This window comes from Echiichthys vipera (assembly GCF_963691815.1).
Source record: "Echiichthys vipera genome assembly, chromosome: 16".
In the NCBI taxonomy this organism is placed as follows: Eukaryota; Metazoa; Chordata; class Actinopteri; order Perciformes; family Trachinidae; genus Echiichthys; species Echiichthys vipera.
This window is the reverse complement of record NC_139841.1, coordinates 21,797,480-21,940,563: the sequence shown is the minus strand read 5'-3', so window position 1 is coordinate 21,940,563 and position 143,084 is coordinate 21,797,480. Positions and strand designations below refer to the sequence as shown.

Sequence of the window (143,084 nt, the reverse complement as noted above, 5' to 3'; positions counted from 1 at the left end):
GATCTCTGCCTGTTAACCAAACTACAGCTACATAAATGAGGGTTCCTACACCTTTTCCAGTCAAATTCACCATTTAAGGTTCATTTTCATGCTTTTCCAGCACCTTACAGCTGTGGTAAATTACTTATTAGTATACAATAGCTAGTATACTTGCTGATTATTGCATTTGTCTGTCACATGAAATTAGATGTTATAGTCATACACAACCAACATAATGTTTTGAGCCAGCTTTCTACAGAAGGACGGCAAATGAAAAGAATCTAACTCGATGACTACAAATCAGAAAAGGCTGTTTTCAGTCTCAAATATGGAGAACTTTAGACACATTTCAAGCGGTTTCAAGGACTTTACTCATAATCCAATAACTTTAGAAACTTTGAAATCACATTAATAAAACGATTGTTTGATTATTTTTCATCACCTGTACGAACCCTCATGAATACGTATAAAGCTCCCAAACGGGTAGCATCTTGTACAGTGCAGCATTTACCACAGTTGCAAGCTGACAGTGTGTGCACTCGGAGGAAGCACACTGTGCTAAATGGAGCGACTAGCCAGTTATGCTAGTTAGCTTGCTAATGCTACTTTGACAAGACGAATAATGACACCAATTCCATCAGTGATAACCTGTCGGGTATGAATGATCATATTCATAGCATAGTATTAACGTTATGTGGTCTTCTGTCGGCTAACTCAGGCCCATTCTGGACCCTGAACCTCAATGCTAACAGCAGCAACTAAATGCTGGATGAATTCAACAAGAATATTAATTTTATTAAAATGGAGCTTCATGTAAGAAAAATACTTCACCCAGAAGGTTACGTTGTTTATCCGACATCGAAACACCAACAGTCCATGTCAGATAAACAGCACATTAAACAGATGTTAAGAGATTTCTGTCCGCCAGCGTTTCATCTTACCATTTTCGTCCGGTGGCTAAGGGAAAAGAGACCGGAAGAGGAGCCTGCGCGGCATCAAATCACATCCGCGCTGCTTCCTGTGTAACGCTGAAATGTGACCCCATCAATCTTTTTTTTTCTTTTTTAGCTAATATGCTAATATACAGCGAAATTAGACGGTAATTTGATTTTCCCGCCATGACACATTTATACAGCATTTTTAACAATATCAACCAATGTCATCACAACCCCTAGATGTGAATTTATTTGGGATTTTATTGTCTGTGAGGAAGAAAAAAAAATAGGCAAATGAAAAGAAAACTTTGCTTTACACTCACTGTCTTATTAAAATACCACTACTACACTGAACCTTACCACATATTGTATATATATAGTTGAGAGATGGGCGTGGTATATATATTATATATATACCACACCCATCTCTCAACTGCACACCTGTAAAGTTTAATCTCCAGTGTTTGTGTGCTCTGTTCAACATCATAATGGTCCTCTATACCTCGACTACACCACCGGGTCGCTGGAGCCCAATGGCGCCAAGCTCATTGCAGTAGAGGTAAGTTGAGCCAACGTGTAAGTAAATGTTTGAACATAGGTTGAGGAAGCAAAAGAGGCGTTGGCGTCTAGTGTGTGTGAGCCAATCCGCACTGTTTATCAACCACACAAAGCCGACTGATCAACAAACTGCCGACTGTATCATCATAGTAGCACAGCAGTCAATAAGATATAATATACGCTATATAAGAGATGTAACTAAAATACAGTGAAAGTAATTTGCAGCAACAATAATGCCATACATTTGAAAATAAAGACATATTCTTATTTCCCCTTTCCTATAACAAATCTCTTTAAAATGTAATAAATATTTTTTTTAAAAAACAGTGAAAGAGAGCCTAAAGAAAGGAAAGGCCCCTTCACACAGACCGGCACTTTGCGGCCCTGGCCCGATAATAGTGCGAGATCTAGTCACAAAACTTTACAAGTGTATAGTTGAAATCAAAATGAAGATCAAGTTCAAAGATGGGCGTGATCTGAGCAAGGGCACTGGAAGTAGGGAGTGATAAGTAGCCCCACCACATTATGCCCCTAGTCTGATTGGGTGTCTTTGCTGGTGTGATCCCAACACAAGGTCTCTAGTTAGACATATTTGAATCTGTTTAATCAAATTATAACAAACTGACACACATCAAATTGGAGGCCAGGTAGTACTCTAGTACTATAGGAGTAGGCTACTTATTATAGGGTAGAGGGTTTCCAGGTGCCTAGCAGGTTGATCCAGCCATGGATATGTTCAAAATTAGCTACTGCCATAAAGAATATCATTGTGGGTACAAGGCAGAAATCAGGCTTCCTTTGCAGGGTTTAGGGCTCACTCTTCTTTGTGCAGAGAGGAGGCTAGTTGAAAGCTTTTGCAGGCTTCCTTTTAGAGATATTCTGTGCATGTCCAACTAGGAGGAGCTCTAGGGCAGACTCAGAACATGCTGGGGGACTACGCAATCTGGCCTGGGTGTGCCTCATGTCCCGAGGGCCATGGCTTGAGAGAAGGATGTCTGGGCTTCTTTGATCAGCCTGCTGTCTCTACAGCCTGGTCCCAAATAGATCAAAGTGGCAGAAAATGAATAGATCAATGGCTACAAGTTAAAACAATATATGTATAGGAGTTCAACATTCAGTATTTTCATCTGACTTCTTGATGGTTAAGTGATATGGATTATTTAAGTAGCACATGATGTATTTTATTTATTTCACACACAACTCAGTTTGGCTGCTTGTATAGGTGTTAATGCATACAGCTATGTAGAAATCAACGACACTAATACTGTTATCAGCATGCACGCTAAAGATCAATTGACTTCTGTCAGGATTTGGGGTCTGAGGAGGTGTCAGGGCATTGGGGTTTGGATTGCCACCGTGTCGCTGTTTAGGTTACAGTCCCCATGCAAGCCCTAAATAAAGATGGGAGACATTGATTTTCAAATATAGTCAGTGAACTTTGCAGAAAAGCGTTTGTCTTTCGCTTTGACATGAAAACAAATGAATAAAAAATATAAACAAAACACGTTAATATTGAGACATAAAACCAGCTACAGGAGAAAAAAAAATCAGTGCAGTGTTTTTTTCAGAAATGATAATGAAATGTAATTTGAGATGATGTAATCTACAGTTTAGTGGCAGGTTCTATTTTAAAAGGAGGTCAGGTGTATCAGGTGAATTTATACATTTTCAGGGCGCAGGTGCTTCCTTGTAAAGGAGCCCATGACCTTGGGTTTTGGCTGAGTGTGGAGCATCTAAAATGAAACGCGGCGCGCCCCCCCCCTGCTGCCAGCCTGAGAAAAGGCGCATCCTCCTCCTTCTACATTTCAGTCACGCCGTTTCGCTCAGATTTGGGATGAAGCGTGGAGGATGTGTTGTTGTTTTTTCTGTCGCAGCTCGCATCGGTAGCATAATCGAAAGAAAAACATCGCGAACCCCTTGGCTTTATTTGATTTAACATTTCGGTATTCACGGGGGAAATAACCCTCTGAGCGCGTTCTTTTTTTTATAATCTGCATTGCTCGCATCCGACCGAGCCACTGCGCCTCGCCGAGAGGAGAAGCGCACGATATCCGACACGAATCCACAATTTCCTGCGGTACGTTTCATGTTTCTACACCTTTCTGTTTGCAGAATATAAAGATATAGTTATTATTTTGGCAGAAGTGGACAAAGGGCCATTGATAATTTGCAATTTTTATCCACAACTGTCGATACATTGCGATGCTTGTCATCCAACAGCAGTGATGCTGCGGCACGAGAGCAGTACAATAGCCTAGAAAGGTGATGGACAATGTCCTGTCCAGCGGGTATACACGACCCCTGAGCTCCTGGTCCTGAATGCAGCGGAGAGAGACACCTAAGCGGGTGTCACCATCAGCCCTGGATGCTGCGCCGAAGAATGGGATACGCCGACCCATCGTCGGGTAAAGATATACTCGGCAATAGGTCTCTTTGTTTTATATTCATTTGCGCATTTGGACTCGTCACACTATTGCAACAGATTCTCTATGGGAAAAACTACGTTAAGAGGTAAGTGTCAGTTTTCTCTGTGTAGTCGCAGGCCTTGCTGTTTATTAGAGGTGTAGCCTCCGCACTGTAAGGTTAATATTAAACCTAAAGGCATGCATTCATTTGTGTGAGCCTTATTTCTCACTTCATAACTGAATGGTGACAAAATAACTAATGAATGATAATCAGTTGTTCAGTATAAATGGGAGTATGAGCTACATGTCAGGGCGCATGGGGGGAAACGAGCTTTCATGGCTGAAAAGAACAATAGCAATTAACCATCCATCTTTTTTCCCCCTCAGTGGCATAGAAACAATCTCCATTGGATATATTTTTGTTGATCTTTTCTGAAAACGAAGCATCACATTCATACCATACACAGTGATCGAGCTGTGTATGGTAATGTTTTCCCTTTCCTTATTTTCCTCCCAAAGATCTTTATTTGATTTTCTGTTTCAGCCTTCTTGACTGGTCGTAGCCTACATCTTCCAGAGGCATCAGATTATCATAATGCTACTGAAAGCTATTCGAGCTGATGATGATATTAACACTGTAAAGATGATGTGTATTTCTTATCGGTCCCTGTTAAATAAATCATTTAACCAGGCTGCACTCAGTGCACACACAACCACTGCAGAGCCGTGTTTCATAATACCTCAGCAACAGTATCTGTCTCCCTGATGTGGGTTCTTGACCTGGTCGGAAGTCCTCTTTTGCACTAACTAACCCCCATTTAAAGACCAATTTGTCCGCTGAATTGCGGGCCTCTTTTCTTTACATCCTGAGACAAATTTCAGTGTGAGACGAGCAGATGCTGAGAAGCTGGGATGTTTTATCTTTAGGTGGTTAAAAAAGATCTTGCAAAGATCACCAAATCTCACTCCAAACCAAAGGAACAATCTGAAAACTTTATCCCCACCTCCAGATATTTTACAGACAACCCATATATGTGAACTTCAAAGCAAGCATATATGTGCTGCAATCTGAAAGCTCCCCCACAGCTAACCCCTCCCCTGCCACCCTGCTGGGCTGGTCTGATGATATTGTAAATTCATGGCATTCCGACCTCTGGTAAGATGCATGAATTCAGACCCGACACACACTCTTTCCTTCGCCTGTGCTCCTCTATTAGGAGAGAGGAGGGAACAAGCAACACAACCGAAACCAGTGGGCTCATGCAGCGGCAGCCATTTTGCTACAGTCTGTCTGCACACACACCTCAGTGCAAGTGGGGGAGAGAGAGGAAGGAGACGGCGAGAGTGAGAGACTGAGAGGGAGTGATGACTGTGTTTGCATGCGTGTGTGTGTGCATGATGCAGAGAGAGAGGGCGAAGACGTCATCTTATGACATCTCTCCAAGCGTAAACAACCAGAAGTCGTTGTCCACATGGGTTCGACCACACCCAGCCTCTTTTCCTGCTAAACATTCTGGCAGATTTTTTATTGTGCACTCTTCATCACAGGGCATCACAGAAAAAAACATCTTTGCAAATTACCATCTAGGTTAGAACAGTGGCAGAGGAGACATTTGGGTGCTTAAATAAGGAGAACACTTAGGGAGTAACCCTTTCATCAATTGTAAACCAGCTCACTTTGTGCAGGGCTAAACGTCGATCCCACGTGAGCAAAGGGCAAAGGGCTCTTCTCTGAGGACGCCTGTAAAAGCAAACAAGTCATGAACATTGTTGGGGCCATTGAATTTCAATGGAGTCACATTATAGTGTCACATGGATCAGCTCGCTGCCCGCCTTCACTCACATTAAGATGAAACATAGTAGAATGTAGGATTGTAAAATGGCAGTGCAGATTCAAGAACGAAGCTTGTTAAACGATCAGAGTGACACACTTCTGTTAATGAAGACATAGTAACTTTCAACTCTGTGTGACTTGAAAGAGGGTGATATCTAAAAATACTCTCAGCTAGAAAGAGTAGCACGGTCAAGGTGACATCTCTGACTCGCAGTCCAAAACCAAAAAGAAATTAAATTTAAAAATATAAAAAAAAGAGAAAAGCAGAACATTCTCATAGTTTTGAGGAGCTGAAACCAACAAATGTTTGGCATTCTGCTTGATTAATGCCTTAAACGATTACTATGATCAAAAATGGTTAACTTTACAGTAAATAGTTGAATTCTGTAAATGTGACTGTTTATGAGCCCTTCTCAATGCATTATGTATCTGGGTTGCGTCTCCATGATTCTGAGCAGCTTTCTGTGCTTTTTTCAGGGCTGTAAAAGGATATATCGATTAAGTCACATAGCAGCACACGGAACCGCTAGTTCATAATTATTAATACACAGCGGTTAAACCATTTACAGAAGTGGTTCCCTGTTAAAAGATAATGCAAGAATAGGAAACAAGAATAATATTAAGAGGAGCTCACACCGGCTTTCAGAAATAACAGCATTATATTTCCTGTTTTGATAAGGACATTCAAGTTTGAACCCATCTTAAAGAGCCCTTAGTTGTTGTAGGAAACAGCCCTGGACATAATAAAGGGGCGCCTGAGTCAATATACCAGGCCTTACCTAAAAACCACCCAAGTCACATAATCCAATAGTATATAAAAGTCCTTCCTGCTCTCAAGTCCCATTAACAACGCTCAAGGGCAGAATCAGAGCCTGTTAGTGCCACAGAGCTTTGTGCTTGTTGTTTGCCTGATCTAATGCTTAGATTACTGTCTGGACTGTGCTCATAATTGAGTCAATAGGAGATAAATGGACTCTTAATGTTTGAAGTGAAGACACTGGATTGATCGGTGAGTCAGAGGTAGTCAAATGAGATCGACTAGGTAGCCATAATATAGGAAAATATTTTGTATTATGTGATATTGATCCAGTCAAGCTTTAATGGGCATAGTGTTTAGGTAATGATCCCATTCTGTGGTATAATAAACTGAATGATGCTGGATTGATTAGCCTTTCTGTATAACAGCTGTAATCTTTTAGGCACACATCCTAAACGGAGGCAAGGACATCTTTCTGATTATAGTGTTCTGTTCTACAGCGGGTTACAGAGTGTTATGGAGGCGTTGAAGTGGCACTCAGAGAATGAGAATATCTGTAGATCAGTATTGACAAGAGTCCCCGATGATGAATGCTCGACCCCATACTGCACCCAGGAGGGCTCAGTTTCTCTGCTGAATTCAGCACAACGCCCACAGAGCACTCTCAGAAATGAGTCACACATGAATACATGCATAATAATCATTAGATAACAAGAGAGGTTGTGCACCCATGGATATTTGGATGTATTGAATGTGATTAGTCTTTAAAGGATACTTATTATAAACCCAAAAGACCAAAATCAAAAATGAATTGATCCCTTGTGTACCCAAAGTCTGGTATAGTTTATTTCTGTTCCATGACAATTTCCTTAATCAAGATGATGTTTATTTCTATTTGATAAACGATTGTGATCGGCTTCCCCTGGATCTGGCAGGCTGGAAATCTGTCTGTACGGGCGAGGGGCCAGACATATCCGCCGGAGCAGATTCGACTACTTCTATTTCTCTATTAAGGAGACTAAACCCCAAAAGATTGTGATTACCATACCGTAAACAGGCTCTGAACACACCATGCCCCTCATGTGTCTAAAATGTGTTAGAATACTATGAACCGCCTGCCCCAAATGGCCTCCTCTGACGAACTCACTGTGATGGTTTTAGTGAAAATTGATGAGGTCTTTTAGTCACTTTCATGTGTAAAGCGTACCCAAGTCGTGATCTTTCCTGAAGACATTACCTTTTAAAAGTAACATCTGTCTAAAAATAAGGTCTAAATTCTCCTGCAGGCCAATATTGCGAGCATTGTGTGAATATTTCAATCACACTCACAATAATGGCAACAGCCCAGCAGAGCATAAATGGACCATTCAAACCATGAAGTCATCAACCGAAAATTCATTCTTACCATGTTTGGTGTCATACCTTGACTTGTTTTTCTTGAGCCAAAAAGCCGGTCCCCCCTTATTGTATATATGTGTGTGTGTGTGTGTGTGTGTGTGTGTGTGTGTCTGTGTGCGTATGGATGTGCAAATTTGAGTTATGTGGCTGAACACATGGTTTGGTTGTATGTGTTTGACATTTGCACAGAAAGGACAATAAATCCCAAAATAAACTTACTCATTTTCTTACTAGTGCGCAACAGTTTAACCGCCTCAAAGGGGACGAGACAGGAAATTGGACCGGTCCCGTTAATTTCTCTGATGATGGACCTCTGAGGCCTGCCAGAAATGGAAGGAAAAGGTACCTTTCCAGCGTGACTGACTGCACAACACCTCTGAGAAAGGGAGTGAGAGAGAGAGAGAGAGAGAGAGAGAGAGAGAGAGAGAGAGAGAGAGAGAGAGAGAGAGAGAGAGAGAGAGAGAGAGAGAGAGAGAGAGAGAGAGAGAGAGAGAGAGAGAGAGAGAGAGAGAGAGAGAGAGAGAGAGAGAGAGAGAGAGAGAGAGAGAGAGAGAGAGAGAGAGAGAGAAAGCTAAAAGGGAACATAAGTTTCGAATACATTATAGTGTCGACCCAGTCTTGCATTTGCAAACTGGGCCGCTGTTACGCACAGCAGTCTACTCAGATGCTTTAGAGCTAATACCAGCTACAGGACATGTACACTTTTTTTTGCTCTACTTGTTTTGAAATCTTCAAGTTCAGGAGGTTAGCAGGGGTGGTGATGTCACAGGACTACAACACATATTTATCTCTAACTCTAACTAAACCTGTCTGCATGTTGACAGATGTTTCCGTCAGAATTTTCAGCCAGATTCACAGATCTCCATAATAGTCACACCCTGCCTAGCCGATATTAAGAAGAAAAAAAAAAGGTAGGCCAGTCTGAAGGCATTTTTAGTACTTTCACAGAAACCCAAGAATGCCTCTTTCTTTTTCATTACTCTGAAAGGTATAAACTCTCATATTTTTTCAGTGGTGGTTGCACTTCAGATTTGCTCTTGCATGTTGTCTGATCCCGTCCACCTCGACCCCAGATCCCCACCCCCCCCCTTCAGAAGCTGGTTGAACCACGGTCTCCTGTTGATGTACTGGCTTCTCCCCGTACGTCTGTGTCCCATCCAGCACCCATCTCCGAATGCCTTGTCCTCCTCAATCTGTGTCTCATGTGTTCTGCACAGCTCTGTGTGTATGCCATGTACATAGTGTGGACACTTCTCTGTGCTCCCCCTGTCCCTTCTCACATCTGCATTGTCTCTCTCTGCGACCTGGATTTACCCCCTTTTCCTCTTTAATTTTAAGGCCCTGTTTAGATGACGACGATCTGGGCAGGAAACGCAGAAGTGGCGTTGCGTTCTCACTATTTATTACGGGTTTAGAGAAGCGTCTTTGAGGGAAATTTAGTATGCACGTCAAGCCACCAGGTGGTACTGTGAAGCACTGCCACACAACACCACCAAGAGCTTGCGTAGAAACATCCCTCTACTTCTCTCCCTGGTAGCAGAGAGTCAGGAAGCCATACAGTGTGACAGGGATCTGCAGGCTCCCACCCAGGCAACTTGGACGTCCAAGTGATGTAAATAGTCCGACATGTTTGTAGTTGTTTGCCTGTACTGCACATGGATGTTACTTAAACGCGTACGCGCTGAGAGCCAGCGTGAGCAGATCAGAGCACACTTTTGGGTTTTAAACCCTTTAGACGGAAACGCAGCAGTGGAGCAATATTAAGATTTCCACTCTGGAGGGTGGTTTCACTTTCTTGCGTTCTTTAGCCCCAAAAACGCAGTCGCCGTCTAAATGAAAGGCACATCTGACAAAATATTTTGATGTTTTCCCCCGTGAGCGTTGTCGTTTAAACAGGGCCTAAGACAGAAAGGTGCCAGATTTGTTTTCTCCCCAAAAACGCCAAATTCAAGTTGCACTAATCAATAGATGTCAGTATCTTGGGTAATATGCTGGTTAGTTGTTCTGATCCTGGATTGGTTTTGAACCAGCATTATACGATTAACCTAAGATGCCACATGAGATGAAATTCATCCCATCAAGTGATTTGCTGTCTTGCTTTTAGAACTGAACAGAGAACACTTGCAAAGGTTTCATCATCTTAGCTAAAACAAGCATGAATTCAAGTGTCAGATATATATTAAAAAAAACAAACGCTCTTCTCAGTTAAACCTCAGAAATACACTGCATCATCAGGTGGATGTAGACAACCAGTTTCATTGTTCTTTATTTGTACGATTTCATCCAAGCGCCTTGTTCCTTTAACGCATCGCCTCATCGTACTGCTTATTGTGTTCTTTTATTTTTATAATTTGGTTTTGTTCAACTCGCCTCATTAACCTCCACAGCCTCAGGTAATATTCTGCAATATTATCCATCTTCCAAAACCCACACACCATCTTATCGATCTGATGTGACCAAAGCCAACCTTCATCTTGCAAATGCACACCGCAGTTGCTGCCATCTTGGCATTGAATCCCGCCACTCTCCCGTCAAGCATTGTACATGTACATTAAAAAAATGTTCAACGACATTTAGAGCATTTTAAGACACCGATGTACATCAGGAGGGGTATCCTTTGATTTCAATTCAAGTTAAACATTACATTAGGTGTATCGATCCATATAATTGATATAAAGCAAGTTTATCTAAATGCAGCCACAGAGAGATGCCCGTCAGTTCTGTGGCCTTCTGCCCAAACCTAAAAGGAAAAATATAGATCAGCGCTAAAGAGAGAAACCCTTTGGGGATAAGACTATTGACAATTGAACAAAATCATTTGGCTGATGTAAAAATATATTATACATTTCTCACATTTTAGTGCCTGTTTATGGCCTCATGTCTGTGTAGGAAGGACAAAGAAAACAATGTGGTATTTGCACACAAGCTTAAAACATTTAAAAGGCTTTTTTCAAATTAGCCTTAATTTGAATCCCTTATTTTAGGGACATTGTACTACGAGTTAGTGTTCTTTTCTCTATATGATAGTGATATACTAATATCTATTTGTTTTAGTATTTTGATTTTAATCAATTTGAGTTCAGAATTTGGGAAAAATCAAGCAACATTTTGATCTGTAACAGATCTGTAACCCACCAAGAGAAAGATATTTTAACTGATTAACAAAAAGCGAGACTATGTGACTTTTGCAAAACAGCACCCTCTGTGGCCACAAGTGGTACTTCCAAGATATTGGTTCATTGAATCTGCCTTAATTTTCCAAGATGATCAGCTGCTTTAAAGATGCTAACGTGCTAAACTATAGTGTAACAGGAGCACAGTTATAGAAAGAGTAATTAAGTCAGCAAACACACACATTAATGTCAGTAAGACAGCATCGCTCAACATCAACATGCAAAGTCAGACCAAGGGGTGAATTTTGTTTTTTGGGTTCCCCTTTAAGGAATGAGAAGTTACATAATCTCGCTTTAACGTACATACTCTGAAAAGCACATTAGAAATTATATCGGAAACATCTAATTTAATGATCAAACTGAACCACTCCACCAGCAAGTTTATACACATCCATCTACTCCTGAAATGATTCAACAAAGTGCAGTTATAAAAAATCTATCTTCCTTCTTCCCCATTTCGCCCCAAAACACAAACACACATTTTGCCCAGACTGCACTCTTATTGCACTTAAACACAACTTTGTGCTGCAAGAAATTAGGGCATCAGTGCAAAGATAAATGGCAACTTAGTGACACTTTGATATGCATTTTACAATCCTTTCAACTCAATCTGCAGAAACATTTTGTCAAATGTATAAAATAGAGTTGTCAGGATATTTAGCTCTAGATGAAAATGTTAAATTCCCCCCAAAATTACACCAGTTTATATCATATCAAAATATATAAAATGTCATGGCATTTCCAGTACAACTGATAAACAGCAAAATATCACTTATAACTTTAATTATATAAATATACAAACATATTGCACTGCCTCACCGAAAACCCAGACACTCTCATACTCATATCCACCAGAAACTACACTAAACCACCAAGCCATGCACTGGAATCAACCCCTGTTCCCTTTCTAAATGAATAAATGTACATTTAAATCACAGGATATCAGACTTAAAACATGCAAGTTGTCATTATCACCAATATGCCAATAAAATATGAGAGGTTCAGTTAGTGTTTCTCATTGGTTTAGACTAAGATGCAATAGAATCTGGTGCAAGTGTCCAATAAAGCGTCTGTTACAAGCCTGTTTATGATGCCTGAAATCCGTTGCATCACTTCTGTCATTTGTCATCCCACACTTATTTAAGACATTTTGTAGTAAATGTAAGCTATATTTTCTTTATTGTGTGAACACACTGTTTTATAGCATTTTATCTCCACCGTTTTTTTTGTTAATTCTGTTGATTCTCTTGTGTGGGGAGAGGTTTAGGCCGAAGATGACTGTGTCTGTCCCTCCAGGTATCTGGAAAACTATGATGGCTCATATGAGTACAACTCCACTGCATGCAGGGAGCTCAGACAGGAGATTATGGACGTCAAAGTCTTGACAATGTGAGTGTTTATTATAATGTAGACCACAGCTGCGTACGATAAACTTGTTTAGAATAACATCTTTTTTTCCCCTTAGGTAATCCTCAAGCACTTGGGGTGGGAGAAAATTCACCACCTGATGTATAATGTTAAGTTTCTAAATATGCTTTGTTAGAGGAAACACACAGTCCTAAATCACAGCTCAAAGTATAATATAAAGAATGTGAATATCCTTTTATATTTGAGGTCATTATGAGACCGGAGGATTCTCCTCAGACATCTAAAAAGGACTAGAAGAGAGAATATAGCAAGGCAAGGCTCAACTTAGCAAGGCTTACAGTAGGCACAGAATCAATATGAGCCAAATGCTAACGTCCGAATGCTAACATGTTCATTATGACATGTTGATTACCCTTGAGCATATGAATATTTTTAACAATCGTTAAGCGATAAAATCCCGGACACTGTGGTTATCTCACAAACCGTAAACGCCAAGTTGGCCACTGCAAATCCTCACAAATACGAAAAAACAAAAGGCGAGAACAATGCTATTATCTTGTCACATTACATCCATTTTATCGCCAACATTTTACAGTGGAAGGTTATCACTCCCATCTTTTATTATCAGTGTAGCTGCAAAACACAAAAAAAAGCACATTATCACATTATGGAGCAGATGAATGCATAGATTCTCTACACTCCTCAATGAGCCAGCTGTGCTCGCAGCAATTTGGGCAGCACGTTTCCTGTTGTATGAATGTGAGCATTGTCCAGTGACCTTTTGTGCGTGTCCCTCAGGCTGCCAAACTTTAATGTCAAACTCATTCTGGGCATTTGATGAAGGGCCATGTGGCACATAAGAGCTGCTGTCACAAGTAATGGTGCCACTCTGCCTCCCAGAGCAACTCACATCTCCCAATCATCTCAAAGGAAATGTCAGCTCAAGGACAGCTATTTACAGACATGCTTGATGAAGCCGCTGTCTTAGTCCATCCAGTGGTGTCGGTAGAGCCATCGCACAGTAACCACTGACATTCTTCTCCCCCCCTTGTTTGTCTTTTTGAGTCATTTTTATAGTGTTTCTTCAATTTACTACCCTTGTAGAAACATTAATCGGAAAATACATGGCCATGGGTATCCTTCCTCATTCCACAAGTCTCTCTGCCTGTCTGCCAGGGTGAAAACCTCAGACCTGTTTGAGAGATGGCGAAACCTGCAGGTGTGTAAGTGGGACCAGAACAAGGAGGAGACTAACAACTTCAAGTAAGCATTACTCAGCCTCAGACGGAAATGCAAATCTTGTACATTAATCCATTACCCCTCGGTTGGCACAAGACTAGCCTGCTAAATAAGTCTATTTTGATTTATAATAATGGAGTTTGTTCATGCGAGGTCAAACGGGGAGTTAGGCTCTTTTGGGGGGCTACTCCACTTCAAACATAAATAGCGTCATTATGTAGGATAACATACTGTACTTTCCTCTATCTTAAATTATATGTGAAAAGAATATGTGTTAATGCATATATGGTCACCTTTTGTGTGGCAAAGGGATGGGTCACTACTTAAATACTTCTTAATGTAACATATGGGGTTTTCACAAGACTGGAAAATTACTATTTGTGTACAGAAGCAGGGTCTGTGGGTCCCTAAACAAAGCCAATATCAACACAACACAAGGGTTAGGCTAGTTTTGGTCTTGATTTGGTATGAAGTATAAACTAACTCCCTCCTTCCTCTGGTGTCCTCCTGAAGGATGTCGCTGTCTCGCTGCTGCAATGCTCCTTCCTTTCTGTTCACCACCAAGAGGAACACTCCTGCAGGGACCAAGCTGAGGTACGAGGTGGACACCAGTGGTATTCTTCCCATCACCTCTGAAGTCTTCAATATGTTCCCTGATGTGAGTTCATCACCTGCTTATGGGTGTTGTTATGTTCCTCATGACCATTGAATCCATTTGATTTGAAGAGCCCACAATGCTTATTGTCTGAATTTAACAAAACATTTCTGTTTCATGCAGGATATGCCGTATTCCAAATCACAGTACAAGAAATGCGCTGTGATTGGAAATGGCGGCATCATCAAGAACACCAAATGTGGAAAGGAAATTGACTCCGCAGATTTTGTGTTTAGGTATACAGGATATAATCCTTCACAGTTTGTTATTGCTGTTATTGCATGAATTCAACTTGGACTTATAACAGTGCCAAAAGAGCTTCCAGTCACCCTGTTTCAACATGTGGAGAAATTCAAGGCTTGACAGGCCTGCCTTGCCTAGTTGAGGTGGCTTTGATTGTACAATTGCTGATTTATTGTAGAAGCCAAGAACTCCTGATCACAGTTATTATATGATCGATTGTGTAGCTCACCAGCATGCCTAGTTTGTGTCAAGTCAAATATTTTATCAGTGGACGTGTGCTTTCTTTTTTGCAGGTGCAACATCCCACCCATCAATGAGAAGTACTCAGCTGATGTTGGCACTAAAACAGATCTGGTGACAATAAATCCGAGCATTATAACCGAGAGGTACTGTAAATATTGGTCTGAGCGAGAAATCAGGCCCATGTCTCTCTTTCTTTCTTTCTCTTAATCTGTTTATTGTCTCCTTCTCTTTTGGCTTTTGTCAGCTCAAGTTTTTTTTCGCTTCCTCTGCAGATTTCAGAAGCTGGAGAAATGGCGGCGACCGTTTTTCGAAGTCCTCCAGAATTACGAGAACTCCTCAGTGGTGCTTCCCGCCTTCTACAACACCCGCAACACAGATGTTTCGTTCAGAGTCAAGTACATGCTGGATGACTTCGACTCCCAGAGAGGTGTGTTCTTCTTCCACCCGCAGTACCTGCTCAACGTGCAGCGTTTCTGGGCGGTGCAGGGCGTCCGGGCCAAACGGGTCAGCAGTGGCCTGATGCTCGTGACTGCCGCCTTAGAGATGTGCGAGGAAGTCCACCTCTACGGTTTCTGGGCGTTTCCTATGAACCCCTCCGGCATCTTCATCACTCACCACTACTATGACAACGTCAAGCCACGGCCAGGATTCCATGCGATGCCCAATGAAATTTTCAACTTCCTTCACATGCATACTCGTGGGATCATCAACGTACACACGGGGCCATGCACGTGATCCCTCAGTCTTCTGCTTTAATGTGGTTTACCTTTTAATTTGAATCAGGTTTACCTGTTGTGTTTTATTTTAGCCAGTGAGACACTTCACTATTTCCTCTCTGTGTAAAAAGAGCGTTGGCCTTCAGAGCATACACTTCTTTGCTCTCACTTATTCTACAACACAGTGAAGGTTGCTTGCTTTAATTGCCAACATACTTCTTTGTTTTCAATGTATACCTTAAGTTGTTTACTTAGCCAGTCGAATCACGGTGGTTATCTCCAAGTCTCTTGACCATAGGATGCTTGTTTTTAATGTGAAAAGTGGTCTTCATAGTGATGTTGTTTCTGTGAAGTTTTCTAGTGGCACTGCTGTACAGAGGTGTTGTTTTCTACTCAACATTGCACAGATATTTACGCTGAAATGGGCCGCAGTGGGTGTCTCTTTGTGCCCCCCTCATCCCCCCCTGTCTCCTCTCTTTATCCTGGACACTCTGTGGGTGTGGCAGCTTTTAATGTTTGTGTAAAACGAAACCTGAACCTTGATATTAAGCTAATATTTGAAAAAGATGAGAAAAAAAATTGTAACATCCAATTGTCTACTTTTGTAACCTATTTCCTATTCACCAGATTCACTGGGTGAATATTTTAAAGACACTATTGGAAAAGGCCTGTTTTCAGTGGCCTTCTTTCTCCTGTCTTAAATTCCCTCTGATATTTCTGGTGAAAGAAGGGTGTAGGATATTTTGTTTTCCTTTTCTTTTATTGGCTTGTCATGATTTTGGACAAACGCCAGATGATGAAATGACACCACCTGAGCAAAACGTTGACTTTCAAGGCCGTCCAATTTGTAAAGCAACACAGTTCGTAGTACTGTTGAGCGACCCAGCCTCTCGTTGTCATTCATGTCTTAAGCCATGCTGCCTTATGAGATATCAAACCCCTCTATATGATATGCAACGCGCCCATGTGTTTTGCTTATCAACAAATACGTTAACTTCAAACTACATCTTAGTTTGTCTCTTGAATCAAAAGACATTTAGGACTCTCTAAGGTATAGAAACTAAAGTGCGGTTCTCAGCTTATATTCTATTGGAATAGGCAAAGTCGTACGCCCTGCAAACTCCATTCATACTCATGTAATGCTCTGCATGACTTTACTCTATACTTGGCTTTGTGTGTGCCTGCTTCAATGATCACTGAACTATGTTTACACTTAAGCCTCCACAGGAGCTCACAGTGCTTTCGGAGATATATACACATGAACCTTTTCACAGAAAGATGAATGAATTTGTTGACTTGTATAATAGTGGATAGAGTTCTTATTGATTTAAAGTTGCACGAACAAAGATGGTTGCTGCCCTTTCGTGAAGTGCTATGACACTTTTATTACTACTGTTACTTCACCTTCCCCCTTGAACTGTGAACATTTAGTTTGTAAGCATTGTGCATTAAAGCAATGGCAAGCTGTGTAGGCTTTTACGGCTTATTTTGTTGTACACTGCAAAGTGTTTTAAGAGACTGTAAAATAGTATTTTGTCACTCCTCTGTTCATGCTCCGCTGTGCATTTCTCCATTCCATTTTTTATGTATTTGAAGGACATCATCGCTAATAAGTTGTATGTTTCTTTAATCATTTATACAGACCCTTTTTGTGTTTATGCACAAGCGATATTAGTTCAGCAAATATGAACACCAAAAATGTTTTGGCTTGACCATTGTTGCACAGACACAACTGGATCAAGAATGGAAAAGGAAGGGAACTGGTGTGTGTCCTGAATGGAGGTGATAACACAGTGCTTCTTAACTGACTCTGGATCATTCTTTATAAAGATATTGTGTTTGTAAATAAACTTGTTTGGATTTTCTCACTTATGTTTACGGATTCTTTATTGGTGTGTGTGTACATATATATAATATATATATATATAAAACAAAAGAATACATTTCATGAATTATGGCGGCAGTAGCTCAGTCCACAGGTGACACGGCTGGGAACCGGGGGGTCACCGATTCGAGTCCCTGTGTGGACCGTGAATGGAGCGAGGACTGGTGGCTGGAGAGGTGTCAGTTCATCTCCTGGGCACTGCTGAGGTGCTGTTGAGCAAGGCATCGAACCCCCTTGCTCTGACATCTCTCCATTAATTGCATGTATATAGGCCATGTTTGTGCATGTGTGTGTATTTTAGGCCTGTGTAACATGTATAATAACAGAATGAAAAATTGAATTTCCCCTTGCGGGATTAATAAAGTAATTCTTAATAAGCATATATATGTTAACCTGCTTTTGTGCTGCTAACCACAATGCGGTGCTTGTTGGGACAAGAAAGTACATGAGATGCTAGTTTGACTGTCTCATTTCAGACCAGTTAACCTCGTTTACAGGTTTATCGTCTTCGGTCAACACCTCAATTATTAAGCAGTGAGTGGTGTCAGTGTCCTCTCATTGACTCTGCAAAGGATGTTGTGCTGTTGATAGTCCCTACCCTGATGGCACAAGACAAGCTAAATGAATCCAGTTAAAACATAAAAATAGATAGATATATGATTAGAAACATTAGTGAAGCGCATTTATAGTTTTATGATGACAGCTGGATTACATATTTTTAAAGCCATGTTAGATTTTAGATGGATTTAGAACTTTATTGTCCAGCCTAGGCCAGAAAATCATCTTTGGTCTCACCAGATACAATAAACACCACATTCAATGAATACAGCAAATCACATCACATCACAACATTGTCCTGTGTTGGTCTTCAGTAGCATCCTCAGTTCCCCATGTGTCCTTTAATCAAACTGGAATGGGTCCAACTTTGTTCTTAAGGTAAGATTGTTGATGTTTGCTGTGCTTGACAGAAGTAGCATAATGGGGAAAAGTCATAGCTAAACGTTATGGATAAAATACATGGTTAGCTTAAAGTAACAGTTGGAATAGCTAGCTTGCTAAATGGATTAATAGTTAAAAGTAATAAATAAACAGTTAGTAGTTAGCCTAAAGTAATGGATAAACGGTTGAACTAATTAATCTCTGTAATGGATAAATGGCTGAACTATTTACTCTCTGCTAAAAGTAATGGATAAACTGTTAAAATAGTTAACTTTAGCTAAAAGTAACAGCTGAAATAGCTGAGGTTACGTCAGTTTGCTAACAGTCATGGGTAAATAACGTTAACGTTGATGGATAAAGTATTGAGTAACGTTAGTTAGCTAAAATGATGATAAACTGTTGAACTAATTAATCTCTGTAATGGATAAATGGTTTAACTAATTACTCTTTGCTAAAAGTAATGGATAAGCTGTTAAAATAGTTAACTTTAGCTAAAAGTAACAGTTGGAATAGCTAGCTTGCTAAATGGATTAATAGTTAAAAGTAATAAACAAACAGTTAGTAGTTAGCCAAAAGTAATGGGTTAAATGGTTGAACTAATTAATCTCTGTAATGGATAAATGGTTTAACTAATTACTCTTTGCTAAAAGTAATGAATAAACTGTTAAAATAGTTAACGTTAGCTAAAAGTTACAGCTGAAATAGCTGAGGTTACGTTAGTTTGCTAACAGTCATGGGTAAATAACGTTAACGTTGATAGATAATGTATTGAGTAACGGTAGTTAGCTAAAATGATGATAAACTGTTGAACTAATTAAAGTTAGTTTCCTAAAAGTTATGGATAAACTGTTCAAAAAGTTAAAGTAAGCTGAAAGTCATGAATGAACGGTTGAAATAGTTTGCAAAAGTACGTTGGCTAATGTTAGTTAGCTAAAAGTAACAGCTCAAATAGGGAAACAGTTAATGTAATTAGCTAACGTTAACGTTAAAAGTAACATTGGTGTATAAAATGTTGAGTAACGTTAGTTTGCTAAAATTATGGATAAACAGTGGAAATAGCAAGCTTGTTTAAAGTTATGGAGAAATGGTTAAAATGACTGAATAATAATACAGTTGAAATAGTTAACGTTAGCTTGAAAGTAAGTAAGTTGAAATGGCTATAGTAGTTTGCTTAAAGTTATGTATAAATAGTTAAATGAATTCCAAAAAGGAGAAATCAGAGAAGCTCAAAGAGGAAGTGACTGAGGGAGCAAAGGAGGAAAAGAAGAAAAAGAAGAAGAAATCCTCCACAGAGAATCCAGAGGCAGAGGAGGAGATGGGATCCAAGGATAAGAAGTCAAAGGATGGAAAGAAGAAGAAGAAGTCTCACAATGATGGCGATGAGGAGCAGGAAGAGGAGGAGGACTCAAAGAAAAAGAAAAAGAAGAAGGCAAAGAAGGGATCAGCGGTTGAACTAATTAATCTCTGTAATGGATAAACTGTTAAAATAGTTAACGTTAGCCAAAAGCAACAAATAGCTGACGTAACGTTAGTTTGCCAACAGTCATGGGTAAATAACGTTACCGTTGATGGATAAAGTATTGAGTAACGGTAGTTAGCTAAAATTATGATAAACTGTTGGACTAACTTAAGTTAGTTTCCTAAAAGTAATGGATAAACTGTTCAAAAAGTTAAAGTAAGCTGATAGCCATGACTTAACGGTGGAAATAGTTTGCAAAAGTACGTTGGCTAATGTTAGTTAGCTAAAAGTAACAGCTCAAATAGAGAAACAGTTAATGTAATTAGCTAACGTTAACGTTAAAAGTAACATTGGTGGATAGAATATTGAGTAACGTTAGTTTGCTAAAATTATGGATAAACAGTGGAAATAGCAAGCTTTTTTAAAGTATTGGAGAAATGGTTAAAATGACTGAATAATAATACAGTTGAAATAGTTAACGTTAGCTTGAAAGTAACAGTTGAAATGGCTATAGTAGTTTGCTTAAAGTTATGTATAAATAGTTAAATGAATGGATAATACAGTGGAAATAGTTTTAATAACACGGATACACATTTTAAATAGTTAACAAAATACAGTATATAGCCATAATAATATAGCTAATAGCCCAGGTTGGTGGTCTCACAGAATAATAAAATCATGAATGTTATATGTGATGAGTTAGGAATGATGTAATGTTAGTAGCATTTGGTCTTTTATATTAGGGGTATGATTTCTGTTGTTGGGTCTATGTAAATCATAAATAAGTCATAGAGTGTGGTCTTTACCTAGTTTGTAAAGTGTCCTTATATAACTTTTGTTATGATTTGGCACTATAAATAAAATTGAAATGAATTTCTCAGTGCACTGGGTCAAATGAGGTCTGACTCTCTGCTGTCATCCGTAGGGCGGGTAATGTGATGTTGAAAGATCAATATGACCAAACTCTGCCCTTGCCCTTGATGCCTACATTATCAGGTGTCAGGTGGCAGCAATACGGCTAATGGGATGATTTTGGCTTGTAGGTGCAGATGTGTGCGCCAGGCCAGCCACTGTGGTGAAACGGCAACAAGCATTTCCATAGAGGCATTTGTGTTGTCATTAAAGCAGTGTAGCTGAAGACTGGAGAAGTTTGCTTTGCATTTCCACCCCTTTTTTCCCACTGTAAAGCAAGTACTGTATACTGCTAATTAATTGATTATCTATAAGTTCAAAGCACTGCTTTTCCCTACTACTTGACACATTGACTAGTCTTACATTAAGTTGTCTTGAAAATCTACAGGAGGAATGAAATGTCCAAGATATTTAGGTTCTGACTAATTACTTAAGTGAGCTTTTTACTGAACTACGATTTCAGATTAATCTTGTCTCAGTATATGAATTCATTATATTTTTGGTGAAAAGGAAGGACAATGCAGCATCTATCTCACACTTTTATCAAATACTTGGTGCAACTTAATTTAAATACAGCTACATTTTCGATTCAATTTTATTTACAGTGTCATATCATGGCAAAAGTTATCTCAGGACCCACTACTCATGAAAAATTAGTAGTTACTTCTCCAGAGAATATAGCACTGTCATGTACCCTTAAAGGAAGTTGTAACTGTAAAGAATAGCTGCACTGGACAGAACTTTAGTATCAATCTCTATCAATCTAACTCAGCAATAAAGCAAAAAAGGATATTTTCAAAGTGCTGGACTGTTCCTCTAATTGGACACTGACGTTTGTCTGAAACCAGCCATGAAATAACTACATCATGGCTTCATGGATGCTTACTCATCCATGGTAAATCTTTAGATCCAGTCAGTATGTTACCAGCGACTCGTTTCTTTTAATTAAATGTGATTTATACACATCGCTACGCTTTGATCGATCAGAATAAATAAAGAGGAGTAGTTGTAAGGGAAGGATAGTTTGTGTGTGTTTGAGCATGTGTCTGTCTGTCTATCTGTCTGCGTGCGTGTGAGTGCAGGTAAAAGCGAGACGCCCCCGGCCCGTAAAGCGATCCTAACACCATGAATAATGGAGAATGCCGTGGCAAAGAGGATAAGTTCTCTGTGCAAGGCTCCTTTTTCACAGGGCTTTCTCCCATGGGTCACGTGAGTGCTGAAGTGACAGTAATTTTTCATGAGTAGTGAGTGTTAGTCATATAGCCATAAACTGCCCAGGTAGGAGACGTCCAGGTAACCACTGCACCCTCTGCATGTCCTGAGTCTACCCGCGGCCGCACACACCGATGCTGCTTGGAACCCCACGATCCCGGGACATCTCTGCAGCCAAGGGTCAAATGAATTGTCTTACACTATTAGAAACTGAAGGCAGCACTTACGAAACTAAAAGCCAGGGAAGTGGATGAATAAAAGATGCCGTCGAAACAGAAAAAATCCACAGCTTCAGAAGAAACCGAAGAAGTTGATGACGAAGTGGAGGAAACAGAGCCAAATTTAAAGGAGAGGAGCAACGGAGTGACCCGCGGGGACACCACAAAAGGAGATAAGAGTCGGAAGAAACACAAGAGTGCAGCGAGCTCTGAGAATCAGGAGGCCCCGGAGAAAGAGAAGAAGAAAAAAGTGGGTGAAAAAGTAAAGGAGAAAAAGAAGAGAGAGAAACCAGATGATGATGCTGAAGCTGGTGCTGTGATTGAAAATGAAGCGGAAGAGGGTGAGCAGAACAATAATGACCCCACGGCCAATTCCAAAAAGGAGAAATCAGAGAAGCTCAAAGAGGAAGTGACTGAGGGAGCAAAGGAGGAAAAGAAGAAAAAGAAGAAGAAATCCTCCACAGAGAATCCAGAGGGAGAGGAGGAGATGGGATCCAAGGATAAGAAGTCGAAGGATGGAAAGAAGAAGAAGAAGTCTCACAATGATGGCGATGAGGAGCCCTTGATTGAGGAGCAGGAAGAGGAGGAGGACTCAAAGAAAAAGAAGAAGAAGAAGGCAAAGAAGGGATCAGCGGACAGTGACGAAGACAAAAAGAAAAAGGGGAAAAAATCTAAAAATAAACAGGTGGACTTTGGGGCAATCTACCAGAATGAGCTGCTGAACTACCACACAGAGTCATCTGATGGATATGAGGATGAGTACTACAAAAAGAAAGGTAAGGATTTGACATGTAGAGCAGACAGAGAAGCCACACATCTATTTCAGGTAAGTCTCAGTTACATAACGTATGTATTTACCTGTTGGAGGTTCCCAACTGGTCAAATATTGACTACAGGTTCCCTGCAGTCCCCTTCAGCCCTGAGCAGGAGCATCCTGAGGGAATCCCTCTGTGATTGTTCTTGGGTGAAAGCTCAGTTATGTTCCACATGAATAGAGCCAAACAGAAGCTCGGGGGCAGACAGGTGCTGGGTGCCGTCCCACTCTCTGGGGCTGGGAGAACCACCGGGGCCAAAGGCAGGGCCGGGAGCCAGAGGTTTTGAAATGGGGTAAACAGAGGGAGAAGGGGACTCCAAGGTGATTTCTAGGTAAAGAAAAGATGTAACAGCCTAAAAACTACTTGTATATGTGACAATATTAAGTAGAACTGAATAGCACAGCTACTAATGATGGTTCTTTTTACTATATAACTTAAATGTGGCCTTGTTTCTGAGTTACCCAGTTGTGTGGGGGCAGTGAGTTGAAGTACGACACAGAAGGTGTTTTCTGTATTAACTTTAAAACAAAACCACATTCTTTGCTTAATTTAAGTGCTTTTGTTGCCAAAAACCAACCACACTGGACTCAGAGTGTGAACCCTAACATCTTCCTAAGTTCTTTCTTAGGAAACATATTTGGCAAAACAAATCGATAGTATAAAAATGCAACTTGTATGAGACAGGGTTGCCATAAAGGAGCGTTTGGAAAGTGCAGCACTCAGCTCTATTCAAAGGTGCTTTGAATGAGAAAATTGCACAAAGCCACAAAAACATCTGAACCTAAAAGCTTCGTATACCCCTTTCCCCCTAGTTTGTTGACAGATAGAGTGCTGCAAATGCAACATTTCAGTATATTCACTGCCAGATAATTGCTACCATCAAGTAAATAATCAAAGTGAAGATGCTTTCAGCTCCTGATCTTTGTGCAGGTAATGAAAAAACAGCAAGTATTATTATTTAGCAGCAGTAGCAGTGAAACATGCCTGTGTACATGTCTTTCTTACCGCAGTGGCTCACTTAAGTCCCTGACACTTCAAGGAGTTTATCGAGGCTCAGTTTTACCAGGCCACTGTCCGTCTGATTTTATCAGGTGTCTTTCTTTCTCTTTAATCCGGCTTTAATAGCTCTGCTGACTGTTAATTAGATATCCGTGTCCTTATCGGAATCGACTTTGGTCAAATTGCTCTTTATCTGGTCGCTGCCTCTCTTGGACGCTTACGTAATCTGTCTGTGTCCTCTATCCTCTATCCTCTACTTCCGTTTCCTTGATGCGTTCCTTGATGGATCAAGAGCCACTTTATTAGGTACAACTGTTCAACTGCTCGTCATCCGCCGTATGTAGGTATGTAGACCTGGTCAAGACAATCTGCTGAAGTTTAAACCGAGCACCAAAATAAGGAAGAAAGGTGATTAAGGTGATGGACAGTGACAATGCGTTTACTGTTCTCAAACGGCCGCCACAGTCACTGAATCTCAATCCAATAGAGCACCTTTGGCATGTGGTGGAATGCTATCATGTTAATATGGACCAAAATCTCTAAGGAATGTTTCCAGCACCCTGTTAAATCTTTGCCATGAGGCATTAAAGCTCTTCCAAAGACAAAACAGGGTCCAACCTGGTACTACCAAGGTGTACCTTATTAAGTGGCCAGTGAGTTTGACCCGAAGTGGCAGAAAGTGTTCCACACCTTCCAGTCTATTTTACATAACCACAGGAAAGAGACGTTTACGTGCAGTAATGCAGCAGGACTATAGAATTACCAGTGGATAGGCCCAGCTATTGAGTAACAAGCAACCGCCGGTCACTGACTAATCTCCTACTGAAGATTTAATGTTGTTATTGTAACTCAAACACAGGTGTGACTTTCAAAATCCTCTCCAAAAAAATGCAGACTCCTTGTTTGTGTGTTAGGAGTTGCAACTAATTTGATGAGTCATTTGTCAGCCCGTTGCACCGTTGAGTAAAAAAGTGACTCATACAATTTGATTGTACAGACCATGATGCATGTTTGTAAGTAAACAATAGCCTCACTCATAGGTTACATCATGTTACAAGACTAAGAGTCTACAACCATGCTAGCAGCTCTGAGGCTATACATAGGCACAGTGGTGCTTTGAGCTAAATGCTAACGATGCTAACGTACCAATGTTAAGCAGCTATAATGTATTACATGGATCTTCCCCATGAGTTATATAAGCATGCAAACACAAAGCAAGCTTTGTCTTATGGGGATTTCATTAGTTGTGCAGGTACTATGTTGCCATAAACCAAAAGATAATTAAACAATAAACTGAAATTTGTCCTGATGGTGGCACGAGTTGAAAAGTCTGTAACTCATTAAAGTGATTAGTTCATTTAGAGATACACAAGAACGTCTGTGCCAAATATCCTGGCAATCCATCCAATAGTTGTTGAGACATTTCATGCAAAAAAACACAAAAGTTGGACGACCTCTAGCTCACCTTGTAGAGCATGCTCCCCATATAGGGGTCCTTGTCAGCTGCCCGGGTTCAAAGCTCAAGTGGCCCCTTGTTTGATATATTTCCCCCTCTCTGTCCTTTCCTGTTGTTCTCCAGCTGCTCTGTCATAAAGACAATAAAGCCCTAAAAAAAAATCTAACCCCCACCCCCCCAAAAAAATGTGCACCATCTGTGAACCATCGCTGTCTCTACCAAATATCATGGCAATACATCCAGTTGTTGAGACATTCTAGTGTGGACCAGTGTGGTGGATAGACAGGCCAATATTGCCAAAAATGTGAACAGTCATTGACTTCAGATACGGCGTGTTCACTTCCCCTCCTCAATAGAAAAACACCTTCAGTGCCACTTTAATGACTTCTGACTTTTCCTGCTGTTTACCTTCCCATCAACTCAGTGGCTGTGTCAGACGAAGAGACACATATGTGAAACGTGAGAAAGGCTTGGCTGGTGTATCACACCAGACATGGATTCGCTGCAGATTCGCCGCATTGAATTCCCTGGCAACCGTGTGTGGAGGGAAACATAATGCTCCTGATGTTCATAGAGTATTGGACACTGTCTGAGGATGTGACTTTGTGTTTGTCCTTTTATTCTACCTTTATCTTTTTTAATTAAGTCCTTGTTTGACCTCGCTGAATTTATTCCCTAAACGTGCTCTCATTATTTCAGATTTGTGATCTTTATTGCAACATGAACAAAGGGGCACACATTTGTCTTTTATATCTCCTTCTCTGTCTAATCTGCACTCTCCTCTCTTTTAGTGTATGAGGTGGTCACTGTCACTGGTGATGTGAAGGGAGCTGGGACAGATGCTAATGTGTTTGTCACCCTTTTTGGAGACTTTGGTGTCACGCCCAAGGTTCACCTGGCAAGCAAGTGAGTTCAGAATGGCTTACGTTGATGTCATTGAGCCAAAATATGCTTTGATAAATATGCAAAACTCTGTAAACTCCCTGTAAATCAGGTCTCAATGACTCGCTCTGCTCTGATTTGTTATTTCATTTATCATATTAGGTATCATGTGTCGCTTAGAGGACTTCATACTGTTTCATAAATAGTATCTCTTAGCTAGTTTAATACTTTTTCAATATCAACTGTTAACTTTTAACATTTTCTATTCCTTTCTGATCCTTCAGCACAGAGAAGAGGTATTTTCTCATCAGTTTGAAACAGGATATAAATGATTCTGTCCTTGTGTTGAGTTGTATTGTGTATAACACACTGTATGGGGGAGCATTCTTGCTCAACATTAACCTGATGCCTGTGGAGCCCATGAACCAAGACAAAATCTATTTGCACACAAAGGATCGTCTCTTTGATCTGTTCGTTAAAGCAGCGCATGTTCACAAAGGTTTAGTTGTGGTGCAAGAATCTCTCCCCTATACAGTCGGAAAAAAAAAAAGGTCGGACACAGAATATCTGGAGTAAGGAGGAACTATGTGACATGGCCGGTCTTCTTTTCCATTCAGAGGCAAATGAAAGAAGACCACGATGTCATTTCTATGGATGATCAAATGACTCTCAGGGGACCTGCAGACCAGCAGTAGGCTCCCTTTATCTCTGCACACATTGATTGACAGATAGGGTTACCTGTAGAGCGTATAGGATATACCAACATTGTAAGACACACTTGACCATGCCACCCACACCTTGTGGTGGTCTCATTCATCCACTTTAGACAGCATCACCATGCTATGTATTCAGTATTTCCATGCTGTGTGGCCATAGTGTTGCTCAGCAGGTGAAATACCATACATGGACATTGATGAGTCACTTTTGTCATATATTAAAACATATTGCATAGAAAGGAGTTTCACCTTACTCTGATATATATTAGGTCCTGCCTGTATTGTGTAATGATCGATTCAAAACTTCATAACACGATACAGGTAAGGGAGGGTTTCTATGTCACCAAGCATATTTGCCCGATTGAATAAATCGCGGCAGATTAAAAATGCAACTCTTTGGAAATTCATTGTGATTAAAACAAATTCAAATTGCATGGAATCCAAGGTTTGCATTGGGTTTGCTTTTGATATAATCAGTGTCTCCCTATCATTGTCTTACAGGTGTATTTACACAGAAACAGAGAACAAGGACAACCATATATTTATATATGTTGGACAGTATTTCATTCTTGGCAGGTTTTTTTTTTTTTTTTTTTACAGTATAAGACACTGTGCACTTTAATTATACGAGCCTTGGCAGTGTCTGTGGGTTGGATATTGCAGGGGGATGAGAACAGATGGAGATGTAGGTCAGAGACAAAGGCAGAGTATTCTCTGTTAATGGAAAAGAGGGTGTCTGATTCACTGTGGTTGGCAGAGGGGGGTCCTCTGTGCACACTGGCTCATTTCGTCTGTGAGAGGTCGAAGTACATGAGGAGGGAGCATTGAAATGACCGAGCCTCAGGAGGTTTCACATTATACAACTGTCATGAGACCACCAGAGTTCCCTAAGCCGTATCAGTCAGGAAATGTAATTTACTGTACCAGAGTTCAGTTCAGTCGTCTCTCTGGACCGTTTCTTCAAGCTCTGTAATCTTTGTTGATCAAATAGAGCATCTCTCTTTTTCTGTTACACACGCACACACACACACACACACACACACACACACACACACACACACACACACACACACACACACATTCACATTCACATCCATCAAATACCCTCAAATTATCTTTCTCCCAAGTTCTGACATTTTCAATGTTTTCTCAATTTACAGGAGCCGAACTGCATTTGAGAAGAATAAGACCGATGTTTTCCGTATCAAAACACACAACGTGGGGCCTCTGAAGAAACTGAGGTACTGTTCAGCACATTTAATGTGACAGAAGAGCCCATAGCGCTTTGGGATAATGTCATTTATAAATATAAATACTGTAGTTCCCCTTTCCATGGCTGCCACAGATACCCGTAATGCACAACTACAGGTCACTGACAATCACACTTTATGCTTCTTAGTTCAGTATACCTCACACAAGATAACAGCAGCTTACAGAGAGGATCACACAGGAACATTTCTCACTTACTTTCCAGCTGTGGTGCTGGCCATCAAAGGATTTCAGCCAGTGACAGAAGGTTAAGCCCCATCTGTTGGGAGTTAGTGTCTTACTCCAGAGGAGGCTGAGTTACATCACAGCCGCCACAGGCAGCAGGACACATTCAGTCAGAGATGGCAAAAAGTAGAGATTCTGTATTGAGGCTCAGATTAAGAACTTTGGAAGGGTGGTTTTCCCCCCCAGCATCTTTTACATTTTTGACAAAACAATCCCAGCTCAAGGAGGTGCAATTACTAGCATGTTTTGTCACACTTTTACTACTGATAATGCTGATCTTGCGATTTAGATCCATAATAACTGAGCAAACTCCATCTGCAGATAAAAATCATTGATATGGTTGAATGTTCCAGAAAAGACTAGTACCATGAGTTGTGATTGCTTTGTCTACGTCCACTACTATTACGTCCAAAGTTAAGAATGCCTCTAGAATATTGTTGACGACATTGCCAGGGGAGTGTGAATCTAACCATTTGCTCAAATTACAACAATAAAGTAGTAGCGAATATTATAAAGTCAGAGAGACTACTAACATGCTCGTCTAACTATATTTGACATGGCAGAGTCCCGCTGGTGCTGTGAACCTCTCGGGATTGTCTGGATTAATTGTGTGAGAGCTGGCGGGCACTATTAATCTCTTGTTTGGCCGTTTTTTTCTCTAAATTGTGTGAGTGCGGGCAGAAGGCCATTATTGGCATCAAACTACTCCCATATGATTAGTGCAACAAAAATTAAATCTGGTCTGAATCCAACTAAGGAACTTTTGTGTTTGAATCCTCCAGTTTCTCTCTACTGTCTGTCATGAACTCACATGTCGACTCTGGTGCTTGAAAAGTTGTTTTATCCATATACGTAATAACAATGTGCTTTGAAACGGCTATTTCTGATCTTGTTATTCACGATATTTCCAGGACTGAGGCACAGTGCTTGAAAACAATAGTCTCCATTGTTTGGTATCTGCCACTGGAGCAATTCAAACAAATTAAAGGCATTGGTGCGTGTGATGTGGAAAACTCATTTGGGATTACCTGCAGGGTGAATTCATGTCCACACTATGATGGTTGACTCCCCAGGATCGAGCACGACAACACAGGGATGAACGCCAGCTGGTTCTTGGACAGGGTAGTGGTGACCGACATGAACCGGCCCCATTTACGCTTCTATTTCGCCTGCAACAACTGGCTGAGTCGGGAAGAGGCTGACAACCTGTTTGTCAGGGACCTGCTGGGCAGCATGAACCCCATGGACGTCCCAAAATGTAGGTCACTGTGGGACAAACACATAACACAAAGCAGACACAAAGGTTCACTAAGGTTAAGACAAAATAACAGTTGATTAAAATTCCAAATACCTCCAGTACATTGCAGAGAAGCCACAGGGTTTAAAATTTTCACCACCACAAAGTCTGCAGTTTTAAAAATACAAGTTACTTTACATAAACCTAGAGCTCTAATACTTATGCTACTATCACTGTCTGTCTTAGAATCAATTTGACACTAATGTTAGATTAATTTATTGCAAATTAGAAATGTAAAACCACAACAAATGAAACTTGATGTTATTACCAAGTGTCAGTTTTACACAAAGATCCCTGTGGCCTACAGGTCTTTCTACGGTTTCATTTTGTAATTGACTTCCATTGGAGTATAATCCTCAGGTAAACCAGCCCACATGTCCTCTGTTGCAATGTGATCTAACATCTCAGTACCTGCAGTCAGTCAAGCAGAGCACTGTGAAGCCAAAGCTCGGATAAAGACACGAGGACACTGTGCTGTGAGGGAGTGGTCAGAGCAGTACACACACACACACACACACACACACACACACACACACACACACACAGTTATGAATATTTAACTTGTAAACCATCCTAGAGTGGATTAGCAAGACATCTGACTAATCTCAATAGAAAAGTCTGACTAATTGGGATTCAATAGTGCCACTAGGTAGAACATTTAGTTAAGTTTAGTTTGTTTAGTTTATTTTGAACACTTATACACATAGCGAAACATAAATTAACTACAAAATAACGTGTACATAAGTCCGAAAAGGAACAGAAAAAAGTTTTCACTTATCTGGTACTACCCCTTTCCCAGAACTTAAAAAATTAAATCATATTTATTAAATATGCCACACAAATGAACGACTCACTGTCAATCATATATGAGTTAAACAATTACCTCATATTTATTCTGCCAACCCTTCCTCATTGCTACACCTGCTGTAGTTCTATATTCCACAAATTGAAATGCTCATAGTGGTTCAAACACACACTGTTTTTTCTTTTTCTACAGTTTCACCTTAAATGATAATCCCTCTGACAACAGTTTTCTTATGTTACCCAGACGTTTATTTCTTTTTTACATTATTTGTGCAGTCTTAAATTCTACCTGATCCATGAACTTCAGAGCACGTGGCTTTAAAAACAGATTTTTATCGTGTTCCAGATCACTATCCTTATCTTTCCTTATGGCTCTTCTCTGTAGTATGCACAAGGATTGTACGGTGTTTGTAGGTTTGCAATGCTTTATGATCCAGAATGTATAATAATAATAATGATCCTACATATTTAATATAAGGTTTTGTGGTCTAACATCACAAACAGAAATTTATTTTCATATACTCCTGGTCTTTCAGTTCTGAAGATTCTGATAATCAACATTTATTACACTATTAGCCTTTCTGGTGTATTGTTTATATAAATCACTGTGTTTTTTATTTCCTGTTTCATAATTCTTGATTTGCAGTAAATAAATACATAGTCAGTGTCTTCACTGCTGACATGAAGGGAAGTGGAACTGATGCGGACGTCTTCCTCAACATCTTTGGAGAGAACGGTGACACAGGTAGGGTCGCAACTAATGATCTTTTAATGTACATTATTCTATTTTTCTATGATTAACTTCACACCTGTGTTGGATAAAAATGGAAACAATTTAATTTCCCAGAGCCCATGGAGACATCTTCAATTTGCTTAATTTGTGGCATTTACAGACCAGAACAATTTAAAGGTTATTTCATTTACAATTATATAAACTGGGAAATGTGTTTTTTTTAGGCAGGAAGCAGTACATTTTTGACATTTTTACTTGATAAATCAGTCAATTGAATATCAAAATAGTAGGCAATGAAGTTACTGTCAAGAAATCCATTAATCACCTAATCATTTCAGTGTTAGGCACAAGTTGCGCTTATACTGTTGTTTACTTATTATTACTGTAATGCTATTTCCTCACTAATTTCAAAGCGTTTCACTCCTGTTCCAAAATATTTTGTTTATGTTTATGAAAGGAGAGCGACGACTGGACAGTGACAAAGACAATTTTGAACGCGGGTCAGAGGATAAGTTTACAGTTGAGGCACCAAACCTGGGAAGGCTCAGGAAAATCACCATCGGCCACAACAACAGAGGGTCATCAGCTGGATGGTTTCTAGATAAGGCATGTACAGTCTGCATACATAATCTTGACAGATACATGCATAATAACACTCATGATTTGTGCATAATGTGTCTCTCCAGGTGGTGATTGATGACATGGGGAACAAAGAAGTGTATGAGTTCCCAGTCAATCGCTGGTTTGCCATGGATGAATGTGATGGGAAAATACAGAGAGATGTGTTGGTGGGATCCGTGCAGCCAATGGGTGAGAGTACAGTACAAGTCATCATTTTAAAAATAAATAAAACTTAGATTTTTATGCTGATTTCTTATATAAATTATTAGATCAATTGGGAATTCGTTTGTGGATTTTCCTGCATCTTAGGAATTATATACAATGTGCAAGTAATGACTGGTGATGTGAGGGGTGCAGGCACCAACTCTAAGATCCACATGGTCATGCATGGCTCCAAGGGCTTAAAGAACAGCGGCAAAGTCTTCCTGGAGGGTGGTGCTTTTGAGCGCGCTCTCATCGACATTTTCAACGTGGAGATCTGTGAACTGCTCAGCCCACTCAGCAGGGTCACCATCGGGCACGACAACGGAGCTGTTGGAGCTGGATGGTACTGTGAAAAGGTACTACACCTCTGTTTTTTTGGGTAATGAGTGTGGGTTTAAAGTGTCATTCACTCACCAAGCACCCGTTTCTCTTCTAGGTGGTAGTATACTGTCCATTCACGGGCATTGAGCAGACATTTCCGTGCGGGATGTGGCTTGACGAGGATGAGGGGGACGGACTGATTGAGAGGGAGCTGTACGAGATGGTCTCTCTCAGGCAGAAAAAACAGAAGAGTGGGTAGCTTCAACTCACAGTTCTCTCCTCATTTTATCCAAAGAGAATTCAAGTTGAATTTTATAGAAATATATCTGAATCTGAAAACTGAGGGCTTCTGATTTAAAGCATTTTAAATTCCTATAAAATTAGACCTACTTTACTATCAAATCTACTCCTCTCATACTCCAGAGTACCCATGGTCCCTGTGGATTTGGACATCAGATGTAAAGGGGGCAGGGACAGATGCCCAGGTGTTTCTGCAGATCTATGGAGAGAAGGGAAAGTCTGATGAGGTCAAACTGGAAAGCAATTCAGATAGTTTTGAACAGGGCCAGGTGGATAAATTCATGGTAAGTCTTGGCTCATCTGCTAAACGGAGCACATGACAACGTCTCACACTGATAAGTTCTTACACTGATCTGGAAGTTCCTGAGAAATTGTATTTATTCACTGTATCTGATACCTGTAGCTTGAAATGCCCGACATAGGAAGACTGTTGAAAGTGCGTATCTGGCATGAGAAGAGACATCCATTCGCTGGCTGGCATTTAGCGAAGGTGAGACCCATCGTTCCATCTCATAGCACTTACACGTTCAATTAGTTTAATCTTGCACCTGATCTCAGAAATAGAAACTATATGTAAATGAGGATGCAATGCAAATGTTTTTTTTGCAGGAAAAAATTAAAGCATTCAGAAAATGATATTCTGTGCACAGTACTGAGAATTCACAATCTGGAAAATTTGTGTTAATGTCAGTGCTTCAGTCTGCATTTGTCTAAAGGTTAGACCATGAACCAGGGATGAAGACATGTATGACGATGACACATGAGGCTGTGACTTTCTGCAGCTCACTTTGCTCAAGACTCTGACGATGGAGAAATACTCTTTTGAATGCGGCCGTTGGCTGGACATCAATGAGGACGACAATGAGATCGTCAGAGAGCTTCCAGCTACTGGAGCGCTCATCGATGAGCCACTGCCTTGTAAGAAACACGCCGAGGGGACATCACAACACTGTAGGAGCTGTATCAAATATAATATGAGTGTCTTTCTCTGTTTTGTTTTTTTCAGTAATAAAGTATCGTGTCACCATCTGCACCGGCAACGTCAGTGGCAGTGGCACCGATGCCAGCGTCTTCCTCAATGTTATCGGCGACCTGGGTGACACAGGGGAGCGACTCATGTTTATGAGCAAAAACAATGTCAACAAATTTGAAAAAGGAAATGTGAGTGCGGCATTTAAAACACACAGAAGGAATACACATTTTCACGTTTTCATCACGTCTTCAACCAGTTTTCTCTCTGTCTTCCCTCAGCACGATGAGTTTCTCATTGAGTCTGTGTCCTTGGGGCAGGTGCGCAAAGTGCGTGTCGGTCATGATGGCCGCGGTGGAGGCTGTGGTTGGTTCCTTGATAAGGTGATGGTGAGGGAGGAGGGCCAGCCAGAGAGTTTGGCCATTGTGTTCCCCTGTTTCAGGCAAGGCAATGAAACTTTACACACTTCTAAATAAAGGAATAGTTTAATATCTTGTGAAATACAGTTATACGCTTTCTTGCAGAGATTGGTGTCAGATCAATACCACTCTCATGTCTGTATGGTTCATATGAAGCTGTAGAAAGGAGATAGTGAGCTTACCTGGCTCCAAAGGTTTAAAAAAAAAATCACGTTTTAGAACCTCTAAAGCTCACTAAACAACATGTAATATCTAGTTTGTTGTGTAAAAATGGCAAGTTGTAGTTTCGCAGGGAGTGCTTCCAGTCTTTATGCCAAGCTGGTGGCTGCAGCTTCTTATTTACCGGTCAGATATGAGAGTGGTTTTGAGCTTCTAACCTAACTCTTGGGAAGAAAGCAAATAAGTGTCTGTTACATTTTCTTCTGTCTGTTTAACCCACCAAAACACCAAATTGTCCACTCCTCGATTCACTACTTCTCCAGTGGCGTGTGTTTAAGTAATTAGGCAGCTGATGGATGAGTTTGCCACTACAAATAGGCACTAAATGGTGGTCAGCCAGCCTCTCCTTTAGTAACTGGAGCCAAACCTCAAGGCGGAGGTGCAGTGTTACATCTGGAAAGAGACTCTTCCTGTCTGTTTGTCCTATTAGAAGGAAAATGTTTCGTAGAATAGTGTAGCATGTAGTGGTTATGTTCCTTTTGATATTTCTTCAGATTAATAGTGATGTGACCTTATTTCCTCACAGTGAAATAAAATAGAAGTAGAAATTGGAAAATGTTGCTCCAGACCATATATTTTAACTTTTGGGTGTTACTGTTTCTCCTCTATTCCTTGTGTAAACTCAGTTTGTTTCCATGTTTTTAAATTAAACGTTAAAACTGAAGAAATAATAATAATAATGATCATTTCTTTTTCCACACATGTAAATATTCAGGGAAGTTTTGTGGGACGGTTGATCTCACCCACTGCTATAGATTTCAATTAGTTCTATGGGTTTCTTCAGGTGGTTGGACCGTAATGAAGATGATGGACAGATTATCCGTGAGTTGAGCCCAGATGGAGATGGCCTGCTTCTCTTTAGTGAGTGTATAGACATTTTAAACCAAGGATAAGTTACACAAGCGCTCATATTAATACTTATATAAATGGCATTCATTTCCTTTCATTCATCCTCAAAGATGTCAGCTACCACATAGCAATCAAGACAGGCAGTGTGAGTGGGGCCAGCTCGGACTCCAGGGTGTTTGTCAAGCTGTATGGGGAGAAGGGTGATACAAACAAGATGATACTGGCAGTTTCTGACAACGATCTCAGGAACTACTATGAGACAGGACAAACTGACATATTTACCATTGACACCTTCGACATTGGACAGGCAAGTTTTTCAGGCGACATGAATACATTTGCTTCAGTTCAGTTCAGACATTTATTTGTGTTTACTAATTCTATTTTATCCCCTTATATCCTCTGTGCTTACAGATCAACCGTCTCCTGATTGGTCACACTAATGAGGGCTTACGAGCTGGGTGGTTTCTGGACAGTGTGCAGATATCTGTACCAGTTCATGGGAAGGAGTACATGTTCCCGAGCCACCGCTGGCTCTGCAAAGACGAGGCGGATGGGAAAGTGGAGGTTGAGATTTATCCCAGTGAGATTTTGGACATTGAGCAATGTAAATAACAACATTAAAAGCACCGTACAGTCAGAATTCATCATTTTAAACACAGTAACAGTGATTATGAGTTGAAGTATATTGCTCTGCTCTACATAATCTTTTCTATCACAATACTGCGATGCCCCTTCTCTAACAGTGATCAACTATGAAGTAACAGTGGTGACAGGGGATGTGCGTGCAGGTGGCACCAATGCCAACGTCTTCTGTCAGATCTACGGAGACGAAGGAAAAACTGAAGTTATCGCTCTCAAGAGTCGCTCCAACAATTTTGAACGTGGCACCACTGAGATCTTCAGGGTGTGTATGAAGCCTTTTTCCTTTTATGACAATGTATATCAGAGACTCTAAGTTCCTGATATAGACACTGTTTCCCACCTACAACCCAGATCGAGGCTCAGGATGTCGGTAAGATCTACAAGATGCGTCTCTACCACGACGGGAAGGGTATCGGAGATGGCTGGTTCCTGGAGACGGTAGACATCAAGCGGCTGAGGATGGCTATGGTGCAGGTGGAGGTGAAGAAGGACACCAAGAAAGACAAGAAAAAGGACAAGAAAAAGAAGAAGAAAGAAGAAGAGGAGGAGGTAGAGATAGTTGAGGAGCTGCAGGAAGTGGTGGAGACATTTACTTTCCCCTGTAACCGCTGGCTGGCCAGGGATGAAGAGGATGGGGAGATTGTGGTTGAGCTGCTGACTGAGGACAATGAAGACCTGGAGGGTAAGTAGAGCCCGATATAATGTGTTGACCCGCGGTTATTTGCTTCCAAAGGCTAGTTTGTTTGTTGGATTTAAATCTGACATTTTGAATGAAGGCTGAATTAGGTATATGTCAACATTAAAATGTCCCTCATCATGAGTTTTTACTTTGTTTTCTTCTCAGTGAACTCATATGAGGTCCATGTGTTTACTGGGACTATGTGGGGGGCTGGGACTGATGCCAATGTTTACGTCAACATCTACGGAGAGATTGGCGACACAGGGGAGCGTCGACTCAGGAAGGCAAACAACCTGAACAAATTTGAAAAAGGCCAGGTAAGCTGTGTTTCTGTCAGTTCTAGATGTGCTTATTTGTATGTTCATTTGTTTCACACACACGTAAATACACATCACATAAAATATGTACTATATGTATATATAATATTTGTGAGAGTGTGGGAGAAACCTGTAATAGTTTATATAGAAACCTCACCCAAAAGACAAACAAAAGGTCAAATGTAAACATATAAAATCACCAGTACATTTTAAATATTAATGTGCAGAAACTTCACATGAAATTATCTTAGACTTAAAGTTTCTTTAAAAAATGCAGAGAAAGTTTCAGTGAAATCCATTTTTTCTCTTCTTCTCTGTCTCTTTTTATGAGATGGTATGTTTTGGTGAAAATAAGATGAAGATTGTGTCTGTGTGGGTGGATTAAAAAAATGTAGTATATAATAATTTGAAGGAATAGTCTGACACTTTGGGAAATGTGGAAAATTGTGTGTGAAATATGAGGCTTTTTGCACAAGAGGGGATCAAAGAGAACAGAGGCTTCATTCTTCCATTGGTCAAAAGATTTATTCCTGTGATCTGCTGTGTTCTACGGTACATGGTCATGTTTTGTTTTTTAATCATTGATACTATCTTCATGTATACGCTTCTTTTGTCAAACACATGTTGGATCAAAGGAGCCTTGCAGGTTAAATACACATCAAATAAATAAGTAATGAGGTTCTCATGGACCGCTAAACTGAGACCTGTGACATTTCTTGACCCTTTGACTCTTGTTTGTTGGCGTGTGACCCAGGAGGATGTTTTCAACATCACGGCGGTCGACTTAGGGATCCTGAAGAAGCTGAGGATCCGACATGACAACAGTCAGGCCAGTGCCGGCTGGTTTTTGGACAGAGTGGAGATTGTGGACAACAAAGATGACACCACGTGAGTCACAATGACATTAGAAAGAGAGCAGAGCAGGCATTAGCACTTTAATCCAGATGTGTAACTGCAGCTTCACACAAGTCCTTTGAGTAATTAAACCATATAATTACAAAAAAAGGTTAATCAATCATTTATTTTATAGATAAAGGATTTACACTGGGCTGCATCATTCTAGACACCAAATTATTGCCACAGGTTTCACAGAAAAACATTCTCCTACATAACAGGCAGAAGCTGTGCACATAAAATGTCTATAGAGCTCCACTGTGTGGCGTGACATGGTAATCTGAAATAGTGGAGACTATCGATCAACCTAAATAGAGATGGCCCTTTTCTTTAAGTATTTATGGACACAGGAACATTTTCCCTCAACAGCGATTATTGCATTAACACTAGGCAGACTGTACAGTGCACAAAATATATTATACATTCATTATATATTGTGTTTTAGGTACTTTTTCCCTTGTAAACGCTGGCTTGCTGTTGATGAGGATGATGGACAGCTTGCCAGGGAGCTGGTCCCTGTGGACGAGGCTTTTATGAAGAAAGGGGATGATGATGATGAGGAAGACTCTGAAGCCACACTTGGTCTGGAACAGAAAGGTGAGAGCAGCAGTATGGCTGCCCTGAGAAAGAGAGGAACGCTGCGTTGAAGAATCAGATTGATCTCTGAAGAAGACAAGCTTTTTTTAAATCTAATGTTTAACTTATTCTGGTTTCTTATTATTACAGCCATGTCAACAACATACACAATGAGGATAAAAACTGGTGACAAAAAGTATGCAGGAACTGATGCTAATGTCTTTGTAATCCTGTACGGGGCCAAGGATGACACAGGTAATACCTCACACTGAAGACACTGGACATCATACTGAATTTATATCTCTATGTAATTGAACAAATGACTCCATGATGTGCACATCGACAGGGATAATTAACCTGAAGGCTTCAAAGACTCATAAGAATAAGTTTGAGCGGGGTCTGATCGACGAGTTCATTGTGGAAGCTGTGGACATCGGACCACTAAAAAAGCTGCATATTGGACACGACAACTGTGGTACAGTAGGACAGACTCCCTGCCTGTGCAATGCATACTACAAAAAGGAGTCTACATGAGTTATTGCAGTAATTTGTGTAAATGTTTAAGGCGGAGGATCAGCAGGCTGGTTCCTTGACTGGGTGGAGATTGATGCTCCGTCTCTTGGACAGAAACTGCGCTTCCCCTGTGGTCGTTGGTTAGATAAAGGGGAGGACGACGGGGCCATCGCCAGGGACCTTTTCCCTAATCCTCTTCAGACGGAACTTTACACACCATGTAAATCGTCATTGCATGAGAGTCTACATCACACTTACAGAAAAGAAGATATTTGTCATTTCATGCATTTAATTGTTTTTTTTTGTTTTTTGTAGTTGTTCCTTATGAAATTAAAATCTTCACGAGTGACGTGTTTGGAGCTGGTACAGATGCAGACGTCTTCATTGTCCTGTACGGGCGAGATGCAGTGTGCACTCAGCAGAAGTCTCTGTGTGTCAACAAGCGGGAGAGGAGGATGTACTTTGAGAGAGGAGCTGAGGACATGTTTATTGTTGAGGTATAATAACAGTGAATAGTCATAAACAGATAAATAAGTAGAATAAGTGAATTCAACAAGCTCTGGAGGCACTGCCCTCCCCTGGCAATACTGAATGAATTCAGTGATGTTTGCTGCTTTCTGTGCAGCTAGAAGATGTGGGGGATTTAATTGAAAAGATTCGGATCGGCCATGACAACCGCGGGGTCAACCCAGGCTGGCATCTGGACAGAGTGGAGATCAGACGTCTGCTCAGGAAGGGAAAGGTACTGCCAAAAAGGACAGCTCCAGTTGCAATACTGTAAAATAAAAATACTCAGTTACAAGTAAAAGAACAAGATCAGCAAAATGCGTCAAAAAGGGGTACTGGTTAGAGTTAAACTATCATCACCTATATTATTTGATGATTATTGCTGATGCATTAATCTGTAAGTAACATTTTATGTTTGTAGTAGATCGAGGTTGAGCTATTTGATCTACTTTATAAAGTGTTTTTGCTAACAATCTATAAAAATGCATCATATTCTATAAGATGATCATATTTTTTTACATGGAAAATCTTCATCTGTTAATTAAAGTATTTGCCTGTGAAATGTAGTAGGGTATAAAGTAGCAAGTGCCTCAAAAATCAACGGACTTTATTTCAGTACATGTACCTTTATGCTTAACTTACATCTCAAATATTGGTTGTAGAGGATTTACACTTGCTTTTTCCCTACTCTCACGTACTAGAAACACTCAACCACTATTTTTGACCAGTAGGTGGAGATGTTCTCTTCACAGATAAACAAGGGAAATCCAGCACTGTGATTTTATTTTTAACAGACAAAGACAAGACACTGTGTTCATGGATTCTTCTCTTACACAAATGATGTAGTAGATATGTTTTAGCCATGTTGCCCCCTCTCCCTCTCTGTAGGGTTCAGAGACTGTCATCTTCCCATGTGAGTGCTGGCTCGCAAAGTCGGAGGATGATGGAGAAACGGTGAGAGAGCTGGTGCCCTCTGACATCATCACTGAAAAACTTTTACGAGACGGAAGCCTGAAAGTCACCGAAGTCGAGGTGGAAGATGCCCTGGAGAGTATGTTATTATACGTAGACAAACATTACATTCAGCTGCATTTACAAACACAAACATGCAAAAATATGTGCAGGATTTGTCTCCCTGTTCTCGTCCTGTTTCCCCCATTTTTGAGCACTTTTTAATCCCTGAGTGAGTCTCTGTCATGAAAGTGGCATCAAACAGCGTTAGAAAATTGCTTTCTTTTCTCTCGATTATCTGCCAGTTGCACTCAAACTGATCCCCCGTGTGCTTGAATGTGATTACCATCCCCCTACAGCTCACACATACACGGTGGCAGTGACGACAGGTGATGTGTATGGAGGCGGCACTGACGCTAACGTCTTCCTCACGATTTACGGAGACCTGGGGGACACTGGGGAGAGGAAACTCCGCAAGTCCGAGACAAACAGCAACAAGTTTGAACGGGGATCTGTAAGAAAGCATTTTGTGTATTATCCACACATTTATCAGCTTGATAAAAGAATGCAGCAAATTTATCATACAAAAAAAAAAAACATTAAAATTACATGTGTGTGTGTGTATGGTCCCGTTTTATCTCCCCAGGTGGATAAGTTCACTATGGAGGCCGTCGACCTAGGACAGGTTTTCAAGATAAAAATCCGCCACGATAACAGTATGATGAGTGCTGACTGGTACTTGGACCAGGTGGAGGTGGTTGACGTGGATACGGAAGAGGTCTTTCTGTTTTTGTGTGAACGTTGGCTGTCCAGGAAGAGGGAGGACCGACGCATTGAGAGAGTCTTCTATGTGAAGGTAGCCTGAAAGACGTCCGTCTGTGACTGTGTGTAAGAGGTGCCTATGATCTACATTCTGAGGATTTGAGATATCGATTTCTTAGGTTTCTGGCTTCCATCCTTTTTCCAATGAAAGAAATTGTGGTTCTCACAGCTTTAAAAAAATTCATTTGAACAAGTCTGTCTACAGCCATGCAAGCGGCTCTCTCAGAATGTACTAAATGCTAACATTCTTACAATAAAAACATTAACATGTGGTTGTTTTGCAGGTATAATGTTTACCACTTTAATTTGTTAGAATACTAACATTTACTTATTACCACTGAGTCTAAGTACAACTGAGGCCAATGGGAAAATCATTAGTTTGGCAGGTATTTGGGTGAATTCTTTAAGTGCAACACAATGTTTTGTTAGAAAAATTTTAATACCATTTCACTGGATGTCTTAAGCTCATATATCCACAAGGCCCTTTTCTGTGTTTCTATAGATCTCAGCATGTGTCTTCTGTGTTCTTTCAGGGTTATGAAGGAGTTAGAGAGAGCCTAAACAGTAAAAAGAGGAACTCAGCCCCGGCAGTGAAGAGCGTCGACAGTAACATGAACAAAAAGAGCAAAAAGAAGAAGGAGAAAGAAATTGAGCTCCCGAGTAAGAAAAAATCCTCAGCATTACACACTGGATTCTCTTCTCTGAGAATGTCTGTCATTGAAATTCTGACACATAGATCTTTACATAATATCTTGCTGTGCTGTGGCCTACCTGCGCAGTCATACCATACCACATCACCATCTGTACTGGGCTGGAGCGGGATGCGAGCACCACCAGCAGGGCTTATGTGATCATTATCGGGGCCAATCACACCCAGACAGAAAGGTTGTGGCTGGACCTGCCGGACGAGAAGAAGGGCTTTGAGGCCGACTCTCTGGAGAGCTTTCAGTGCCACGGTTCAGATGTGGGGGAGATCAAAAAGGTTGAGGTGAGGAAGGGGAGGAGGTATTGCTTGTTCAATGATGACCGTGCACTATAAGGCAAACACATACACACATGAAGATACAGAAAAATACACCCACGTTGCTTGAAGTGATTGTTTCTCGTCCTCCCTGCAGCTCGGTCATGATGGGGCCACTCCGGAGAGCTGCTGGCTGGTTGATGAGCTGTCTGTTGCTGTGCCAACCAAAGGGGTCAAATATATCTTTTCTTGCAAGTGCTGGCTGGCCAAAGATCGAGGAGATGGTTTGACTTCTAGAGTATTCAACGTGCTGGATGCAGAGGCCATAGCCATCTGCCAGCAGGTGAAATGTGAACAAAACATATGGCTAAGAACATACATCACAGTTCAAATCAAATTACCGCAACAGACTAGTGATAATGAGTCCATTTCTATCATACGGTCACTAATGAAACCAATGGTATGCTATTAACTTTGAGGGGAATGGTGCACATATAAAACATATACATATAACATATAAAATAAACATAAAATATGAATAAAATATGTAAAATTATATCAATTTCTACCAAAACAAACCGAAGTGAGAAGGCAGCAAATCTCCACTATGGTGAAAGCTACGGAAACAGTCAAGTATAGAAAACACTTTGGGTTTCATACATAAAAAGCAGAGCTAGATACGAAAAGCTGCATGCAAACTGTCACGGACAGGTTTCATATTGCGGTGACGGTGCTGACACAGCCCTGTGGAGACAGGACAGCCAATGCGAGACTATGCTGACGGTAATACGGCCAACGTGAGTGCCCGTCTTTCTCGACTGCAGTCAAACCAGCCGTCACTCGAATCTCCGTGGTCAAATCAGCCGATGCTTCAACTATCGTGCATCCGTATCTGTACTGACGCTTCTTAAAGTCATTCAAACGGCCTAGAAGGAGCTGATGGAGAGAAATGACAGGACACACTCTGGGAAAGTTTGTGAAAAAACACATGTGACTACATCTTGTTTTCAAAATAAGTGGTAAAGGGTTTTTTATAAAATATATGGAAATACCAGTAAGTCGGAAATGTTGTTATTTTTTTAGTTTTGGTTAGTGGAAAAAATAAACAATTCCTGACAGTGACTGATACATCTGAGCTGAAGACATCTCTGAATACAGACACAATTCAAGCATTTTTACTGTATCAACATACAGTAGATATATAAGAGTTAAGGTCCCATATGTGTACCTTGAAATGGCCGCATTCCTGAATACTTTAGGTGCTGACTTCAGAACATCTGTCACCACATACATGCTGAAAATCAAAAATGTTTACTTATCAATTTAGATTCATTTATATGACCTTTGTTTGTAATTTATGAGTTTGTTTAGTTATGTTTTCAAGGTAATACTGTAAGTAAAATGTCTAATATTTTCACGTCAGATTATTTACGAGGTGACCGTAGTGACAGGAGACGTGCAGAACGCAGGAACTGACACCCAGATCTTCATGTCTGTGTTTGGAGCCAACGGCACCACAGAGGAGATGCTGCTGCAGAAGAACGAGGACAGGTAAGGTAGCCAAAAACTGACGTCATAAAACTTCCAAACAAAGAGACCGTTTCATTATGCTGCTGATAATAAAAATCTGTGTTGTTTGTGTGGTGGATAACAGATTTGAGCGTGGTCAGGAGGACACTTTCAACATGGAGATTGATGACATTGCTCCACTGAGGAAAATGAGGCTTCGTATTGATGGCTCCGGCAGTCGACCTGACTGGTTTCTGGATAAGGTCAGCTCACCTTAAGAGAAAAACTCGACTGATTTTACACATCAAAGTCTGTTTGAATATATTGAGGAGGACTCCTGAACTGAATGTTGGAAAAGTAACCCGCTCCTCAACTCTGCTTGAGGCCAACATCCAGAGGCCCCATCTGCAGCTGCTAGTATAACACACTCAACCGTCAGGGGCCGGAAGACCAATACGTAGAATATGACAGACGTGTCTCAGGTTCTGCTGTATCAATTTGTATATTGTTTTTTAAACTGTCTGTGAAGAGTCTGACAACTCCACAGGAGTGTAATGCTAAATCGGCCGTGCACTCTCTCTGCGTGTTCAGGAGATGTTCACATGCAAGAAAATAGATTACAGATTACAGCAAAATGAAAGCTCTAAGCAGGTTTAAGTCTCCAGAATAAGCTGACCATGCATGATGCACAGGTCTCCTTAAATCTTGTCAAGGCCTAATTGGTTATGAAGAAGAAACTGCAGAGCTCATCCATAAAACATAAAACCAGGAGCATAAAAAGCAGAACAGTAACTGTTAGCATCTTCCAAAATCAATACTACATACAGAGCAGTCACAGGTTTGTGTTTTTATGCCTGCACTCTGAATGCTGTAGGTCACAGGATCATTCAATCTATTATATCACACAGACACTACACACACACATCTATCCCTGCCTGCAGGAGAATGGTCAATGATTCACCCACCCACACAAACACACACACACACACACATACAGCAGGGCCCAGAGTTCCTGGAGTGAGCATATTGACCCATTTTATTCACCATTATCACTCACGTTGTTGAGGTTTTTGGCATCACACACACGCCCGCACACACACACAGTACACACATGCACACAAACAGGCAGTAATGAGTGTGATCATCAGAGAAAGAAAACTTTTGATTTTAAATTTCCTTTCAGTGTGAATTGGTGAGTCTTAGTGCAAATATCACCAATTTTGAATGCATAGTCCTGCAAAATAATGAACTGCATTAATATATATAGTTTCCCAAATAGGTTCAGTACTTTTTCTCTTTGGCTGACCCTGTGAGGACAACATCACTGCTCACCTCCAAATTCAGTCTGATGTCTCAGGCCAAATGCTTTGATGAAACAGAACACATTTCCTATGCAAATGTCTTCTCTGGTAAAGGCACCATGCCTGCAGAGCAGCAGAGCAGTCAGGAACAATACCAAGCCCTGTCCGTCCGTGCCTGGGACTCAGCGACTGCAAACATCTCCTTGACTTGACCCTGCACAGAGCCTTGTGTGTTCAGCATCACAAGCAGATGTGCTGCCTTTATGGATTGCTGGGTCTATGTATTGAAATGAACACAACAGTGCACCGGGCAGACTGCCAGCATAGTAATCTGCCCAAATAAATATGCAGAGTGGAGAGGTAATACGAGTGTGGCTGCCTGAGCTGAGTCTTTGTCTGGTAATGAAATGTTTCCCAGGACTAGTGATCAGACATCCTTGGAGAGGCAGGGTTTGGGTTCACACACGGTAACACATTAGTGTCCTCAATATGACAATGTATGACACAGCACTTATTCATATATTCATCTGGTGTTTATCCCTGCTAGTGGCTCTAGGGATGTTGGTTTACCCGTTTAATTCAGACCAAAGTATTACTTGTATTTGATTGATGGACATGAGATTTTTGTATATTCATGGTTCCCAGAGGATGAATTTTAATGACTTTGGTGATCCCATGCCTCCAAGATGTTTGAACTATTGGATTGATATGAAATTCGGTTCAGGCTTTCATGTTCCCCTCACCATGAATTGTACCAACTTGGATAACTAACATTGATATGGTTGATCCCTTAACTTTTCCTCTACCACCATCATCAGGTCAAATGTGTTTTGGTTTTTATGACAGAACCGCTGCAAAACTAAGACACTTTAGAGTGAACCTGCTGAAATTCAGAATGTTACCGTTCTCATTGGGAGCATGTTAGCATTTAACTCAAAGCTCCATTGTGCCTAACCTCACAGAGCCACTAGCAGAGCTGTACTTTCTTCCACATTATATCAGAATTCAGGTTAAATCTGCGCTTTAAAACTCTGTCTTGTACTGATTGTATGTTCTTGTTACAAGCGGATCCATAGCTAGGAAGTTAGAAAAAGTGTGCATGCATACACTTTTGGCGTCATACTTTTAATCACAAAACACAGTGGATCATAAAAAACATCCATGTCAGGATTCTGAGTGACATGAATGAAATTCAAAGGTGCTAACTCTGTGCATCTAGGTGATCATGCGTAACCTGACCACAGAGGAGGTGTCTGTGTTCACCTATGAGGAGTGGCTTTCCAGGACACATGGACCCAAGAGAACCATGATCTGCGAGATGGCTGCTATGGTGGACGAGGAGATGATGGTGGAGCCCACCACCTATATAGTCCAGGTCAAGACCAGTGACAATGCAGGTAAGTTCTCAACTCATGTCGGCTGTCGCTTCCTCAAAAACGTTTTGTTGAGTTTATCGGGTATTCCAGTTTAAAACTGTGAATGTGCAGTAAACTGTCCTGTTGCAGTCTTTCTTTCACTTTTCCTGTGAAAATGAGTACACGGTGGTTATTACAAACTCGGGATATGTTTTATTTATTTCTATGCTTACATCATTAGATATACTTTTCAAAAAAATATATCTATTTGTGCCTCATCATCGCAGCTTGCATATGTCAGTGTTTTTATCTAGTTTATTTGAAGACTTTTTAACACTCTGAAGATATAAAACTACCAATTTCTATACTATTAATTATAAAGTGACTGTCCTGTCCTAGTCCTGACCCTCAGATTAGAAACCACTGATCTAAAGTGTCTCAGTAATATCTAATCAAATGTTTTTTAGCATTTACACCAGAAAAAGAAGGGGACCTAGGACTGATCTTTTGGGAACACCTTTAACTGTTAACGTTTGGATCACACCTTGGAGGCAGAGGAACTGAAGAGTTTTAACACATTCAACAGAGGAGGGCTAAGTCCAATAATTAGGCACAGCAACGTTATCCACCAATCCATCCTTTCATCTCTGGGTCAGTGTCAGGTCAGATCCAGGGATGCTCGGAGTGAGCAGAGACATCCGCTTTCATCAGTAAAATCCTCCATGTTTTCCTGGGGGATCCTGAGGAACTCAAATGTCAGATGAGAGATTTCATCTGTCAAGTCATGTCCTGGGTCCACCTTGCCATCACCTCTCATGATTGTTTTCTGAACTCTTTCAAAAAACAGGGTAACCCGCAGGTGCGTAAATGGCAAAGTTCAAAGTGCACGGTGGCTTGATATTTCTAAGATGAGTGAACTCCTCACCCTGTAGTGCCAAATTAGTGCTACAACCTTGTGGAGACTATTTATGTCTGTAATCTCATTATTTCAACCACTATCCAAAGCTCAAGGCTGAGGTCAGGGATATGTTACATAGGTCCTTTCCTCATTTAACCTGTCCAGTCAGGTTTAAGTCTAACATGGTAATGAAAGAAATCCTTTCCCAAAAACCGTACGCATCCTCTCTTTCCTTCATGCAGTATTTCCTATAACTCTGTAGTGCTGCTGATCAATACGATAGCGTGTTGGGAAGTCTGATCCGACTTCAAAGGACAGCTCTCTGCCCTTGGCTGTTACTGGAAGCTAAGACGTAGCTCCGCATCACCACTGAGGCTCTGGGAGGAATAATGAGCCAGGCTAACACACACGCACACACACACACACACACTCACACACACACACACACACACACACACACACAGAAAACGCTATAAAGGCGATGCTGTGCATAAGGTAATTTTCTCCCTTGGGAGTATTATAGGATGATTTGCATGTAAAGTGTGAAGTGGCATTGAATGTCAAGCATTTATGGAGGTATGTGAACATAAAATGATGATTTAAAGGGAACAGCAACATAAAATGCAATGCTAACACTGTTATTGCTCATTAAAACTACAGAACTGTTAATTCATATCAGAGTATAAAATATCATAATTTATTTTAGTTTAGTGCGTGGACATGTGTAGAACTTTAATGAACTCACTGTAATGAAATAATGAAGCACAGAGGGAGTATAGACGGGCTGTGTGAGTCACAAAACGTGCCTTTCCCTACTGCTCACTTTACTCCTTGCATGATGTGGCTGGTCGTTAGCCGATCTGTTTCTTCAGGGTTTTGAAGTCTCTGCATTAGTTAAAAGATCTACATCAAAGTGCAATTTACAAGAATAATATCAAGTACATTTTATAGTTTGTTTCATTCATCACTTTAAGTTATTAATTAGAAAAATATACAATTCAGAAATGTCATTACAATGACGTTTAAATGAAACTATTTTGATTTTAAAGCTGGAAAATCGGAGCACAGTTAATTCACAGTATATTGCAAAGATTTTGTTATAATCCAACATGTTTTTGTTCTATGGAAGCAGAAATTCTGATAAATGTTTCTAAATGGTGACTATCTTCTGTCTCCTCAGGGGCAGGCACTGATGCCAAAGTGTGGCTCATCATTTTCGGAGAGAACGGAGACACAGGGACGCTGGCATTGAAAGAGTGCAACAAGTCCAACAAGTTTGAGCGCAAGCAGGTGGACACGTTTCGCTTCTCGGATATCCTCAGCATGGGAGAGCTCTCCAAAGTACGAGTCTGGCACGACAACTCAGGTCAGCCCTCAGACAGTCGCTCTGCACGTTGGCCTGAATAGTTCTGCACTTTGTAACTGTCATCGTGAAAAGTGCTATGTAAAATAAGGTTTAAAGCGGCAGTAAGTAAAAAGCAAAAGAAAATGGCAGAATTTAAAACAAAGAGAGACCTTTTCTTGCAGCTGTCCTTCTTCCCTCTCTGTCCTGAACCAATAAGAACGCTTTCTCTCTCTGAAATGACCTGTAATTGGCCAAAGTCTCCCATCACGGGCTGGATTTTCTAAAGCCTGAAAACAGAGCCAAGATGAGGTGCAGACGTCAAGTTTTCTCCCAGAACACCTTAATTTCAAAATGATGAAACAGTATTGTGGATTTTTTTGACCAAAAACGGCACAAATAAACTGCCTACTCCAGGTTTAAGTTTCAACTGTAAAGGATTTCAAGTCCCCGCAAAGTGTTGCAGCAGATTTTAGCAGCTTGTGAAGACTTTAAACAATGTATTTCGCATCATATAGCAGATATCAGTGGACAGCCTGTGAACCTCCCTTGTGCTTTGCGGCCACATAGGGAAGCCAAACACTGTTCATCTGCACACACTGCACACATTGCCAAGACGCAGTGCTGGATTTAAATCAACAGTCACTTAACCTAAGATAAATCTGGCCACAGATCTTTAGTCTGACATCAAAGGAGATGTCTGAATCACAGTTGATGGCTTAATGGAGCTGCTATCCAACACCAACAACTGCTACATCACTGTCCGGCTTTGGGGGAACCTGAAAGGGTGGCACAGCTTTTTGCACATTGGCCTGAGAGATCCACTTTCATCACTCAACATTTTTACTTAGTGTGTTTTTCCCCCTTGATCACATTCCCCCCAGGTCCTGCTCCAGGGTGGCACTTGGACTATATTGATGTAAAGGATGAGATCATGGACAAAACATTTCGTTTCCCATGTGATCGCTGGCTTGCCAAGAATGACGATGATGGACAGATAATGAGAGAGCTGGCGTGTGCTAACAACGACTACTTGGACCTGGACGAGAAGACAAGTATGGCTATCAATGAGACAAAATTTAATTACGTCCTGTATTTTTTCCACGAAAATGGAAATGGAATGTGGAAATAACAATGAGAACTACTAAGAGATGTAATTATTCAGTGTAAATACATTAAATTACTGTTACAGAAAAAATGCAGACTATAAATGGTATCAAAAATGTGATTTGGTTTCATGAAACGTTAAGGATTCTAAGTTTTTTCATTCATCACATATACAGTATGTCTGTGCTAACACATCTTTATGTATGCTGTATGTTCTGTGTGGAGATGAGGCAGTGGGAGACTCTATTTTAACTGTCCATGTTTCCTCCCTGAAAGAATACGAAATTTGTATCACAACTGGAGACACTGAAACCAAAGAAAATGCCTGGATTGTACTTGAGGGGAAGAAGGGCCGATCAAAAGAATTTGTAATGGAGAACTCCTCAAAGAAGAAGAGGTTCATGCGGTAGGTACTTAATTTAATGAGCTGCGACTTGTTTACATGAAAAAGCTTAAAGAAATGGGCTTCCTCTCCCCCCTAATTCTGCCTTTACACTTGTTATCCCACAAGCACTGAGCATTTGAGCTCAGACCAACGCTGCCATCCTCTATGATGACATTACACCATCCAGAACAAATTGGCAGTGACATGAATTTAAAGTGGTGTGGGGTGGGCCAATTTAAGTGAACAGCTACTCGCTCTGACATGCTTATTTTCCTCTCTTCTCTTTAGGGGAAATGTTGACAGGTTTGAGTTTTCATCCAAAAACCTGGGGGACATCGCTGGTATCTGCCTGGGCCACACACCCAAGGATGGAAAGAAAGTAAAGGGGGAGGTTTACTGGCATGTGGAGGAGGTCGTCGTCACTGAAAGGGAACTGGGAAACAAGTAAGACATCAGTTACTGCTCAGTGACCCGGTGAAGTCCTCCATTCTACACATCGTTGTTCATTCTCTGTGTTTTCTCCTCCAGGTACATCTTCAGCTGCAATGCCCTCGTCCCTCTCTCTCCAAAGAGGGATGATTTCTTGACCTTTGAGTGCACAAAGGCCATCGAGAGCTTCGCCAGTAAAGCTCGAAGCCTGGTGCCCTTCAAGTACGAGATCATCGTCATCACAGGCGATGAGAAGGGAGCGGGCACAGACGCCAATGTGTTCATCACTATCTACGGCTCCAATGGAGACTCGGGCAGCCGGCAACTGCGGCAGAAGTTTCGTAACCTTTTCGAACGGGAGCAGACGGACCGTTTCCTGCTCGAAATGCTGGACATGGGAGAGCTGCAGAAAGTCCGAGTGGAGCACGACAACTCCGGTCTGAGCCCCGGCTGGCTGCTGGATCGCGTGGAAGTGACTAACACAGCAAATGGTGTCACCACTATCTTTCTCTGTGGGAAGTGGCTGGACTCTAAGAGGGCGGACAGGCAGATCGCCAGGGTCTTCTACCCGAAATACTAGAAAAACGACTTATTTATACAAAACCAAAAGTAATGACCAAAGAGATTCTGCTTTATAGCTCAGGAAAGGAGACAGATTTTTACACTACATTTTTTATTATTATTATTATTATATTAAAATTACATATTCAATGCTACCTGGAAATAAAGCCTGCACTGAAACATCTTCTTAGGTCAGGAGACTGAACGTGCCATTGTTTTTAAGTTTCATATGTCAGGGATAGTTTGTTCAGTTGTTTTGTTATAATGAAGGTTTTATAAAATATTAAACTCTTTTGCAATAATCAATAACGCCTTCAGCCTGTTTGATTCACTGGTGTGTTCATCCAAACGTCTAAACCTAGAGCTTTATTTTAAAGCTGCACTAGTCAAAAGTTTATTATGATATTGGTTTAAAGACTCATACAGCACATTTAAACGTATTTAAATTCAATGGTTTGGTTTTTCTTTTCTGGTTTACTACTCGTCAATCAGTGTCCAGCAGCAGACAGCTGTTTGCCAGGAAAAGGCTCTGATAAACCTACTGTACACTACCTGCTCGACGCCAAACAGACACAGTGAGTGACTAGCTGGTGAAGATAGTGGGACATTTGGCAACTTAAGAGCCATATATGTTCCTTAAAACAGACCAAAACAGACCTAAATGGAATTGCTGTTGTGTGTGTAAAAATATAAAGGTATAAAGATATGTGAAAATGTGAAAAAGGAATCAGTTAACTGTTTTAAAGTCTAGTGACTCTTAAGTTAACACCAATGCTATATGTCAAACTGAAGAATGTGCATGAAATGATGCTCAGTACATCTCAATTTTTCCACTTGATGTAAAAAGGGGATGAAACCGGCATTCGTTGTATCAAACGACAGCTTCTTAAGTGTCAAAGAGTCGAATTAGAACCACATTTCATCGTCGGAGGAGGAGCTGAGATCCTACGGGACTATATAAGACAGAAAAACAAGCACTTTTTGTCCAATTTATTACAAAAAGAGCACATACAAAAGGATAATATACAAGCCATGAAATAAAATCAAAATTAAAAAACAGAACAGTTTGGGTTTAGCAATGCAACTTTTGAAATCATTATCATTATTATTAGTAATAATAAATAAAGTACAAAATTCCACCACGTGTGAATCTAACATTTACCCATAATATGCTCATCCATTTCTTCATCAACACACTCATCACCATTAATGCGCTATTGCTTTAATATTAATGATAAATAGTTCTATTTTCAGATAAAATATCCTATATTGAAAAACATCGCGCAGTCACAGCTAAACAGCAGAGTTTCGTACGAGGATGGCGGCAGCCCTTTCACTGGCACTTTTTGGGATATTTTCTCTTCAGTTTTGTTTTTCAGTTTCAAACAGCAACAAAATTAATCTTTTTTTTTTTTTCTTCTGTTATATTCTTTGTATATATTTTCCCCATATACTATTAAACCATTGAGACTATATTGAAACCTGAGAAAACATGCATTTAGAAAAGGTTGTGCTTTAAAATCCTTGCCTTCCTTTGTCGGCTGGGAAAGGAAACAGGATAGATTCTGAGAGGAGAGATGGACGGTAAAATAAGAAGAAAAGAGTCGGAGATAGAAGCTCGACAGAATTAAAGAAGTATTTGTAAAGCCCACAGTGAAACATGCCTCTTTATAGTCAGAACTATTTCCACAACACGCAATGTTCCAGTTCTGCAAAAGCGACAGCTAGTTTGGACAGTCTGACTTCAATTTTGAGGATAATGGCTTTTGTCGACAACTGTCAAATGTCGTCTTGGCTCCTTCACAACTCACTCTTAATTAATTATGCAACCAATAAGGCATGGTGGCTTCATGGATTGATTGTTACTCGTGGTTTTCAGTAATATGGAAATATCTCCTAACACTTAAAGCGAGGCACTTGTTATGCTTAAGTCTACAAACTGAAGAGAAACACCAGAGAGATGAAAATGAAAAAGAGAAGATACGAAGAGTTAAAGCGAAGGAACATGCTTCACAGATGATCGTTATTAAGACCCATAGTGCATTGTGAGAAGCAGAGCGTAAAAAATAAAAACCAGTTCTTCTTAGTGATAATATTAAATGGTCTAAACTAACTTTTTTTTGCCAGTGAGAGGGTTCCCATATTCAAACGAGTGAGTGCAAAATAAGAAACAAAAATCACTTCATTGCAGTATGTCCACTACATCACAGCATGGGGGACCAGAGAAATTGCATTGAATGGAATGTAACCAAGATCCACAGCACCACATGAGAGAGAGAGAGAGAGAGAGAGAGAGAGAGAGAGAGACTAAGGGTGCTCTTCACTATGCTAACATGTGTTCTCGCATCTCTTCCTTACGTATCGGATGTTAATGAGCTGCAAGGAAGAGACCTGTGGACAGAGGGAAATCCTTTAATTTAGCCTCTGGGGGCCACGGCTACTATTTAGGGTATTCCGGTGTAGCCAGCAAATATCGGGGCAGAGACTTCCTCTTCCGAGCAGCAGTCATTGTTCAGGGTCTGATTAGCAACTGGAGATGCGAGAATGGAGTCAAGAGACGGTGTCTCTATAAACATAAATATGCATATGAATGAAGATAAATAATAATAAAAAGCTAATGAAAGGCGAAAGTGTCGTCAGGCGATAAGGGATGGGTGCTGTGATTGAATGAAGGCCGATACATCCCGACTCTTTTGCTCTACACACAAAATTCTACCTGCATGCAACACTACGGTACTTGGACTTCATATAGAGATTATATGATGTAGCCTCTGTGACGTCACCCACAGGTTTCTGAAGAGCCAAAATTAAGTTTAAAGTGGGTGGCTTTATCGTCGCCATCTTGGCAGTGCCTGACGCCGCTTAACTCCCAAGTAATCAAATAATGGACAAAGAGGTGGAGCGTGAAAGGAGCTGAGGGAGATGAAGCAAGCCCTCTATAACGGCATGGGGGTCTGTGGGGATTGGCTCCTTTTTGTAGCCAGCCTCAAGTGGCCATATGAGGAACTGCAGTTTTTGGCACTTCCGCGTTGGTTGGCTGCTTGCTTATCATATACTGGACAGCTGTTCCTTAAATAACAACAAAAGACCTCTGCCTAGGATACACCTGTGTTTCCTTGCTCTTTCCCCGTTTCCTCCATGATGGCAGAAGAGGAACGATTTCAAGGTCACAGGAGGAGAGAGGAGGCAGGGAATCATAAGTTAGCATAATGAAAAGCACCCTTAGAGAGAGAGAAAGAGAGAGAGAGAGAGACGGAGAGCGGGCTCAGTAGCTCAGCCTTGGACAGTAAACATCGCACAGCCAGCTTGTGGAGATCAAACAGCAGGGATCTATTATTTTTCCTTTAACTTTAGTGTTCCAAAAAAGTACAACTGCATGCAAAGCATTCCCAAAACAATGCAAAAATGAGGTAATAGTTTTTTTCATAGCATTTTTGTGTTATTTCTAAATAAATAAATTATGATTAAGTCGCCCCACCCTCCAAAAAAACTATATAAAATTAAATACATACCCACAATATCTACAGTTAGTAATAAATTATGATTGTTAAATACTTAAGGCATCTCAACTGACAACACCCTGTGTAAACTATGAAAACTTCATCACAGATGACTCCACTACAGGAGGAGGCAGTGTCGACACTGGCAGTGCACACGACGGGGAGAGAGTAATCCGAGTTAATTGATCCTTAACCTACGAGGCTAAAAGAGTCTCCGGGCTTATCCTTTGCTATCACAGTGCATAGGACAGTGAGGGTCCTAAAGGCCTCCTGTAGAAATGAAATGACAAAGCCAACACGAAGGGAGTGAAAAATGGTCAGACCCAGAGTTAACAGCCTGAATGTTTTCCTGCTGTTGTGTCGTCTCGTGTCTGTGTGCACTGCGAGAGGGAGGCTGCCTCCGTCGCACCACGTTCTACTTGTTCTAGCAATACAGCATAGCAACCAGCATAGCAACCACGAGGGGAGGTCTGTCACACAAATACACAAGATCAATACGCAAGCTCCTCTCTCTGCTGAAACACTGCATGAATCTCTACCTAACTATAAACCAAATGCAATACCAAGGAAAAACCTTTTGTTGCTATAACTATTGTCACATGTGCTTGTTCTTTAGGCAATAAGGTAAACATCAAAAAGAGGATCCCATCGTTGCCACCAAAGGGGACAGGATGAACACACGCTACAAGTCAGGGGAGCAGCCACTGACACCGTTTTTTTTTTTTGTTTGTTTCTTAGTGTTGAGAAGATAGTCACAGCTCAGACTAACTAAGTCATGCAAAGCCATCTCTGTACCTTTTTAAATTGAAGAAACGCTACCGAAGCTTAACAGCCCAAGTCGACAATGAAACATGCAGTTTTTAGTACACACTGTTCTGACACTAGCCCGCCAGATGAAGATCCAGGTACAAGGGCAGCTAAGTCTTCCTCCCAACTCGCTCTGCTGCAGTGCCTGATAGTTTCCTTTTTCCCCATCCCTTTTTTTTTTTTGGCTTTGTGTTGTGTAAGCACTCCAGTGTTCACGCTGTTAACCCACAGTGAGTTAACATCCAGGTGTCACCTCAAACCCTTGAAACACTCAAATCACATTTGCACTCTTTTAACATCCACACATTTGTTAGACACATTCTTTAAGTCACACACAGCAGGGCAGAGCGCACACACACACACACACATACACACACACACGTGAACCTGCGCGTCAGGTTCAAGCTACACTGTGACAAAATGCATTTTGGTAAAAAAAAAAAACAGAAAAAAAACACTTTCTACCTTTTTTTTTGTTTGTTTAAATGTTAAAAACACATGATGACTCGATCACTGGGATCGCTTTTTCACAGCAATGAAAGAGACCTACTCACACGACATTATCTCACATGACACCAACCCAAGGTAAATGTACAACTGTATTGCAAAATGTCAAAGCTGCATGATAGAATCAAAACACTCAGCTAGCTGGTGCTCGTCCCCCGCGGAGACGACAACGCACCAGATATCACTTGTTGGTTACTGCTACTCTACTACGACCACAAATGATCTTTAGGTAAACATGGCATCAGAGCATTTGTTAAGCTTTCTTGTGTGGCAGAATATTCATTTTTGATTGAAGTGTTGTTTGAAAAGAGAGAAATATATATGTGTGTATATATATATATAGAAAGAGAGAGAGAAAAAGAGAGAGAAAGTAGCCAGCTCAGTGTGGGATTATGTGTTTTTCCCCTCTCAGGACATTAAGTCATGGCTTTAAGGACATGCTACACAGCCCGGGGCCACCTACAGTACAACACCACAACAGCAACAACACCCCACTTACGACCAGCAAGCTACAAGTAAACCCTGTGTACATGAGTATGTGTGTGTCTGCGTGTCTTTTGCCTCCAGAGGGATGTGCTTCTATATAAAGAGAGTCCTTTGGGGCCTCTCGTGCAGTTAGTTATCCTGGCTTGGCTCAGTAAAGCGTGAGTCAGAAGGGTGGTGATGTCACATGAAGTCTGGACACATTTGGCAAAGCACCCAACAGGGGAAAGGAGGGGGGAGGGCCGGCAAGCCGGGGTGGAAAGAAGCAGGAATCACACGAGATGTGATTGACAAGGAGATGGGGGTGTTGAAATCTCATCAGCTGTCAGGGTTCAGCTGTGTTTCGATGTCAACTCGACAGATCGGACACTTCCTGCTGGTGGCCAGCCATTGGTCCACGCAGCCCTGGTGGAAGAGGTGCATGCAGGGCAATCTCCTGGAGGACAGAGAGAGACACAGGGACGCGGGGTCAGTGTTGATTCACATACACTCTCCCACTGCAATACAGTTATGTGCTTGCAAAGAACTTCTAACACCAGCGGGGAGTTAATTTGGTTCATTCAGGCACGTATAGCGATGACTTCTGTTGAGTCATTATTCCCACACGCCTCTCAGACAGCTGAGACGCCACATGCTGTAAACTGACCCTCTTTCCTCGTCCCAGGATACGGCTCTTACCCCCTGAATTTCACACCCTAACTTGGTTCGAAAAGCATGTGTAGGTGCACATGTTCATGCCATAGTTTAAAGGAAGAGTTCAACATGTTGGAAAATATGCTTATTTGTTGAATGGGAAGATAAATACCACTCTCAAACTTGCTATTAAATATGAAGCTAGAGCCAGCAGCTGGTTAGCTTAGCTTAGCAAAAAAAGACTGGACACAAGGTTAAACAGTTAGCCTGGTTAACGTCCTGGTTTAATCAGGCAGATTAAAGCTGGACGTGTAAAGATATTGAGTGACTGCATATCTAATGTGAGCAGGGCGGAGGATTTGGCTGTTAGTTAATGGTTTGTGATATATATTTATTTAACAGCAGATGGTTCACTAAGCCGAGATCTAATTTACAAATGATCAAGTCTGTAATTTTCAAAATAACAAATCCCACAATATTCCTTAAATACATAAGCATCGATATATTTAGTTTGTTTATTTAAAGTTTGATTTTTGCAAATATGTCTATTTGCTATCTATCAAAGCATTAGATGAGAAGATTAATATCACTCTCATATTCTTCCATTATGTATAAGGCTACGGCCAGCAGCTGGTTAGCTTAGCTTAGCACAAAGACTGGAAACAGAGGGAAACAGCTAGCCACCTACTAGCACCTCTGAAGCTAACTAATCAACATGTTATGTCTCGTTAGTTACAAAAATTGAAGTAAAAAGAACAATAATTCTGCATTTTATGCAGGGTTGTTTATCGGACTATTTCTTGGCTGCAAAAGTAACATCCCAGATCTTGGCTGGTTGCTGTGCAACTGCTCAGAGCCAAAAAATAGTCCGGATTTTGTTACTGTTAAACAAAGTCAGGCTAGCTGTTTCCCTGTTACCAGACTTCATGCTTATCTAAGCTGACAAACACACTTCAACCACTGAATCCTCAAACTGAACTGAGCTCAAATCAGTAGCTTTTAGCGTCGGTACTCAGCAAAGTAACTTATCAGTGTAACATTACAGACGATGATGGTGGTGCCAGTCTTATAATCTAACTAACAAATCACCCAAATAAGCCTATTTCCCAAAGTGTCAAACTTCTATTCTAAGCTTGAGAAAAGGGTTGCTTTCATGTAAAAAGTGGGGGCTACGAAGCATTTCTGACCTGACGTCCTCTCCGTCCTCCAACATGGACAAACAGATAGTACATTTCTCATCCACATCTGTTTCCTCCTCCTCCCCAATCTTCAGCTGCAGGGGCTTTCTCTGTTAGCAGGTCAGATTACAGAGAGACAAAAGGTAGGGTCAGAGAAGCGAATATAAAAAATAAAAGTGGGACCATACATTTAATAGTGCATGTTCCTGTGTGTTATTTACATCCAGGTATCTACCCTACCTTCTTGTATTTGTGTGGAAAGGTGAATCTCTCTATGGTTGTCTGAACAGCTCCTCTGCTGACACTCCCCAGCCGGTCCTCCAGCTGCAACAGCTCCTGAGGAAAAGTGGGTATACAGCTGAGAATAGCATAAAGTAGAATATAATAATAACAACAGAGCAGCTACTTAATGGACCGTGAGGTGAGGTTGTTTTGTAAAACTGATGTTCTCAAGGTCAAGAATGAACTATGAAGCTTAAATTTTAAGCCAAAACGGAAAACAAGCCCTTAAAGATTTCTATGACAACTGAGCAAACTCCCTCTGCTCAAGGAGATCATGTAATATGCCCAAAATAACCAGAACACACTACTGCATGGAACTTGAGGTGACAATAAGAGAGCCCTGGCTTCGACAAATGGAAACTGGATGGATGGTGGAAACTGGAAAGATAGATCTACCTCATAACTTTCTCTCACGGCGGTGGCGTGCCTCGAAGGATTCAGACTTTGTAGTGCCAACAGGTGCAGCTGGGGGTACGGGTAGTTTCTGATTTCATGCACGACCTAACAAAAGAGAACTTATTATCACATTACAGCAATATAATAGTAGTCCATTGTTCTGATGAAAATACTAAAAGTGACACCAAAACTGTGCGCCTTTTTTCAAAAACAGCAAAAGAAAATGCATCAAATCAAACCTAAACATATACCTGTAGTCAAAGATATCCTTGGACAAGTGATAAAATAATGATGGTGACAAAACAGCAGGGTGACCCAACATACCACTTGAGCAGAGGATGTGTTCCTGGGGAAGTGGTGCATCCGGGGGGAGGCCAGGTAATGCTGATAGTGCTGCGGAAGCTGCTGGAGCTGGTACTGGTGGTGAGGGAGGCCAGCGTCAACGCTGAGATCCCTGTAGGCAGACAGGCGACTAATTCAACATCATCACCCATGCTAGGCAATGTGACAGACAGACAGATGAAAGGGCGTGATCATTTTCACAACTCTGCAGGACTCTCGTTAATCTCCAACGGTGACTCACCAGTCCGTGCCTTCGGCCAGGTACCGCTGTTGCTGTGTCATTGGCTGAGGAACGTGGAGGGGAGGGGAGTACTCATAGCCTGAGCGCAGTCGATGGGGGTTCAGGGGAATACGCTCCTGGGTTCTTCTGCAACGAGATAAAGATATGATTAAAACAAATGCCTGACATGGTTCTCTGCTTGTGTGTATCAGTAATTGCATGCAGTTAGTGGTTATACCTGGAGTGTGGGAGAATCCGGCGGTGCTGCGCTTCAAGAAGCTGCTGCTGGATGAGGTATTGCTGGTGTAAGGCCTGAGGTAGGAATGGAGGCCCCGGCACATCCTGGAACTGAGGGGGTGCAGGCAGGGCAGTGAGGGGCGTGTGGTGTGCCGGGGGCAGGTGGGTGGCCAGGCCCGTCTGAGGAGGCTGGCTGGCGTGTCCTAGAGGGAACTCTGCTGAGATGGGTGCCTGGGGGGCGCCCAGGTGAAAGTGTCGGCAGGAGGTAGCATGGCTGTGTTGATGCCTGGTGAAGTGTGCTCCTATGGGAAATAAATGCAAGTAATCAGAACTGAGCCAGATAAGCCCGCGATCACTTCCATTCAGACAGACACAACAGAGAGACCCAGACAAACCAGTGGTATTGACCCACATAAATGCAAAAACAAGCACTTTGTGGCTTTCCCACACATACACAAACACATACAAAAAATATTTAACAACCAATCACAGAGATAGAACATAAAGAGAGAACTGACACAGGAGACAAGACAAGACAAGACAAACAAAACAGCAGATGGAGGACACAGACAATCAGACCCCTGTGGAGCACTATCTAAACCCACACACAGATTGCACCCAATGGCCTGCCTCTCCACTTGCCATAGTGCAGCCAGCAGGAAGGATGGATCTTCACTAACAGCCTGGTGCGTTTCCAAGAAGATCTACACCATCGAGGATTGTCTTTGGTCCACTGCTAGTCAACTGAATAGATTCAGGCTGTGTATTATGTCTGCCGTGTGAAGGAGCAAATATTCAACTGTATATTTCTCATTAAAACCCTCCACGGCAGCAACTGTGGAGGGCTCAAAAGATTATCCGCCCCCATTTCATCCTTCCCCCACCCTTCCTATCAGAGGTGGAGGAGACACGAGATTGTGTGGTAGTCCCACTGAATCACCTCGGCATCAAGTTCCACAAAACAATCAATACAAATTACTCTGAGCTCAGAGAAAGGAGGGGAGTGAGGCGAGGACAAACAGCTTCTACTTCAGCTTTCTGCAACAGGAAACAGACACCAAGGTCTGGAGTCCACTGGGTATAATGAAGTACTGGAGTATAATGTGTTTGAACGGTTGGGAGAAATAATTACCTCATCTACTGTTGTGTCAGCTGCTTCAAGCTGAGTCAGGCAGATTAAAGTTGGACTTGTTAAACGGTAATATGGAGCAACAATGTACGTGTAATATTTAGAGATGATTCCACAGGTAATGGTTTTATGATATATTTAGCAACAAACCGTCCAAGGTTCACTGAGCTGAGATCTAACTACAAATGTTCTAGTCTGTAACATTTTTACTTAAACAAAATCCCACAATATCCCTTAAATACATATGCATTTATATATTTATTAAAAGGAATAGGACACCATTATGAGAATATGCTTATTCACTTTATCTCTCTGAGAGTTAGATGAGAAGATCAATACCACTCCCTTAATCTGTCTATGTTTAAACACTTTCCCCCTGGGATTATTAAAGTATTTCTGATTCTGATTCTGATATAAGGCTACAGCCAGCAGCCGGTTAGCATAGTTTAGCACAAAGGCTGAAGTTTAATATGTACAAAAAACAAGGTCTAAAAACAACAATTTGACATTTTTGGCAACCAGCAGAGACACCAGGAAGTTACTGGCCCCAGCCAAGAAATAGTCACTTTGGCACTTCAGCTTTTATATAAAAAACCCAATATGTAGCATGTTAATTAGAGAGATTAATTCATTTTGGACAGAGCCAGCCAAGCTGTTTCATCCAGTTTCTAGTCTTTGTGCTTATCTTAGCTAAGCTAAGCGGCTGCTGGATGTAGCCTTAAAGGCCCACTTTAGCCTACAAATGTGAGAGTCTATCTTCTCATCGAACTGTCCACCACAAGGCAAAAAAGCATTTTTCCCAAATGTCAAACAATTCATATAATTATTGCTAATATGACATTTTTGCATGGCTGTTGTTTTGCTTTGTTGCATATAGCCTCGGGACATGGGAAGCCAGTGAACCTTGAGAGCCATGAGCAAAGTGAAAACAACATTTGGCAGAGGAAGTAGAGCAGAAATGGCAGACTGCTGGTTTGGATTGGTAAAAAGCTGTACATCACTTTTGTATGAAGCCTGTGACCCGGTAAGACTGGACTCAAAGTGAAGCTTAGAGTAAATATCAAATTATTTATCTCTGGGCTCTTTCACAGCTTGAACCGCTGACATTAATATTTGACATATTGCAGCGCTGCCAGCACCAGCCCTGATGTTGTTATTGTTACTCTCTGCTTCGACTTTGACTTGCAGACATAAAATGCCTGATTGGTGCAGAACAGACCCCCACCCACCGACACACCACACACGCACACACGTTCATATACACACTACCATCCACCTCTCCTCACCCCAGAGCTGCTGCACAGGCAGCCCCTCCCCCACGGTGTGGCTGCGGCATGGCGTCCCTGTGTGAGTGACAGCCCGTAAGCCCTGCCCAGCCATGACTGCAGCAGTCTGACATCAAACCTGTCTCTCTCCCTCACTCCTCCTCCCCCTCTTCCTGCTCCCATCACTGCAGCTTTACAATCGCACCTCCCCTCTAACATAATCCTGTCTTCTGCCTGGTGCGGTGGTCTTCCATCATGGGACACTGTGAGCCCTGTGTATGCATTTCTTTTATTGAAAACCCATCGACACACCTGCTGATATCACTGATTGACACACTCACAATCACAGTGACAGACTAATGAGTGAAACCAGCTGGTATGGAGCGCATCTTTACTGAAAATCTGCATACAAATGACTCTACATGGCACATGCTTGTACACCACTCACTGACCTTGATGCTATGATCGGTCAAACAAGGACAGGCTCAAAGACAAAGCACCTGATATTAACGTGTTCTGCACCAGTGCAATAACATGTGCATTATAGCTGTTGAGTTATTTAAAAGTCTGTCGCTGTAGTCGGAGGAGAAAGTTACCGAGCACACATGGCCGTGCCTCAGACACACCTTATGTCGACACATAAATACCTGACTATTTTAGACACTGTGAACAGATGTACGGCTCAAGTGGCTAGAAGCTGACAGCAAGAAGTGACAGACTTTAAAACACTTTAAATTGCTGGGTTTATATTTTATATGTGCATATTAAATTAGTACTTGAAATGAATGACACCAGAACCCGTGCTGCACGTTGTAACCAATCTACCCCCTTTTTAAGTTTTTTACAGAAGCAAAGGATTTTTAATGCATTGTTTAAAGTGAAAAATTCAGAACGTCTGTAATTAAAGACTCTTGGTAGACAAAATAAAGTACGTTATTTCTAACAAAAAGCTATTAAATAAATCGAGATTCATGACTTCCTGCAATAAATATTCAAAAACCTTATCTACACTTGTGCTGTTATCACAGGGTACATAGACACAACGGGATAGACTAAGAATTTATTTTGAAAACTGAGTAGCGACAAGCTACCTTTTTGTGATTTTATCTGTATAACTGTGTCAAGGTCTGTTCTGCTGTTATAAAGGACTAGCCAATATTATGCAATAATAAATAGAAAGATATAACGATTTAGAGATTAAACAGTTGCCATTTGGTAATTGGACCAAATTGATTTCTCATTATGCTACACATTTAGAGAGTCTTTATCAATTGATAGTTGGCCATTTTGGTGGGGAGTCAAATGAGAAGATCAATACCACTCTTATATCTGCCAAGTTATCAGTCCTTTGTTTAATCTGTACACAAAATATGGATGGTTACGTGCCTGTGCCAGGCTATTTCTTGGCTGTGAAATAGACGCCAAGAGATAGCCTGGCACATAACCCTCCGCAAGATTGCATAGTCACATATTGTCACAAGTTGGATATAATGTGTTAATGAGTGAGATTTAGAGGTGCTGGTAGGTCGTCTTTGTTACATTTAGACAGAGCCAGTCTAGCCGTTTCTCCATGTTTTCACTCCCTGTGCTACGCTAAGCTAAGCGGTTGCTGGCGGAGCTTCTTGTTAAGTGAACACGATCATCTCTCCGCCAGAAAGCGAATAAGAGGATTTCCCAAAAATGTTGAACTGATCCTTTAATAACACACAGGACAGACCACAGACTTTATATAAAAGATGGACAGCTTGACAGCTCTCCAACAGTGAAGCCAAATCATCTGGATCGCCTCCTGGTGACTGTAGTTTAGGTCATAAACCATGTCCCCTCCATGTTAGCAGATGGGACATGGGGCAAACTAAAAAAATCAAGGCTAATGTCATTTTAGGTAGTTCTTGTAACACTGATGTTTGTTTAAGCATTAATTTTTCTGTTAAATACGGTTTTAATTAGTTATTTAATGCTATAAAAACAGGGTGAATCCTCGTGATTGACACGCTTTGGTCAGGTGGATGTAAGGGCGAGGCTTCGATATCGCCCAATCACCACTGCGCGGACTTTGGCTGCAAATTTATAAGATGACAGCACCTGTATCCAAGATATTTTGGGGTCACTTTTGTAGAGTGGGAGAAAGTGGAGACGCGTTGTCCATCTTTATATACAGTCTATGGGGCCGACCTGTGCAACCTACAGAAGAATAAAACCCAGTGTTTAATGCATATGATCTGAGGAGACTTCAAAAAAGGTTTTTTTGTGTTAAGATACCAGGCAGTCAGTACCTCGAGGTAGAGTTGAACAATGTCAAGATATACCATGAGACGGTAATATGTCATATCGTCACACCGTGGTGTACAACAGTTTCATATATTTGGGTGTATTCAGCCATTTTAGTCACATGCCTTATATAACTATTGGATTTTATATGATTATACTGGATTAGCCAATAGCATACACTGTTCTTGTTGATTATTACAGAAATCTATCACCATATATTGATATTGAAATACGAACTATATACCCAGAAAGAGGATTTGATCCATATGGCCCGAAGCGGTTTCAAGGTTAACTCATCACCAATGAAGATCAATGAGTGGATGTGAGGGAGGCTGTGTTTTGTTTTATAAAAACAGTGTATGGATTAGGAGGGAATGACAGCATGTAACATTAAATACCAATGCCGGTGTGTTTCACTATAGACATGCTTGTTTTTTTTTTTAATGGATAGAAAGTTTGGTTGCCCCTACTCCAAAGTAAGCAGAGCAGCAACTTGAGGAAACTGTCAAAGACAGCTGAGAAATGAGAGCACATAAAGAGTGAGGGGACCGTCTCAGTGACAGCACAGTGTGGAGGGAGGAGGGGGAAACACATGGAAATCAGCAAAAAGCACACTGAAGGTTAGAAAGAAAACTACAGTCTTTATTGGAAAATATTAGTATCTGTGGCACTGTGTGATAATAGTAATAATAAGAGTAATATAGCCTATATAACCATAATAATACCATGCAAATAAAGACCAAAGGCAAGGCCCGACCATGCTCTCTGTAGGGTTAACAGAACAGAAGCAGCATCCAATGAGTAGATGTGTATGCTTACAGCACATTTCAGTATAGCAGGGACATCTCTACACAAAGTTTACATTGGAATCTGCTGTTCAATGTGGAAAAACAAAAGTATAAAATGACCATGCATTAGGATCTAATACAAGAACATAAGGTAGAAAACCACAACCAAAGAATAAAAGACATTTTCATTCTAAAAGGAGATCTACAGCAGTGCAGGATATACACATCCCTGTAAAATGGATAGCATTCTGGAGGTGTCTGAGGAAAGACTTGAGAGGGGGGCTGTGCATGATAGTGGGGGGTTTTCAAATGGCAAGATGAGTTAGAGCTGAGTCTCACCAATTTATTGTGACTGACTGGATCGATTAATCTAGCAGTAAAAAAAGGCTTTCACATATGGATAGGATTATGAACAGCCGCTTGGATGCCACTTTAACAGGTGCAGTGGACCATCAAAGGTGAAAATAACAGCACACAAATTACTGTCACTTTAGTACTACGGGTATTGGCCAATTGGTGAATTTAATTGTCAACATGATTTAGAGAAGGCGATCATACAAGTGCTTTAAGCTGGTACAATGCACCTTTGCAAATGGGGGATGGAGACAAAATAGAAAGTTCGATCAAGCCTGGCTGTAATCGAATCGGGGAGGATCAAAATGTATCCACTTTACAGAAATTTACAGCAGAATGTAGTCTATCCACACTGAATGGGAGAATCACAATGACAGTTTGTAGTAAAGTCTACCGCTACAATGGGTTATTCACTGAAGAGCAACATGACAGTTTAAAAAAAGACAAACTGTTTGCTACAGAAGGTGTTATTCTTTAGTCTGTTACACAGAAGGATACGGTATGAGTGGGAACTCGGTTTTTAATGCCAATGTCGTCTTCAGATGGAAAGAGGAAATGAGGAAGAAGGGGGTTCACAATACAGCTAGATGCAGAGAACAGGCAGAGGCTACGGCAGACAGCAGCAGATGATCGTTAGCTACACAATGGAGGGGGACAAAGGTCTGAGAAATGCGGAATGTAGAGCCAGCCTCGATACTATGGAACAGGAAAAAAGAACACAAATAAAAGCACAATGAAATCATTGGTGCTACTGCATGTAGTTTGTTTTTTAACAATGCACGTCAAGTTATTATTTACCACTACTATTATTATTACATAATCAACACAGATAGCCCTCTACTGTACTGCAATGGAGGATGATTATAGTTAGTATGCCGTATTGAGCGTGTTCAGAGTGGGATTATTCATATGCTGCTCAGATTTTTCACTGCACCTGCTCCAGCGCAATTTCCAGGTTGCAGCGGTTTTGAGGTTTAAAGGCAGAAAAAAGCCACCATTTTATACCATTTAAAGAGCCGGGCAAAGCCTCTAATTCTAATCTGAGCTACGGCAATTGACTGTGTTTTCCTTAAATGGAAGAAACCTTAATTGAAACTTAGTCGGGGTTAATGAGAGCGCAGGGAATCAACAGACTCCATGCCAGATGCACACAAAGGGACAAAACATCCCCTGTCACGTTATCGTGTTGTCAGCCGCGATTCAGCTACTTTCCTTAAACCCAATTCGTGACAAATCCACGCAAAGGAAGGCTGTGGACGGTACGAGTTTAAATGTGGAGCTACTGAATGTGCTCGCTGCTGCAACGTAAACACCGCGCAGTGAAATAGAAACCAGACAGCCGAGGATGAAAGAAAAGAGGGGCTGCCATTTGACAGCTGCGGTTATTCGAGGCGGTTAACGGGCCCCGAAACATTCCAAAAAACAAACGGTCGCTGCTTTTATTTAAATGTAAACGTCTTCAGTTCGACTAACCGCTCTTTAACGGTCTTTAACGGCAATTTTTTTTTTACGCGACGCTACGGTTAGCAACACAGCTAACGTTGTCTACGCCGGAGCGTTTTTTTGCTAGCAGGTGTCAGCTCTTGTTTACATCATTTAGAGGACATTTGAAAAGAAGAGACAAAGCCGAGACATTTGTTAGGGTTAGGGTCGAGAAAATAGATATATATAGAGCTAGTCATACCTCTATTTCTAACTGAGCCGAAGACGGGGAGAACCAGATATCCAACATGTACTAACACCATCCTGGGTCCTTCTTTGTTGTGTGCCAGTGAGACAGATGGTCCATGGAAATGATCCCCCTCCAGCTCCACAGCACATTCAAACGGACAGGCTGCACTGCAAGCGCACGCAGACCCGAGCGACCAATCACTGCACCGCTCAGATCAGGACCCGCCGGCTTTGGCACCCTGCTCCACCAATGGGATGTCAGTGTTGTTGAGAAGCCCCGCCCCCCATGACTGAATCCACTCAGCCCCAGTCTGTGCTCAGCCCACATAAGGTAGGCTCCTTGGTGCTGATTTGGTAGTGCTGGTGTCTCTGAAACCCTCAAATAGACATCTGGTTAGATTTCATCCTCAGTGACTCACATATACTATTTATTCAGAATTCGGCATGTCTATCTCTGAAATGCATTTCAAAGGAATTCAAATGGAAATGTAATATTCATTTGTAATCAACAACTTCCAATCTGCAACTTTTCAGTAGTAAATACTGTACTTTTTAGTCCACTACATTTATGAACCAGCAATAGTGACCAGTTACCTTCATTTTACCATGCAAGCATAAGATAAGATAAGATATTCCTTTATCAGTCCCACAAAGGGGGCATTCCCTTATTACAGCAGCAATGTGGATAGCAAACATAGAAGCATCAATAAGAATATAAACACAGGGACATATAAAATATAAGAATAACAGGGACAATATGTACAATGTTTTAAAGTTACATCACCAAGACATAGAGGAAAATAAAAGTATTGCACATTGACATTGAAATTCACCTGAGCTGAGTATTCACACTGTGAGGTGAACCCAGTTGGTGAACATTATAGTGCAGTTATTGTCATTATTCGTTATTATTATTTTGGTGTGTGTGTGGTCTATGGGAGCAGTGCTGGTTGTACAGTCCGACAGCTGCAGGAAGGAAAGAACGGCGATAACGCCCCTTCACACACTTTGGGTGACGCAGCCTGTCACTGAAGGAGCTCTCAATACATACATATGATCAATTTATATAATATGGTAAAGTATTTAATATTAAAGGACCCTGCTTAGCCACACGTGGGGCGAAGTGGGATTTATATTACGTCACCAATCGTTTCTTTCTGATGCATAGCCTACAATGCTGATCAGAAATAGGGTGCTTTTCAAATGAATTAAATAACTATATACTGTAATATGCTTTGGTGGAAAGTAATGCGCTTATACTAAAGTGGCCTACTCAAATGCAACTGTGAGGTACTCTGTTTCTTTATACTGCCACTCTACTACATTATTTACAGCCATACTTACCAGTTGGCTTGATTTTACACACACAACATTATGATTCATTTATATTATATGATCCGTTATGTAAGATTTAAGGCATACACGTTGTTGTTGTTTTTTAATCCACACAAAAAGACACATTTTTGGAGGCATTACAGGAAGATTCAGTCATGATTCAGACGTCAATGTAATGGCAAATATATTCTTACCAGTTTATTTTCCTTTCCCTAAGCACACTGGACATCTGGCCAGTCTAAACATGTGAGCAAAGGCTTCATAATGTGTGTAATATGAATCTTTGAGTTTTTTTAAGGAGACGAAAACCCATTTGATTTCATTAAATTATAGTTTAGTCTAATTATTCTTCAATTTGGGACACGGTGGATCGGTTGTCCCAGCCACGACTGCTCAGTGAGAAGTAATCAACAAACAGCCATTAGGGAAATATAGCTGAATAATCAGCAAAGGAACATTAAGTAATATTGAATCATTCATTTCTTTGAAGAAAAACAACCTCTCCCTATGTTGTACCATTTTCCTGTGCGGCAGACATGCTCCATGTCCTAAAACACTCTCTGCCTTTAGCGTTAAGCCTGAAGGGTGAAGGAACAGATGGGCATGGGGAGGCTGAGGGGGTCACAAAACTCTTAGTCCCATATGTCCTTTTCTTCCAGTTCCCACCATCTAATGCTTTAAGCCTGCAGTGCCACACAAAGAGTCTTTAACAATGCTTTACTATCAGTGCAGGTCAAGCTACTGCAACCAGTTCCCTTCAATCACAAATTACAGACCTTTAATATTGTCAAACTATCACTTTTTACAAAATAACATTTATAATTCATAATATGAAAACGGTAGCAACGGAAATGTTTGATTTTCTTTAACAAAAAAGTGCTTTCTTGAGTCACACTGACTTCTACTTCAATGCAACATGTCAACAAACAATTTCATATATTAAGAGCTGCAGCTAACAATTCTTTTTATTTATAGTTACAACTAATCGTTCAGTCTATCAAATGTAAAAAGGACTGTGTAATCATACTCAAGCCCAAGGTGATGTCTTCAAATGTCTTGTTCTGCTTCACCAAAAGTTTTTCATTTCACAAGAAAAGCCGCAAATCATCTCATCTGAGACGCTCCAATCAGAGAATACTCAGTTTTGCTTGAAACATTACTAAATAATGCGATTCATCAATTATCAAAAGAGTTGCAATTATTTTTCTCTGGCAATCGACAAATCATTTCAGATCTGAATATTTTATATGTGCTCATTAGCGTCTAACTTGTCTTTTCAGAGCAGAATGATCCAGATCCAGGACAGAGGGAAGTTGGTTAGAAAATAAAAAAGTCTCTTTATCAATTTTGTGTTGTGCTCACAGCTAATTTGAAGTAGTCATGTGCATTATTTTGGTTGGTGTAAAGCCCTCTGGTGGTGGCTGCATCATCATTTACGAGTGAGCTGTCATTTTGAATAAACTGGAACGGCGCATGCACAACACAGAAGCTGCATCATTACGAATAAAGAGACATCTGCAAGAGGAAGGATACTTATTTCTGGCTTTTGAGAGGCCAGCACACTCACTGCTCTGTGGGGCCACCACTGGCCTGTAAAAATTAGCATACAGCTGATGTTCTGCCCCGAGGGTGAAAAGAGCTGGCTAAAGGGCTTTGGTTTCAGGAGAAGGGCTCCGCAGTGTGCATTGCTCCACTCCCTCATTGTCCTCTTCATGAGAACTCCATATGTCCCCCTAGCGGCAGGTGTCACAGTATGACCTCTGACCCGGCATGCCGCTTTTGTGAGTGAGGGTGAAGTTGTATTGTTCACAGCGAGGCAGTTGTCTAGACTGTTAGGCAACAGGATAAGATAAAACAATGAGACTCGTGGTTAAATTATACTTAACATGACAATTATTCTCACTCATACACACAAAAACCTACATCTGCACACAAGCACTTGTTGATAGACAGGACGTCAGGCTTTAGATATTGATAAGGATGCTGCCCTTATATTTAAATCTGAATTTAAGTGGCATTGTTTGCTAAAGCTGTAGTTTAAAGTGCCTGAAAGGATGCAAATGTAACAGATGTCACTTTCTTCAGTTCAGACTCCCAATTAGACTACTTTTGACAGCCAAAACTGGCAACTGCCTTTGATTCACCAGACTTAAATGAAATACAAAAACAAATCCTCACCAGTTTATTCCTTCCCTAAACTTGACACTAACCATTAGATATCCTAACAGTCACAGCACATGAACAAAGACCAAATACCCCGCTTATAAAGTGAGTGTTTTCTAGAGACAAGATAATGAAATGCTGTACAAAAGGGTCATTAAATAACGCTCTATTTATTTAGTTTTAAAATAGTTTCTTTTTGTTCTACAGACATAATTTCAAGGAAGTCAAGGACTTGCAGAAAAAAAACAAAATAACACCCTTTTTTGTTAATTTAAAATACTGACAGTAAAATAATACAATAACAGAAGAGCAAAGCTAAATGACTGATAATGAGGAGAATATCTGACTTGAGGTTAAAGATGTGACCAAACATGCAGTATGCAACCACAGACGAGCATTACCGCCCTGATTTTCAACCAAACCTCTATCATTAAAGACATGAGTCTTCCTAACATTTCATAATAATCCTAAGAACAATAGCTAAATGGATTTTGCAAGCAGACGTGGTGTGGTAAAATAATTGTCGTTACAGTGGTAGCTGCATGTAGTGGAAAGAACTGGCCAAAGGAAAACAATATCACATTAAACTACACTGTATCTCGAGTTTGAAACAGAATTCAAGTCACCTCGTTTCACAATATAGTCACCGACTTCCAAATTAAAAATCTTTGTAGACATATAACAAATTTAAAACAAATAAACTGGAATCTAAATTTCAAATCCGGAGAGAAAGCAAACTGAGAACATGGATTCCATTTAGACTTTGGTTTAGTTCCTCATATTTAGGATTTTCCCTTCCCTTCTGTGACCAGCAGAAGTCAAATGATTTGATTCAATAATTGTCAAGCACCACTTAAGAAAGCAGCTGTTATGCAATGTTAAATAAAATAAATCTCAAGTGTTAAAACAGTGGGTGACGTTGGATCGTTGATAGAAATTTACCAGCACGGTTGCAGTACTGCATGGAGACAGACGTAAGACCACAAGGAAAAAGAGCAAGCAGGCCCTGAGGATCAGGGTTAAATCAGTTCATACAGTAAGTTTCGCCCCGACATGCGAGTACAGACTCAAACACCACTTATACTTTTTTTTTATGCGTGTGCTATATTCACACCTATTATTAAAATAAGTATTGATAGCAAAATCGGCTGCTTTGTAAGGTAAAAGAATAAGCTTTATACGATTCTAAAAGATAATAGTGCACTTTTGAAGGCATTCAGGCCATCTTGCTTTGCAGTATTCAATAGAAGAAACATCTCTTCAGTTGTTATAAATGGGCCCCCAGAGGTTTTAAAGGTGTTCGCATCCACTCAGGAGAAGCATGCAAACAATGAGTGCACCCAGTAAGCACTGCAGGGTCATACATTCACTGATAACGACGTCCCCTGGGACACACTCAGACTCTGGAGCAACACAGCAGACACTGTGACTTCCAACTTTTTTTTAAGAAAAGGAGTTGCATTTTGTAGTGTTTGTATTTTTCCTCCAGAGTCTGAGTTTAACCAGTGGCTGGAAACTTATGAATACGAAATAGTAATATGGTAGTAACAGACACAAAAGCTGTGGATTTTAAATCAAGACATTTTTGGAAAGTACGCTTATCTGCTTTCCGGTGAAGCGTTAAATGTTAGGTAATAAGACAGCTAAGGCTCGCCCTGTCCAACTATTTCTTGGCTAAAACAATAGCCCGGCACAACACCCCGAAAGTGGTGAATTGTCATTTTCACACTTCGGTTTGTGTGAATTAAACAAATGAGACATAAATTGTTAATTAGTGAGCTTTAGAGGTGTTGGTAGGTTCTGTTTTTTGTGTTGTTGCTGTCGGACAGAGCCGATCTAGCTGTTAACAACTGTAGCCTTATATAAAAGAAGAGATATCACAGTGGTGTTCTCTTCTCACCTGTCAAGAAAGCAAATAAGCGTACTTCCCAAAATGTTAATCCTTTCCTTTAAAATAAACCAAACCCCTCCCTGACAGCACCGGAGCATAGGCTGTACCTATGCTGGACAAAAGAACAGTAAGCAAAAAGCAAAACTATCAATGCAGACTGAACTAAATGTGAAACCAGTGATGAGACTTTCGAACACAAAATCGACCGATACATAGCAAATTTGTGGTTTACTGTAAAACAAAAAATGTACCAGCTGCCATATATGCCCTGACTACAGATAAAAAAAAAAAAAAGAGCCAAATCTGAAAATATGCCATACAGTCTGTAGTGAAGCAGGTCAACAGCCATGTTGTGATACGGACCGGCTCTCAAGCAGCAACTTGACGTTTTCACTTTACAGCTTGCAAACGCAAAATGACAACCTACATCCGGTATCACGGGGTGACTGAGGTATTAAAAGGAAGGTAGGATATTGCTATCATTAACAGATACATCACTCTTGCGTATAGTTCCACCTGCACTTGAAGTGCCGTGCCATTTTATTACAACTAAATTCAGAGCTGACAAGCCAAGATCAGGGAATCACGTCAGTAGAATGGCTTTGATACATGATTGTTTAACAGTAAGTTAAAAACAAACAGTGCTCCGGGGCAGGAAGAGTCCACGAGCGATTACAGGCGAGGCCGCGACTATGGGAAGGATTTCAGTCATTACATGGAGGCAAGGCAAGGGGGACGAGGAGGAGTGAGAGGGAGCAGGAGTCTTCAGTGTACAGGTTGTTTAAAGTAGGTATTTGTGTCCGGCGTCCTCGTCCAGTGTGAGGTCCACCACCTCAGGAGGGGACACCCAGTTGGGCTGGGGAGAAACAGTAGTCCAGAGCTGTGGTTGATTTGTGCTGTTTAACTGCTCCACTGAGTTCTCGTTCCAGGTGGACAGATTCTTTATAACCCCTCCGCATGGGTGGGTGCATCTGGATTTAGAAAACAAAACCGTTTTTTTAAAAAGTTCAAACACTTTAAAGAAATATTTTGCAACTTTGAAAATCCAAAAGATCTTTACCGTGCTTTCTCTTGCACTCCGACTATTTCCACTTCGCTGTCAGAGGAAGCAATGTTAATCTGGCCCTTGTTGTGTTGAGAACTTTCCTTGTGCGACAGCTCTGCCTCCACGTGGCCTGAAACAAAAAAGAGGAACAGAGTCATGCATTGTGAGGAGGACCAGAGCAGTAGAGAGCTTTGGGCCTTGCTGACTCATAAAGACTGCAGCTGCTTTGATAGGAACAAACAGAACAATGATGACTCTGACACTTGTTTGAAAAGCGGACTGTATAGCGTGGAGCGACACATTGGACAAAACATAAATTGTGGACTTCGTATTCATGTCTTTGCAATGCCGGCTAGTCGGTCATAAAAGTTAATTTCTTTTGTCTTGAAGCAAGGCAGCGAGAGTTCATAGCACCCAATGCAAGCCAGTGGTGTGTAGGATAAAGGCAGTAATACTTCAGAAGGCATCTTGCTGAGATTAATAGACCGGTCCCCCACAAAGCACTGTGCACCCATGCCTCTAAATGTCCTGTCTTCACTGAGGAGAGTGGAAATTATCAGTTTGGCGGGTTTGTAACTGACCTGAGATAGAGCACAGAGCTCTTACACAACCAGAGTGAGCTGCCATATCCTGGCCTCTGTGTGTTTTTAGCTCATGCTTTATCACCGTGGGTCGTACTGTCTCCACACTCATACTCTCCTGGTTAGAATCAGTGTCTGAAATATCATAGTGACCCACTATTGGAAGCCCGTCTGCAGAAAACAAAGAAAACACTTCATTATTCAAATCATGCTTCAGAATCTTAGAATTGTTTGGAACAGAGACTGGACTCAGGGTCTACAATATACACAAGGAAACACCCTTTTTCCCCCAATTGCAAAGGTTTACACCAATAGTGACATTAAACATCATTCAATTTGCACTAGTTGATTACAGAAATGTCCCACTGTGAATTAGGTTATCATCACTTTTCAAAGCTGCAGCAGTGAGCTTTAATACAGTATATTATAAGTGTAAATAAATAAACCTTTAGCATTTTTTTCTCGCCATTTATTGCTTTTAAAATAACAGCCATTCACATAAAAACTACACTAAAATACAGTAGAATACAAAACACTTCAAAATGATCTTACTCGGTGGATGAAATGTAGTGAGACAATAACAGCCAAACAACAGAAGAATAACTCTGTGGAAGAGCGGAAACGTATCTTTGTTCTACCCTGTAAAAGGAGTCCATGGGTGTGACACACACACACACACGCACACACACATAACCGTGTCTGTGGGTGTGTGTGAGGGGCTTTGTCTGGACAGCATGTACTATGAGAGAACACTGCCTATGAATAGCGGATTGAGCTGAAATCGGCAGGTAGAATAGAATAGGTACCAGGGTTACAAGAGAAACCAAGGACTTTCCAATGTAAAGGCCATGTAGTAATGATAGAAAAGGACTAATGTAAACCAGGAGAGTCTCTTTGGTAAACAATGGACTGTCCTTAGTGTTGTTTTCAATGCGCACAGTTTGTGATTGTATGCACAGGACTCCCTTCTTTACCATGTTGCCATAACAGTTGATTTAAAGGTAATTTCAGTTTGTAGGACAGCAGTTGTTGGATCCATGTTAACCCAAATATAGGTAATAAAGCACCGTGAACCAAAAACACCAATGTTCACACATACAAAACATTTAGGCCAAGAAAAAAAACAACTAAATAGATAAAATGTTCCGTCGGTCACAATTCATCAGCATAAGCAAAGCTATACTTTGCGTACATGCTGCTGAAGAAAACTAATTTGGCCTTGCACATTCTCTATACTAATACACATGCAAACAGGTGGGGAAATGATGCGTCCAGCTTCACATTTTGTAAAACGGACAGTCGTAGGGCTACGTATACACATACAGAAAATGTAACACTTTTTTAACATCCTAACTATAAATATGATTAGGCCAAAGATTCCTTCATCAATGTCTGGGATAGTTAGATAGTGTTAGCAGTGTTAAGAACTGTGACTCTACGGTCACCTACATCAGTAAAAGTAGTTTGGAGGACAGGGTCGTGGAGGAGTGTTCCCACCTCAAAGACCACAGGATCTGAACCAGAGAAGGCCACTTGATCACCCAGATCAGTTAGTTTTTTATAGGAAATCAGTAAACATTGCCATGCACCATACTGCAGCTGTATTACTGCTGTATGTGTGTTAGTTTGATGCCTGGGAACACGCGGTGCCTTGTGGAGACACAGGGCAAGCTGGCAGACCAGTGCAAAAAAAAGAAGAAGAAAAAAAAAAAGAACTAGGCGAATATAGTCAAGTGAAGATTTGAGGCTCTTAACATTGCAGCTAATAGCGGCAACATAGGAACCCATGCCTTATCTGGTGCCCATAATCTATACATAGGCTACTGAAAATAAACATTGGGAGTTAGTCCTCCCTCACTAGTTTCTTGTTACTGCTCAATGCAGCAATAGCAGCAAATGTAACAGAAAGGCAAACTTTACAAAATGTAAACACACGTCTAATCTAATTACGTCGTAGGATTTTAAAAAGAAAGAAATCATGTTGGTTAGTATACTGTGTTTATATTGATAGGCAAATCTATAATGTCATGTAAATGTTCTGATGTTAGTAAAGCTGTACCACCAAAATAAAGGCTGTCACAAGATTTTAAAAAGTCCTGAACCACTTACAAGCAAAGTGCAAACATAGTTCAGGACGGCAACGTAGAGTGTTGAACCTAATTTCTAAGGAGATTGTAATATGATGCTCTAGCTATCATTCCCAGCATGAATTTAGAATGACAAGGCACATGCTATTAAGCAGCAGCACCCCGCCTAGCACTGTCATGATGGCTGTCCAGGTGCTGTAATGCACAGTCTGTATGAATGAAATATTCAGCTTGTGTGTGTGTACGTTTGTGTACAGCTAAAAAAAAAAAAAGCCATACGATAAGCAATACAATAGGTGCCCTGACTCAAAGGTCTATTGAGATATGCTCAGTGTCCGTGTCACAGATGCTGCAGAAATCAAACAGGTGAGTTGAATTATTCTGGATGTCAAATCTCACAGTGATTCAGTGCCAGCGGACGCACAGGGCCTCAGGTTCTGCACAGAGTTAGGTTCAAATGATCAGCTCAGGCCCAGCTGCTGTTGATGGTGTATCCGTTTAGTGACCTCGCATTATTTACCTATCAATACCCATTGCCATGCTTTCTGCATAAACTACTTCTACACTTGGGATCAGAGTATGAATCAGCGAGAAGTGGTGTAGAAGATAAATCTAAACATTCAAGAGACCAGGGTCTGGAACACCTATATTTACATTCTGATTGACCACTTCAGGTAGTATGTTGTTGTTGTTGTTGTTTATTATAGGGGTGGAGGTGAGGCTGTTGTTCTCTCGTGCCAACATGTAGGCAGCCATAGTCTCTGAAGACTCTGACGATGGCAAAAAGGAACTGGGTGGGGACGGGCGTACCCCCTGGGAGGGATGCTGCTGCCCCTCTACGGCATCACTTGAGCGTTTGGACGAGTCGTTGTCAGAGTCCAGGTGTGCAAGCTTTTCCATCCAGATGCGGAAGCGCTCCTCAGTCTGGCGCTGCATCACCGCAAATCTCGTCATGGCCTCCTCCAGAACGCTGCCGATGCCGTTCCTGTCCCACGCACTGGTGTCCAGCAGCCCATGAATCTGGGCGCCCACTCTGGATCTCTCCGATGCACGTCTGAAGCCAGCTTTAAAGACATTGAGGCCAAGCCATAAGAAAATACAGTAGCACTTTCATGCTTCGGAGGTGGACTTTTGTATTAAAGAGAAAATGACAGTTTGTTTTTGGTTACGTGCAGATCGACTCTTTCATGCTGATGGACTACATCATGCAGTTGAAGCACTCAAATCTGTGTGCGGGATGTAAAAATGGTTGAAATCATTTCATGTAGTACAGATCCCTAAAGGAAGATAACTCAGGTGACCGTGGTTTGAAAATGTAATAACCGGAGAGACTTTGAAAGTTTGTAAAATATGCCATAGGGTTAGGATCGGCCGACATAGGCAGCTTGTACAATGTAATACTTCTAAAGTGCTCCTGAACAAACAAAACAAAGACTAGAAAAAAATGTTTTCTCTGAAACACACAAGTGATCTAAACAATAATTGATAAAACAAAATCCTTGACACCCCACCAGCTAAATTCAAAATTTTAAGGCAAAGAAAAACTGCCTGCAAAAACCAACCTAACAGATTATATTCTAGGAAATACAATCCCAGTGAAAAGATCCGCCTAAAGTGAACAAAGTGACTTCAACAGCAGCAGCAGCAGGCCTGTAAATACCATACAGCTGGCAACTTAAGGACTCAACTCACCCAGGAGATTTCTACAACCATCAAGAAACAATAGATTAACTAAGAGAACAAACAGGGCCACCGTGCAGACAATACTGTCAGTATTTATTTGTATTAAGACCTGAGTTTAGTTTTCACCATACAGCCGTCCTCAGTCAGAGCTGTATATGCATTTATATTTTCTAGTCGATGACACAGCTATGTGATGTGACAGGTCAAAGGTGCTACAGAACCCATTGCAGAGAAGAGAACCACCTGTTTGCAATTCTAAAAGTGTTCCTGTGTAGACAGAGGGATGTGTATGATAACCAACTAATGGTGTTCACACTGAACGTGACGCAAAGTGAGCGCAGGATCATATTGGGATCATTTGAGTTTATCTGTCAACCGTGGCCGAAATAACCACTATTGCTAGTGATACACTGGAAAAAGACAAACGCCCTCAATTCTGGATTCATAACATCCTCTGGAGGCGCACAGCTCAGTGAATTTCGCGCTGCAGCAAAATGCTTGCTTCGCGTTGGGTGTGAACACACTGTTAGGAATAGAAAAGCACTAAATGCCTGGTAGTCTTTCGGTGCTATAGACATTCACTAAATATGAATCTTTCAAATTGACTTTAAGCACTCTAATAAAATGTCAAATTTAATATGATTTTGCGTCTACACTCGCAGTTATAAGACTATATTTCTGCAGGCAAACCAATGCTGAACAGCCTCGCAGCTGAGAACACTGTGTGATCACACACCATTCGTTGTCTATTTACAGCAAAGGCTGAGGATATAAATGGCTCACTTGTTGAATTGCAGACCTTGCAATATAGGTTAGATTATCATGACTCTGTTTATATCATTCCATGAGTTGGAGAATGTCTACTATACTTCAGCAGCATGCAAACGATGAGACAAAGTTCTAACAAAACATATATTGTATTACTACAAGTGACTGGGCGTAGGCCTTCCTAAACACACAGTCTAAGCATCTAAAAACAGGGTGAATGAAGAGAGATGATGAGTGAGAAAATAACACAAAAAAGAAAGAAAGTGATTGATAAAACAAACACAAACAAAGCACTGCTTGTAGTGATCTGATATTGCAACTCTCTGCACAGCTCCATATCATGTTCTAACTATGTGTGGCAAGTGAACAATTTGGTTTGGGTTGCCTGAACATTTTAAGACATGCAGGCAGCCTCTTATTTTCAAGCTCTGTGTTTGATATTGATGGTAAGTCATCTTTTAGTGGCATACACTGTAGGCCACTGTTTTTCTATCACTATGTGACACAGTGTTTTACATGGAATATATATATATATATATATATATATACACATATATATGCTGTATCTAAGTAGCTTCTACTGTTACCCTGTACTACTACACAGTGCTTACTACTGTGCTATAAACATGTGTTGTGAACATTGGATGTTACCTGAAATATCTGTCTTGATTGTCTTGCTACCTCCTGACGTGTCATCATCCTCGTCCTCAGAAGAACTGGTGCTGGAGTCACACGTGAGCTCGCTGTCACTTGTACTGCTGTCCTGCAGCAGGTTATACTTCTTCCGTGCTGCTGCCTCACGTTTTTGCCTCAGCAAACGCATTCGCTCCTTGTGTTTCTGGCTCCTGTGACCTTTCACTTTTGCCAGCTTGCCATTGGTTTGTTTTTCCTGCCCTCCTGCTGCTACCAATGCAGGCTGGCAGCGGTTTTTCTTTGCAGCCATTGCATTAGGCGGCATCTCGCTCTCTGAGCGTGACCGCCGAGACTTTCTTCCCCCTGTACCCGCAGCGGATGATTGCTTTCCTTCTGCCTGCCCAGGATCATTTGTAGCTTCCATGTTTCCCTCTTCATCTTTTGTAACGGGGGGAGCAGCACCTTCTTCCCCTGAGGAGAGTGTGTCTGAGTCAGCAAGGTGGCCACTGGATGAGGGGGAGAGCATGCAGGGGTTTGAGGAGTCACTCTCATAGATATGATGAGATACTGGCTTGTCGCTCCCTGTAGAGGCATGCTGGGACTCTGGGGAGTCTCGGCGGAGCTCCTTCATCAGGCATGGCATGGAGAGGAGGCTCTGCTCACCCTCTGTATTCAAGGGGCTGTCTGCCTCCTTTTCCCTAGGCGGTGAACTGGTACTGGTGGTGGTCTCTGTTTTCAGATGCTCATCCTGAACAGAGCCTGTGGCTGATTGTGCTTCATCAAGGCACTCTGGGGGACACTCAGCATCCACAAATTCCTCTGCCTTGTCTGAGTCAGCCATCTTCATGCTAGTTGAGCCCAGAGCCCAAAGGTCCAACAAATGTGGACCAATGTGCCTGGACGGGAGCACACCTGCTAGAAGAAAAAAAGATGGCAATGTTAAATATAGTTGACATTCATAATTCGTGGACATGCACAACATGCATGCACATGTCTTTGCATAGATCTACAGCTAAACTAAGGTTGTAATGGTAAACATATGGCAGCATATTCAAGCCCTCCTTTACAAACTCGCATCAAATGCTGGTTTTAAACAAATGATATGCATTTTGTACTAGGTTAACATGTTTAATAACTACTGACTGTTCACGTACCAAAATCAACCAATAATCTAATTAATTTGTATGCAACAATTTAAGGAGAAATCCCCATTAGCTGTAAAGAAATTAGCTTTTAGAGATACTGTTTTTTATTCGACTTTTACGTTTAAAAAACCCTGATTTAAATAAAGTCTATTAAAGCTCCATCAGCATTAAACCGAGTGCGTTCACTATGAGACATTTACTGGTGATTGAATTAATGACTTTAGTTAGTTGTGTCTGTGGCTAGCTGACGCTAACACGGGCTCCGGTCCAGACACTACTTTTAGCTGCGTAGTGAAGCTAACCTCGATCGTAATAACCTTACACTCTGCAAACTAGGCGAAGAAGAGGACAAATCATAGGAAATGTCCAGGGTGCAGGAACAGCTGTCTCTTAAGATCCTATAAATGGGAGCCGTATGTAGTGGCCGAGAGGCGTAACAAGCAGGATAATGTCAGCGGCTAACGGCCAACTTAGCATTTTAAATCGGCTGTGCTAGTTACAACTTACCGCGACGTCAGTTATATACTTCTTTTCCCAGTGTCAGACTTTTCAACATCTTCGGTAATGTGTGGATTCTTTGATTTGTGATGCGTAAACAATGCGCTGATAAATATACTTTACTTCTGTACAACTTGGAAGGATTTTAAACGTGTTTTTGGCGCAGTGCGCTCGCACCTTTTGCGAGCCCTGTTAGCCGTTAGCGGGTTAGCTGTGTGTTTATTTTAAAATGTCTCCATCAGCCGTCAGTCTTTCACAAAGATACATGCGCCACTTCCGGTGTTTCCCTCATGGTCGAGCGCCCCCTCAGGGTGACCGTTAGTACTACAGGGTGAGAAAATACCGCAGGACAAGCATGGACAGCAGGGGGACAGATCATTTATTTATAGATTCAAGATTCAAGATTCAAGAAGCTTTATTTATCTTGAGGGACATTATTGTGCAACAGTTTCAATACAAAGGTGGGAAAGGATCATAGTGACAATAAGCATAAAATAAAATTAAAATAAGCTTAGTACTACTACCCTGAGGTACTTAACTTGAGAATTTAAATGTTATGCTATAGGCCTACTTCTCATTTTAGAGGAAAATATATTTCTTTTTACAACACTAAATTTACCTGACAGCTTTATACAATATTTAATATACTGTATGTTTTGTATAATGTATTTTCTTTAATGAGATAAGTGAGAATTTTTTTTCTGACGTACACTTTATTGGGAATAACCAAGATATTAATAAAAACTGGACTAGGTAGATCTTGATCACCCTGATAGCATCCCATTACCTATAGCCACACTCCAATTAATATACTTTTGGACATTTTATGATAATAATGTAAATATTACTTTACAAAAATGGCTAACAACGTCTTGAAGAAAACTGAAAACAATCTGTCGGTGTTGTAACTTTGGTTAAATCCGAAACAACTAGAATATTAATTATTTTTTCAATGAATTGTATCATTTTAGAGTATTGATTATAGAGTATTGATATTTTTTGACTAGTCTAGTTACATTTCACTGAATATAACCTGAAATTACTTCATTCATTGATTGGATTAGATCTGTGTGTCTCTATATGTAACCATGATGGGAGTGGGTAAACTTTTTTTATTATGTGTCATGCAAAAATAATATATCCAGCACAACTATTGACAATTATTTTTTTAAAAAAGATACTATACTCCTATATATACCAATGTCTTTTTCGCTTATAGGTGGGTATACTGTACACTGCCAGAATAAGAGGTAACTATAATAATACCTACAGTAATAAGTAGATACACACCCCTATATAAATACCTCTCATTGAATTATTGATTAGTAGATAATCAATATAATAAACACAGACAGTAAACATAATTTAATTATTTTATCATTTGGATTATATTTATTTAATGTTTACTTAAATCCAATGAAACGTAGAAAATAGGAAAACAGTTTTTAAATAATAAAATGTATCTCTTTCTATATGTGAAATATTATATATATATATTTATAAATAAATAAATATTAATATCGAAGATTTTCTGTACTTCTAGTCCATAGTGTCAAATCATGACGGACAAAGGGTAGTTTATTTTGAAGTACTTCCGGGTCACCGTGACCTTTCTACAAACCAGTTGCCGTGTCCGCCATCCTTCTCTCTCCGCCCCGGGAGCAGGACAGACCTCACAGGACACCGACATGCTGTCAGTACGCGTCGCAGCGGCTCTTGCCCGCACTCTGCCTCGACGGGCTGGATTTGTAAGCATACTTTAACTCATTTTATCTTTAAATATGTGTCGACTTCCCTCAGAGAAGTACGAATATACTCAAATAAAAGGAGCCATGGCGGTGTTGTGTATGCACACGTCTTTGCACCGGAGGACACCGGGCCCTTCGCTCTGCTAGCTGCTCACTTCTGCAGCAACAAGCCATCCGCAAACTACCGTTGTGCACTATTAAGGGGCGATACAATAAAATGAATCAGTCAGCTATGTGTTAGGTGTTAATGCACTGTTAATGGATATGACCGAGCTGAAGTGCAGTAATGTTATTTGGCATTGAAGGTCAGGTTTGTATCACTTTAGCTTGCAGTGTTCATGCTAGCTTGCATTACAGTGACAGGCTATACTTTGCGTAATTAGTTGCTTATATATGTACATGGGGTGACATTAGGCTGGTTATTATGATATTATAGGATATGATCTTGTTAGTTATTGGTGAGGATTTCCCTGTAACCCTGCAGACTGTATGACCTCTCAGATGTATGCATAGTTTTGAAAGAAGACCCTAGTCATGTTGTAGGATGTCTTAATATAGGTTTTAGCTGCTAATGGTAATTAACAATGAGACAAAATTGCTCATATTAATTCTCTATTTGCATTAATCCCAGACTGTGCCTCATGCAGTCATTTTAAATTCAAGTAACTTTCTTTTTTTGTTGTTGATAAAATAATTACCTGCTGATGTTTCAAAAACATCTTTCCATACAAACTGATTAAAGAGTGAGGATTTGGAAATACCTTTTTAAACTAGAGCTTTAACAATCAGTCGACTAATTGATTTGTTGAGTGACAGAAGAAGAAACGTTTGTGTGATTCTTTGCGGAGAAACTTTACAGATCTGTCAATTAAATCAACTAATCGATCAGTTGACAGTTTTCTTTAAGTTTTAGTCGGAGGACGGCCCTACCTCGGACTGAAACTGGGATGAATATATTTACTATTTTCTGCCATTTTATAGACCAAACAATTGATTACTCTAGAAAATAATCTGTAGTTTAATTGACAATTAAAATAATTGTCAGTTGCAGCCCTGTTTCTTTTCTGAACGGTGGGCAAAAATAAAGTGTTGTTAAACGTCTTCAAACATCACAGAGTACAGAGTGAGTGTACTGGTAATACAGCAGACGCCTAAACTTGGGCTATAATTAGGTTAAGCTTTCTTAGCACTAGGATTAAGTCACTGGGAAAGTCAATTGTTGTAATCTTTATTTTGTCATATTTTCTTCTTTGTGCTGTGTTTTTAAAACATTTTTCGGTCTTCAAAATTGAGACATATTGAAGGGCTTTTGCATTAAATACAGTTTATTATTAGATTGCATGAGTTTGAACAGATTTTCCCTTTGATTTTGCTGATTTTTGAATATGATTAATATGATATAATTCAATTGGAAATGCTACACTTATTCAGTGGGTATAACATGTATTTCTGTACTTTCCACATCTTAAAGGTATCCAAGAACGTTGCCGCAGCATGTGTAGGAGTCAAAAATCTACACACCAGCCGTCCATGGCTGCAGAAAACCGGTCAGTGTTGCAGGAAACCAGTATTAAAACATCAACAAAACTGTTTTCAAAGTTGTTAATTAGCGTACTTTTTTTTTTACATTTAAGGCACAGCCGAGGTGTCCTCCATTCTGGAGGAGAAGATAATGGGAGCTGACACCGCTGCTGACTTGGAGGAGACTGGTCGCGTGCTGTCCATCGGTGACGGTATTGCCAGAGTGTACGGTCTGAGGAACGTGCAGGCTGAGGAGATGGTGGAGTTCTCCTCTGGTCTGAAGGTAAGACCGATGACGTAACCCTTGTTGATCTTTTTACTGAATGGGTTGATGCTACAGCTTGAATGTTTGATTGCATTCGCTTAACCAGCCTCTGAATGAAATGTAGTCATGAGGTAACTGTCTAATAGCAATGTGCTCTACTTTCTCTGAAACTGCTGTCAGTGGTCCTTGAGTAAAGTAGATAGCCACTTGTCACTGGTTGCACTGTGTAGTACCCGTCTAAATATACTGTATAAAAGACTGTTGCTTGCTTGCGTTTCATGTATGTACTTGAAGGTCATTTGTCATGTCATTATTAATTTGTCTAAACTAAAAAGAAAAATGGTAATAACTGTTGTTTCTTCTCTTATCCAGGGCATGTCTCTGAATTTGGAGCCCGACAATGTTGGTGTTGTAGTGTTTGGTAACGACAAGCTGATCAAGGAAGGCGACATTGTCAAGAGAACAGGTGCTATCGTAGATGTGCCTGTTGGAGTAGAGCTCCTGGGCCGTGTGGTCGATGCTCTGGGAAATGCTATTGATGGAAAGGTAAATGATGATGATGATAATAATAAACTATATTTCTATAGCACCATTAATGCATACATTGAAACACAAATTGCTTTACATAGAAGCAATAAATAATTTATTTTACAAGATGGCACTGCTTGATCTCACGTCTGATCTTTTTGCTGCACTTTTTCCCCACAGGGCCCCCTTGGCTCCAACACCCGCAGGCGTGTGGGTCTGAAGGCCCCCGGTATCATCCCCCGTATCTCTGTGAGGGAGCCAATGCAGACTGGCATCAAAGCCGTGGACAGTTTGGTCCCCATTGGTCGTGGACAGCGTGAGCTCATCATTGGAGACAGGCAGACTGGGTAAGAGGATTCTACTCAAAGTGAATACTTGAACACACGGCAGCATTTGATGTTATTCTTAGTGTCGTTCAAATGCAGTTACAGTGGTGGAAGTGCTAATGTTGACAAGGGGTGGCAAATAATCAATATTGCAATATGTTATGATATAGCTCATTGCAATATGCTTTTATGACTGTTCTGTTTTCTGGAAGCTTAAGCTTCTGTAAGTTTGTGGTTGCTCAATTCATTGTTACATATGAATATTGACACAAAAACACAAGATTAGGATTCAGATTTGGATTTATGTACAACATGGATGGGTATGTTGGTGTGTCCACTGGGCTCAGTCTTTATATTGTGTTGCAGCAAAACCGCAATTGCCATCGACACAATCATCAACCAGAAGCGCTTCAACGATGGAACTGACGAGAAGAAGAAGCTGTATTGCATCTACGTTGCTATCGGCCAGAAGAGATCCACAGTGGCCCAGCTGGTGAAGAGGCTGACTGATGCCGACGCCATGAAGTACACCATCGTGGTGTCTGCTACTGCTTCTGATGCGGCTCCACTGCAGTACCTGGCTCCCTACTCTGGCTGCTCCATGGGAGAGTACTTCAGAGACAACGGCAAGCACGCCCTGATTATCTATGACGATCTGTCCAAGCAGGTGCGTTTTTATTGAATCTGATTGTTGGAGGGGACTTTAACAGAGAAACCCAGTTGCTGCAAAATTGACTTTGGAGACAAACGGCAAACTTGTGTGTTCTCTTTCTGCAGGCTGTTGCCTACCGTCAGATGTCCCTGCTGCTCCGTCGTCCCCCCGGTCGTGAGGCTTACCCAGGAGACGTCTTCTACTTGCATTCCCGTCTGCTGGAGAGAGCCGCTAAGATGAACGACAACTTCGGCGGCGGCTCCCTCACAGCCCTTCCCGTTATCGAGACTCAGGCTGGTGATGTGTCAGCCTACATTCCAACTAATGTCATCTCCATCACAGACGGACAGGTGAGTGTGTTACTTGTTGACTTGACTTCGTCCTAAGCGACATCCTGAACCAAGTTCTTAAATGCGGTTGTCTCACTCAGATCTTCTTGGAGACCGAGCTGTTCTACAAAGGTATTCGTCCAGCCATCAACGTCGGTCTGTCTGTGTCACGTGTCGGATCTGCTGCCCAGACCAAGGCCATGAAGCAGGTTAGCCTCCCTCATAATCAACCATCTCCCAGCTTTTACCACAAGGGATGTCTTTGATTCGGATTTATTGATCTCTGTCCATCACCAGGTGGCTGGTACCATGAAGCTGGAGCTGGCCCAGTACCGTGAGGTGGCTGCCTTCGCTCAGTTTGGTTCTGATCTGGACGCTGCCACTCAGCAGCTGCTGAACCGTGGTGTTCGTCTGACTGAGCTCCTTAAACAGGGACAGTACTGTGAGTATTCAATACATTTAGTATTGAATTTCCCTTAGGCTTTTTTCTGAAAAATGTCCTTAGTATTCTGACTGTATGCTTTTATGTTTCAGGCCCAATGGCCATTGAAGAACAGGTAACAGTCATTTATGCAGGTGTGAGGGGACACCTGGACAAAATGGAGCCTAGCAAGATCACTAGGTTCGAGAAGGCCTTCCTTCAGCACGTACTGAGCCAGCACCAAGACCTGCTGGCCGCTATTAGGTAAGTTAAAGAGCTTCTAGGCATTTAGTCTTTTGCGTTGTAATTTATGTTCTGTATATATTTTGTAACCAATCTCTTTTTGATTGCAGGGCTGATGGCCATATCTCTGAGGCATCTGATGCTAAACTCAAGCAAATTGTGTTGACTTTCCTCTCCAGCTTTGAGTAAAGTGATGCTTTTTGATCTGGTTGTTTTCATGTTCGAACAGTGCAACGTCAGTTATACTTTCTATGAACTTAAAAAAAAAAGGTGGCACTTGATCTTTAATGTACATTCATTCATTCATTCTTCAACCGCTTATCCCGAGGTGTACAGATATCTCTTAATCTGGAATAAAGTATTCCGACTAGTTGACTTGATCGTCTCTTTCTTTATTTGGAGCAATGTTTTTGGCTGACATTTTGTCTTGATATACCTCGATGGATCAACTATTATGTTGTCTCCCCACAATTTGCAGGGCCAGTCAACCATATTGATTTTCGGTGTGGCATTACTACATGACTGTAGAGATAAGCTTTTGTGTCACATGTAGCTAATCCCACACATCAGTCACCTCATGGAAATAGGTCAACTGATGTTCTGAGTTAGGAACAACGTAATGGTGGCAATTGGGGTAGTCCATCTCAACCAGCAATTCAACGGAAATGTGAAGAAACTGACAAACCCTTGTGAATTGTTTAGAATTTTCTGAATGGCTCAAAACTCAAGTTCCACTTGAATTGTTGATCATCACAATTCAAGATGCACTTTCAGTGTCACTTATGTCATGACGGGGGTATGGTGTTCTGGGCCTTTTTCTTTATATTGTATTCATCATAAGCAACCAAGCATTAAATCAGGTTATTTTTCTTAATATTTCACCATATCGTAAGGGGTAAAGGCTGCATATAATCATTTATACACTTGTGTCTTTGTCTATTTAAAAAGGATAAAATGAATGTGAAGGGCAAAACCCACCAAACACTAAAACTGCAGCACCCTCTGCTGGTGAGGAGTAGCACATTACAGATGTCAAACACATGAAAAACTCCCATTAAGACTTATTAATTACCTTAAACATATGTAGAGTGTACAGTTTCCCCTATATTTGACACTTTATTCCCTTATGATTCATCATGTTTGACAGTGATTTAATTGGAAAGACAATCAAGAAGCCCTGAACTCAAAATTAGTCTTTATTATTCAGGGTGAATCAAAACATGTAAATCAATAGCAGTGCATTTAAATCAACAATGTGAATGTTTATGAAATCCAGAACTTGAACAGCCCTGTTAACGTGAAATAGTGACTATAATTAAGATTAACACAAGTGAAGAAGTGCATAGTGAACATTTCATAATAACTTCAGCGAACGTGCACGGTAATTATTTCACAATTTGAACAAATTCAGTGGCAGAGTGTGTTCTTATTAAAACGTGTGATTTTAAAGTGGTGACTATTAGTGAGACTAACAAAATAAATTAAGACTAAAACATGCATATTATTTAAATAATAAAAATGATGAAGTATTAAAAAAAATAAAATGTTAAAAAGATCAAACCGACAGCCGGATCATATTACACCCAGTACTGTTTGGTGTGCACTGCAGGCCTGTGGTGTTTATGTTTGTGTACATTATTCTGTTTGACATAACAGGGGTCATAATAATCCCACTCCAGGGCTGAAGCCACGACCCCATTGGACAGACTGTCACTGTCTGCGGACAGAATCCGCAAGGAGACACCTGGAAGGACACCATGGAAATATTAAGTCCTAATTATACGGAAGATTGAAGCTACACACTACAAAGATGTACTCTCTGTTTTCTTGATCAGTCAAATGCTATAATAACAAATATGTTCCATATTTATTTACCTACGAAGAAGCAGATTTAAATGACGTCTCAACAGAACATAACCCCCCTCCTCCCCCCGTCTACTTGTTTTTGCTGCAGCAGTAACAGAAGTTATTAATGACATCCATATTGATTACAGTGCAGCTGGAGGAGACCAAAGCGTACCTGCACTTGCACCAAAGTCGCTGTCCAATCCGGGACCCACTGCAGATGTGTTGAGGCAGGACGTCTCTGAAGATGGGCTGATGTAGTCACACTCCATGTCCACTTTGTCAAACACAAGCATTGCAACACCTGGGTTCACATCCGTCAGCCTCTCACGAGTGCTGACCCGACGAAGATGACCCACTTGTTCTGTCTCCTGCTGTGAACAAAGGGAAAAAAAATAGAGACACCGCACGCATTTTGAATTAGGAATGCATTTTATGCTTTAAACTACTGGTTTGATTTTAAGTGGACATTCACTTTTGTATAGATTTATTGCTCACGGCTCTACATCGTAACATATCGATCTAAGCTGCAAGTTAATGAAAGCTTTTACATTTTCTGCTGTTGTGATAAGAATGCAGTTTGAACTTTACCTATTGGTTTGGAACAAACCACATAAGCAGGATAGGTAAGATGGTATAAGAAGTGATGCATTTTAAAACCCCAACTTTGTGTCACAAGTGGTTTGTCGTCATTTTCTGAACTCAAAATTTGTTTGGGAATATGCAACACTAAAGCAAATATCAACCGACATAACAAAGCCCTAAAGATGGGGTTTGCTTTATTAGCGTATTCTAAGGGGCAATGGCAAAATGTAGGCGCAAGATGTTCATTATTTTGTCTAAATTAAAAAAACACTGGAGAGAACTGGGGCCATTTCATTCTGGGAGTAATGGACAGAGAGAAGGCGGATTTCATTATGTCACATTTATGCTTCCTCACGTAAAGAAGGCTTCTGGAGGAGACCAGGGAGTAACAGGGTAAAATAGGAGCCCAGCAGCTATTTTTCTGCCCCAGGGCCCTGAGCAGGCTGATCCGGCCCTGCTGTTTGGGTAACCTACAATTACTAGAATTTGGCATCACTGGCCTAAAGCATTTTCTCAAAATGTTAAAATGTAGTTATTTTAGTTTCCTGCAGATGTTCTTGAATGGATACCCAGCAATCAGTCCATCTCCACTTCTTAATATTATCTCCACAGTGGCCCTGGACTCTTTAGCTTTCTTCCTGGTCATTTTGAGTCATTGACACCCACAGTAGCCCACTCACCATTGGAGAATTTGGCGGAACAAGGTTCACTCTGGTTTCAGCCTCCGAATCACTGGACTGCGGTAAAACTGGTGCGCTTCTACACCATCTCGCTTTCCTGATTCTGTGAGATCGTGAGCCGGAGGGCAGGTCGAGTCTAGGGGTGAAGCCAGCCGCAGAGGACGGGGCCCGAATGGTGCTCGGCGCCCTCAGGGACCCTGAGCCGGTGGCACCATCTGGCATCAGGAGCCGCATCCTGTGATCCACCCCGGCCCTCTCCCTGGATGAAGCCCTGGAAGAGGTGACAGGATGGGGCAGGACGGGCTCCGATAGAGACATATAAGCTCTCCTCCCGTCCTGCAGCGAGGGGAAAACCACGTCGGATGCTCTTCTGACTCTTTGCAGCGTGGACTGCAAAAGCATCTCCTCTACGTCCTCTCGCTTCTTGTTCTTCTTTGACAGGATCAGTAACTTGTAACCCAGGAACAGGCAGTTCAGCAGAAGCAGAATGACCACGCAGGGTATGAGCAAGAGGACGACTAAAGTCAGATTTGTCACAGGGAAACCTTGAGTCAGATCTGATGGTGTGGTCTGACCTATCTGAGACATTTCATTCCAGAGGACATGAAGGGTGAATTTTGGAGAATTGCTGATCTCGATCGAGATTGCACGTTGTCTCTGAACGCACAGGTGTGTCAATCAATGTGGACTTATCAAACAGCAACATGCCAGCCTGCTTCTCAAATGCGAACAGTCTCCAGATGGGGATGTTGTCTTTCACCGCCCTCGTCTTCATCACTGCAGACTAGACACCGTCAGTGTTAACAAAGCAAAGGCTTGATCCGGGAGGACTGTGCAACGAGCAAAGAAGTTGGCAGCCACATAAATTACAGATCAACAGGTGTGTCCTATTATGTGCAGGATGTTTGGCGTTGTCATAGCAACCCCTCGCCGCTAGGTGGCACTAGATGGCCTGACTCCTGCATCACTGCTCTAATAAGCCTGTGATTGTTCTCATTTGTCCAGGTCATCGTTATCCCCAAAGCAATTTCAGTCAAAAGCAACTGGACTGGTTGTTTGTCTAGGAAGAAGTTTCACCTCTCATCCAAGAGGCTTCATCAGTTCATGTACCCATCTGACCAGACTGGCACCAGGCTGGCACTGCTCTAATGTTTTGCGGTGATGATTTTCTTTATGTCCATGCTCTGAATTTGGATTTTATGGACTTCAGTGTCTGAACGTTTATTGAGGACTTATGTTGTCCACTTATAGGCTGTGTTTATAACAAAGAGGGCGAGAACATACATCAAAATGTATTTTTTTTCTTTATTTATTTATTGTCCATGCTTTCAAACATGTCTATATCAGGTAATAATACATCTGGCTCATTTCAGAATATACAAACATTTCAAATAATTCAATAGAACATTTGACAGATGAATCTCTCTTAGAGACAGTGTTTCCATTTTGCACACAAAGTAGATCCTTGTACACAAGTATACGTTGCTATTGTAATAAATCAATGCAAAATATCAGTCATATGAGCACCATATAACTATAATAAAGTTGTTGTTTTCTCTATGTGTGTTTCTACCATTTAAGTCTTTACAGACTTGAATAGCTCACTGATATCCTGCTGTAGGTCTGCAGGAATAACAGCTACAGATAACCTTTGTATTCAAGAGAAAGGCTATCAAGTCAATGGAGGCCCTCAGATACCAAAGACCCAAATCATCGGTTCGAAACTCACTGCTCAGGTGGCATCATGGTTGTTGTGCGTCGTGCCTGCAGAAAGTCGTCTCCTCGCCGAACTACAACTCACTTAAGCGCTGCTTGCCGTTCCAAAACACAATAAGAGGTTGTGATTGGTTGTGATATTAGCACCTTGGACAAGGCTTTGTTTGTGAATTGATTACAACACACACACATGGTGAAGCTGTGTCAACCAGGTCGATAAATAAATGCAGACTAGCACTGGGCAAGGCTGTGCTTGATGATCTCGCGGGACTGTGGTGGGATCCTGTCGGGGAAGAGCACCTGGAACTCCACCACCAAGTCGCCTCGCTGGGACGGGCTCTTGGGCATGGGCAGCCCTTCGCCCCTCAGCCGCCGGACAGCACCTGGTTTGATAACATCACTGCATGGTAGAGGCATCATTCGGTTGTCAAGTGTTGGAACGTTAACTGTGCAGCCACAGAGAGCCTGGAGGACACAAAAGGGAGAGAAAAGTTAATTCTGTAGAACCGTTATAGTTAGAACAAGTTTAACAATGCTTTCTAAGTGGGCTGGTTATGACTGGATTGAAGCACACTTGGAAAACAAAAAAAAATCAATTAAATGCCGGATCTTTAAAAGTGTCAAGTTGCATAACGGATAAATATGGAGTGTCTGTCTTTCTGGAAGCTTAACGATTTTCTGTGTTATGCAACTATGCAACAAACCGGTGTTACAGATGTTATAATCACTGCTCTATTCACAGGCTGTGTGTGGGAGTTAAGTGCTTTAGTGACTGAAGGGAGCCATAGCAAAAGATGGAGGGAGCTCTTTGAAATGCCACTCTTGTGTGACTGCTATCCTGCTAATCTGTGTGTGGGTTGGTAGAAGTGAGAGCCAGAGACGGGAGCGAGCCAAAAAAGCTGCCTCCCTGCCTGCCTTTTAGAGGCAGAGGAGTCTGCGGCACACATAGTAGCTAAGAGGGAGAGTGAAGCGTGATTCGTGGGGGCAGTCGGTGCTGAGGCTAAATTTAGCTCCTGCTCTCTCTCGCTCTGCAGGGGCTGATGAGGTAACAAAGGCGTTGGCAGGCTACTGCTGCTGTTCTGTTAGCGGGGGTCTGTTTAAAGATGGGGGCTTAGGTGCCCGTAACAGAACACCGTGTTCCATCCTCAGACTTTAATTTAAGACTTCATCCTCCCTGAGTTTGGCAGAAAGCATACTTCCTGTCTTCTTATTGACGCCTTTCAGTAATTGATTTTCTCTGGTATAGAGAATGTATCATTCAGCACTTATGTAAAGGATAAGAAGTGGTGGATGGAGGTTTGCCTTTCTCTGAGTAGGTGTAAGCGGTTGGCAATGACATAGTATATATCTGCGCGCAGACCTGTTTCATAATAAATCAGGATTGATGGCCTCTGTAGGAGTCAAACTCTAGACCTTTAAGTGTGACCTAAACACACAAAACTCACCTCCTTGAGGGTGATCTTGGCCGTGAAGACGATGTTGGAGCCGTCTCTCTTATACTGCGTGTGCTCCTTGTCCCTGAGAATGAAGGTGATGTCAGCAGGGGTGTTGTTGGGCGTCTCATCTCCCTCCCTTGGGAAGGTGATCTTGGTCCCCGCTTTCCAGCCTTTCTTCACCACCACATTTAGCACCTTTTCCTCAGATCGCAGGCTGCGGCCATCCTGGGTGAGGCGGCTGCGGGTGATCTTCACGTGCTTTGTGCAGCCTTGCATCACCTCCTCTAGGGTCACCAGCAGGTCGTGCACCACCTCGTCGCCCTGCAGCCGCCGCTCTCCTCTCCGCAGCCCACCCTCACAGCCGGAGAACCCGCCTACATGGCTGAAGGGGAACCTTCTGAAGGGGTTGAAGAGGTCTTCTTCGCTGTCAAAGTCATTGCCGAAGAAGATGTCGAAGTGGTCTGAGCCATGGAAGGAGGAGGAGAAGGTGGCGTGGGGATCAGTGTAGAAATTATTACGAAAGACGTTGCCTTTGCCCGCCATCGACATTCCAGTTTTAAGACCTAAAAAACAAAGAAAACATAAAGAGTTAAAATCATTATTTTCAGTCTTATTCCAACATTGGTGGTTCTTTCATGCAAATCCTGCCGCTCCCACTAGAAGGTTTATTAAACATCAGCTATTCAGGAGTTTTTAGGAAAACTCTCACATGGCTGAATAATTTATCGGCTTCTCAACTGTCTATGCAGCACACGTTAAGCTGGTTTAACAGGGGTGGAAGTGTTTCAGTCATCATCCTCCCACTGCACATCAGAACTTAGTCTTAACGAAGACATGCATAGTTAATGCACCCGCCTGTTCAACACTAATTAGCCAGATGGCAGTTGCTATTAAACTCACATTACATGAAATCTCACTCTCACCTTCTTCTCCAAACTGGTCATAGATGCTTCTCTTCTTGGGGTCGGTCAGGATCTCGTAGGCCTCTGCAATCTCTTTGAACTTGTCCTCTGCATCCGCATCGCTGTTCTTGTCTGGGTGGAACTTGAGAGCCATCTTCCTGTAGGCCTTCTTGATCTCGTCTTCATTGGATTCAGGGGAGACACCCAGGACTTTGTAGAAGTCCTTGCCTGTGGGTTTGATGGCCAGACAGGGTGTGTCCTGCTCAGACTTGGTGCTTTCCTGTTGAAAGAAGAACAATCAGACATTAGATGACTTAATACTTGTGATATTTAAAAACCTGGTTTAATAATGTACCTTTTGTTGCATATGAATTTGAACTCTCACAGTGGCAATGGTGCAAAGGCTTATTCATGAGCATTTAAAATCAAATAGTCATTCTCTAGAATATAAAACAGGATGCTCGGTGCTTTGTTCATATACAACAAGTGCTGCATAGAATATATTAATATGCTGAAAATCAGCCCCAGGCAAAGACACTCTCTGGGAAAACACCCTTGTCTCCGTGCTGCTGTGCAACTGCATATCAATGAATTCAATGCTGGTGCACAACTCAACGGGGGAGCGAGAGAGGGGACAAGATATCCCCCAACAACCGAGATCCTCTGCAGCGATTGGCTGAACGCGAAATCGGCGACTCTAGCATTTTGAATGAATCCACAGCAACAGACACAAACCAATGACTGAACACAGAGCGATGCCACTACACCAAAGATTATTACTTTTTAAAGCGAATTTACTACTATAATATACTTTGGATGAAGCATATTTCATTCACAGTTATGGTGTATCTGATGATTCCATAAGTGATTTAACAAAAGGACAAAAACAAACTATAAAAAGATCAAGTGTACTTACCGCTGATGATGAAGATCCCGAGCTGTCACCTCGGTGCATAACTCGCACTTTGCACTTGACATTGACATTTTTGTGCTTAACTCCAAACTGAGTCCAGATGAGAACCATGGTGGTAAGTGTTTTAGGGCTGTGTGTCGCTGTCCTGGTGCTGAAATCGCTCCTGTTTGTTCGGGATTACCGTTCGTCCTGTCTGTGCTCTCCCCGGCTCTCTGTTAAATACCACCGCGGCAGCTCCTTTACTATACACTCACCCACCCACGCAGCGTGACCGAGCTTTCCCCGGATCCGCCCCTTTCTTCATGCGCAGCAGGGGATGCCGGTGTCCTCAGCTTGCACGGTGGAAAGCCATTGGTGCTCCGGTGATGATCGCACGGATGTTGCAGCCTCCTTCTCCATCTGGAGACTTGTTTCCGGAGTTCTTGAAGGCAGAGCCGAGCAGACAGTCACGACACAGAGGATGTTTTTTTTTTCTTCTTCCCCACAGACTGAACAGAACAACCAGACATGCAGTTAAAAAAAAAAAAAAAAAGATCCAGACAGTCACCTGTTCAGTGATGAAGCCCCCGTTGTCCTCAAATGACTTAAAAAAAGAAAAATGTATCTCCACTTTCCAATTATCTGACCAGTCCCAGCCTGGTCAGATGGGTACATGAACTGATGAAGCCTCTTGGATGAGAGGTGAAACGTCTACCTAGACAAATAACCAAGTCCAGTTGCTTTGGACTGAAATTGCCTTGAGGATAACGATGACCTGGACAAATGAGAACATTCACAGGCCGATCTGAACAATGAGGTTATATAACTTGGCTGTGGATGACAGCAGGGAATTGACTGACCTGGTGTCACCTAGGAATGGCCATTTGAAGGAGCAGAAGTTCAAGTCAGATATGTGTAAGAGCATATCATCAATTAGTGTTAAAGGGAAATTCCTGCATAAAATCATCCCATGGTCTTTTTCGGCAAATACATTCATCAAATAAGTCGTCGAGACAATTTCTTTTCGTGTATCAACTATTAATGGAGATATCCCGGAAAGTCACTAACAGCCGGCCGTGGGTAACACTGATTAGCTCGGGGCAGCGCGGTGAAGGCATTAAAACGGCTCTTTTAACCCCTAATACTGCTCAAAATTACACCAAACCTCTGCAGTAGCATGATAAGAGTCCCTACACATAAACTGAAGCATCAATGGGCTCCTTCCTTTCGGATTGCATTTGGTCAAAACACTCATAAACTCTGGGTCTGCGTTGTTGCTAATTAATATGTAGGGATCTTATCATGCTACTGCAGAGGTTTGGTGTTATTTCGAGCATTATTAGTGGTTAAAAAAGACGTTTTAATGCCTTCAACGTGCTGCCCCGAGTTAATCAGTTTTAGCCGCATTTGGCTGGTAGCGACTGTTAATGACCCTCCGTTAATAGTTGTAACATGTAAAAAAATTTGTCTCAGTGAATAATTTGATGAGTGTATTTGCCCAAAAAAACCCCGGGATGATTTCATGCCAGAATTTCACTTTAATGATGAAACAATAGCATTAGGGCCTATACGGTTTAATCCAATTCAATGAATTAGCACCAGCAGTGGAAGAAGTGTTCAGATCTTTTACTGAGACGTGAATGTCAAAATACCCCATTAGAAGTAAAATGCCCTGCATTTAAAAATCACATGAAAAGTAAAAGTAGCCTTATTCTGCAGAAAATAGCCCTATAACTGATGTATCATTGCATATGGCATTGTTAAATAACAGGGATGCATCAAAGTGGCATTTTACTGTTGTAGCTGGTGAAGGTGCTAGTTTGAACTACTTTACATTTTGGTATTTTAGTCCATCGGTGCTCCTCCAAGACAAATCTGAGGGCTGCTGGGATGCATAATGTTGTAGGAAAGAATGACAAAACAAAGCAAAGATCTGCTTGGATGATGTTGAATTTTGAGAACTCATATCTGAAACATGAGGGGCCACAGTACTGAGTTTCTATAAGGGGTTACGAGCCAAATGGATTTCAAACCACTAGTTTAATCTTTAACAATGCATTTTATCAGTGTTTCATAAGATGATCATATGTTAGACCAAAGTATAAACATCAAATGAACACCACAAAATCCTCAAGTATTAAGATTGCTGAAGTAAACCCACCACTGAATTGCCCAAAAAGATGGACCTTGATTAAATAAACAACCTTTTTTTTTTGAGTCCCTGACTTTTTGTAGTGTTGTTTTGGATGGATTAGATTTCCACAGTACAATGGAAAAATGTTTATTAATTAACATAAGGGGCGGCTGTGACTCAGTGGGGAAGTGGGTCGTCCTACATTTGAGAGATTGGGGGTTTGATCCCCAGCTCCCCTGGTCCACATGTCGAAGTGTCCTTGGGCTGAACCCTGAATTGCTCCCTGTGCTGCACATGGGTGTGTGAATGTTGTTTGAATGGTTTAGTTGTTAATGGATTAGTTGGTATGTAGATGTCCACCGCCATCTGTGTGAATAGGTAGGTAGTGTGAAAGCACCTTGAGTAGTGAGAAGACTAGAAAGGCGCTATATAAGCACAAGTCCATTTACCATTTACCTAAACAAGTTTCCATTGACTGACACTCTTAATGTGTCCAGGTTCATTTGCTGCTGACGTTAAATTGGACCCAAGCTCTTCTGTTAATGGAGTTTCACTGAAAAGGTGAATAAGCTTTACAGAGACTGTATATACTGAATGCTTCCTCTATTCAACAGAGTGTGAAGGTGTGCTTGTGAGTGCATCCACCTCCTTAGTTCTGCGCAACAATTATGTAAAATGCGACAGGCATTAAATGCAAGCCAATGCAAATGAGCCATTAAGTAGCTGACAGCTGTGGAAGGAAAGGTCAGCGTCAAGTTATGTAATTGAAATGTGTTAAAAACCTTGTGTTGTTCGGTGAGTATTCACACATCACTCTCCTGTGAAAATTCAAGATATCACCTCCAAGATATGTTGAGTGACTGAACGATGCCGATCGCCTCGCCAGGAACAATAATGAACATTTTGACTGGTCCATAATACAGGTGATAAGGAACTGTATGGAAATGATAATGCTAGAGAAATGGGTTAAACCTTATGTTTGATTTTCTTTAAAGCCTTACCCCTTTATAATAACTTAGCCCTGTTTCCAAGTTAAATAATGTGACAACAATCTTTACAAAATTCCAAATCGCACATCCTCGCTTACTGTTGGCAGGTGCTCTCTGTTCTTTAACTGACAGCTACCAATAAACACCTACTGCTGGCACGGAACAATTAGTATGACAGGTTTATGTTGTGCTCATCATGCATTATATAATATGGTGGCTCTATGTGACATTTAACTTGACTGCAGTTCTGTTATAATGCAGAATAATGTGAAGATGACTCTTAGGTGTAGGGGAAAAAAATCCAACATACTATATATAGGTACATTTCGAAGCAAGTGGCAACCTCCAGGGCTGAAAAATAAAACCAATGTTCAAGTGTAAAATACCTGCAATGGCCTCTTGAGACTGCCTCCAAAACAGACAGCCGCCCACAATGAGTTTCATTTTGCAGTTCAGGAACCTGAGGGTTACGTCACAGAGACTACATCCGTATTTTAGACTATCTATGGTTCAATCCCTATTAATATTAAGGTTGTTCTACTGGCAGTGTGTTTATAGTTAGAGAGTGGTATATGGTGCACACAAAAGGGATTTTTTTGGACTTCATCTTAGGGTCTTTGTGATCAAATAAGCGATCAGGACATGTTTTTCCTTGTATGAACTATTAATGGAGAAATTCCAGAGAGTAAATTTCCAGTGTAAACACTCTTTTAATAAACTCAGAGTTATATAGCTCTGTTAATAGTTAATACACAAAAGAATTGTCTCGGTGGCTTATTTGATGACTGTGTTTGCCGAAAAAGACCCTGGTTTGATTTTATGCCGGAATTTCATTCATTCATTCATCTACAACCGCTTATCCCGGGGTCATTTCACTTTTAATATTTTTATTTCAAGGCAAGGCAAATTTATTTGTATAGCGCATTTAATACACAGGGCAACTCACTGTGTTTTACATGATCAAAATGTGCAGCAGAACATTAAAAAACATTAAAATACAGGAATAAAAACATTGAAATTATTCAGAAATAAAAACATTTGAATTCAAATATAAAAATAAAAACATTTAAATTCATCCATAGAAACATTTGAAATAAACTTCATCAACATGGCCAAAAATCAACAAGTCAGAACATTAAAAAACATTAAAATTCAGGAATAAAAACATTAAATTTCAGAAATAAAAATAGAAACATTTAAATTGAGAAATAAAAACATTCCAATTCAGTAATAAAAAACATTTAAATTCATCCGTAGAAACCTTTGAATAAAACTCCATCAACATGACCAAAAATCACCTGTCAATCATACGCAGTTTTTTTGTGAGTGTTCAGTAAAACTCACAGAAAAACCCTCTTTAGAAAACCCTTCTTTCAGCAAAAACCAAACATAACCCTTCCCCTTTTCTGACCCCCTCTCCCTCACTGATCATTTCTGTACGGTCCCTTTAACAAGAGATACAGTATAAGAGGAGAAACTGGTCTATTTATGGGGGCTTGTGTGATGTTAAAGATAAATAAAACATGTACAAAAGAGTCTAAAAATATCTCACAGACCACATGAAGGAAACTCTTTTGATGAAATGCAGCAAGTCATCTGCTTGAACGCCGCTTTAGCTGTCACTGAAAGACAGTATCAGTCAGTATTTCTATTTAGAGATCGTACTACAAGATTATGACAGTCTACTCCGCAGCCGGCAGTGCAGCCATGGATATGGAAATCAGTGTCACAGGGAGCGTACATACATGGCAATGCTTCCTCTGCTGTAATGCTCCATGCATCCAATCGGGGATGGAATTTCCTGAGGATTTTCCTGTCGTCTTACAGGAAACGGCAGACAAATTTGGTTGGAGCATGTTGAGCCAGGAGCGTCATGCGCCACATAGCACCTCTTATATACTATTCACAGATAGAGAGCGATGGAGTGAATCACTACAGCCTCTTTCACAGCGTTCGTTTTTTTGTCCTGCCCACAGGAACAGTCTGACTGTGTGCACGGCCTGTTTTTCCACACATTCACACTGTCTCTCTCATAGAAAGAGCGTTGCCTGTCAGTCTCTGAGAAATGAATGCTAATTAAAGTGCCAAGCTGCACAGACACTGTTATTGTTAGGCGGTGAGAAGGTGGACAGCTTACATGCAGCCTAGTGTCCTTGTGGTGTTGTTTGGTCTTCTCACACGCTCAGTAGTACTGAACAGTCACTTTCTCTGCTTTTGTTTGTGCCCCCGGTTTTAAACTGCAGGGTTGAATATGTGTAATATGTATTGTTTTATTTTATCACTTAAAATAAAATGGAAGTCAGTAGAACACCCTCTTTTTTGACTGCTTGTTCCAGTAAATAACATAGTCACCAACATAGTTGTGAAAACATTCAACACTTACTTATGGACGGATTATGAGACTCTGGGCCCCTGGGCACACACATATAAGAGGCCCCGACTCTGTCTACGTGGGAACAAGCCAAATTCAAGGAGTCTACTTTTAGTCATTTTATAGTAATTTTGGGTCTCTTTGTCATTGTACCACTTATTTTTAGACGCTTTTCTATGTCGTCATCTTGATTCTCTTTGATTTGATTCTATGTCGGTTTTTAGTTGTTTTGTTTGTGATTGTTTTACATCTATTTTTAGTCATTTTGAATCTATTTGTTTATATTTTTTGTCATCGTTTTATTTCTCTGTGGTCATTTTACATCTATGTTTAATTATTTTGCGTTTCTGTGTCGTTTTTTTGTCTCTATGTGGTCATTTTGTGTCAATTTTCAGTAATTTTAGCATCTCTTTGTGATCATTTTGTGTTTTTTTTTCCAGGAACATTTCATGGCCCCTGACTTTATAGGCTCCTGGGTCTGGGCCTCTGCCCAGTAGGCCTGTTGAGTAATCCATCCATGCAGAAACTACAGCTACAAATCTATGCTGATGGATTGTGGGGAAAAAATGGTTGGTTGGCCAATGTGCAATAATAATACATTTTATTCATATAGCGATTTTTAAATGATACTCAGACACTTTACATATAAAAATGACTTAAAAAAAACATCACACTCAAAATTACACAATTATAATCACACATTAACAGCAGTTCTGAATAGGTATGTTGTGATTAATGCTTCACACAGTGTTCGGATGGTGCAGTCACAGATATGTTGGGGAGAGAGTTCCAGAGGGAGGAGGCTCCATCACCCCACCCCTGTTGATTATGAACCATTTTTAACTACAGTTACATACTTCTTTGGCCTACTTTGTTATGTGAGACTTGCTATTCTTAACTGGCAGCCAGTACAGAGGCACGGTGACTGTGTTTTGAGCTTTCATCCTGCACAGGTCCAGCCCTGCTTTCTCCTTTTTGTTATGTTTTGTGGGAGCAGGAGGTGCTGTCTGCAGGAGACTCTGGAAGGTGAATCACACTGCTGTGATCACACAGCACTGGCACAGGGGAAGTGACACCCACCTCATCTCACCTCATCTCGCACCATCCCACTGCCAACACTTATCCTGTCCTTCAAAGGTTGCTGGATGAATCAACGTTGTGTAAAAGGCCAGTGACTAAGGTCACTCTAACCTACAGGCGGCAGTGGATAAGAGAAACATGCTGGCAGCATTGAGGAAAGTTTTTCTTGGTAATTACTTTAGAAAGTAGAAAATGTTCTGATTTGATAAGATCATTTGGTTCAAATGCAGAATAGACAGACACAAAAAAATTAGACTTTAAAAAAAAACTGTCATAACAAGTCATATTTTATCTCCAGGCAAGAAAACGAGATGTTCTCATTTTCGACTTCTGCCCCTTCTCTCGTCTCGCACCTTCTCCCTCAATGTACTGCCGCTCCCACGCATGTCTGGGAGTGTGACTGCCTCCCATGTGTAGCACTGGCTAGACAAAATGTGCCTTGGTGCACCAGATACACAGACAGCAGATGGCAATAAATACACACAAAGATTTACCCATAAATGTTAATATGAATGCAGGCACAGACCCGGTCGAAGCTTCTTTTTACAGAGATCAAAATCTTCTTGCTTGAGGCAAATGAATAAAAGGTTGTCCTCAAAAGAAGAGGTGAAGACGGAAAAAAACTGATAACGGCAGAAGAGGTCATTTGAGGATAGTGGGGAAGAAGTAGATAAGCAAAAACATGTCAAACTGAGGGAGAAGCACAGCAAGAAACCTAAAGAGAGGTAAAGAGAAACGATAAGAGAAACGGATCGGACAGATTGGAGTACAGAAGGCACTGATGGATTATGGCTGGCAGAGAAAAGGGTGTTTTTGCTGGAGGAGTACTTCATGAAATCTCCCCTACAGCTCACGGTCTGCACTGATGAAATGCTCCGCTGCATTCAGATCAACTCACACCAACCACAAAGATGGTGCTGTTGAGACTCAAGGAAAGACTGTTACTCTTTACTGTAATGGCTGTTAATGAATACCACCACAAGACTACATTTAATAATATAAATGCAGACAAATTTGATATACATAATTGCATTCCTACACACATCTGTTCAGTATTTTTTTCAGTATTATTAGATGTGCATGCAACAGCAGTCTTTCGTGGAATGTGCTGCCCTCTGCTGTGTAGAATAGGTGCACTGCATAACAAAATGTTTGACATTTAGAAAACATCTTTTCCTACAGTCCAGCCATTTTGAATAACAGATATTGTTATGTAAGAGAGAAAATACCAAGACTGTATATCCCTACACTATTCTGACAACAGTACTCATAGAGGTAGATTTCAGGACAGAGGAGCGTCTCTTTACCGAGCCGTCCATTATCCTTTAGCGTGGCCTCTCCTTGGCTGCTGCTCTGCTGATTGTGCTGAGCTTTCTCCGCAGCCTTTAATTGTCTCTGGTAGCGCCGGTTTTCCTCGGGGTAGGAGACCACAGACAGAGGCAGTTTGCAGATGGCTGGGATCTCGGAGGAAATGAGGAGGAAGATGAAAGTCGACAGGCAGAAAGGCCACGTGCAGGCTGGTAATGCGAGCTGAAAGGGTTGATGTAATAGGAGAGGAGAGTGTGACACATGATGTGAGAGATATTTGGGTGTTCAAATTACATTTATAGAGTTTGACTTGGGAGGAAAGTTTCTCGCTTACCACAGACAGTTGTGAGATCGCCGCTGTCATGAAAAATGCTGGAAAAAAAACACATATTTTAATGAAAATCTTTTTCTGAAGGGGGAAAGTGATAGTGCTGTTGTCAATCTAACCACATGTTAGGGCCAGTAGATGGATTTTCCATGTTATGACATAGAAGACCCCTCCGATGGCAATGGAGGACAGAGTGCTGTTACATCCCCACAGCCCTGAGTAAATGTCCTTGTGAGGAGCTGTAAGAGCAAATCGTGCACCACACATCAGAAACGAGTTCCATATTCACAATGAAATTCTTTTTTAAATAGCAAACAATTGCACAAGAGTCAACACACACACAGGCTATACAGCACTGTTTGAGAAAACATGCCATGCTTCATTCACCACAATGCCATGGGGCCCTTTCAACAACCAACGTAGCGAAAATAGACATTATGCATATTTCTATGCAAATGACACAATCTTTTTACCTGACAGCATGCCAGCAGCAGAGCCGCCATGCCATGGCATGAAAACAGATAGTTGGTGAGCAGAGCAGCAGGGCCAGAAGGATGAGGCCTCCTGTCCAAGGACTGTCGCAGCTGTACACCTGGCCAACACCAACTGGCACTGACAGGAATAGCTACAAACGGAAAGTCACCATTTACTTACATCAAAACAATTAAAAAAAGATTACACATACGTAATATAGCCACTGTAATTATTTAGATTGTGTGGGGAAGAGCTACTGGACCATTAGCATTCCTGTTATACTTGAGAGATATTGAGGCTTTCCATGGAGTCATTAGGATGGAGCAGATGGTCATTTGGCTGCATAACCACCTGAAATTGCAGAAAAGGCAGGTTATGTTTGCACCTTATGCACTATGTACGTGCATCTTTATTTTCATAGCAGGGCTTCGCTGCACCTCTGGAAAGTAGGGATGATTGCCCCCCGTAGCTGCAACATAGACACACACCAAAATATTAAAGGGCAGGGTGAATATTGGAAGGTCCCATTTGCTGGCAACTGAGGACAAAGCACTGGAGACCACCAGGCTGTGAACAGAAGCAGGAAATGAATTACTGATTGGGGCGGAAAAGACAAACTATAACACGCTGACATTATGATCCCGCCAAGATTGATTATGTTTAGAGGCTGCTTTTCTTTATCTCTTTCGGAAATCAAGGATCCATTGTTTCAAAAAATGACTATTAAACTGATAATGTGTGCACAATCAAAATAATCTGCTTAATTTTAACAGATCACGTACCACAACATGGACAGGAAAATATTTGGCAGTAACAGCCACCAGTACCAGCTTCCTCTGGCAGAGAAAACAGCCATCAGTATGCCTAACAAGGTTCCATTGTGGCCACATAAACCTGCAGATATGGCTTCCCTGCGTTGAATGTTACAGATGTGAAAAACACAGTTAAATAAGGAAACACACTGTGAAAATAGCAAAGTGTGAAAGCTAAAGAGAGTGTACATAGCCCCAGGATAATGGCTCAATGGTAGGTGGATATGGAGATACGATCCAACCTGTTTTGTCCCAGCAGGGTGGCAGACACAGTGGAAACAAAGGTACCAAGCAGACCCTTCAGAGCCCACCTGTGTTCTGCAGGAAGAGGCCGGTCGTGATGAGGAGCCCACTGACAGGGTTGTTGACGAACATGACCCGGAAAATCCAGTCCAGCAGTTGGATTACCACAGTCTGTGCTGTCATTGATGGATAATTACTTAACTTTTTTTTATTACTTTTAGTATAACTGACATGCATTTTTAAACCTCATGACCTACTTTACATCCATCTCCACAGAGATGCGTGTCCCCGGTGACAAGCCCTAAAGCCCTGGAGGGAAAGAAGCGAGCTGGAGCCTCTTCATATGTGAAGGATGGCAGCTGGTGTCCATACTTGCTGTCACTGGAGTTGTCGTTTTAGCAGGGGTGGAAGTAGAAAATTACACTTACACTTTGTTGTGTACTTGTAGGCTACTCTACTGCAGGGTGGCATCTTAGGCAGTGTTAGGCCTGAAGGTAGAAGCTCCTTCTTAGCCTCTCAGTGCTGGCCTGGTGGCCTGGCCGGTACCTTCTTTCCAATTTCAACAGGGAGAAAAGGCTGATACCCGGGTGGTTGGGAGCTTTCATGATTCTCTCAGCCTTATTCTTGCAGCGCCTTCTTCTCCTATGGTATGTACAGCCGAATCACTCTATGTAGGTCCTGTTTGGTGCTGTTTCTATGCCAAACAGTGATGGGAGAAGTTAGCGTTTAAGGCTTTTCTACAAGAAAGGTATATGTTTAGGTAACAAAACTACTTCATTAAGTTTAGGAAAAGATATTTTCCCTTACTGGGCCTGGATGCTCTTGATGGCGCAGGAGTAGAAATTCCTCAGTATCTGAGAGGATACCCTGGGGCACATTCAATTTAAAAATGGTTTGCACCGTTTTGCTACGGCTTCTGGGTTGAATGATGTGTTGCCTCGAAACGCTGTGCAAGGGTGTGCAACCATGGAGTGTGCAATAGGCTTTGAGGTATGTTTTCTGTTGGTGTGTCGGAGTTGTTACCAAAATCAGCAGCCACAGCACATTTAAGTTTAAATAAACATTTTGCTGTTTCGTCGGGGCTGAACGCACATTAGAATTTCCTCAGGTGTCTACGGGGGGAAAAAAAATGAAAAGGTTATTTACAAAATTGTTTTTGCATCTGCCTTAATTAAAGCTGAAGTTGGTATCCTGAAACTGTCACTATATCTTGACAGCACAATGAAAGAAGAAAAAGTAATGTTCCTGCTCCCAGAGCCCTCTGTGTGTGCTCCTAATGGCATCTGCTACTTTCCACCTCAACTGAAGAAAAACAGCCATTCAGAGCCGAGCTAGTCTGAAAAATGAGAACGTTTGTGACCAAGTGGAGCCGAAACCTAACCTGCCGACTGGCCAGACAAACTTTCTCAATTTACAGCTAAACAGTACAGTAAAACATGTTTCTGAAAGCTTCTTATGCAAGAAATAAGCAATACAGTAATGATTCATATTTGATCAGTGCACAGTCACTGCATCAGAAACTCCTCTGCTCTGATTGGTTGTTGACCGGGTGCACTGGATCAATAGGGGCAGGTTAATGTGAAAACAGTGTGCACCGTTTGGAAACCGTGTGAAACCTGTGCCAAGGGCTTTTAGGTGGGTTTTCTCCCGTTTGGGGGTGTGTCAGAGGTGCTACTAAATAAGCAGCGACGTGACTCTCAATTCCTTGTATTAAAAAGACAGTGCACTTACATACACAAAAGGTGGGTCAACGCAGCACTGTTTCAGGTCAATGAACGGTTTACTACGTTCTGTCGGGGCTGAACGCACCCCAGATGTGCAACAGGCGCACACGTGTAAGGTAACATGCTAAATGCTGAGGCCTCTGCTGTTTTGTGTCAGTCATCTCTGTCATGTTGTGACTGCAGAGCCTCTTTCAGCTTCACATGTTTGAATACTTTGAGGAGCGCAGTGGGAGCAGAGAGGAGTGGTTATGTTTCTATATCTGTCTCTGAGAAGAATAAAGAGCAGAGAAGTTCAGGGCTTCAAACAGGTGAGTCCACATGAGCCGTATGTGTTTGTGGCTGCTTGTTTATACCCTATATGTCTGTGTTGTCTGCCTGTCCCTGATGTTTTATTATGCTGCTAACTCTAAAATATGTGCCAGGCTGTTAACTTTATGTCTCAATGCCTGTTACACCTGCTGTGGGCTCCACTTGTTGTTTATTGACGGTTAATTTTCATTTACTTATCTGAGCTTTATCTCTAAGGCTGTATGGAAGGTGCAGGTTGTTTATTTTATAATTGGTAATCGGTTGTATGCACAGGCTGCAAAGTGCATCTGTAATGTAATGTTTAAGGGGCTCTGTGGTGTGCTGTGTATACCTTCAAATGTTAATGTGCTATTATGTTTTGTAGCTCTTTACTTTAATAGGTTTATCATAACATCTTCATCCTATAGAGTTACCATTTAAAAATGTAACTGGACGTTTACTCATTTTGCCTGACCTACTTTTATCTAAGTAGGCTTTTTTTTAGTAGTAATAATATATAATATAGTAACATATTCAAGTGCTCTTTCCATCTCTGCATTTAAGTCGGCTATGGTATATGATATAGCAAGTCATACAAAGCAGGTTTTCAGAACACTTCTAATGTACTGTAGGTCATATCAGTTTCCTACTCAAATACTCTTTTTGGCTTTTAGTATACTTTGTATTTGGCCCTGTTTACACGTACACGGTTATTTTTTAAACAACATTTCCCTGCGTTTGTGCCCTGCGTTTACACGCAAACAGAGAATTCGCCTCTGAAAACGATTCTTTCTTAAAACTCCGGCCAGAGTGGAGAATTTAAAAAACTCTGGTTGCACATTTGCATGTAAACAGAGTTTTTGGCAGCCGGTATCAAAGTATGCGCCAGAACTTGCACCTGCGTCATAGGTGCGACCAGTATGTTTCAATTTTCATTTGGCCAAAGAGGTTATTGCCTAATGTTGGCTTGATCTTTTCTACACACTGCCAACTACAGTACATGTTTGGCATACTCTTGACGGCATTTATTCACAGGTTAGTGTAAAGGATTTTTTTTTCTGGTAACAGACAGGTTTGCATGCTATGTTTAAAAACGGAGAAGAGGAAATGTCCGTTTCTGAAAATAGCTAGCCACTTGTAAACGTAGTCTTTGTCTGTTGTAGAGATGGCACTGTGTGTCGATTCACCACTCTGGCCCAGACTGAAATATCTCAACAGTTATTGGATGGATTGCTATTAAATTTGGTATTGGATATTCATGGTGCCCATGACGATGAATGTTAATGGGATTGGTGATCCTCTGACTTTTTATCTAGCGCTGCTGGCAGATTACACTTTTCACTTACCCAGTGAAATAACTCAACATTTATGATGCACAGAAAATGTATGCTGACCTTTGGTGATCCCCTGACATGGGTGGTTTAGAGTAAAATGTCTCCACTAATGTTGGATGGATTTTGATGTAATTTCATTCAAAGACATTCATGTTCCCCTCAGGATGAATTGTAATAACTTATGTGCCCTTTTAAACTTTTCATCTAGTGACGTACGGTCTCTCAGAGCTGCTAGCATGGCTGGTTCTAGGTATGTGCTTCTACAGTCCTCATGCTCATTAGTGTTTCCTAATAATCCTCATAAGTCAGACCCTGACATTGCATTGTTATCCACCCTTCCCTGCTGTTCACAAACAGATGCCTCCCTGCACACAAACTAAGTGTGAACACGATTCCCTTTGCGCCCTGAGGTGGAAACAATCCCAACAGGGAAGTGAGAGCTCACGTCTAAACTTCACTGCCAGCTTGCCACGTAGTTTTCTATTCTTTTTTTTTTATTTCAAATTTGTTTTTGAAGGAGTGATCAAAGCAGATTTCCCAAAGAGCTTCCCACTGTTATCGTCAACATCCCCCGTCACAGTTCTCAGCATGAAAGCCTGACTGTGTTTATGTTGAGTGAGCTGGGAACCTCTTGATCCCCCAGCTCTGTTTGTAGCCTCTTTTCCTTCCGTGCCACAATACTTCTTAAGAATCAACAAATATGGAAGCTGCTCAAAACAGCTCTGCAGTAAGTTTTGTGATTGAGAGTAAATATCAGTGACCTGTTATCTAAACGCGTACGTCCAAAGGTAGTTCAGACCTGTTATCTTCAAACCATTTACATTTGATTATTTCTGATTAATACAATAGAACTTTTTTCTGTTTCTCCATTTACAGGTGAGTCACTTGACTTCTTCTTTTCTTACCTCTCAAGGCTCAAAGGCACACATACTTGATTAGAAAAAAACAGCCAGATATAAAGGAATCTGCATGTAGCCTCCTCTTGTCTATATTAAAGCCCAAAAATCTCTTATCTTCATCTTTCCCCCCTGGAGGACAGCCTGCCTGGAGCGCAAACCAAAGTTTCACTATTCATCTGCAGAGCTAATCAGGAATAAGAATGTTCTTGTAAGTATTTCCTGCTCAAGCAAAATAATGGCCTTTGTTTCTAGAGTACCAAATGATAATGTGCCAAATGATAATGTGAGAAAGTATGGTATTGTTGAGAGGTAATTTCATGGTTTATTGTTGGTTTGCATGTCCAGTAAGTAGGCTGTATGATGTTTTGCCTATTGGTATCTTCAGGCCAACAGTGAATTACATTAAAAACCCATCTAATCATCAAAGAATATATATATTTTTTGGAAGGAAAAAAAAATACTGATCATTGTTTACATCAACATCAACAAAATTATACTTTAAAGCCCTTTATTTTGACCAGGTTTGTGTATATAGATATGGAATGATCAAGATGTTAAGGACCAAATGATTGAAAGAGAAAACATGGTTACACTGAGCTTTAAGTTAGTCTTCTACAGTAAGTGAGACAAGGCACACTTAGAGTTGAGTCTGCTCTCCACAAAAGGAGTGAAAATACCACACTGATAGTTAAACAAACAGCCTGTTTGTGATCAAAACAAATTGAAACATCAGTATGAGGTTAATCCAAAGTGATAACTTTCTTTCCACATGAGCTAAAATCTCCTCTGTGGGCGCAAAATAAGTTTTTATATGATGACGTTCCCTTTTATTTTGAAAATATATGGGAACTTTATGGGAAACTGTCCATTATTATCCATATGTTAAGTTTCATTATGATATCTTATGTTACTTTCTTGTTCTTTACAGCACATGTCAGGTCACGCTGCATCATGTTCAGTAAAATTATAACTTATAATATTCAGCATAACGAGCTCGGTTGGACTGTAAAGGGATGATTAGGGATCAGGAAGGCACCACTGGGAAAAGTAACAGACGCGATAATATGCACATACAGTACGAAGTTTGTGGGCATATAGTCACTGAAACTGTACACGTCAATACACAGACAGACACAAACACACACTCTTACAAGCACACATGCACACACAAAATCTCACATTCACACACAGACACACAGTCTTTAAAGATCTCGCGTCATATTTTTGTCTTGACTCTAGAGTGAGTCAGTGCCGTGCTGAGTGCTGAACTCCTGGAAATCCTCCGGGATGGTGTCTGTGGAAGTGAGAAGTCGGGAATCATGAGACCAGCTCAGAATGTAATAGCCAAGCGAAGCCAAACTAATTCTGTTTACAGCTGTAGTCTAGTTTATGCAACATCAACAACATGCAGTCTAAAGTACACATTACTCTTTCACAATAAGAAGATATGTATTCGAAAAACAAATAGCAAAAAGCTCCATAGCATGCAATCACAGTAATTCAACATATGTGGATATTTCATTTCTTACCATTGCAGCGATATTTCAAATTGGACCAGATGATGTTTTCTTGAGAGAAACAGAACACGCCGAGTCGTCCTCCTCTCATGGTCGTGTCAATAGTCACACCAGAGTCTGCAACCAGCTCAGTTCCCTCATAAAACCGTGCCCTAAACAAACAAAAAATATATATTGTGCGTTCCACTCACAACACTAATTCACTTTCTCCAAAAGTTACATGAGAAGATTCATAGCACTGTAATGTAGCTGGAGCCAGCATCCAATTAGCTTAGCTTAGCATAATGAGTTGATACAGGGGAAACGGATAGCCTGGCTCTGCATTGCTTAAAAAGTTGCCCACCAGAACTTCTTAATCTCAGTAATATCTAGTTTGATCTGAACAACACAGTGGTTTCTAGATGGTTACTCTAGTTTTGTGAAAGCACTCGCACGACTAGTTGTCTGACGACATATCTTAACCTTAACTATGAAAGACCATTACCTACCTTCAACCATCTCACTTAAAACTTTCGTGGTCAATGCCTAACCTCAACCATCTAACTTTAAAATTTCGTGGTCAATGCCTTACCTCAACCATTTCACAAGAGTTTTGCAAATCTTGGGTTACCATCTAGACACGACCGACAAACACTGTGGAATAAAATTACTCTTCTGGAGTTTTGTTGTCACTGTGAGGTTACAGGGCAACCAGTCCACTTTATTTGAGAAAAAAAAATCCTGCACATAACCCCTTTGTAAAATGTTGGTGTTAAATAAACATGCTACAATAAACAACTTGTTAATCAGAGCTTTTGTAGGTGGATTTGTGTTACTGTCAGACAGAGCCAGGCTAGCTGTTTCCCTCTACTTCCTGTTTTTAAGTTAAGCTAAGCTAGCTGTTCCTTCACCTTCAACAGTGAAAAAGTGTATTTCCCAAAATGTTTAACCATTGTTTTACCCAATGGATAAACACTTAAGAAGTTTCAACATGTGCTAGCATGAAATCAATATGTAAATGTAAATCTAGAAGACGTTTTGTCGTACCTGATGTATCCGACCTGTGGGCGGTGCTGCAGGTACCAACGGTAAGACACCTTGTCCTTCCAGCCTACATTTCTGGGATCCTTCCACAGCAGACGCACCTGATCGTTGGTGTCTCCCGTGTGCCACAGCGAGTTTCTCAAGTGCTCCCCGGGGCCCGATCTAGACTTCACAGCCTGATAAACAGCGACAGATAACAGAAAGAAGTGAGGGCGGATGTGAAAACAAACAGACAAGAGAGAGGCAGAAATAATGTTCAAGGATAAAAATAGGATGAGAATGCTGCTGGCGATTCGTGGCATGACATTTGCTTTCACCTTAAGCTGGATGCCGGGCTCAGCCACAGCTCTGAAGGGTGTCGCCTGCCAGTAGGTCTGTTCAGTCTGCTTCCACATCACCACGTAGAAGGAGGACGAGTCCTGGTAGCCAAAGATGAAGCCGGCATAGTCGTCGTCCGTCACTGTATTCACGTGGAATGTGCCCTCAAAGTCCACTCCGCTGAAAGCAGTGTAACCTGACAACAGAAACTGTAATTAGTATATTATTTCTGTTCAGACTAAATTTTTCTTTTTCTCAAGAACATTGTATGTTATAGTGACTTCAACTCAAAGGAAATGCCTCTTACCAACAGCAAGTCCTGGGTCACTATTCATGGTCTGAACAATTTCCATTCCCTGTGTGAGAAAGAAAGAGTTGTTAATGATGAAGTCTTGTCAAACTAATTCATATTTTAGGCGTATTACAATTTGTTTGAGATGCACCTTACATTTTGTTTTAAGCAAAAGATTAAACCTGCAATTACACTGAATTATAATCATCTTTTAGGTTGCTACATTGAACATCTAGCTGCTAAGTGGTCCTCTCTCTGTTCACCAGTAGTCACTAACTGTGTCTGTTTCGTGCTGAGCAGTTAAGCATAGTAAAGTTATGAATTGTAGAGCTAAACAGTGAGCTGAAACTCTCTATAAAGATCAATGGAGCTGCAGACTCATGTGATAATGTTCTGCAGGCTCTTCACGATGAAGGGTGTAGCACTCAGTATTCTCACCTGGTTCAAAACAACCCAGTTAGGGTCAATCTGGGCGTCACCCTCGGGGTCCAACACCACCGTCTGATAGGCCCTGAAGTCAGTCAAGGTAACCTCGGCATTCTCAGGACAGTTGTCAATCCTGTCAATCACTTTGTCCTGGTCAAAGTCATTCTCACAAATATCTCCAACACCATCATCTGAGGGACAGCAGGAGGAAGGGGATTTAGACTTCAATTAAAATGTAATTAAAGTAAGAAAGACAGTGGATATTTCTCTCCTGCTCAAGGCACAGGTGCAGACAGTTGTTAGCAGCTCCTTTCAGTCCTTTTGAAACCAGGGTGTTTCCTGCCTTGTCACGATAATTAGTTTTTAGACTGGCTCTAACATAAATGTCAAAGAGGCTTGCCTCCAAAGGAAATTGAAGCCCAGGAGCTGCAGAGATGCACGGTCTGAATATGAAACATCCCAAATATGCTGCCAAAGTGCATTTGTCCTTTCTCAAGGGTCTATTCACATTTTAACAAAAGAACAAGGCTGTCTTCTTTGTTTAATTCAGATGGATTGTACTGAAGCTCACTCTAGTCTGCAGACTGCTGTGTGAGAATGCTTTCAGAATTAGAGATGCTTCATTTGCCATCAGGGGCGTAGTACAAAAATCTGGACCCTGTACATAGGCATTTTCTATGGCCCCCCCATATCCGGAGGGCCCTATTTACTTTGATCACTTTTCCCCCTAGTCTGTCATGATAAAAGGTGATATACTCTGGTTTTTCTAGCACATTTGGTAGTGTTTGTTTCTTGTATTACGTCATGTGAATGTCTGATTCTGTTTGATGCAAAAGGAACGTATCTATGTTACCCGGGTCCTACATGCATGGTCCCCGCTTTTTATGGCCCCGCTTTTCCCAAAAAGGTCCTATGTTCCCCACTTTATTTGTGACCAGGGAACAGCATATATTGAATAATAATAGTCCAATGTTCCCCTAATGCTAGTACTAGATAGCTAGCTTGGTTAGCAAGGTGTAACCACCAAATGCTGAACAAGACATTTTGAGCTACCAAAATGTTACAATCAAATCTGAAGAAGTGAAAACTCACTGAGAGAGTCAAAATCCTAAAATGACACCACTGCTATTTAAATGAACACAGTGTCGTGGATATTTATCGCTAAGCCTCCATCCTGATTGACAGGTTGCCATGTCGAAACCATAAACTCACTAGGAATATTATATACATATAACATGTTAGGAAAAAAGTAGGGTAATTTTCTCATTGACTTCTATACAATCAGACTTATTTTTGAAGCCAGTGGAGTCGCCCCCTTCCGGAGATTATAAATAATGCAGATCCAATTTGGCTTCACTTTTCAGGCCCGGAAGCTACGTCCATTATTTTTACAGTCTATGTTCAGATTAAAAGGCTTGTTACATTGAAGGAAAATTACTTTTTTCTCCTTCATATTGGAGTCATAATGCACTATTAAGACTGTGAATGTGCTACGACATTAAAAAAGGTCACAGACTTGGTGGCTCTTGGCATAAAAGCTTCGAAACTTGGCGTTCAATTTGGCAACAGGAATCTCTTGTGGGTATCTTGATTCATTTTTCAAACTCGAAAAACAGGTAAATTAAAAATGCAAACGGGTGGCCCGACTTTACATCACTTAACACCCTGACTGCCAGCAGAAACTGCCTCGCCCCGCTTGATTTGAATCGATATTCCACTCCAATTGACTTCAGAGCCTGTTTTTTACACATGTAATGTCATAGTGAGTCACAAAACGGGTGCTTTTACTACAAAATTGCCACATAATGTGCTCAGAGTTGCTTTTGTTTGATCTTCGTGGGTGTGAAACAGCAGGAAGAGTTCAGGGAGAATATGGATGTGGAGATTATGAACATTTATCTCTGATCACCATTCTGGCTTTCAGCCAAAGATATAAACAATCATATCAGAATGTTACTGTCAACTGGTGAATGAAGAAATGTTATTTATTTGAGACTAGCACTCACTGTTGTCGTCAGTCTGGTCAGGGTTTGGTACCAGCCGGCAGTTGTCTGGTCCCGGTGGTATACTGTCAGGGATCCCATCGTTGTCGTCATCATCGTCACACTCGTCACCCATCCCGTCTTTGTCGGTGTCCAGCTGGGAGCTATTTATCACGAACGGGCAATTATCCTTGGTATCCTGGTGACCGTCGCCATCACTACAGGGGAAGTGACACAATGACATGACGTGAATAAAAGCTGTATTACTAGCAGTAGTAGAAAAAAAAACTGTACGGATACCTGTAAGAACACAACATAGAGACTGTGACAATATTATTACCTGTCTTGGTTTGTGTCACAGGAGTCTCCGACCAGGTCATTGTCAACATCAGACTGGAACAAGAGCAGAGAGTTCACCAAAAGCTCCTTTTACTAGGGTCCTTTACTTCAGTAAAAGTACCAATACAACTATGTGAAAATACTCCATTACAGTCGAGCCATAGCCCATTCTCCCATGGTTTCATCAGTGTGTAAGCAACATTTGACTTTTGTACTGGTTGAGGTGGAGCTAGTTTAACTTCGTTATATACAGTTTGGTGGTTTTGTCATAAGGGTCACAAGATAAATCTGGCAAATATAAGAGGAAAGAGCAAAAACAACAACAATTTGTGTTCAACATTAGATATTTTTACCAGGAAACCAGTTGAGAGATTAAAGGAGAATTTGTGGAACTGTTAAAACTCAGTCCCAAATAGACCCTGATTTAAAAATAATAATAATGATAAAAAAGCCTTAATGTAGAATCTTAATCACAAAAGTAATTTGTTACTTTAACGGTAACAGAGTGGAGTAAAAAGTTCAATATTTGACCCGAAATGTAGATAAACCTTAGCATAAAATGGAAATACATTTTGCAAAGTACAATTATAACCAAAATGAAATGCAAGTTACTTTCCACCACAGCTATCCATCTATCTATCTGGCTCTGACTGACCTGGTTTGGGTTGGGGATGTCGGGGCAGCTGTCGCAGGCATCTCCCACTCCGTCCCCGTCCCGGTCCAGCTGGTCTCTGTTCTTCACGCGCTGACAGTTGTCCAGAAAGTTCTTCAGGCCTGCTCGCCGATGAACAATAGGGTATAGTTGGTGTTATTTAAGTTAACAGTCAGTCGAGCTCTTCTCAGCAGTGAATCTAGATCATTGTCACGTATGATATATTCAGAGGGGGCAGGTACAGAGAATATTTCCAGATTTATTGCCACTTATTCTGGACTTTGGCTGTCACGAAGAATGTCATTGATTTGTTGTTTTTTTAATGATAAAGTATATTTTTTTAAATTGCTGTGACAAGGAAATCAGCCTGCTATAATTTTGATAATCAATCCAAACATTTCCACCAAAATGCCAATAAATCTTTATTTCCAGCTTCTTAATTGTGTGGATTTGTTGCATTTCTTCCTCTTAAGCGACAGTACAGTTTATTTAATACTGCATTAATAATGTACATTTGAACTAATGTTCTGATGTAAACGCTCATGAAGTAATTAACAAATATGGGCGTTGCCAAATAGAAATATGAATAATTACACAGATACAATCATGAGATGTTTACTTAATCAATTTGATTGATTTAATTAGAGTTTTGACCTCTAAAACTAATCAAGGTGATTACAGTAAGCAAGATTTTTTTTTTTTATATCTTGACAAACACCAACTCTGAGTGAGGTCAATCAGTACTTTTATGTGATTAATTAATGCATATAAACATCGAGACAGTAATTATTGAGTCATTATGTCAGGTTATTTGTCATTTCACCACTGGGTTGCACTGTTGCAATTGCTATGTCGCTGAACACCAGTTAGTGTTCAGATGCTATTTTCTATCCATCGCTGGGAGGCAGCAGCGGCACCACAAATGCATAAAGGTCAAGCAGCAGCAATAGAGGGAAAGCTATCTTCTTTCCTGTGGGGGTTTGTGGAGGTGTAATCATGCTGGTGAATGATCAAAGTCTGTGTTCGCTCAGGGGTCAGACTGCTTTTGGCCTTGACTTTTTTTTCTTTTTTGCAGTGCTATTTCTTAAGCCTTCAAGTTGGTTTATATAAACATCCATACTACTACACAGTGATATATCTCTATAACATGATTAAGAGAGTAATCAGTCAGTAATTTAATGTAAGGGCAGGGAGGAAATGTGAAGGAGAGAACAGAGTAATAAGTCATACCAGTGAGCTCCTTCAGTGCTGGTTATATAAGCACAAGCATCAGTGTTAGTGATGTAATTTATCTTGCATACCGTCTCCATCCATGTCATCGTCACAGGCGTCCCCCTTGCCGTCGCTGTCGGTGTCCCTCTGGTCAGGGTTCTCCACCGTGCGACAGTTGTCACAGGCGTCACCGTGGCTGTCCTTATCACTGTTCTTCTGGTCTACGTTGGGCTTCAACCAGCAGTTGTCCTGAGACACAAAGGTATCAGTCACAGCATGTGGATTTCTGTGAGTGCATTTGTCACTGGACAAGCTTGTGTGTGCATGTGTTTTCTATGTTTTTGTATATACAGTATATATATATACACACATATATTAATTTGTAAACTTTAGATGTGCTGGTAGGCAGATTTAGTTACCTTTGCATGGAGCCAGACCAGCAGTTTTCCTCTGTTTCCAGTTTTTGTGCTTAGGTATCATTCTTCCAGTTTTTGTGCTTAGGTATCATTCTTCCAGTTTAATATTCATCGAGGAAGTGAATAAGCCTATTTCCCAAATTCCAAACTAGTCCTTTTAAGCCAAGCAAAATTGCTCACCCTTCTCTGATTCCATCTTCTTAATTGTAATCATGTGCTGCGTTCCTTTGTCTTGTATGTTGTTAATTGAACATCTTTGGGTTATGGACTGGTGGTGGTACAAATCGAGCAATTTAAAGACATCACCAAACTGTGATGCGCATGTGTCACTCATTTCTGACCTTTTGTAGAGTGCATGATTCATTGAAAATCATCACCAGTTGCAGCTGTTTTGTGCTCTTTTGCATTTGTTAAAACGTTTCCACCAACCTGCTCGTTTGGTATACCGTCACCATCTGCATCGTCGTCGCAGGTGTCTCCGTAACCGTCCCTGTCGGCATCCTCTTGACCCGAATTAGGAACGAAGACGCAGTTATCCTGTGAGGAGATGTTGTAGTTAAATCTTTTTATTTTTTAAACGGCTTGCCCCTATCAAAGAAAAATTCCATCTGCTGACAGTTTGCCTCTGGTACCTTTCTACAGCTTGCGTCTTTGCATTTGAGTTTTTCATCTGGATATCCGTCGATGTCGGTATCTTTCCCACACAGGTATCCGTTACCGGCCCAGCCAATTCCACACTGACGAGACAAAGGAAACTCAGACAGCATGTATTTAAAGTTGTGCTTATGTGCAGTATGTGTGTGCAGATAGTAAGTGTGCCTGTTTAAAAAAAAGTGTGAAATCCTACCTGACAATGGATTGACCCGTCCCTCTCTGCTATACACTGGGCGTTGATATCGCAGGGGTTGGTCAGGCTGTTGCCGCAGCTGATCTCTGGCTTACAGCCCTTCACCTGATCTCCTGTGAAACCTGTCTTACAGGTGCCGCAGCGGTAAGAGCCCTGTACAAGAATGAGAACATCTGGTTTCTTTTGACAGTCACACAAAGGAAATAATCGTCCAGCATAAGCCAATGTGTAGCGTTGGGATAATAGTCTACGGTGGTCTTACCACAGAGTTGTGACAGACTGAGTTTGCTGTGCAGCCTCCGTTGTTGGGTCCTTTGCATTCGTCAACGTCGTCACAGACCTGAAACAATATGATGAATAAGATGTGAAATCATCCAAAGTTTTGTATTTATGACAGTTTACATTAATTCCATATATATTCTTTTAGGTTCCAGTAATTACTGTATAGAATGAACAACAAGTAAGTGTGTCAATTTATTCAAGTAGCCTGTTGTTCTTTTGTACAATTTAGGACTTTTACTTGACTTGATATATACTGTATATACTTCTCCTTCACTACATTTTAGAGGGTAATAGTTTTTTATCTCATGATATCATAGGAAGCTGTTCTAGGTTCTTCTTTTATATTAGTTTTAATCATCAGATCCCTCTTTGGATCCCAAAACTACAATTCATGTCCTACATATAATATTATAATTTATCATACATAAGTACTATATAAGTATTTTAAAGAGATAGCTATTTATCAGTCCTCATATAGGTGACCAGTAAATACTTTATCAATATCCAAATTAGTGCTGTAATCGAAAGGTTTACCCCATTTCCCCTCAAAATGACATGATACCCCCCCCCCCCCCCTTTTTAAATGATGTTTTATGTCTTCTGTGTAATATGCTGTAATTTGCCTGCACCCCTATTTCTTACTTTTTAGTCTAATTTTGTCTGTCCACCATATTTTACCCACTGTTTACCTGTTTATTGTTCTGGGCGTACAAAATACCCACGCCCTCCACTGCCAGGCCGGAGTAGCCCAGCGGACAAGCGTCACAGCGGAAACCCGGGGCGGTGTTCACACACTTGACTCCGGGGAAGCAGGGGTTAAACTGGCACTGTAGGAAGGAGGACATGAGCTCTGTTGAAGCTGAAAAATGAATATGGTTCTCACAGGGCTTCTCCCCAAAAGCTTTTAGGTCTGATGACACATTTGCTCATGCAAAAAAGAGAACGCCGAAGGGGCCAGTCCTTAAAAAGGGATCAGTGCAAACACAAGAAGACAGACAGGGAAACACACACGCACGTATCCTTGTGTTTCTATCCTCATGAGGACCTCATTAACGCTCACGCTGCTTTCACTGAATTCCCAGACGTTTACGTTTACCTGTGGCTTTCATTCCTGAACATCCATTATACCACATTAGCTTCTGTGAGGTTGCATGTTATTCCCCCGTCTGTCTCACCTCATTTCCTGTCACCTCGCTGCCTCCGTTTTTAATAAAGGCTCAGATACAAAAATAAAGACCATCCAAAATAAATAATAACTGCAGGCCCAGTTTACTGTTTTGTCTACACAGTGGCAGAGTTCCTGTGTGGGAATATACACACTGTGTGAACAGAACAACAGCCTTAGGCCCACGCTTACCTCATGGGAATTGAACAAAATGTCTACACTACCCAGCCTCCCATTATATGGCTAACTAGAAGGGCATTTGGACAGTGCAGACCTCAGGCCAAGGCATGCCCTATCTCACAGTGCTAGTGTAGTGTGAATTTTCCCAGTGAGGGCTCTGATTTGTTTTAGATTATTACTGACATGACTGCAGCACAAAGGCCAAAATGCAATGTTTACAAAAGAGTAAAAGTAAAATCATTCATGTATCCGCCCCGTGATTTGGCTCTGCTTCAAAAAGTATTATTTATTTATTTATTTATTTATTATTTCATCCTTGGCCCATGCTCCACCCTTCCATCAAGTTTTCATGAAAATCAGACAACAGTTGAAAAACAAACTGGGCCTAAAAACATAACCTCCTTGGCAGAGGTACCTATCCTCTATTTAGCATCAAATTGGGAGAACGAGCAATGGATGTGGGCTGTTGGACCCCCTCTGCCACGTACCTTTTTTTAATTTGCAGTGGAAATAAGTGGATTTTACAAGCTGTTAATGACCTTTACCACAGAGGATATGTCTTTGGTGTGGTTTGTTTGTTTTGTCTGTTTGTCAGCAGGATTACGAAAAAACAACTGGACTACTCAATTTTCATGAAACTTGTTGGAGGGGTGAAACATGGGCCAAGGACGAACTCATTAAATTTTGGAGTGGATCCAAATCATAGGGCGGATACACATAAAATACAAATACTTTTGACTTTCATTAATATTGTGAGATAGAGTGTGGCCTTAGTGGAGGTCTGTGCACTGAGTGTCCTTCCAGGTCACAGGTCCAGGTCTGGATCCAAAGCCAGAATATGAAAAGATGCTACTATGTTGTCATCTGGTAATATTTTGTATGATTTTGTCTGTATAGGCCAACTTTGCCTATCTTAACAGTAACTATAACCTTAACCATAAACCTAAACTATAGCCTGAAAATACAAGAATTGAAGTAGAGCCAGGTGGGCACAATGTCCTACTCTGCAGGTCTGATTTGCACAAAAAAGTTTAAGTAGAGAAACACACACACACCGAACACACACACACACACACACACACACACACACACACACACACACACACACACACACACACACACACACACACACACACACACACACACACACACACACACACACATTCACTGAGCCTTACCTCATCCACATCATCACAGTTGAAGCCATCCCCGGTGTACCCATCAGGACACGGCCCACACTCGACACCATCCGCTGTCTCTATACACATGTCCTCACGGAAACAAACACCTGAGACACACTTTGGTCTCACCACCTCAGTACCACCCAGACCTTTAAACAACAGAGGGAAAATATTTTCTATTCATCATCTGTAATTGTATTGTCTGTGTTTAAAAAACAAACAAAAATACACATTTAGCATTGTATTTACTGGTGACTGCTATTGGACATAGTCTTACCGCAGGCCTGACACTCTGAGATGGTGTTCCTGAGAAATGAGGTCTCTTTGACCTGAAAAAGGTCAAACATAAACAAATTTATATGCTGTCGGGCGAGCTGTCGGGGAGGTCAGGGGTGAGGAAGCAGGGATTAAGTGGCCTCAGAGGAGCTCTTAGTGGTAGTCACCTGCTGAATGAGGACGTCTTTCAGCTCATTTATCACCTTCGTTAACTCCAGCATTTGATTGGACAGCTGCTTCGTGTTGACCCCTAAGACAAAGGACCTGTTATTCAGTTAAACTGAAGCAGAGGTGGGGGGGTTCTCTGTCAAACGCTGACTGTTGTTTTCCTAACAGTGGGTTTGTTTTCCTGAGAAACATTTGGCTGTCTCTGTGGGCGTTTACTTCCACAGAAAGAATCTTACCCAGAGTTTGGACGGAGTCTCTTTGCTGGAAGTGGCAGTCTTGTAATGAAGCAACATTCTCAAATGTGTCCCCAATCACCAGTTTGAGCTCGTCCAAACTCTCCTGTTGGAATAAAACGGGACAACTAAGCCATTTGGAAACCTCCAGATCCATTATTGGGACAGAAACCTATTCATTATTGTATGGAAATACTGTAAGTGATGATACTGTCACCTGCTCTCTGGCTTGCATGGTCTTCAGTTCCACCATACCATAACCTGCTGGCAAACCCTGGAAGGCAGCAGGGAGATCCCTGACTGTCTCCACCAGCCTGCAGTCCAAATGCAGCTCCACCCCGCCTGGCCCCTGTTGCTGCATCCCCTTCAGGTGGAACAACAGTCGGTGTTGTTGGCCATCTGCCAGTACCAGGTTGTTAAAGGTCACTGAGCTCATCCTCTTGTCACTCCGCAGGTAGCGTAGCACAGCTTTGAGAGGACAGGAAAGAGCAGGGGAGGAGGAAGGCAGCAAGAAGAGATAATAGCAAGAAATAGAGAGGGAAGGAATTACCAGGAGTATTTACTGTAACGGGTTGATTCATCCAAATAACAACATGACTAAGAGTCTTGCTAGTTGCACTGTGACGCTGCTGATTTTGAGCAGGTATAATGTTTTCCACGTTCAACAACTAAGTTTAGCATGTTAGCATGCTGAGATTTATAGTACAGGACACTTAGTACAGCTGAGGCTGATGTAAATGTCATTAAAGGTCCCATATTATTCTCATTTTCAGGTTCATACTTGTATTTTGGGTTACTACTAGAGCATGCTTACATGCTTTAATGTTCAAAAACTCATTCTTTATCTTATACTGTCTGTCTGAATATACCTGTATTCACCCTTTGTCCGAAACACTCTGTTTTAGCGCCTGTCTCTTTAAGACCCCACCTCCTGAAAAATCCCATTCTGCTCTGATTGGTCAGTCTCTACGGGTCTTTTGGATCTGCTCTCAGAATCTCTGCACCGTCAGGTAATGACTGTATCGGCACAGGAGCGCCACTCTCTACCTCGGTGTGTGTGTGTGTATATACCTGTATAGTATATTTGTGACATCACAACCATACAGAAGTCCCGATGGCTTGTTTAAAGTCAGACTGTGTGCATTTCTCTGTGGGTTATTTTGATACTTTCACAGTATTTATATAGCATCTCAAACTGCTTTATTATATAAAATCTAACGTTTTACAAAATGTTTATGATACAAAAATATAGATTTAGTGCAGATTTAAACTGTACCAAAGTCTCTTTCATGTTGTCCTACCTCTATTGAGCTTCCCCATCACAGCGAACTCAAAGTACTTGCTGTTGTCCCTGGGGTTGTACAGGGAAAACACACTGGTTCCACTCTTGGGCAGCAACTTGAAGGAGGTTAGGATGAAAGCCTCGTTCACCCCTTGCTCAGCCAGACCCCCCTGCAGCAGATCTGGCAGGCAATCAGGCGAGGTGAGCAGATCATAGACTGTTGACAGAGATGGGGGAAAGAGAGAAGCGGTAAAGCACATAAGTAATGGATGATGAAATATGAATATTTACAACCTGCAGCCGCTCCAATCCCTGAGTAAACACATCCTGAGTCGACAAGGAGATGATGATGATGTTGAACCAGTGTTTGTTGCTCTTGCGAGACGCTGTGTCAATCAGTCAGTGCAAACTTGGCAGGCAGAGTTGGCTCAGAGAAATCAGAGAGATGTGGATTTTGTAACAAATCAGAGCTGTGTACTGTGACGGTTAGGTGTACGGTGTTTTGTTGTTAGAGCCACACCATAGCTTCTCGGCTGATAAAATGTATGAGAGCTCTTGTTTCCTGCCACAGCTCATTCATTGTTCTCGCAGGCAGAGAGACTGCAGACTTTAGACATATCTACTGATAAGTCGCTTAGTAGGTGTGAAAAGCCAGAGAGATGCCGTACACTTGCGCTCATGCTCAGAGTCCCCCTTTAATAAAGTGACTTGGAGCTGGGCAGGCCAAGAGAGGATGTGCAATGAATTTTGTTGTCCGCCATCTGCACACATCATGAATACAAGCACCCTGAAAGCAGCCTGCAAGGCCCACAGTCAAGAGGGAGCAAAATTGCTCCCAAATGCTCCCAGAGATTGGCCGTTGTCAGCCAAGATTGCGAAGCATGATCCCCAGATGAGGTCTCTCCTTTTTTCTTTTAACTCTCTCCTCATGTTTGTCCGTCACATGCTGGATTTCAGCTAAACACAGGGCTTAAGAAATCTTGCAGTTAAATGTGACTAAGCCGCCAAAAATGCCTGCTTAGACCTCCAAGCATATAGGTCTACTTTTGTATCCTGGATTGCCAAGATCACCTGTTGAGTAACATGCAAAGAGATGGATTTTTTTTTCTCGACTGGATGTAATGTATTGGACCATTAGACGAAAGTCCAAAAATGAAAAAAGAAAACACAAAGAACAAATGAACCTCAATATGTTTTTGGAGTAACTGTAACACTACAAAGAAACGCAGCCATAAAGCACACAGTCCTGCTGGTCATAAATCTTCTGGACAGAGGGCTTTGTGGAGGTCAGGGACGTCTTATACCAGAGATCCGGAGAAAGCGCCTCAGTTTACCTCCTCATTAACCTCGGATTTCAAGCTTCATAAAACTAGTTCAGCTGAAAGCCATAAAGTAATCCAGTGTCTTGTCCTTTCCTTACCACCAGCATATAAATCTATCACGGTTACAGAGTACTATAAAGTGTACAAATGCTTAGCATTCTTCATTTTACTGCATAAGAAATACTTCACATCAGAGGGCTTGCATGTTGAAAGCTGTGATTTATTGTAGTTTCATGTTTAGAGAGGGATGCTCAGTCAGCCATTAGTAATGATGAAGGAATTACATCATCAACATCAGCATGTAATTAACATAAACAGCGAAGTCAGTTTCACATTTAGACATGAGTAACCTGCCTAATTGAAGCACAAATCCATTATAGCTAATTATGTTAAATGGTGTAATAATAATATTACAATCAGTTCCATATAATTTAGCTTGAGACAAAAACCTCCAATAACTGGGTTTTTCTCGCCCACTCGGGAGCAGAGTAGACTTGAATGTGTGCTCTGTTTTTGGTCTCCTAAGGGAAATGTTTTACCCTTTAAGTGCTCTGTGTTGTGTATTTTTTGTGTGTGCCAAAAATGACAGCATTAGAATGGAGAGAGTGAACCAAAACAGTACGGTTGCAGCCGGACAGCTAAAACCCCCACATTCAGAAATAGCTGATCTGTTTCCCTATCAACATGTTGTTTAAACACTAATGCAATAAAATGCAACGCATCTTCTTTCCATGCATCCATGTTGTTTCCACAATACGATTTAAAGCTCACAAACACACTGAAGTCAGAAGAATGTCTCCCTTTCTTGGGAATTGAGTACATCCAAGCAGCCTGTGAATGCACCATTGGCCTTGGCCATTCGAGTTATTATAGAAATATCGATTCATAGCTGCTTAAAAGGTGTGTTTTGTCCCCAGGCGAGGAGCCTTTGTGCCCAGAGAAGAAAGCGGGTTTTGAATTCCGGTAATCTCCGTTCCCGGTGAAGTCATCCTTGAGACAGTCATATTTATCAATAACCCTTTACAGAGACAGAACGGCTGCTTTGTGCTGCTAAAATCTTATCGCAGATTTAAATGGGTCTCCCTCCTTTTGAACAATTTCACTCATGCAGACAGTGAGTCATTTGAAAGGAAAATGATAGATGATGAACTCCATTAAACTGTACGTGTTTTATACACAACATCAGGAGGCTATTGCCCAATGATTGTAGGGAGTAATGGGTGCATGAAAGGTATGCCATCTATCACTGGAGGGAGTTGTAAAAAGCTGCTAAACTATCAACACCAATATTTCTACTTGTCGTCTGCAGCTCCGGTTTGTGTGTGACCTTGAACAAATTTGTGTGTGACTGTTTGTGTGTGTGTGTGTGTGTGAGAGAGAGAGAGAGAGGGGTGGGGGTGGGGGGGGGGGGGGTTTGTGTGTGTGTGACTTGAAGTTCAATATTGCGCCCAGATCATCTCTGATTATTCCCATGTGTGTGACCTAGCTGAATTAATACGAGCCAGAGAGCCGAACCTCCTGAAGCTGAAGTAATCAAGCAGATCTGGCCGGATAGATATGAAAAGCAGGGTGACTTTACTCCAGCAGAAAGATGTCTACTTTTATTCTTTATCTCTGTGAACCTCCTGTCACAAACAAAAATGTATTCGACTCCCTCAACTCTGCTGGAACTGACGGGGATATTTAGCATTTTATTCGTACCTCAGTGAGTATCATGCGCCATGTCTAATCCTTTGTGTTCTGTGGGTCTGCATATGATATTAGTTTTCACAGTGTCTGCTTTATCCATTATGCATTGAACTCATACATAGTGTGTTAAAATACCCAGTGGTGGAGCCATTAAATCTTTTTTGACAGATAATGAAAATGGAGGATTACATCACAGCCAGGATGTCAGAAAAATGAGGCACTCAAATAAAATCAAAGACATCTTTCCTTATGTGTTAAAATTTAAACAGAGAACCAAAAGAAGCTTATTTCCTTTCCTGAATTGCCCTCATTATTTTTAATAATTGAAATAAAATGCAAATTTAAACACTCACCTAGAGCCTGAGCTTCCACATGTGAGCTCAGTTTTAAAAGCAGATGCGAGGCCAGTATCAAGGCTGTCCACACACCCATTGTGTCCTTCCAGCTGGTCCCAGATCAGCAGTTTTTCTGTAGTGACTTATCAGTATGTGACACAGTTGCAGTTTCCCGTATGTCTACTCCTGCTGTGAGTGGTGTGTTTGTGTCCTTGCCTCCTTTTTGAATCAGAAGTGAGACAAGACCATCATGGTGAACCTGATAGAAGCTGCTGGCTCTTTTTGTGTCTGAATTGGTGTGTGTGAATGTGAAGAGCTTGTAGAGGGAGGAGCATCAGGGCCAGAACCTGCTTTTAAAACCTTCCTCAGACGGCCCCATGCAGAGAAGGAGTGACCTCGAGAAACTCTTTTGCCTTGGCTCCTACTGGCTGCTACCTATTCCCACAGGCTCCTACACAAATGTGCTGTACATGAGTAGCTAATAATCCAGTCTATTTGCCACCTCCAGACTTTGAGTAGTTATTTCACAAAGTGTCTGAAACACAAGGAGGTTCTTTCCCTTTCCTTCCAGGAATCCAATGTGACACCTTTCCCATGTGCCCTCGTTTCCCCCCTCCATCCCAAGGCAAAGTCAGGAAATGAGCGTTCTGGAGCCCGCGCCTTAACAAGCCGTGTTAACCGTCCGGCAGAGCTTCAGACAGGCTGCTTGCTCATGAGGCCTCCGGGTCGTCAGCAAGTCTGGCACCACGCGAGTTGCCACATTTGGCAGAGATGAGGAGGCTTAGGCCTTAATGATGTTTGTTTTTCCGTTCCTCTTTGCGTGTTGCATCCTATTTTTAATCCAACATATTCCATGATGAACATCTGACATTGAGCATACAAAAATACTGAATCTGTAGATGTTTCACATTCAATAAATGCCATGTTTCAGTGGCTGCTGATGTTCCCACTTAAAAGGACAAACACAAGTATCCATAGCAACAAACAGCAGATAATGAGTCATAGTTTCCATACGTCTACCACAGGTGTTTCTTGTGGTTAGTCTGTACACCGCCGCTCTGGTATTTTGTTGTGTGGGCCGATGTGGTCTCCATCCAGTCCGCAGCAGGACACCCAGGAGTTTTTATCTGCCATCTGATTGGTTTTCACAATGAGCCTTTACAGGCATTTGGGTTCTGGATCACAGAAAGCCCCACAGACCTCTATGCACGGTCTGCAGCTGCAGCCAGGAGACCACATCAGTCTGCCGGCGGACCTGGGTTGAGTCACATCGTGGCGCGGTTGATGAGGTCAGACAGTGAACGCTGCAGCTGGCTCGGAGATAAAACCAAACCCCAAATGTCTCTGACACCATCTCCAGACTATTTTTATTCGTGATACCGATATGACCGAATCCCTGAGACTCTAACATTTACACTCGTAACTCAGCTTTTCTTTCTATGGTTCATTGGCAACAGACACTGAAGATTATAGGACTGCTGTGCCCATAGTGACAACAAAATGTACTGTGTTACCAATGAATAATACGCAGCCAACCTGAAGCTGTGGCTTCATGCAGCAAAAAGAGAAAAGACAGGGTTGTTTGTGCTCTAAGCTGAAGTCTGACAATTAGCATTTTTAAAAATCATTGAGCCGAAAAAAGAAAACAAGAGAAAATGCTCAGAAACGAGAATGATTAAAGGTGCATAATAGCAAGCATGTGGCACATCAGTAGATGAACAAAGGAAGATGTTTTGTTTCATTCCAAAGAAGATAAAAGGAGAAACAAATATTTGATTTATTGTATTTATTCTCATCAAATCCACAGAGGAAATTCTTCCTTTTATTTCTTGTGTGTCCTGTTTCTTACCCACGGTCAAGTTCCTTCATCTAAAAATTTGCCGTAACTCATCATAAACACATTTGGTCTTTGTTATTCTTCTTCTGGTACATTACGTTTGGATCATTTATCAAGTTTCTTGGATTCATTTGTCAATTTTACGCTGTGCAGAAATGTGTTCATAATTTACTCTATGCACTATACCGTATATAGCAATATTACTCACTGCCACTGTGAGTATTTAGCCCTTTCTTACTTATACTTATTATATGCCATTTAATCCTCTTTAAATAATCTATATATGACAGAAATGGTACTCATAAATATATCACTTGTCTCTTCAGCTACATTTTTTGGCATAATTGAAAAAGATTTACGGATGTTGAATGTGTAGGGAAAAAAAGGGTTTTATGTCCCAGTAATAAAGAAAATAATTACATTCACCACATAAAGGTTCCTCTTCACAAGACGGCCTTTCATAAAACATCAGTGCCCTCGTGTTTGATGAATGGACACAGAGTTTTTACAACACAGCAAACCACAGCTGGATGTGACCATAAGTCTCCTTGCTCCGGCACTGAGTGCTAAAGTGCTCATTACACTGTGGGACGCAATGTCTTACAAGCTCTGCACTGTCTTACCTGATGAAGTTACATAACAGCAGCCAGTCAGCACGTCAGAGAGGTCTGATCTAACACCTCATTAAATCTGCAGCATCTATCAAAACCTCCACCCTTGCTGGCGGAGGGGACTCACTCCAAACCCAAAATTACAGCATTAAATTGCCTGAATTTTTGGTATTAGACAGACTGTGTGCGTCTGAACTCAAGGCAGAGGCTTAATAAACGGACCCACATCCTGCAGCGTATTTAGACTGCAAACTCTTGAGCCAAATTGGTATGTCATGGGGGATAAAGCTGCCGAGTTTCCTGGAATCGTCTAACACAACGTAGAGGGCATGAATACAAATTATACATCAAATGTTATAGATCCAAAATTAATAAGAAAATGCATTCCCAGCTAATACGGAACGGAAAATCTTTAGAAATGAGACACACTGTTCATTACAATTGTAGATTTATTTCATCTTTGGCTTTGAGGAATTCAAATTGATGCAGACCTATTTGTTTGAGTCTGGCTTCTGTATAAAAAAATAGCATTTTTGAATCCTTAGATAACCAACTTTGGAAAATGACAGGAAACCAATGAAGCCATTGTAAGATTTTTTCAATTCCATTTACCTTACCGAATCGCCCGCCTTCACTTTTCTCTGTAAAATCACTCAAAACGATCTCAGTCGTGGACACTGTAACATAAACCCCGATGCCCTTCTCGGAAAAACACAGCCATTACCCCTGAAGATTGATGATAGGTGCACAAATCTCAGATTAGCCTCAGTGCGATGGGGGGGACCGTATCGTTTCTAAAACAACAAATGTGGTTTGAGTGTCTCACTACATTTTTCAGTATTATGCAAAGGTGCGTAATAAACGCCCCCGCAAAGCCGCTGGTTGAAGTTGCGGTTGATGGTTTTGCCATGTGTAAACTGTGAGTTCACTCTCAGACCATCTCAGACTCTCCAGCTGCTCCTTCAGTCACTCTACACCAGCTGGACGCGTTCACACTCACTCACTTCATCTCAATGCACGTCTCACCGACACCTCCACATCTCATACTGTAGTTGGAGACCGCTGTAAATCACCACCGTAGAAACTTGACACCAAGTCGGCCCCTGTAAATCTCTCTCTCTGTTTTTCACACCAATGCTACCTTTTCCAATTTCCTGACTTTTCTCTTTTTCCTTTCACTTTTTAGCAATTGTAGCAGCAAGACTCTAGGGATTGCAATATCAGATCACCACTTGGACAAAGACTCAAATATCTCAACAACTGTTAGATTGATCTCCATGAAAATGTGTCCAGACATTCATGGTCTCCAGATGATGAATCTTAATGACGTTAGTGATCCCCTGAGTTTTCCTCCTCCTAGTTTGAGAATGAGAGTCTGTGTGAAAGGTCTTGACAAGTCTGGTTCAAATATTCATGTTTCCCTCCTGATGAAATGTGATAACCTTGGCCATCCCTTATTTAGAATTTTTCCAATACTTTGGTTTATGACTACATACCTGCAAAACTAACAAGATTCCCACCGGCCTCAGCTGTACTTTGTGGTTATTGCTAATTAGCAAATGTTATGCTTGCAATACTGAGACTCTAGATCAAAGCACCACTGTGCCCAAGGTCTGGCTTAAGGAGCAGCTAGCATGGTTGTAGACTCGTATACCCTGCTAACATAGTTGATAGACTTCTTTCCCATTGCCAGTAGACGATCCTGACTTTAAGTTGTTTTTTTTCTGCTGGACACGTCACAAACGCACCTCAAAACCCACAAAACAGGGTTAGAAAACAGTAGAAAACAGCATGGAAAATGGTGGTTACTTCCTTTTTTTATATACCTAATACAGTCTCTTTCAAACTCTGCACAGACTAATTTGGAGCGATGTCAGAGCTCTGCTCCGGCGGCAACCCAGTCACCGAGATAAAAAATGTTGGCATTGTATGTTTATGAATATCAAATTCTCAACCTGTTCTCATTCCCTTCCCGTCACAGGCCAACACTTTCTGATGCTCTACAGTTGCAGTTTCAAACACGATTCACATTGTGACTTAATTCATTGTGACCACATGGTTAAGTACGTGTGTGATGTAATTAAGTTTCACTTTGACACAGGACGAGACATGTGTTTGACCCAACAGTTGAGTGCTTCCATACTGCACTACAACAACAACAACAACAACAATGATTCTACATAGAACAACATGAATCGAACAATTGCCTCAGGATGTGAGGACAAAACACACCTACACTATATTGAGCAGTGTGTTGACACAGTACGAACAGCGCTGCATTGTGCTCCATTGAGTCTTATTCCAGGTGCTCTCATTAATCCTTCATAGTTCTGGCACGTTGAGACACAGCGTGTCTGGGCTAGAAAGGTCCGCCATCCAGTGGGAAACAACACATAGTAGGAAAGCACACTGGGTCATTTGTTCAGACACAGTCAAAGTGCTGCAATGTTTTCAAGAGTGAGTATGAAAAATGCAAGGAAGCTTCCGGCACACAATCCCATCTCAAGAGACACAGAGATCTCTTCCTACAAACCTTAATTCTGTATTCATTGAAGCGAACATAAAGTACGAATTGTTGAATGCAACTATTTAAGAACAAAACGTGTTTTTTTTGTTTTACCCCGTAGGAGTCTGTGAACAAGTGTTACTGTACGTGTCTGATTTGTGAGTGGGTGTATACGTCATTCTGTTATGTGGCATTATAGCCTACTATTTTCTTTTATAATAAGTGATTCATGAGGGGGAAGTGGGCCACATGTGGTAAAGTGAGGTTACTTGAGATGCAGGCTCAAATTAGTGACCTTGTTTGAATGTTAAGGCACTGACTCCATGCCAACTTAACTGTTACATCCAAACCCTTTGAAACTGTACTCTCCATTTCCTGCCTAGCAGTATAGGAGCAGGGAGATGATGTTTTTCCCAGACAGACAGACGTCCGATCTCTAAAGTGAAGTCCAGGAAATGAACAGATTTATTCCACATTTTGACTCAAGCCTCATTGTCCTCTAACTTCAACAGTAACAAGTTCTTTCATAATACCAAATGCTCAGATTCCCGCGTGGCCACCGTATCCCACATGTATCTGTAAGTCTTCACCTTTTATGCTCACAAAAATCACATGTGGCATTTAAGGCTGTTCGCTGTAGTAATTGTCCCCGTTTTTCACGGAGGATATTACAGGGATGACTTAACACAGTCCCCTGCTACGAAGAAGTCACTAAGGTTCACAGCAAAGGGGGATACAACTGTGTGAGAACATGATGATTTACAACCGCCTGTGCCACCTGTGACTGCCTGTTTGCCCCAAGCTGAGGATAAACTGTTCGGGGGGGTTGAATCAAGGACAAGCCCAAGGCCAACATTCATAGCTTAAATGATTATTCAGGTCTATTTTCATTGTTTTCACCATATTTTCTCTTGATTATGATGCAACTGCTTTCACTGAGATCTGGGAACACAGCGACAAAGTAATGTCATCCGACGGGGCAAGAAACAATTGGAACAGTTTCAGTCAACAAAAGTCTACAGTTGTCACCATCTTGGTGTACAGTTACCGTGGTTACAGGTGACATTAGCTTACCTTCCGGCCTGCGTGTTTTCATGGTCCCAGCTGTTTTTGCGGCCGGTCTTACTCAATTTTTCCGCACGACCGTGTATGCATTTTGTCTATAAATCTGATACTTGATTCCTTCTGAGAAACGAGAACTGTTAGCTAACACAACAAGAGACATTTTGGGTGGTTGTATTTCACTAGAGTTTTTGTTTTAAAAGGTTACATGTTTAGTGTTATTCTTGGTTTTATCATGAAAAAATGTCATTGACGATTGTTTCGTCATAGTTTCTGTTGTCGTTGTTTCTCAAGAAGTAAAACTGAAAGAAAGCACACCTAAAATGCTGATAATAATCCCTCACTGCACAGAAACACAGCACACAACTGTGCTCAATACAATATAACCAGGAGGAAGATTTTTAAACCATGATGGATGTTTGTGTATTTATTGTTTTAATCGTTCTTCTCTAAAGAAATAATGCTAATCTGGGGTGTGAGGTTTAAACCTATATGATGACTGCTCATGTTTTTTCCCCATTTGCTTCTTTTTTCAAAAAATTTGTCAAAACTACGAAAAAATTATACCAAAGATGTGAAATGCTGGAATTGAACCATTTTAACTTCAATTTCAACATTACAAAACAAATAGATTAATGGTAGTCAAGGACGATGAATGGACATTTTTCATGCACATGTTAAACATTTCACCTACTGACAACGTACTTCCTGTTGTTCCTTGTTGTGTAAAAGTGATGCCAAAACATGGACTAGTAGCTAGGCATAGTTTGTGGATGCCTGTGAATGGAAACCAGGTGCTTTTGTGCTCTGCCAACGCAGGCTTGTTGTTGCACCGTCAGCTTGGTGTGTCTAGAAGTAACTTAACAAGCTTAGCGGGAACCCTCACATCAAACACTCCGCTAATGGCTGATAAACTTGTTGGGGTTTGGTCGGGCCGGACAACAAATGCTCACGTTTACGTTCAAGGCAGCACAGACAAACCTCAGTGTGCTTCTCAGACTGTCCTTTCTAAATGCAAGCCAGCTATTTTCATGAGATGTTAAGGGGAAACGGCTTTCTGCTTTATGGGAAAGCAATAAAACGTCAAATCCTCCACTGGTCGAAGCAGCAGCTTGTTAAAAAAAAGGACAAAAAGACTTATGTGATGTAAGGAATGACACAGGCAGATGGAAAGAGACAGGCTGGTGTGATGTTATAACATTTCTGCATGAGCTCAGACAAGAGGAAGAGTCATCGTTGGTGGAGATCTGGTGTGAAAAACCCAAGTGAAATGTACATCGGAGAGCTTATCAGGACAAATCAACAGTGATTTTCAATGATTCACCTATTGGAATAACTGAATACATTTTAGACAGATGCTGTGGTTCATTTGTAGGTTGTCAGAGTCTTTCCTTTGATTGTCTACAAATAATCTCCAGACAAAAACTAAAAATGTATTCTACACCTACAGTATAAATTACTGGTCCAGCTTAATTCAGCAAATCTTAGATCTTTGCTGGCTTCATTTCCCCTGCATTTATTAAACAGAACATAGCACGAAAAACTCACTTTTAAGATGATCAGTCAGTTTTTTTGTGGGATGCCTTGATCAGAAAATATGGGATGCAGGTATATTCAGACAGACAATATGTTCTTTCTTTTTTTTTTTTTTTTAACTTTAAAGCATGTTCTAGTAGAAATCCAAAATACACATATAAAACTGAAAATGAGCATAACATGTCTCCTTTTAACGAGATGAACATGTGTATCACAAATACTGCCAGGATGTTACTGGAAGAGCAGATAAAAAGACCCAAGAGGCACATTAAAGGTTTTGAGGAGTGAAGTTTAATAGGATCATGATTGTCTTTGTCGGTCAAATATTTAATTGGATTATGGGACAAAAAGCACAACCAGAGCCACTCCTACATTCACTCAGACAACTAAAACTCTCTACATTAGGTACACCATCAGAGCAGGAAAAACCAAGACCCACTTTCAGCAGATCGGTGTTACAGAGGGTCATTACTTTTGACAAATGACAGACATTTTGCTTTTTTACAAAGGTTGGGTGAAAGGCTACCACATATTATCTTTCTCATTTTGTCCAAACACACTGTTCCCAAATCACTGTTTTCATCTCCTCCTTTCAAAGGGATTTACTGTTCTAGCTGAAAACCCTCTCTCCTCTCTCTTGTATCAGGCAATCTCTTCTCTCTGGTTATTCTTTAGCTGGTTGAGATCAGTGTTACTCTCCGGGAGAGTAAAAGTGACCTCAGTCTGACTCATTGGTCATCCATCCGCCCTCCGGGTCCTACGACACACACAGACTGGCAGATTGCTGCTGGGTAGACAGATGAACAGAGAAACAGAGGTACAGACGGGCAGGGTCCTAAGGTTGCACCATGACGTAGAAGGAAGGAGGCAAATTAGTGCAGTAACAGTCTGACCTCGTTGGCCAGACTGTCAGCGAATGGATGCACTGGGCTACAGCCGGCGTCACAGCGTGCTAGTTGTAGAAGCGGCCAATCGCTTTCCTATGTAGATCCTAAAAAGAGAAAGCAGTAATTGACAAATTGCTTAACCCCTCCCCAAAACAGCAGTTGTCCAATCATAGCGTAGCTACTGTAGCTAACTGTAGCTTCGGTGTTATGTTATCAAACAGGGCACCTGCACAGCGACAATATACGTTAACCAAAAATGCTTGTTTTTGCCACAGACGGGCTCAATTTGTCATTATAATTGTTCTGAAATCTTGCGGGAAGACACTGGAGCGGAACTTCAGAGAGGGAGAGTTTGTTTTGAAGCGTTGCTTTGTGCTATCTAAATTATTTTGAATAAAAACAATGGTTTTTGAATTGTGCCTACAATATGTGATGCTACCCATTAGCCCTGTACCCTAGATTTATACTAGCTTAACCAATGGCACACTAGCAACAAGTGTGCAAGAAATCTTTGGGGAAATCTAGTGCATCTCATGCCAAATGACTCTTTCACAGTCATTGGCAGACACACTGCCTGTTATTTACGGGTGTTGACTGACTTTTTTAAAGTGAAATGAAGCTCCATGAAGCATTTTCTTTATTTAATGAAGCCACTAGATGGAGCTCTTGGTTTAATGGAAAGCGGCTCAAGGACTGGTTATTCCATGAACTTTCTGCCCTTTGTTGAACATTGAGTGCCATCTAGTGGGCTCAGAAAATAAGGAAAATGCTTCATAGGCTTTCGTTTGGACATCTCTCCCTTTTCCACATCCACATTCATGAAGGCCTGTCCTACTCTGACTCTGGTATGCTAGTACTTGCCTTCTTCACAGAATGTGGAGGTGGGGGAAAATAATGCTCCTGGAGCGTGTTCGGTAGACGTTGATATGGCACACTGATTCATATCAAAAAGGTAGCCAACTCCTGCACTAGACTGTTACCTTTGGAAGCACACATGCAGAAGTTGTGGTTAGTTGTGCAACAAATGGATCCTAATAACTCTGGATACACTGCGGCTTGCAGACCATCTGGTCTGCAGTTTAACTGGGATGACTACTGCCAGCCAAAGAGGAGAAGAAATCCTACCAGAGCACATTTTCCTGATGACAAAATGCTGTTCCAAGAGTGGAGAGCTGCAGACAGAGCGGGGGTAGGCTATTGTTATTTGCTAAAGTAACTGTGTTGACCTGCGTCAGTAGCTACATACCGAAGTGTCTTCTCCATCTTTGTTCGAACCTTATAATAACAATCTGAGCGAAACCTTTCAGTGGCAAAAACAAAGACTTTGTGGACGTATAGTGTCTGTGCACAGGTTCCCCGTTTGATAACAGTGCAGCCCGGTTCGCGGCGGCCAGGCTGCAGTCCCCGCGCTCATTACTGGACCAATGCCAAAAAATGTTGATCATTAGTCACTTATACAGAAATACATGGGGAAATAGGGTCCATGTTGAAAAATACAGAAATTCCCCTTTAAGCTTTGGACTCGTCAACATGTTTATCTACAGATAGGAAGTAAATGTGCGTATGTCTCACCCGACTCCAAGTGTGAGTAGGTGTGAAGCCAGCAGAGAGGGAACAAGGATGAGGAGAACGTCTGAGGAGAAGATTCCTCTCTTCATCACCTCTGTCTTCCTCACGCTGAGGGAGCCCTGCTGCTTCGGGTGCTGAAACACAAACTCCCTGCAGAGAAAGTGGAGAGATAAGAGATGCAGGGAAAGGGAGGATAGAAAAGAAAAAACATAAACAGAGATAATGTGAACAGAAGAGAGGAGACTGAGAATGCAAGAAAGGTAGACGTACTAAGAGACCATTAAGAGCTGCCTGTCAGGTAGACTTATGGTTTTGTAGAAGATTAAATGTGTGGCAGTGTAAATAAACGAGGCTGATTCATGTGCATCTCAACCCTCAGAGGTAAAATCCGTCATCAAAATTTAAGACACAGCATAGGAACATGCTGTCAAAGAACAACTTAATCGCATTTTAAAATATTTTGCGAGTAAAGGGAGCCTGATGTGCCGAACGCAAAATAAATAATTCTTTCTTTAGTTCTATACAAATGCACTTCTTCAGTCTCACAGTCAACAACAAGACTCATAGTTAACAACAAGACTCATTGTTACAGCATGTAACTTCCCATGAAACCACAAAATTGTTATTTTTATGCTGAGTTTGAACTTTAGAGAGCTTGGTTAGCTGTTTCTCCCTGCTTTCAGTCTTTATGCTAATCTCAGCTAATTGCCCCGGTCCTCCAGCTTCATTCTTTATGCACAGGCATGAGAGCAACGATATTCTTATGTAACTCTGGGGAAGAAAGTACAGTTACTTCAAAACCATGGATATCTATACATTTACGCAAGTACTCTAATAACGTATGGATCAAGTTAAAGAAATACTGCAATCATGGATTAATATAAAAGAAAATGACTGATTTTACAAGAGCTGGTCTTACTTTGGTGGCATATTTTCAGGTCTACTGGACCAATCCCACACCCAGTCAGTGTCCACTCGCCGCTCAGCTTCCTCCTGCAACACACAGAAGGGATCAGATGTGCAACAGTAGTAAAAGAAGAGGAAGAAGAGTAGACAGAGAAGACAAACTCAAGACAGAGACCGTGATCTTAATCGTAGCAGCACATGTATATCGTGACACTGATAGCCACTTCTTGTGTTTGAACATATGTGTTGTACATCTTTGGGGGGGAACAACTTGAGACATATGACCTCAAGAAAGTTCAATGTCTGCAAGTGTTTTTTTTTAAACAATCAGTATAAAAACATTCTCTGTGCTTTGGTAAATGGTCAGCAAGAGTTTAAAATAACATGTATTGAAAGTATTTGTACGTAATGGGCTTTCAAATATAAGTCACCAGCATGGCACATTCATAGTTAAAGCTACTCTTACCTTTCTGGCATTTTTACACTTTTCTTTTGCAATCGTAAAATGCTCCTAATAAGCGTCTGGCACACTGAAACGTAATAGCATTATAGCAGGTGTGGAAGCTCAAAAATATTCAATTCTCATATTTCTAATAAAAGTCTGACCAATAATTTTATTCGGCCCGAATACAATTATTTGCAGAGCTTCCTGCCTGTCATCTATCACCTTTCACTTGCGCTATGTATGCTGCGTTCAAGTACCATGGGAAGCCCGGATTTTCGGACCTACAACTAGGCGAAGTGCACAGGAATGCCTGTCAAAGTGGAGCCTCCTACTAGCGAATTTGGGGTAGGTCGATCTCCCTCGAATTCGATAGTAGGGCTTTGTACTTTGACAGGCATTCCAGTGCACCTTTCCTAGTTGAAGGTACGAAACGCTGGACTTCCCATGGCACAGGAACGCAGCATTTCTCTCTCACAGCACGTTTCGGGGAGGGAGGGAGTGTCAGAGGTCAGGCAGGGGGAAGGGGGTTGGACTTTGGAGGGAAGAGCTGTGAGACATGGAAAAATGGTAAGAATTGTTTTAAATTTAAGTTTTAATTTAAGTTTTTTTCAGATTTTGCGGTTTTGAACTACAGATTACAACATGGAGGATGTAGTTATCTGACAAATATCTCGTGTGTCAGTGTTGAGAATGAATACCTGTATGGTGATACAGTCACTATCCTGCTCACTAGTTGGTCTTGGAGAAGTGGACTGTGGAGTGCCCACCTGTGGAGGACTGGACCAGAAAGACATTTACAGTGTGGGTTTAGTACCAACATATGGACTGTCAGCGGGGAAAGTAAACACATATTGTGAAAAACAAGCAAAGTTCCACTGCGCACAGAATGAAACTCATTACTGCAAATTATTCTCGCACCTCGCTGTGCAGCTCAAATCCCCAAAGAAAACAAAACAAATTCCACACAAACAAACTGCACCATTACCTGTCTCGACTCCTCTCACACTCCAGCTGTGCCTCCAGAAGGATCCTCTCCAGCTCCCCCTGCAGGGCGGAGGAGATGCTGTCCTGCGGCCCTGTCAGACTCTCCCTGCGGCTCACGGCTGCAATCAGCTCCTCCAGCTCGACCCAGGAGCCTGATGAGGAAACAGTACGAGCAGCAGAGTTTGTAATGACGCTGAGGCGAAACGAGCAAGGAGGCACACAACGGTAGGCCCTCGTGCACATATGTTAGACTGTAATGAGCCAGAAAGGAGTCGTGATGAGGAAAGTAAACAAATCCATAGGCTTAAAATCCAGTGTTTACATTTTGTTTCACTACGTGCTGCTGAGAATAAATCTGTCACTGAGAATGTTAGTGTTGGGTATTAATCAACTGAATTGCATTGTGCAGATGTTAACAGTGTTATTACTTTTACAAAAAGCTGTTGTCCTTATTAATGATTATGACCAGACTGTAATAAACGTAAAAAATGTTCTTATTAATGAATCAAACTGCATTATATTATCTCTGAATAATGCAGATCACTGATCATTTTTGTCTGTTCTCCATATTTGTATATATATTTTTTCACTTTTCTTTAGATTACTGACCACTGCAGCTTTTCTTCCTCTTCCGAGTCTCAGAATGATGCATGTAGTGTTTCACTCATATATAATACATATTGTAATATTATTATTTTAACTATTGGGCTGGGTGATATGGCCAAAAGCTTCTATCCTGATATAGATAATTTCATCTCTATAACAATGTATATCATCCTATAGCTTGTTTTCTGGTAATTCAATAAAGGAATAGTCTATATGACATGCCCATATGGTAATAACCTTTTATTGTATACTCCTGTGTGAATTGAATACTTGACACTTGACACACACATACTTGAAGGAAAAGTACAGAGTTTTTAATTTTTTTTCAGAACTTTTATACAAAATGAACATAACGTGCAAAGATCAGAATATAAAATATTATTATATTGAAGTAGGTATTGAACGCAGATCGGCCGCTGATTTCTTGACTTTGCAAGAAAGGCTGCAGAATATATGTGATAGACATTTTTTTAATATATAATTTTGAGGATATATATCCCCATATTGCCCAGCCCTATTCAACCATATCAGCCAAGTAGTTTCTGGAGTTGTTCTGATATCAGTATCTGAAATGCCTCACACTCTACCAAAAATGCTGGTATCTATCTGCAATAATGTTTGTCTGCACCGATCCGATACCACGTAATTTAGCCCTGAAAGAAATAGACTTTAAAAGTAGTGTAATTATGTTCTTTTTTAGTTATGAGGCATTTGTTCATGTTGTGTAACCTGAGCCAGGATCGGTTTTCAGTATTGGCTGATATGCAAGTTTGGATGTTTGAATTGGTAACATCTCTATTAGTTTTCCTCTAAAATGTAACAGCTTTAGTGTGGACAAAGTGGACAAGTGTGTGTTATTGTGCACTGACATATGGTGACTTAACAGCAGCTACCACAGATGTCCTGACGTGACATCAGATGACCTGAGAGACGTGAACGTGGGATGGACATCTGGCTGGACAGTGTTTTGTTACACACACACACACACACACACACACACACACACACACACACACACACACACACACACACACACGGACAAAAACACACAAACAGACTCAGACAAAGAGTGAAAGCCAGAGTCTGTTTCTCTCCGTCAATGAGTCCTGAAAACACACGCAGCCTATGAATGAATGGACACACACGGGTTCACTGGGTACATGAGCAGGGAGAGATTTACCCGTGCACACACACAAGCTAGTGTGTAGGGCGTGCACACACCCAAAGCTAAACAGTAGGGCAGGGCTAACTCATGATGACAACATGCACGCTTATGTAAGATCTTATTTCGGTTAGAGATTAGCCATTTACCCTCTCCCTTCCTCCCCTTGTTTATCTCTTGTCATGCTGTTTGTATCTCTCTGTGACACGGGCAGAATTGACTAAATATCAACACCTCATCTGCCTACCAAATTGTTCTTCCCTCTCATCCGATCCCTCACTTTACCTGGGTTTTTGACACTGCAAACAACAGAAGAGGGGTTAGAGACATGAGTGGGTACAGAGCTGGGAGGCAGGGAGAAGAAGAGGGAGGGCAGAGCAGGGAAACTGTGCCATTGCCCTAGTTATTTTTTTTTTAGAGAGAGTTGTGACATAACTGCCTTGTTGCCTGACTTATGTATCCGTCGCCATTCTGCAGCACTGAATCAGTTTCTATGGTGCAATCCTGTACACATTCATCTGTGCCACTGCCAAATCAGCTTTATGTAATGTGGACAAGAGCTGGATGTTAAAAGACTCAATGAACTGCAGCACAACAGGCTCATTTCTTATTTGCCCGACTATCACTGTCTGCTTACAGTTTGGGGAAAGGGCAGTTTTTTTCTTGCCTTGGATTTATATTTCATTTGACCATTTTTTTGCTCAAATAACGATTGAGAACATCAAACAAATGTTATGTCCACAGAGGTGTATTTTGTCATATGCAGAGGATAACAATCTAACTACCTATAAGAGTGTTTCAATCCATCGATTTTACGCACATTTTCAATTTGCGCATAACAATATCAGAACACTGGAAATTGAAAGTTGAAATATTGATTGATTGATATTCATATATTGAATATTACAAAATATGTACCCTCACCATCTTCCCCGGTAATTAAATGGCACTGGACCGGAAAAGTACCACCACCAGATATTTACCTCAATGTGACAAATTCCTAATACTCACTGTCGTGGATGAACTCACTGCACTGCATTTGGTTGGAAACTTGAAGAGGGACAATAGCGGTTCATTTGGTAGAGAGTGGCTGGGATTCCGGGTAAACACTGTGCCGATTTTTTTTTTTGGCTATTGCTAACTCCACCCCCAAGGTACAAGTCGTTGTACTTTTGGGGTGAGCAAAATATTGTTCCATTGACATATAGTGGACCGTGTGTGGCACATTTTTCTAAGTTACGGGGGTCGCTCAAAGCAAAAAGTTATAACAGAGCTCGGCCAATAAATTGCATGAGATATACTGTTTTGTATGTCGGCTGATAAATAATAATAAAAAATGCTTCTTAGAAATGGCAGGTTCTAGGTTTCAGGTAGTTTAGAAACAATGTCGGCTTTTTTATATACATGTATTATGTACATTTGTCCGCCACTGACAAGCTTTTACATTGGTCACAGCTCTTCTCAATCCTCATCTAAAGGATCCATGTCAAAGTGAATTGTTTATGTTATGTGTTTGTATTTAAAATATATATATTATTGGATAATAAGCCTCAACGCTGGATTTCATAATGTATATAACTATCAACATATCAGTATCGGTCAGGCTTTAGGTGATAACCCTGTTTTGCTTTTTTTACAAGTCAAGTTTAAGGCTCAACCCTCTATCATTTTTACACAGTCCCTTACTGTCCTGCTCTCCATTACATGTTCCACATGTTTCACCCATCTTGCTCTGTGCCAAGCAATGTGCAGGCAGCACAGTGGAGCTATAAGCGTCAGGACATCTCCACAGTAATTGGCTTACAGAGATACAAACAGGTGAGTCGGGGAATCCGTTTACACAATGACGGTGTCAGTGGCAACAACAATGGCAACAATAAAACTGCTAGTGCCCTCTTCTCTGTGAGGCACCCTCTCACCCCTGCTGTCACCCTGACACGCTGTTAGTGTCACGTTAGATGTCTGCACAGCACATCTGGAGACACACTGAGCCAATGCATGGGGTCGTTGTTTACATTGTTGACCCACTTATTATTAATATTTGCATTTGGGAAATTAAGTCGATATGTGCACACACAGCAGCTTTAATAATGATCTCTGAGCTCGTTGTTTAGTAGCAACACAACAAGCGTTAACGTCATCATGGCTGTAAAAGGTAAATAAATGAACGCCATGATATAAGAGCAAAACAAACGGCCTGGTCCATGTACCACCACCATCACTCACCGTAGAGTCCGTCCTCTGGTGTCTGCGAGCCGGACAGAGACATGCTTGGACGCCGGGGTCTGGATGGAGAGAGATGCTGACACTGGCCGAGGAGGACTAGCAGGTGCAAATGGGTTTCTGCCTTGTGCGCTTTTCTCTCAATCGAGTCTTGTGTGTTTGTTGTGGGCTAAAGAAGACACTGGGCACCAACGCTGCACTAATCCCCCCTCACCCCTCCTCCCCTCCCCTCCCTCCCTTTCCCACGTGTCGGGGGAGAAGAGGTAAACAAAACCAGCTGAGAGCTCAGCAGGTAAAAGCCACATCAACAAGACTCGAGCTGGTTTACTTGTCATATGCACAAATATTACAGCAAGAGTCGGTGTTGGCAATGCTATGATTGAGTCTCGGGCTCCTTCAACAATGCAATATAAAAGTAAAATGTAGGCTAATATCATATAAACAAAATAAATACTGGACATGAGTTAATTCATATAAAATAATAATAATTAAGAAAAAAATAATACTGTAAATTAAACAGAATACTGTACATGAAATCATTAAAATAAAATGTATTTACTATACATGAAATAGAATACTGGACATGAAATATATATATATATATATATATATATATATATATATATATATATGAAATCATAACTAAATAAAACAGAATACTGTCCATGAAAT

The 143,084-nt window shown here is 41.2% G+C and overlaps 10 protein-coding genes across 20 annotated transcripts in view; 3 read left to right on the top strand and 7 right to left on the bottom strand.

Annotated features, from left to right (window-relative positions):
* rpl37 (ribosomal protein L37) overlaps positions 1–983 on the bottom strand; it is a 3,449-nt gene extending 2,466 nt beyond the window's left edge. The window contains exon 1 of the mRNA XM_083929257.1: positions 921–983. Coding sequence (XP_083785383.1) covers positions 921–923 — 3 coding nt within the window. The 5' untranslated portion in view covers positions 924–983. The remainder of the gene's footprint in view (positions 1–920) is intronic.
* Positions 984–3,324: 2,341 nt separating this feature from the next.
* st8sia5 (ST8 alpha-N-acetyl-neuraminide alpha-2,8-sialyltransferase 5) lies at positions 3,325–17,217 on the top strand. Of its 4 annotated transcripts, none has more exons than XM_083929321.1 (10): positions 3,325–3,549; positions 3,696–3,983; positions 8,101–8,208; positions 8,691–8,777; positions 12,336–12,428; positions 13,584–13,670; positions 14,160–14,304; positions 14,425–14,537; positions 14,838–14,930; positions 15,060–17,217. In XM_083929321.1, exons 2-10 carry the CDS (start codon positions 3,838–3,840, stop codon positions 15,520–15,522), a joined length of 1,335 nt encoding a protein of 444 aa, XP_083785447.1. In that variant the 5' UTR covers positions 3,325–3,549; positions 3,696–3,837; the 3' UTR covers positions 15,523–17,217. The 4 variants fall into 4 exon arrangements, with proteins under 4 accessions (XP_083785447.1, XP_083785448.1, XP_083785446.1 ...); XM_083929322.1 differs by having other exon boundaries at positions 3,693–3,983; XM_083929320.1 differs by having other exon boundaries at positions 3,325–3,983.
* Positions 17,218–22,171: 4,954 nt separating this feature from the next.
* Positions 22,172–50,995, top strand: loxhd1a (lipoxygenase homology PLAT domains 1a; the record flags this gene model as incomplete). The annotated part of the gene is made up of 42 exons (XM_083929971.1): positions 22,172–22,904; positions 26,190–26,304; positions 26,565–26,576; positions 28,157–28,237; positions 29,564–29,748; positions 31,238–31,336; positions 31,782–31,930; positions 32,011–32,134; positions 32,255–32,505; positions 32,586–32,721; positions 32,894–33,054; positions 33,174–33,260; positions 33,553–33,688; positions 33,777–33,931; positions 34,022–34,182; positions 35,163–35,239; positions 35,338–35,534; positions 35,639–35,831; positions 35,971–36,131; positions 36,221–36,551; positions 36,714–36,865; positions 37,620–37,753; positions 38,205–38,356; positions 38,486–38,590; positions 38,682–38,810; positions 38,901–39,068; positions 39,164–39,345; positions 39,474–39,590; positions 40,244–40,406; positions 40,666–40,820; positions 40,953–41,162; positions 41,662–41,788; positions 41,908–42,116; positions 42,247–42,432; positions 43,513–43,640; positions 43,744–43,861; positions 46,119–46,296; positions 48,333–48,518; positions 49,379–49,549; positions 49,878–50,007; positions 50,275–50,430; positions 50,515–50,995. 42 exons carry the CDS (start codon positions 22,172–22,174, stop codon positions 50,993–50,995), a joined length of 7,281 nt encoding a protein of 2,426 aa, XP_083786097.1.
* A 966-nt stretch (positions 50,996–51,961) lies between these two features.
* ark2ca (arkadia (RNF111) C-terminal like ring finger ubiquitin ligase 2Ca) lies at positions 51,962–67,128 on the bottom strand. 5 transcript variants are annotated; one of them, XM_083930306.1, is made up of 8 exons: positions 67,053–67,128; positions 59,563–59,863; positions 59,346–59,471; positions 59,087–59,216; positions 58,763–58,867; positions 58,325–58,420; positions 58,094–58,194; positions 51,962–56,709 (listed from the first exon to the last, which is right to left on the bottom strand). In XM_083930306.1, exons 1-8 carry the CDS (start codon positions 67,111–67,113, stop codon positions 56,592–56,594), a joined length of 1,038 nt encoding a protein of 345 aa, XP_083786432.1. In that variant the 5' UTR covers positions 67,114–67,128; the 3' UTR covers positions 51,962–56,591. The 5 variants fall into 5 exon arrangements, with proteins under 5 accessions (XP_083786432.1, XP_083786431.1, XP_083786428.1 ...); XM_083930305.1 differs by lacking the exon at positions 67,053–67,128 and adding an exon at positions 64,471–66,005; XM_083930302.1 differs by lacking the exon at positions 67,053–67,128 and adding an exon at positions 65,867–66,001 and having other exon boundaries at positions 59,563–60,333.
* A 3,616-nt stretch (positions 67,129–70,744) lies between these two features.
* On the bottom strand, positions 70,745–81,068 carry ark2n (arkadia (rnf111) N-terminal like PKA signaling regulator 2n). 4 transcript variants are annotated; one of them, XM_083929709.1, is made up of 5 exons: positions 80,878–81,068; positions 79,244–80,140; positions 74,055–74,225; positions 73,489–73,603; positions 70,745–73,399 (listed from the first exon to the last, which is right to left on the bottom strand). In XM_083929709.1, the coding sequence occupies exons 2-5, from the start codon at positions 80,070–80,072 to the stop codon at positions 73,210–73,212; spliced, it is 1,305 nt and encodes a 434-aa protein (XP_083785835.1). In that variant the 5' UTR covers positions 80,073–80,140; positions 80,878–81,068; the 3' UTR covers positions 70,745–73,209. The 4 variants fall into 4 exon arrangements, with proteins under 4 accessions (XP_083785835.1, XP_083785836.1, XP_083785838.1 ...); XM_083929710.1 differs by having other exon boundaries at positions 79,244–80,137; XM_083929712.1 differs by lacking the exon at positions 74,055–74,225.
* A 1,464-nt stretch (positions 81,069–82,532) lies between these two features.
* On the top strand, positions 82,533–87,276 carry atp5fa1 (ATP synthase F1 subunit alpha). Its single transcript, XM_083929655.1, has 11 exons — positions 82,533–82,616; positions 84,088–84,163; positions 84,251–84,420; positions 84,775–84,948; positions 85,111–85,277; positions 85,623–85,923; positions 86,034–86,258; positions 86,339–86,446; positions 86,535–86,679; positions 86,772–86,922; positions 87,012–87,276. The coding sequence occupies exons 1-11, from the start codon at positions 82,557–82,559 to the stop codon at positions 87,088–87,090; spliced, it is 1,656 nt and encodes a 551-aa protein (XP_083785781.1). The 5' UTR covers positions 82,533–82,556; the 3' UTR covers positions 87,091–87,276.
* A 1,202-nt stretch (positions 87,277–88,478) lies between these two features.
* On the bottom strand, positions 88,479–90,599 carry hwa (huluwa; the record flags this gene model as incomplete). Its single annotated transcript, XM_083930363.1, has 3 exons — positions 88,479–88,645; positions 88,922–89,120; positions 90,012–90,599. The coding sequence occupies 3 exons, from the start codon at positions 90,597–90,599 to the stop codon at positions 88,479–88,481; spliced, it is 954 nt and encodes a 317-aa protein (XP_083786489.1).
* Positions 90,600–91,958: 1,359 nt separating this feature from the next.
* LOC310958756 (dnaJ homolog subfamily B member 5) lies at positions 91,959–95,089 on the bottom strand (the record flags this gene model as incomplete). Its single annotated transcript, XM_083929847.1, has 4 exons — positions 91,959–92,192; positions 93,173–93,726; positions 94,087–94,345; positions 94,982–95,089. The coding sequence occupies 4 exons, from the start codon at positions 95,087–95,089 to the stop codon at positions 91,959–91,961; spliced, it is 1,155 nt and encodes a 384-aa protein (XP_083785973.1).
* A 14,202-nt stretch (positions 95,090–109,291) lies between these two features.
* thbs4b (thrombospondin 4b) lies at positions 109,292–126,386 on the bottom strand. The gene is made up of 22 exons (XM_083929600.1): positions 126,097–126,386; positions 122,752–122,949; positions 121,668–121,918; positions 121,454–121,556; positions 121,217–121,299; positions 121,051–121,102; positions 120,771–120,922; positions 118,937–119,074; positions 118,228–118,305; positions 117,966–118,118; positions 117,751–117,855; positions 117,548–117,655; positions 116,792–116,951; positions 115,494–115,612; positions 114,840–114,892; positions 114,524–114,717; positions 112,530–112,708; positions 112,107–112,155; positions 111,799–111,995; positions 111,485–111,657; positions 110,471–110,610; positions 109,292–110,235 (listed from the first exon to the last, which is right to left on the bottom strand). Exons 1-22 carry the CDS (start codon positions 126,173–126,175, stop codon positions 110,177–110,179), a joined length of 2,823 nt encoding a protein of 940 aa, XP_083785726.1. The 5' UTR covers positions 126,176–126,386; the 3' UTR covers positions 109,292–110,176.
* A 7,646-nt stretch (positions 126,387–134,032) lies between these two features.
* Positions 134,033–142,523, bottom strand: LOC310959121 (BCL2/adenovirus E1B 19 kDa protein-interacting protein 3). Its single transcript, XM_083930361.1, has 6 exons — positions 142,416–142,523; positions 138,423–138,573; positions 138,136–138,214; positions 137,006–137,079; positions 136,090–136,236; positions 134,033–134,621 (listed from the first exon to the last, which is right to left on the bottom strand). The coding sequence occupies exons 1-6, from the start codon at positions 142,456–142,458 to the stop codon at positions 134,573–134,575; spliced, it is 543 nt and encodes a 180-aa protein (XP_083786487.1). The 5' UTR covers positions 142,459–142,523; the 3' UTR covers positions 134,033–134,572.
* Positions 142,524–143,084: the final 561 nt, after the last annotated feature.

Bases quoted from the DNA above. Each gene is read 5' to 3' on its own strand.
- atp5fa1 (XM_083929655.1), top strand. From the start codon at position 82,557: ATGCTGTCAGTACGCGTCGCAGCGGCTCTTGCCCGCACTCTGCCTCGA. The intron at 84,949-85,110 runs GTAAATGATGAT...TTTTCCCCACAG, and splicing joins GAAATGCTATTGATGGAAAG to GGCCCCCTTGGCTCCAACAC. The intron at 85,278-85,622 runs GTAAGAGGATTC...ATTGTGTTGCAG, and splicing joins ATTGGAGACAGGCAGACTGG to CAAAACCGCAATTGCCATCG.
- st8sia5 (XM_083929321.1), top strand. From the start codon at position 3,838: ATGCTGCGCCGAAGAATGGGATACGCCGACCCATCGTCGGGTAAAGAT. The intron at 12,429-13,583 runs GTGAGTGTTTAT...CCTGTCTGCCAG, and splicing joins GACGTCAAAGTCTTGACAAT to GGTGAAAACCTCAGACCTGT. The intron at 14,538-14,837 runs GTATACAGGATA...TCTTTTTTGCAG, and splicing joins TCCGCAGATTTTGTGTTTAG to GTGCAACATCCCACCCATCA.
- LOC310959121 (XM_083930361.1), bottom strand. From the start codon at position 142,458: ATGTCTCTGTCCGGCTCGCAGACACCAGAGGACGGACTCTACG. The intron at 137,080-138,135 runs GTATTCATTCTC...TGTGTGTTGCAG, and splicing joins GTGACTGTATCACCATACAG to GAGGAAGCTGAGCGGCGAGT. The intron at 134,622-136,089 runs GTGAGACATACG...TTCTCTTTTTAG, and splicing joins CTACTCACACTTGGAGTCGG to GATCTACATAGGAAAGCGAT.
- ark2n (XM_083929709.1), bottom strand. From the start codon at position 80,072: ATGAAGATGGCTGACTCAGACAAGGCAGAGGAATTTGTGGATGCTGAG. The intron at 73,604-74,054 runs GTCAGTTACAAA...TTTTTGTTTCAG, and splicing joins AGCTCTGTGCTCTATCTCAG to GCCACGTGGAGGCAGAGCTG. The intron at 73,400-73,488 runs GTAAAGATCTTT...TTCTAAATCCAG, and splicing joins GGAGTGCAAGAGAAAGCACG to ATGCACCCACCCATGCGGAG.
- thbs4b (XM_083929600.1), bottom strand. From the start codon at position 126,175: ATGGGTGTGTGGACAGCCTTGATACTGGCCTCGCATCTGCTTTTAAAA. The intron at 122,950-126,096 runs GTGAGTGTTTAA...CTCTGTCAACAG, and splicing joins TGTGGAAGCTCAGGCTCTAG to TCTATGATCTGCTCACCTCG. The intron at 121,300-121,453 runs GTAAGATTCTTT...CCTTTGTCTTAG, and splicing joins AGACTCCGTCCAAACTCTGG to GGGTCAACACGAAGCAGCTG.
- ark2ca (XM_083930302.1), bottom strand. From the start codon at position 59,975: ATGTGGGTCAATACCACTGGTTTGTCTGGGTCTCTCTGTTGTGTCTGT. The intron at 59,472-59,562 runs GTATAACCACTA...ATCTCGTTGCAG, and splicing joins CGGATTCTCCCACACTCCAG to AAGAACCCAGGAGCGTATTC. The intron at 59,217-59,345 runs GTGAGTCACCGT...GTCTGCCTACAG, and splicing joins CTGGCCGAAGGCACGGACTG to GGATCTCAGCGTTGACGCTG.